The 141,226-nt window shown below is 48.5% G+C and overlaps 3 protein-coding genes, 1 long non-coding RNA gene and 1 other non-coding gene across 14 annotated transcripts; 3 read left to right on the forward strand and 2 right to left on the reverse strand.

The window, feature by feature from the left end:
* The first annotated feature begins 6,592 nt into the window (after positions 1-6,592).
* On the forward strand, positions 6,593-35,753 carry CDK18 (cyclin dependent kinase 18). 4 transcript variants are annotated; one of them, XM_032288966.1, is made up of 16 exons: positions 6,593-6,836; positions 25,792-25,942; positions 26,139-26,281; positions 27,156-27,281; positions 28,006-28,062; positions 28,910-29,024; positions 29,210-29,304; positions 29,612-29,674; positions 30,616-30,739; positions 30,877-30,997; positions 31,804-31,901; positions 32,130-32,235; positions 32,334-32,376; positions 33,034-33,124; positions 33,437-33,514; positions 34,154-35,753. In XM_032288966.1, exons 2-16 carry the CDS (start codon positions 25,813-25,815, stop codon positions 34,186-34,188), a joined length of 1,425 nt encoding a protein of 474 aa, XP_032144857.1. In that variant the 5' UTR covers positions 6,593-6,836; positions 25,792-25,812; the 3' UTR covers positions 34,189-35,753. The 4 variants fall into 4 exon arrangements, with proteins under 4 accessions (XP_032144857.1, XP_032144858.1, XP_032144856.1 ...); XM_032288965.1 differs by lacking the exon at positions 6,593-6,836 and adding an exon at positions 14,367-14,712; XM_032288968.1 differs by lacking the exon at positions 6,593-6,836 and having other exon boundaries at positions 25,865-25,942; positions 26,164-26,281.
* Positions 16,685-72,917, reverse strand: LOC116558788. 4 transcript variants are annotated; one of them, XR_004272169.1, is made up of 9 exons: positions 72,837-72,917; positions 71,422-71,526; positions 52,152-52,326; positions 47,609-47,724; positions 40,944-40,997; positions 40,117-40,210; positions 39,204-39,329; positions 20,983-21,181; positions 16,685-17,024 (listed from the first exon to the last, which is right to left on the reverse strand). It is a non-coding gene; the product is annotated as an uncharacterized LOC116558788 (long non-coding RNA). The 4 variants fall into 4 exon arrangements; XR_004272167.1 differs by lacking the exons at positions 16,685-17,024; positions 20,983-21,181 and adding an exon at positions 38,573-38,610; XR_004272168.1 differs by lacking the exons at positions 16,685-17,024; positions 20,983-21,181; positions 47,609-47,724 and adding an exon at positions 38,573-38,610.
* MFSD4A (major facilitator superfamily domain containing 4A) lies at positions 72,687-107,099 on the forward strand. Of its 4 annotated transcripts, none has more exons than XM_032288970.1 (10): positions 72,690-73,007; positions 83,619-83,817; positions 84,503-84,763; positions 87,874-88,042; positions 88,774-88,889; positions 90,248-90,421; positions 96,888-97,035; positions 102,319-102,389; positions 103,663-103,783; positions 104,937-107,099. In XM_032288970.1, the coding sequence occupies exons 1-10, from the start codon at positions 72,778-72,780 to the stop codon at positions 104,990-104,992; spliced, it is 1,545 nt and encodes a 514-aa protein (XP_032144861.1). In that variant the 5' UTR covers positions 72,690-72,777; the 3' UTR covers positions 104,993-107,099. The 4 variants fall into 4 exon arrangements, with proteins under 4 accessions (XP_032144862.1, XP_032144863.1, XP_032144861.1 ...); XM_032288973.1 differs by lacking the exon at positions 72,690-73,007 and adding an exon at positions 76,430-76,526; XM_032288971.1 differs by lacking the exons at positions 103,663-103,783; positions 104,937-107,099 and adding an exon at positions 98,348-98,527 and having other exon boundaries at positions 72,687-73,007.
* LOC116559134 lies at positions 99,339-99,445 on the forward strand. The gene has a single exon (XR_004272331.1). It is a non-coding gene; the product is annotated as a U6 spliceosomal RNA (small nuclear RNA).
* Positions 107,100-111,751: 4,652 nt separating the features above from the next.
* On the reverse strand, positions 111,752-133,111 carry ELK4 (ETS transcription factor ELK4). The gene is made up of 5 exons (XM_032288974.1): positions 132,845-133,111; positions 125,772-125,987; positions 122,719-123,591; positions 121,758-121,874; positions 111,752-120,095 (listed from the first exon to the last, which is right to left on the reverse strand). Exons 2-5 carry the CDS (start codon positions 125,976-125,978, stop codon positions 119,997-119,999), a joined length of 1,296 nt encoding a protein of 431 aa, XP_032144865.1. The 5' UTR covers positions 125,979-125,987; positions 132,845-133,111; the 3' UTR covers positions 111,752-119,996.
* Positions 133,112-141,226: the final 8,115 nt, after the last annotated feature.

Below are 141,226 nucleotides of genomic sequence, written 5' to 3' on the forward strand. Positions count from 1 at the left end.
CTATGAGAATCTAATGTCGCTGCTGATCTGACAGGAGGCTGGGCTCAGGCAGTAATGCGAGTGACTGGGAGTGGCTGTAAATACAGATGAAGCTTTGCTTGCCTGCCCACTGCTCACCTCCTGCTGTGTGGCCCAGTTCCTAACAGGCCACCAGGAGTTGAGGACCCCTGTTCTAGATCCCAATGAGCACCTGGCATATACTAGTCCTGGGCATACAAAGGCTAAAGGTGTGATCTCTGGCCTCGGGAAGCTCTCAACCCAGTAAAGGAGGAAGACATGGAGCCCCACGCACTGGGAGGCACGCAATGAGAGAAATATGTAGAACAGATGCTTCCAACTGGGGAGTGATCGAGCCTGTGTAGATAACATAGAGCCTGTGTGTGTCAAGAAGGCAGTGACTCTTGAGCTGGGTTTTGAAGAATGAAGTTTACCAGGTAAGAGGTAAAGGAGGGAACCTCTCCAGTAGCTGGGAACATGTGCCAAGGTATGAAGCAGTGAGTGGTGGTGTATGCAAGAGAAGTACTCAGAGTTTGAAATGGCCAAATACAACATGACAGGGAGAAAATCAAGATGAGCTGACCAGGGAGGCGGGGCTGGTTTGCAAGGACTCATGCCATAAGAGAGTCTGTGAATGAGCTTGAGGAGCCCCATAGCTCCTGAAAATGAATGGAAAATGTTGTGCATATGTGTTTTAATTCTTCAGATTTCATCAGATTCTGAAAGAGCAGTTGGGGACCAAAAGGCCCCCTGTTAGGGAGCTTTTGGAAGCAACCGGGCAGAGGAGGTGCCATTGGCAGACTGGCTAATGGCTAAGGTTAAGGCTGTCTGTAGGGAGGGGTGTGAGGCGTGGAAGCTAAAGGCCAGCAGGCCAGTGGGCCTGCAGGGTTTGAACCTTGGCCTTGGTTCCTGGCTGGGCCTTCTTCCTCAGCCCTGAGCAAAGTCTTTCCAGGTTAGCCACCTCCATAGCACTTGTCTCCAGGCCAATCCAACAGGCCTCCAGGGTATTTCTGAAAGTCTTCACCAAGACGTTCAATGGGCTCCTCAAAGTCTACCTGGCCACTGCTAAAATCAGCACCTGTGCTTGGCCCATGGCAGATACTGACTAAATGCTTTCAAACGGAACTGAGATCCAAGTGTCCAATGAACTCATGAGCTGGGTTTTAGGGTTTAGTTTTAGGTCTTCCTGGGGGGCGATCAACTCTCTTGTGTCCAAAAGTCTCAAAATTCTTAAGGTTTTCTGAAAAGAAAATCTATGGTTCCTATCCCTATCCATTAGTTGAGAAGTAATTTCATTATATTTCACTATAATCCAAGCAGGAGTCTTTGACCCTGTTTCCCAGGTGAGCAAACAGAGATCCAGGGGTAAAGAATGGGCTTAGCTCAGGTAAACCAGCTATCTCTCCTCCCTAACCCTGCTGCATAGGGGTCCTCTCAGTGGCCCACTCCAGCCAGCGTGGACTGCATCCTTACCCCAAAGACTGTTCCAGTCTTGTTCCTAAGGACCACTTTCCCATTTACACCAGCTTTGTGTGGTGATTTTGTTGTCATGGCAATGCATCAACCTGAAGGGGGTGGGGTGCGTATGTGTGTAAATTTGGAAGGTGCTGCTGGATGAAGGGGTGGGGTTCTAATTGGTTTGGTAGTTGCTAGGGTCAACTGGTCTGTGATTGGCTGACTCTATTCATGTGCCCACCTTGTCCTAGAACCCTCTGGGGATGCAGATGTTGCTTCATCTGAAGTCTGGAATGGTGTGTGTATGTGTGTGTGCGCACGTGCGCACGTGCACACATGCATATGTGTAAACACATGCATGAGTGCACACATGCCTGTACTTTTACCACAAATAGCAAAGGAAGGATGTGACACTTGGTGCAGTGATAAAGCAGAAAGTCCCGGGCTCTCTGCTGGAACCACACTGCAACCAGGTAAATGATATTTTTCTCTTAATCATCCCCACTTCTCATAGATCACTGGAAAACAATGGCCTAGGTTTACCCAGAGGAGGAGTAAGAGTTGGCTCAGTCTAGCCAAGACCTGCTGTCCAATGACTCACAGACCTCTAACCACCTAGGCCATAATGGGCCAGTCCATCTTCAGGTCTCTGCTGCCAATCTCCCTCCTGCCTGCCAAAGGCAGGCTGTTGAAGTGAGTTTCTCTGTTCTCGCGTAGCTTCTCATTTCTCATGTCTTCATTTGACTCCGGGAACCCTAAGAAGGGCCCTTTGGCCAAACACTAATGGTGTCATGCACTTGCAGACCGTTCTACAGTGTGCAAAGCACTTTCACGTTCACCTTTGCATTTAATTCTCATATCCTGAAAGGCAGTGTTCACACTATTCCCATTTTGCTACTGAGGAAAACAGATGCCCAGATAAACAAAGTGACTTCTGTACCTTACGGGCAGAGTCAAGTCTCCGGCCTCCCAAATGTCCCTGCAGTGCTTTCAGAGACTGTCTGCTTGGATGTAAGGCTAGAGGGGAAGGGAACCTGCGACATGTACAGAAAGGGGATTCTCTGTTGGCTGAATTCTCCCTGTCTGGATGCTGTGCCTCCCAGGGGAAAGGGGGGCGGGCTTGAACTTTGGTTTCGCAGAAGCTATTCAAATCCACTGCCCACACAGTCTGTGAGGGAGAGCGGTTTCCAGCTTCCCTGATCAGCTCTCAGGCACCCAGGGATGCCTGTCCTATCTGCAGAGCAGTGGCATGTCACCGGCAGCAGGGAGGAGAGACAGGAGCAGAAGGGGGAGTGGGCCGAGCTGCCGCTGGGGCCACCATTGTCATGCTGCTCAGGCCTGCCAGCATTACACTGCAGCTAGGGTGACCAGGGCCTCCCAGGGATGCCAGAGATCCATTAGACTAGCAGAGGGGAAGGGGGCTGCAGGGCCCACAGGGGATGGGCCACAGGGGCTGGGGTGCCAGGGAAACCCCCAGCTAAGAGTCTGTTGTCTGACCCTCTGCAAGGAGGGAGTTAACGGGATGCAGAGGAGAGAAACAGCATTGATTGGGTGCCAAGTTTACATCTTATTGAAACCTCACAACAGCCCCATGAGAGAGGGACTATTACCATCTCCATGTTACAGCCAGGAAAGGAAGTCAGATATGTCAGTAACTGCCCAAGGTCACACAGTCTATGTGGCTTTAAAGCTCCAAGTCTTGCTTGGTAAGGCAGCAGGAAAGGAGTCCCTCCTTAGTAGAAGACCTTAGTGGAAGACCTGCTTCTACTGTGTTGGGCTTATTGTGAGATGCACAGAAAGAAACTTGGCATCGGAGGGCAGGGGACACTGAAGGGTTCAGAGGGAATTTCTGGAAAGGTACAGAGAAGCAGAAAAATTAGGATGACCCAAAGAGCACACATACACAGGCCACTGCTGTGCATGATGGCATATCACGGACTCCCTATCCAGCTACTAAGCCCTGCCCAGGGTCACTCTTACCTGGTCCCCCCTCCCCTGCCAACCTGCCCACCTGCACTTGCCCTTTCCTGGGGTGGTCAAAGCTCGATGTGCCATTCCCTGGGCTCCATATAGAAGCCCACCTGCAGTTCACCCCCTTCCCTCAACCCCAAGAAGCAAGATGATGCTTCAAAACTGAAGCTTTCAGAGATTCTGAAGCAATCGCATGTGGTGGTGGGGCGGGGGGCAGGGGGTGATGTGACAGGCTTGGAGCAGGTGGCTGGCTCTACATCATTTCAGCTATCATCTCTCCTCTGTGGATCTGTCCAAATTCTCTTGGGTAGAGTTAAGGGCTTCCTCCGCTGCTCAGCCCCTATTGCCTTGGTAGGTGACTGTTGCTCTGCATATCTTTCTCCCTCTGAACAGTGAGCAGCATGAGAATAGGTGCACAGACCTAAACTCATTTATCCAGTGCAAGGATCCAGTATAGTCCTTGTCACACAGCAGGTGCTCAATAAATGTTTGTTGAATGGATGAATGATGGTCATTTGCTATCAAGTTCTCCATTACAAGCCAAGCCCTATGCCAGGCCTTTAGCATACATTACCCTAATATGCACAACAACTATACAAGATTAATTTTAGCAACTTTGTTCTACAGAGGGCCTCAGACAGGTTAGGTCACTTGCCCAAGGTCACAGAGCAACATAAGGAGGTGCTGGGAATCAAGGCCCACCTAAGAAGCTCCAAGGCCCCACTCAGCCTATCCCATCAGTGCTTCCAGTCTTGACACTCTTGGCTCCCTTATCTTCTAGAACCCAATAGTCACAAGGTTCTATGACCCTGTCTCCTACCTATCTCTCAAATCAGTTCCCTCCTCTCCTCCCTGCTGCCATTGTGTGGTCTGAGCTCATTCTCTGCTTAGCTTCTGGGCTGGGGCACTGTCAGGCTGCTTGGTGCCAGGGGGCTGCCCACTGAGCTCATTCTCATTTGCCACTAGGATCAGCCTCCAAATTGGGGGTCTTCAGGACCCAGCACCTGCCCACCTGTACGGTGTCACCTCCACCCCAGACTTTAAGCTCTGGCCTCATCTAACTGTGGGTCCATATTCTCTCACCCCTGTGCAGAGCACAAGGGTTTACCCCTCCTGGAAAAACAGTAAAACCCTTCCTCCCCTCCTTTGTCCCCTTATCCTGTAACCCTCAGCTCAAGCAGAACACCTCCTCCCAGACATCCATCACACTAAGCTCCTTACTATAGCATCCTAGCTGTTTGCTTCCCTGCCCCATTACACCATGAACTTCTTGAGGCCAGGGACTGGTTTTATTTATCTTTTGTGCCCAGAGCCCTGGCGATCATTTGGCATATGAGAGATGTTGAGCCAAACGCAGTGGCTCACGCCTGTAATCCCAGTATTTAGGAAAGCTGAGGTGGGAGGATCGCGAGGTCAAGAGATCAAGACCAGCCTGGCCAACATAGTGAAACCCTATTTCTACTAAAAATACAAAAATTAGCTGGGCGTGGTGGCACAACCCTGTAGTCCCAGCTACTTGGGAGGCTGAGGCAGGAGAATCGCTTGAACCCAGGAGACGGAGGTTGCAGTGAGCCGAGATTGCACTACTGCAGTCCAGCCTGGCAAAAGAGCAAGACTCCATCTCAAAAAAAAAAAAAAGGGGGGGAGGGGGTTAAGAAAGTGTTTGTTGAGACCTCTTGAATCTAACCCCCTAGTTCCTTGGAACTCTGCCCTTTGGCCCTATTCTCTCTAATCAATAGTTAACATTAGTAAACAGTTCCTTAGCCACAGCCCTTCTCCCCTTCCCTCCCTGCCCCTTTCCCACCTCCTCATGGCCTCCTGCTCCCCAGTCTTCCCACTGCACACTGGACTATGCAGCCAGGTCGGTTGCTGCACAACTAAAGGCTCTGGATCCACACACCTGACAACACTTGGGCAGTTTTGTTTTTAGGAAGTGCTTGTGCCCAGGAAATGTGCATGCCCTGGCAGAGAAAACAGAGGTAAAAAAGAGTCGGGAGGCCCTCTGTGAGAGGTCAACTACCCACAGGTCACTTTTGTGCATGGGCCCAGTGTCTTCCTTCATTCTCCTGTCCCCAGCTGAGAGCGGGACCTCAGGCCCTGTCTTCCAGGAGGAAATTGTTCTATTCTCAACAACTCATGGCCTCCAGGGAAAGAGTTTGGGTGGAAGCGCAAGCGTGCTGTGGAGCACCCCCTCCTAAGACCTTCCTTGTTGGGGCCCTCAGACTGTAGCAGCCAAGCCCACTGGGAGGGCAGGGAAACCAGACCTCCGTGATTAGGTGCCATAGGGCTGAGGCACACCTCCTCTCCTCACAGCCTTCAGGAAGAAGCAGAGATGAGAGCGGCCCGGGGCCACTGTGCCCTTCACCCTGCACCAACCCCCACCCCCCACCCCGATTTTTGTTTTGTTTTCTTGATCCTTGAAGTCAGATGATGTGGGTGGAATCGCCATTGGCCTGAGTGCTAACCAATCATGGCTCGCCATTAACTCTTGTGGCACTTTGGGCCAGTTCAACTGCTTGGCTTGGCCTCAGTTTCCCCTTCTGTAAAATGAGAGTGCAACTATCTGAACTAGCCATTCTGTAACGCTTATTGGATGATTCTCGATTGTCCTGTGGGGGCTAATTCCAAAAGGATATGTTGAATTATCCTTTGGGGAGGTAAATGGGAATGATGGCTGGTAACAAGGGCTTCATTCAGGTCCTGGAGAGGTGGGAACTTTGTCTGGAAAGGTAAATGACAAGTTCCACTGGATAGGGTAGAAGGGGAGGCCGAGGGCTACTACTGTCAAAAAATGACCACCAAATTCTGTCCGCGTACTTTTGCTTCTAGGGCGCTAGGTACTGGGAGGTACCTAGGAGAGGTAGGAGCACTGCTTTTGGAGCTAGGCAGGCACTCTCAGTGAACCACCCCTCGCGCTTTGGTGTCCTGGGGCGATCCAGTCCAGCAGGCCTCCTCGCCTAGCTAAGGCTCTCAGGGCCGGCCTTAGAAACGAAACAGGAAGAGGCACTTGGACCCTGGTTCCCAGAGTGGGAGAAAGGGGTGGGCACCCGGGCAGAGGGAGCCCTGGGGATTGGCAGCAGCTGTGGGCAGGGCGGGAGGGCCGGGGGCGGAGTCAACTTGTACATGTGAAAAACTCTGGCGGGGGCCGGGCATTTTCCTTCCTCCTCCTCCTCCTCCTCCTCCCTCCTCTTCCCCACCTTCCTCCACTCCCTCCCTTCCCCTCCCCTTCCACCTCCTCCGCGGCCAGCTCAGGTTGCAGCTTCTCTGGGGACCCGCTCACCTTCCGGAGCAGGGGAAGCTGCCCCTTGCCCGGGCGGGGACCCCAGCAGGGCGTAGGGCACGGCGCCCAACCCCGCGGCACCCCGGCAGTTGCGGGCGGGAGCGGGCGCACCGCGGCCCCCAGGACACGCGCGGTGAGTCCCGCGGGGCGGTGCGCCCGGGAGGAAGGGGGAGGTCGAAGGGGGGCACCGCGGCGCCGGGTTTACGGAGCAAAGGTAAGCGGAACGGCTCTTAAAGGCGCAGTTTGCTTTTGCCCTGGGGCGAGAGGTTGGAGGGAAATACTGGAGCGGCGAGGGGAGAGCAGAGATCACGAGGCGTGTACTGTGTTGTGTGTTGGGGTGTCGGGGGTGCCCTGAAAAGGCCACTCCTAAGTTCCAGGTTCTTGAGAGGGAGAGCTATTTTGCAGTCTCCGACCCCGCGACCCCCCGCCCCCAGGGAGTCTCCAGCTGGGATCACTCTGGCCCCTGGGCTCTCATCTGAACCCTACAAAGCAAAGTTTTCCACCCAGTTCCGAACCGGGTACTTTCTAACCGTCCTTCATTCTGGGATGGGCAAGGGTCAGGAGTCTCCAGGGACAAGAGGGCCCGAGAGTGTGAGGCCACATCGCCGCCTGGAAGGGCTTCCTGGGCTCTGGTGAACTTTCCAGAGCAGCAGGCAGGGGTGGGAGGCCCGAGCCCTGGGAAGAACGTGGAAGGACACGTGAAGCCCTGCAGGTCCCAGGTGTGGGGGAGGCGGGGGTCTGGGGAATGCCGCCTCTTCTCTCTTTCAACCCCGAAAGACCAAAGGGCAGTGCCCCCCTCCAGCCCTCATCGGCAGGCAACAGAGGGTTAATGCAGCAGTGGGAAGTGGGGGCGGTGACCTGTTGGCCTAAGGAGATGTGCCTTGAGGATTCTGCTGTAGTCGAGGGAGACCATCAGGAATCTGAAATCCAAAATCGGGCCTGGGCTGGAGGCCTCTGTTTTCTCCCTTTGGGGAGGGGGGGCGGGGATTCCCTGGAGGCGTCTGCAGACCTTGTGCTGGGAGGGAGTTGGCTGCAGAGACAGTGAGGGGTTTTCTGCGCCGCAGGGTCAGCACCCTCCTAGGCACCAGCGGCCTCTCTTCCTTCTCTCTGGGCACCTCCCGGCAGTCGGAGTGGAGGACTGATGCTGCGGGGTGGGAGGGCCACTCCCTGGAACCTCTTCTGCGCTGCCCGCTGCTGTCTCCCCTTCCTCCCCAACCCCAGCCCAGCCCTCCGCAGTTCCCCAACTCTGGCCTGGGCCCTGTGACTCACTCACACCACCGGCTTGCCTCTCCTGTGTCAGCACCCGGTGAGCATGTTCGCGTGGCATTCCCCACCCGGGCATGGGCACGCAGCACATTCCTGGACACTGGCCTGAGAGGATGCCTGGAGTGCCTGGTGGACTGGCACGTCCTCAGAGGTCCCCTGCCTTTAGCCTGGCCTTGGGAGGGGACTGTGAAAATGGTGCTGAGGGTCGGTGGCTCCAGGTCTGGGTTTGCATCCTGAAGGCGTTCCAGAGAGAGGGTCACCTTGCCACAGCAGCAAAGCTGCTGTCTCGGGTTACCCTGTCCCAGCCACCTCCTGTGCAGCTGAGGAGCCTGTGGGGCTGACCTCCCCTACCCTTCATCTGGGGTGAACCTGACCATTAGGTTCCCAGGACTCTCCCCATACCCTGCCAGAATGGAAGAAGCTCTCCACATGTGCCAGAAGTTCTTTCCAAACTTACTGGGGGGTCCCAGAGGCAGAGTACACTTCATAAGTTATATCCAATTTCTAAATGCCTCAGTGGGCACCATTTGTTGAATATGTACTGTGTGCCAAGCAGTGTGTCACAACGTTATGAAGTAGGGTATTGTTATCATGCCCATTCTACAGGTGAAGAAACGGAGCCTCTGAGAGACCAACTTTCCCGAGGTCACACAGAAGTGGGATCCAGCCCACTTCCTTCTGACCCTAAGCTCCTGCTCTCAACCCCTGCCCCATTGTGGGGATGTTCTGCCCCACTTTGGGGTTCTCTGGTCTGCATTCGTCCTCAGGAGGAGGAAGAATGGGGTGGTGCTCCAAGTGTTGAGGCTCCCATCTGTCTGTCCTGCAGCAAGCAGAGCCAGGCTCCTCCACGGAGCACAGAAGAGAGGGCACCAGATCTGAAGAGCAAATAGGTTCCTGGTCTGAGATCTCATGGGATCAGGCTGCCAGTCCTGCAAACCCCTGCTTGAGTCTAGAGGAGACGGAGATGCCTTTCAGGCTGCATTTGCTTCCACTGCAGACTCGGACTCTGTCTTCTGCCTACCTGGGCCTTCCTACACTTGGGAATGCGTCCCATGCTGTAAGGCAGAGTCTGGCTTGACTCTCCCCAGTGCCCACCCTAACCAAGCCTCTACTTCCTAGGATCACCCTGTTGGGACTTTTGTCTGGCATCTCCATCTACCTGTCCTCTGGTTCCTTCTTTTCTTCTCTAACTGAGCTTGAGACCTAAAGGGGAGGGCAAACCTCTGGCCTTGGTGGAATCCAGCTCCAGCATTTGGTAGCTATGTGACTTCCCCTCCCCAGCACACTCGCGAGCTTCTCTTAGCATCAGCTCCCTCATCTGTAAAATGAGGATCATAATAGAGAGGGCTGTTATAAGATTTAAATGAAAGAATGCACAGTGCCTGGTATGCAGCAGAGACCAAATAACTGGTAGCTCTAGTGGCTGGCGGTGCTTGTTTGGAAAGGAAATTTCCTTGTGATTGCACAATGGCTGATCTAGAGACCGAGGTAGATTTTACCAGCCCCATCAGGCCAAGCCCTTAGATAGACAGAATCTTTACTGCTCTTCCAGGTGGGGGAGGAGGGCTCTGTGTACGAGAATAGTCGTGGTGGTAGAGCGATGGGTGGATGGAAATTTTCCAGGAGGAGCCAGGAATGGTTTTTTTATTTTTTTATTTTTTTGAGACGGTGTCTTGCACTGTTGCCCAGGCTGGAGTGCAATGGCACAGTCTCTGCTCACTGCAGCCTCTGCCTCCTGGTTTCAAGGAATTCTCCTGCCTCAGCCTCCTGAGTAGCTGGGCTTACAGGCGCCTACCACCACGCCCAACTGATTTTTGTATTTTTAGTAGAGATGGGGTTTCATCAGGCTGGTCTTGAACTCCTGACCTCGTGATCTGCCCACCTCAGCCTCTCAAAGTGCTGGGATTATAAGTGTGAGCCACTGCGCCTGGCCTAAGGGGGCCAGGAATCTGCGCTGTGGGGGTCTTACCTTCTGGCAGGTATGATTGAGTCAGGCTGGAGCTGGAGAGGCAGCAGCCTCCTGCTCTGAGGGGCCTCTGGCAGCGCCTTTTTTCCCTGGGGTAGGAGGACCCTCCCCTGATACTTATGTTCTGCTCTGTTGTCCAGAATGAGTGGCTGGCCTGGTTCCAGGCCCACCTGATTAGCCCACCTTTGGGAAGAAGTCACATTTCTCTTCCTTGACCCTGTGTCCCACCAGAACCCCTCTGTCTCCTTTCCTGGACTTTTCACCTTTGCCCTCCAGGTGTTCCCTGCTGAGTGGGCACTTTCCCACATCCAGCGGGTAGGAGTAGACCAAGGTTAATCTTGTCCTGGCTCCCACAGCTGCTTACACACACACACGTGCATGCACACCCACACACAGGCTGGGGCCACCACTCAGGCCAAGGATCTGGGACCCAGGATCACTACAGAGCTGGTAGCTGAGCCTGGCTGGAGCTGGCCAGTGGTTCAGTGGCAAGTCTGGAAGAAGGAAAGCCGTGGGCGCATCTCCGCCAGACCTCCTGTCTGAAAGAGAGCCCGTCTGCTCCTAGAATCTCCACAGCTACATCTGCAGAGGAGGAGGGGTAGTGAGGCAAGTGTGAGGTTTGGTTTTAAACTGAAAAGGGAGGAGGGCGGATTGCTTGAGCCCAAGAGTTCAAAACCAGACTGGGCAACAAGGCAAGACCCCATCTCTACAAAAAAATACAAAAATTAGCCAGGTGTGGTGGCATGCGCCTGTAGTCCCAGCTACTGGGGAGGCTGAGAGGGGAGGACCTCGTGAGCCTAGGAGGTTGAGGCTGTAGTGATCCATGATTGTGTTACTGCACTCCAGCCTGGCCAACAGAACGAGAACTTGTCTCCTGCAAAAAAAAAAAAAAAAAAAAAAAAAAATTGAAAAGCATCTTGGGCTGGGTATGGTGGCTCATATCTGTAATCCTAGCACTTTGGGAGGCCGAGGTAGGTGGATCACTTAAGGCCAGGAGTTGGAGAACAGCCTGGCCAACATGATAAAACCACATCTCTATTAAAAATACAAAATCAGCTGGGCATGGTGGCATGTGCCTGTAATCCCAGCTACTCGGGAGGCTGAGGTAGGAGGATTGCTTGAACCCTGGAGGTGGAAGTTGCAGTGAGCCGAGGTCTCACTATTGCACTTCAGCCTGGGTGGGGGAAAAATAAAGGTGGTCTTGAAGCAAAGTTCCCTGACAGCGTGAGTAACCCTGGTGAGATCATACACCCTGCTCTGGGAGACATGGGCCAGAACTTTTGAAAGGACAATGGTGAGATCCTCTTTCTCGATAATGATCCCAGTCTGTGAGCCTCCCTACCCCATACCATTAAGTAAAAGTCTTCCCTAGAGATGATAGGGTGGGAGTAGACAAGATGACCCAATAATTGCTGGCTGATGCACTCATGATTATTCATATGTTGAGTGTGTGTCTCCTGCCTACCATGGGTGGAGGCAGTTTGTGGACTTTGGGGTTAGTTCAAATCCTGCCTCCTCCACTCAGTAACAGGTTGCCTCAGGTTAACTCATTTGCTCACCCAGGTTTCAGGTTCCTCGTTTATAAAATGGGAGGATAATATTATTATCTCACGTGCTCGCGAGGACTCCAGCGAGATAATGTCCACCGAGCAGCTCTTTCCTTACCTGATGTCATTATCGAGGGGCGGTAGCAGAGTTAATGGGCTACATTTAGTAGCTCCCAGTGCCTTTGGCCCCACTTGATATTTTTTCTGAAGTCTGGGTCCCTGCAAACGTTAGGGCTCAGGCCCCAGATTGGGAAGAGAACTTTATTCTTAAAATGTTTCAGGCCAGGCATGGAGGCTCACGCCTGTAACCCCACACTTTGGAAGGCCCAGGTGGCTGATCACCTGAGGTCAGGAGTTTGAGACAGCCTGGCCAACATGGTGAAACCCAGTCTCTACTAAAAATACAAAAATTAGCCAGGCGTGGTGGCAGGCGCCTGTAATCCCAGCTACTCCAGAGGCTGAGGCAGGAGAATTGCTTGAACCCAAGAGACAGAGGTTGCAGTGAACCGAGATTGCACCATTACACTCCAGCCTAGGTGACAGAATGAGACTCCATCTCAAAAAAAAAATAAAACTTTTTTTTACCCTCCATCACTCTGAACACCGTTCTACATCTTATCATTATTGAGGGAAGACAGCTCCAGAAGAATTCCTGCCCTCACACCTTGCTTCCCTAAAGAAGCCTGCCGTTTTCTGCCTGGGGAGTCTCCTCAGGAACCAGACCTTCTTCTCTTCTCAGTGAAGAGCCCAGCGTGACCAGCCCAGGGGGGCACAAGGCTGTCCGTCCCACATCCTGGCAGGACCCACTGCCTGGAAGTAGGTGGGTGGTAGGTGTTTTGCTAGAGGGCATCACTCTAGACAGAAGCAGTGCCAGTTCCCAACTCTGCCTGCAGCATGGGATGAGGCCAGGAAAGGGGTCACAGAGACCCTCCCTGATCCTGCCATGGAGCCCAGCTGGCATAATCCCCTGCAGTGGCTGGGCTGGGTGCCACATTCTGTGTGGGTACCAAACCTGACATGGCTCCTTCCCCAAGGAAGGTGGCCCTTGGGTAGGCTGCAACTTTCTTGGCTGTGGTGCCCAATAAAGGGGGTGCCCATGCAGTCCCTTCCAACCCTGCACAGTCAGAAGCCCACAGTGTAGTCCCAGCTCTGCCCTGTCATCCTCAGTGGCCTCAGGCAGATCGCTCACCTTTCTGTGTCTTGCCTTCTTTGGCTAAAACATGAGGGCACAGACCAGGAGATTTCCAAAGCCCGCTGAGGCTGCTGGTCTGAGGTTCCGACTTCTGCCAGTCCTGCTAACGAGGCTAGTCGTGTGCTGGTGCCCCAGGAGGGGCTCAGCTTTCTCTTCCTCCAAACTTCAGAGCCAGGGGCTTCCCTCAGCTGATGTCCGGGTACGTGGTCCCTGCCATGCTCAAATGGGCAAGGAAATCCTGGAAGGCCTCACCCCTGTCAATTAGGAGGAGAACAAGTACCTGGCAAAGAAATGCATGCTGGATTCAAACACTACATAGGCCCTAGATGCTCAAGGCCAGGGGTTAGCAAACCATGGCTCTCGGCCAAGTCCTGCTTGTTTTAGTATGGCCCATGAGCTAAGACTGGTTTTTACATTTTAAGAGGTCGGCAAAAAGTCAAAAGAAGAAAATAACATGTTGTGACCCTTAAACATTTTATAAAATTCAAACATTAGTGTTCATAGTAAAGTTTTACTGGTGCAAAGCCAAACTCATTCATTTACATCTTGCCCGTGGGTGCTTTTGTGCTACAAAGGCAGAGTTGCAGAGTTGCAACAGAAAAGATGGCCCGCAAAGCCTAAAATAGTGGCTGTCTGGCCTCTTACAGAAAAAGCTTGCTGACCCCTGCTCAAGAATCAGAGTTCTCTCCAGGCCTTGCACTAAACCATTCCAGGACCTCAATCTAAAAGTACTTTCTTTTCATTTAAAAAGAAGTGTTGATCTTTTCTTCTTATGTAAGCAATAAATGTTCATTATGGAAATATTAAAAGATGCAGATAAGTAAAAAGACATTAAAATCACCCATAATTCTACCACCCAGGGATAACTACTGTGGTGTTTTGACTTACTGCCTTCTGGGTTATCTCACAGTATGCTGTGTTTATATATGCATGCCTGTGGCACATGTGTATATCCTGCATATGTACAGGGTTTTTTAGTCTTTTTTTTTTTTTGAGATGGAGTCTTACTCTGTCACCCAAGCTGGAGTACACTGGGGTGATCTCGGCTCACTGCAACCTCCACCTCCTGGGTTCAAGCAATTCTCCCGCCTCAGCCTTCTGAGTAGCTGGGACTACAGGCGCGTGCCACCACACCCGGCTAATTTTTTGTATTTTTAGTAGAGATGGGGTTTCACCATGTTAGTCAGGATGGTCTTGATCTCCTGACCTTGTGATCCTTCTGCCTTGGCTTCCCAAAGTGTTGGGATTATAGGCGTGAACCACTGCGCCGGGTGACATACAGCTTTTTACAAACTGTACCCATCTGTCCTCTTCACTTATAAACACATCTTGGCTGGGTGGGGTGGCTCACACCTGTAATCCTAGCACTTTGGGAGCCTGAGGTGAGCGGATTGCCTGAGGTCAGAGTTCAAGACCAGCCTGGGCAACATGGCGAAACCCTGTCTCTATTAAAATACAAAAAATTAGCCAGGCGTGGCGTCGTGCGCCTGTAGTCCCAGCTACTCGGGAGGCTGAGGTAGGAGAACTGCGTGAACCCAGGAGGCAGAGGTTGCAGTAAGCCAGGATAGCGCCACTGCACTCCAGCGTGGATGACAGAGGGAGACACCATCTCCAAAATACTTAAAAAATACATACACACACACACACACACACACACACACACACACACACACAAACACACAAACATCTCAAACTGAACCCTTTGGGGGACACCCAGGCAGGGGGCCCAGCAGGCAGCTGAACCCAAGCATCTAGAGCGGCTCAGGGGCTTGGTGGAGCTAGGGCTACAGATCTGGAGTCATCAGCACATGGGTGGTGGTTTCCCCTTCAGGAGGGGATGAGGTCACCCAGGAAGCATGCCCAGAGGGGAAGAGCAAAGGGCCAAAGAGGGAATTGTGGGAGTGTTGACATTCAAGGGACAGGTAGAGGAAGTGAGTCTACCAGACCCAGGAGGGAAGAAGAAGTAGGAAGAGACCCAGGAGGCCAAGGGAGTGGAATCGGAGACCCAGGGCCCAGGACCGTGCCTGGCGTGGAGCAGGTAGTTGTGAAATGAGTGAGTGATTTTGAGGGGGCTGAGTCCTGGTGAGTGAGTAACACTGATAAGGGACATTTAGAGAACTGTTGAACAACTACAAGATGTTTAGAGGCTCCCTGGGGGAGGCCATACAGGCCAAAGAGGCCTCCTGGGCCCAGCCTGGCGGGAGGGAGGCCATGCGGAGTGTGAGGAGGGAGGGGCGGGGCAATCCAGGCACCAGAAGCTGGGAGCTGGTCAGAGGATCCCAGTGGAGTTCTTGGCGGTGACATGAAGCCACTCGTTTAAGCCCGTCTCTCGGATTGGAACGAGGAAGGTCAGAGATGGGCGGCCAGAGGCTCCTGTCAGAATGTGGGCACTGGGCGGCATGGGCCAGCCTGGTGGGGTAGAGTATAAATAGGAATATGGTTTAGAGATGCTGGGAAATCCTCCCCGTCCCCTCCCTCCTCATGAGACTGAGAGGTCCCCAGGGATGCCAGGCTCAAAGGCCCCTGCCGTTCTGTTGCCAAAATTGGGCATGGAGAGAAACCCAGAGACAGGACTGGAGGTCCCATGACAGGCCAGCAGGAGAGCTGGACACAGGACATCAGGCTGAGAGAGGGCTGCTGGGTGGGGGAACTTGACACTCTTCATTTCTTCTCCGATTTATTGTGTAAAAGATGGTGGGCGTCAGTTTCTGTGCCAGAGCAAGTGGAAGGAAACAGATGGAAGCTGTTTCCTCTGGGATTTAAGGAAGACCTAAGGAAAGGCTCCAGAGTGTGGAATCTCAGAAACACCGGGTGGCTGGGGAAGGACCTTCCTTGAGGGTCTTTAAAGAGGACTGCTAAAAGGCACAGAGAGGGCTTTCTCTGGCTGGGAGAGTTAAGGCGGGCCTTCACTGGAGGCAGGAGGGTGTGGGAGATGGAGGCCGCGCCTGCCCGTGGCCCTTTGCTCTGGTCTCTGATCTCTGGTCTGGGATGTTCTGTACGCCCAGGACCAGAGCTGATCACTTGGCCAAACTGAGCCTCCTCAGAGAGTGCAGACCGGCTTTAGCTGGGCCGTCAAAAAGGGTCAAAGGAAAAGACCAGAAGATGCAACACACACCTCTCTTCCTTGAGCCTCAGGAAGCCAAAGGGCAGCAGAATGGATATTAGTAGGACTGACATGGAGTCACACAGAGGGGCTAGACGGGGGGTCGTGAGGGGTCAGGAAGGGTCAACTGTGGGGGTCAAGGCCAACATCTGAGCCTGAGTAGTGTGCCTGCCCTGCAAGGCTCTTTGGCTCTTCCCTGAGTGACGGAGCCAGGAAGAGGGCCGCAGGTACCTGCCAAACCCTCCCCGCGGCCCTGTTGCAGGAGGAACCTCTCATTTGGGTTTTTCTCTTCCAGTCCACCCCTCACTGTAGGATGGTGCCTCCAGCCCAAAGACCTCCATAGACCTCACTGGGGGAGTCACTGCTGGGCAGGACACTGCCCTCACTGCCCCAGCCCATCTCCCACTGCCATCGGGCCACATGCTGGCTAGAGGAGGAGGGTCAGGTTTCAGCTGAGGCCCAGAGTCCAGCTTCTATATATCATTTGCTAGCCGTTTGAGGGCTTACTCTGTCTTAGGCCTTGGGTCAGGCTCTGGGGGTGCAATGGCGAGTCACATCACAGTGCTTGCCCTTAAAAAGCTCACAGGCAGACTAGGGAAATGACAAGGAAACAGTTACAGGACAGGGAGCCAAGCGTCCTGCCTGGGGATGTCAGAATGCTGTGGGAGCACAGAAGAGGGACCCTCACCTGGCTGAGTTTCAGGCTAGAGAAGACGTAGAGGTCCCCATGGCAGGAAGAGTAGCACGTTGTTGGTTTCCCCTTAGCGCCCAGCCCACGTGCTTGGGTACCAATCTGAGACCCAAGAGAACTGAGGAGGAAGCATGCCCTGGGGAGTGTGGGGCTGGGTGACTGGACAGTCTAGGCTTGTTCTAATGTGCACAGAAAGAGGACAGGGCCAGGCCTACCCCAGTCACGCTCAAGTCCTGCCTAGGACAAGAGCTGGCCTAATGAGAAGAAACCCCTGGAAACAGGTCCCTGGCCTGCCTGAAACTGAAAAGAAAGGTACCAACATGTATTGCACGTGGCAATGTGTCCTGGATCTTAAAAGTGACGTAGGAATATGGTTTAGAGATGCTGGGAAATCCTCCCCATCCCCTCCCTCCTCATGAGACTTAGAAGTCCCCAGGGGTGCCAGCCTCAACGGCCCCTGCCATTCTGTTGCCAAAGTTGGTCATGGAGAGAAACCCAGAGACAGGACTGAAGGTCTTTACGGTCTTTGTCCTTGAGGGGTCTGGTGTTTCTATATCTGTAGAGGAAAGAGGCTTAAATAAGTCATTATGATACAGTGGCTCGATGGCCTCATTCAGTCATTTGCTCATTCATTCCACAAATGCTAAGTACTTTGTGGGCTCCTTACCCCGTGTAAGGTACCAGGGAAACAAAACTGTTAAGGCCCCATTCTTGTCCTGAAGGATCTCACAGTCTAGGGATGAGTGTGTGCTGGCTGCTGTGGAAGGGACAAGGAGGAAGCATTTCATTCTACCTAGAGGAACAAGGTGTGGTCATGTGCAGCCTCCCAGGGGAAGTGACCTGTGAGTTGAGTCTGGGAGTGGTTTTACCAAGGAGAAAATTGAGGAAGGGCATCCCAGGCCACATGACCACAAAGCCATGGGATGTGAGTGCAGTTTGCTCTGGGAATCGCAAGTACATTTGATAAAACCAGACCCTCTGGGGAGGGGTGAGTGCTGAGACTCAAGAAGACAGGGATCCTGATACAAAAGGCCTGGCCTACCAGGCTCTGGAGTTTGGACTTTTTCCTGAAGGCAGTGTTAGCTTTGAAGGATTAATTTTTTTCCTTTTTCTTTTTCTAATTTTTTTTTTTGTTTTTTTTGAGATGGAGTCTTGCTGTGACTCCTAGGCTGGAGTGCAATGGCACAATCTCAGCTCACTGCAACCTCTACCTCCCAGGTTCAAGCAATTCTCCTACCTCAGCCTCCCGAATAGCTGGGATTACAGGTGGGTGCTATCATGCCCAGCTGATTTTTGTATTTTTAGTAGAGACAGGGTTTCACCATATTGACTAGGCTGGTCTTGAATTCCTGACCTCAAGTGATCCGCCTGCCTTGGCCTCCCAAAGTGCTGGGATTACAGGCAGGAGACCCCATGCCTGGCTGCTTTGAAGGATTTTAAATGGGCAAGTGACATCATCAGAAAGCAGCTGAGAAAGTTGTCTAGGAGGCTGATGGCAGTTAGATTGGAGGCCAAGTATTATTCTCAGTTAGCAGCAAGGAAACTGAGGCATGGGTATCTTCCCAGGTCACAGCTACTAAGTGGGGTTTCTTCCACAACACCAAACTGCAGAGAATTCCTCACTGCAGGACGTTTCTGGTTGGACTGAGACGCTAGGAGACAATGGCGCATTTGTCTGGAGCAGGGGTGACCCTGAGCCCCACTTTGCCTCTTGAGCAGATATCCAACAGGTTTGCCCAAATTGCTCCTGGAAGGCCTTCCCCGCCTACTTCCTGCATTCCAAACAGAGGCTGTGGGAATGCTCTTGGAGCTCTGGGACCATCCAGAGCATCTGTTCGTTGGCAGGGTGACTGCAGGCCCGGCTGTCCTCATTTCTGGCCACCCCGAAGGTGCCAGGCCTGCAGCCTCTCTCATCCAGGCTGGGGCAGGGCGAGATTGTGAAGAGGCCCCAAGGCTTCCGCTGCCTCCGAAGGCCGCTGCAGCTCCGGGCAGCTAAGGGGTGACTGGCCTCCCCGGAGGTTTGTCACAGGTTCCTGGTGACTAAGGCCTCCAGCTGTGCAGAACAGGGTCAGCTGGAGGATGAAGGAAGAGATGGTATCTGCAGGCTCCCTGCAGGCTCCGTTCTCCCTGGGAGGGAATATCTCTGAGGTCCTAGCTCATGACATCTGCAAACTTGGTCAGCCATGGCCTCTAGTTCTTTGAAATTCACCCAAGGCCCCAAGTGGCTGAGTGACTGAGGTGGGGGCAGGGAGTGGGAGACAGGGTGTCATAGGGATCCTGGCTGGCGGTCAGCCTTTGTGACTGCGGGGCAGATCCTCTGGGCTTCAGAAAGTAGGCGGCCGCAAGTTATACCCTCCAACCCCTGCCCCACCCCTGGGCACACAGAGACCAAGGCTGAAAAGAAAAGCAAAACAAAAGAGGGACTTGGGGAATACATCTACCATGTGCCTGGAACACAACAGGTGCTCACATGTGCCTGTAAGCAGACATGTGCCTGCTGTATGCCACCAGCACCAGGCATAGGGACCAACATGTTCCAGGTGAGGGAGACAGGTGAAAAGTCACGCCCCATTGAAGGAGGAGCACCTGGTGGTCCTGGGGCATTGAGTGGGGGTTGGGGAAGCATGTGCAATCAATGTTGGGGAGCCCCAGTAGGAAGTTCTGGCCAGCTGGTATGTGCCTGGGAGGAAGTGGCTGGAGTGGCTGACAGCTTTACGACCTACCTGGGCAGGGAGGTGGCAGGGGAGGCTGCGGGGCGTCTGCCTGCCCACCCTGCAGCACCTCAGTGGGACTCAGCTCCTTCAAATTCCCCCAGCACCCACTGCCGGGCCAGCATCCCTGGACGCCCCTTGCCCTCTTCCCCTGGCACCAGTTGCACGAGGACAGCCCCAGCATTGCTCCCTGCATGCTGTCCAAGGCTCCAGAGACTTGTACAGCATGCAAGGGCAACGGAGAGGGGCAAAGCCAGAGAGGAAGGGGCTCCAGATCTTGCAGGGCCTCTGGATGCAGGCTGGAGAACCGGGGCTTTGTTCAAGAAGAAGGCAAAGAGGTGTCCGGAAGAGGTTTGCTGAGAGGAAACTCCAGGCCTGGCCCCAGGAGCTTAAGAAGTGAAGCTGACTTTCCCATCCTCCAGTCTACAGCCAGAACTTCCGGGAGGTGGAGGCTGCTTCCCAGATTCCTGGGATGCTCTGCCAACTTCCTTCTCCACCAAGGTCTCCAGGTCAGGGTCTCTCAGGGGCCCCAGCCTTAGGGCAGGTGTTAGGTCTGGAGCCTGGCACAGGTGGTCCCAGCAGTCAGTGGGCTGGGAGTCTGCCCTCTCTGGGCACTGGGGCCCTGGGGCTGGCCTGGCCTGTGCTGTGGAGTTTCCTTTCCTCCCAAGATAGAAGATGGGACTTGGCTGCCAGGAGCTGGGGTTCCCTGCCTTACAGGGGCCCCACCCTGTGTGGCCCTACAGTTGTCTAAGTAGGGGGACCCTGCCTCCCTGGCCCTACCCCCCTCACATCTGCCAAGAGATGATCCTGCTCCCTGTCTCCCGGCCCTCTTCCATCCTGGGATCCCAAAGTACCTGTGATAAGGAAGTCTGCAGGGATGTTTGATGAAGTGTATATGAGGCCTCTTTTTGTCTGGGCAGGGGTTTAAGAGAGGAGAGCCAACCTTTGCTGGACATCTGCTCTGTGCCAGTGCTGTGTGTTGGCTCCCCCAGCATGTCCACCCGGATACCACTGGACATTGAAGATGTCACCTGCCCAACATCCAATTCCTGGTCTTCCCACTGAAACTGCTCCTCCCAGAATGCCTTGTGACATCCAGTGACTGTTCATCCCACCACTCTGGCTGCTTGGCCAAAACCCTCCAGTCAGGCTTGACTCTTCTCACCCACAACATACAATCCATCTGCAAAGCTCTTTGGCTCCACCTTCAAAATACAGCCTGAATCCAGCCACTTCTCACCACCTCCACTGCCCCACGCTGGTCCCAGCCACCACTGAGCTCTCTCCCATGGGCCTCGGCAGCAGCCTCCTGCCCAGGCTCCCTGCTTTCCCCTTGCTCTCCTTGTCTGTTCTCAACACAGCAGCATGTCAAAGCCTCAGTGCAATCATGTCAAGCATCTGCTCAAACTCTCCTTACCCCTCCAAGCCCAACACAGATGCTCTGCGCTTCCATCCAGTCTCCTCTTCAGCCATACCATCGTCCTGCAGCAAACCAGCCTCACTCTGCCTCAGGACCTTTGTCCCTGCTGTTCCCTTGCTGACCTGCTTCCCCCAGACCCTGCATGCCTGGCCCCTCACCTGACACCTGGTCTGGGTTTCTCCTGTCACCTGCTCCGCGGGGAGGCCTTCCTGACCACCCTACTTAAACGTGCAACTGCCCCTCCCACGCCGTCCCTCTTTCCTGCATGAGTCCTCATCATTGCACTTGTCACCATCCATCCTGTGTATTCATTCTGTTTATTATCTGCACCCCCACCCCTGTTAGAATGTATTAGGGCAGGAGTTCATGTCTGTTTCATTCACCTGTGGATTCTCAGGGTCTGCAACTGTGCCTGGCACGCAGCAGGTGTGCGGTCATTGTTGAATGAATGAAGGAATGACTGGAGCCAAGGGTGAGAGGGGTTTTATAACTTCATTGCTATTCCACAGCCTGCTAGTGGTAGCACCAGAGTTTGAAACTGGGTTTGTTTGGCGTTCAATTCAGAGTAGGAGTGGAGGAGACCTGGAGGAGAAAATAGCACATCAAGCCGAGGCCACAGGGACAGGGCAAGGGTTGAGAGGGCTCCAGGTAGGAGAAGAAAGGAGGGATATGGTCCACGTTTGTGCACTTGGCAATAACAGGAAACGGCTGTGTGATTTTGAGCACGTCATTTCCCCTCTTGGAGGCTCAGCCTCTTCAGTGGGCAAGGGATGGGGATGGAGGGTGTGTGAGCGTCTTCGGTGCTGACATTCTGGGAGGCCAGCCCTGCTCACTGGGTGCACAGTGGCCTCTGGCAAGTGCTGGGTTTCCTCTCAGTCTGGCTCCTCCTTCCTCCTTCTGTGCCACCCGTGGCTCTGGCACCAACAGGAAGTTCTGAGCTGGCTGGTATGTGCCTGGGAGGAAGTGACTGAAGCAGGTTGAGAGCTTTTCGACTTACCTGGGCAGGGAGGAGGGAGGGGAGACTGCCGGGGGTCTGCCTGCCTGCCCACCCTGCAGCTCCTTAGTGGGACTCTGCACTTTCAGCTTCCCCCAGCTCCCACTGCCAGGCCAGCATCCCTGGACGCCCATCGCCCTCTTCCCCTGGCACCAGTTGCACGGGGACAGCCCCAGATGGCTCCTTGGCCTGGGGACAAAGGCTGTGCTGTGCCTGGCCCTGGGCTGGCCTCAGGCTGGGTCATACTGAGCCCTTCTGTCCCCACTTGGGGGTGAGGGGCAGACAGCACTAAGGTGACAGGCCTTTTTCCTGTCTCCCTTCCCCCTCGACCCCCAAATCGGAGGAGCTGACTCTCCCAAGGGAAAAATGACAGAGGCATCTTGTGTCTTGACCTAGGGAACAACAGACTATTCACTGCCCAGTCTGCCCTGTCACACCCAAGACCCTGCTGGGTTCAATGCCCCAATTGTCCCCAGCAGAGAGAGACATCCACTCTGCTGTTGTCACCACCCCCACCGCCTGCTCTCCCGTTACCATCAGGAAGTCCATCCTACATCTGACCTCCATCCCTCCTGCTACTGTGGCAGCCACTTCCTCTCGAGCTCCTCTCCTGAGGGTGGAGAATAGCTGGTCCTGGTCACCTGAACTGCTTGGCCCCACATTCCTGCTCCAGTCAGCTGCCCCTGGCCTCACCCTCCCTCCAGCTCCCTGCCGCACTGTCCTCCCCATCCCAGGCACAGGCTGGTGGCTCCTTGCTCCTTACTGAACCATGGGGAGAGCAGGTGTGACTCAGGGCTGGATCGCCTTTGTCTTGCAGAAATGGGGGGCCTCCTTCCCAGAGGCCTTTAATGAGCTCCCCTCCCCTCACCCTATAAGCAAGAGCAAGGGTGTGAGATTTGTGGCTGCTACTGGTAGATTCCTGAGCCACAAACCCAACATGCCATCCCATAAATCCTAGACTGCAGGACGGTTTTATGGGGAAGCCCTGTTTTTAGAAAGGGGTGTGGCTGGTCTCCCTCAGTGGAGCTTAGACGTCAGGGAGTCAAGCGCCTGCCTCTCCCACCCCCAGAGAACAACCATGAGGAAGCACAGGGACCTCAGTTCATGCAGTGTAGGTGTGCCAGCTCCCAGCAAGGGAGATTCCCTGTCCTGTGGGGGGCCTCCTGCTTCCTTCCCCTGCTCTGAGGATCCCGCGCCTCAGCACGGGAGGGTAGTCTGGAAGCCTGGGCAGATAGTTGTCCCTTACCTGGACCTCAGATGCTTCCCGGTCACAGCTCCAGATGTACATCATTGAAGATGTTTACAAATGCATTTTCCAAGGCACCATCCTCAGAACCTCAGTTCCAGAGTCTCAGGGTGAGACCTAGGAATCTGAATTTTTTTACAATGCTCCCTGGTGATTCTAATGTTCAGCTATCTTTGAAAATAATTGGCTCACTACAGTGGTTCATGCCTGTAATCCCAGCACTTTGGGAGGCCGAGGTAGGTGGATCACTTGAGGTCAGGAGTTCGAGACCAAACTCGCCAACGTGGCAAAACCCTGTCTCTACCGAAAACACAAAAATTAGCTGGTGTGGTGGTGCGGGCCTGTCGTCCCAGCTACTTGAGGCTGAGGCACAAGAATTGCTTGAGCATGGGAGGTAGAAGTTGCAGTGAGCCCAGATCACGCCACTGCACTCCAGCCTGGGCAACACTGTCTCAAAAAAAAAAAGAAAAGAAAATAATTGATCTGTACAAGGGGCCATCTCCACTCTCCTATCTTGCTGGGAAATGGGAGTCACCAGGTAGGCATGTCTGGGTCCTCCTGTCACTGGGACCCATACCACCTGCCACCATCATGAAGCCTCCAGATTAGATCTCTCTGGCCTGGATGCTATACACAAATGTGAGGGAGGGTGGCTGCCCTCTGGAAGTTTCCTGTGTGTGAGAGTCCTGCAGACAGCAGGCCTGAGACATTGCACAGAGCCATGGAGGAGTGGCTGAGGATGGCTGGCAGGAAGCAGTTTTGGGATGGAGAGTCAGGAACGTCCAAGGCTGGTGGGCTCTGCCAAGGAAGCCGAAGAGGAAGCGCTCTGTTACCTTCTCATCAAAGGAGGCGCCACCAGCCCCTGAGTTCCTTGAGAACAGAGACCACCCTTTACTTGCCTCCGAAGCCCTCATGCCTGGCACAATGCCAGTGCATTGTAGGTGCTCAGTTTTTACCTGTTTGTTTGTTTTTTGAGACTGAGTCTTGCTCTGTCACCCAGGCTGGAGTGCAGTGGCACAATCACCACCTCTGTCACCCACGCTGGAGTGCAGTGGCACAATCTCCACCTCTGTCACCCAGGCTGGAGTGCAGTGGCACAATCTCCACCTCTGTCACCCAGGCTGGAGCGCAGTGGCACGATCTCTGCTCAGTGCAACCTCCGCCTCCAGGCTTCAAGTGATTTTCCTACCTCAGTCTCTCAAGTAACTGGGATTACAGGTGTGCGTCACCACACCCGGCTAATTTTTTTGTATTTTTAGTAGAGACAGGGTTTCACCATATTGGCTAGGCTGGTCTCAAACTCCTGACCTCAGGTGATCCACCCACCTTGGCCTCCCAAAGTGCTGGGATTGTAGGTGTGAGCCACCGTGACTGGCCAGTTTGTTGAGTGGAACTGAGACCAGGGCCCACTGACAGAGATGGGCCTGCCTAGCAGTGCAGACCTGAGGCCTCCACCCTGAGAGGTGCCAGCCCGCTGAAGGAATGGAGAGTCTGTTCACACTTAGCCACAGGGATCAGGGCGGCTGTGTTTGGGGCACCACTAAGCTGTGTTTGGGGCAGCCAGGAGCATGTGCTGCCAGACAGAGGACCCTTTCCAGGCTGGCTGAGGACAGAAGGATGTGATCATTAAGCAAAGCCAACATGTTACTGAACCATAATCCCTTAAACCAGGAGGATTCGGGAAGGGCCTGGTCGCCTTGGCAACTAGGTGCTGGCCAGTGGCAGGGCTGCTTCCAGGAGTGGGCTGTGCCTGGGGCATGGGTAGCAGCTGGGAGGGGGTGCAAGGTGGCCCATCACAGGGCTATCCCTCTGGTGCCTTCTTGCCAGCATGGGCGGGAGCCTTGGTGAGCCCTCAAGGGCAGTGTGTGCAGAGCAGAATGAGAAGGGGCTGCACTAAGTGTGTAAGAAACCATGAAGGGGAGTGGAAGGGAGGTGGGACAGCGCTGCTCTGGGTTTTCAGGGCAGGAGGGAGAAGGGAGGGTGTGCAGGAAGAAGCAGTTGCATGGGGTCATCAGATGGCCAGCAGGGCATCCTCTAGTTCACAGGGCACGAGGAGCTGGGGAGCCCAAGGAGGAAAGCTTTCATAGCTGGGGGCGGGGATGGGGGGGATGGGCAGAGCAGCTCACCCTGCTCCTCCATGGTGTTCTTGATAGAAGATACCCTGCCCGCTTGGGTGGCTCTGGCATGGGAAGGTCCCAGCAGGGCTTAGGCCTCACCCTCCCTAGGGCTTGACTCTATTTCTGGCAAGCTTCTGTGTTTCCCCTGGGACCTTCCCTGCTCCTGACCTCCCATATTTCAGCTGGAGAGGAGGGGCAGCTGGGCAGCTCTGATGCACTCTTCCCTTCTCTCCCGCGGCATGCCAGAGCAGAGATCGTCAGGTGTCAGTATTGGAGGTGAAATAAGGTTTGGTCCCTATCATGTCCCAAGGGTGTTGGCCAAGCTGAGGTTCACTTTATGGGCCATGGTCAGTAAGATTTGCTGGCTGTGGATACATTCAAGCTCTGGCAAACAAGTTAGTAAATTTCTGCTGGCCCGGGGACTGCCTGGTTCTGGTGCCCTCCCTGCCACCCCAGCTCTTCCCCCAGAGCTCTCTAGACCTCCAGCAGCTAAGGGGTCAGGTCTAGGGGCCTTCAGGATCCTCTGTGTACATCATGCCCGCTATTATGACCAGTACTTTGCCGGACTAGGTGGTCCATAGAGAACCGCACGCAGGCGTGAGGGGTGGGCAGTGCTGAGAGTCACTAGGAGGAAGAGGGTGACTGGGAAGAAGACGGTGAGCACCCACTCTCCAGGGCGGGGGGTCAAACTTTGGAGAAGACACAACCCTAGCTCCTGGTGGTAGTGGCATACAGGGCGACAGAGCTTGGTGGGAAGAGAGCTGAATTCCCAGTGGGTGGAGACCTGGGCTGGTGGCCTTGTTCTCACCTGCTCTTCTCACACCTCCCATCTCAGGGCCCGGCTGCCTGCTCCCTCATGATCATGAACAAGATGAAGAACTTTAAGCGCCGTTTCTCCCTGTCAGTGCCCCGCACCGAGACCATTGAAGAATCCTTGGCTGAATTCACAGAGCAATTCAACCAGCTCCACAACCGGCGGAACGAGGGTGAGAGGTCTGGGCCCACCCCAGCCCACCCCAGCACCTCTCCACCTTCAGACATTTCCCAGGCACCTCCCTCCCCTCCCTGCCCGGCCCTTCCCCACTGGCCTTAGGGGAGGAGCACAGGACTGGGGGTGGGGGCTACCCTCCTCCCCCTTCAGGGCAGAGAGGCAGGGAGGGGAGCTGATACCTGTCCCCTCAGACCTGCAGCTCGGTCCTCTTGGCAGAGACTCCCCGCAGGAGTGCAGCTCCTTCTCCCCAGCAGACAGCGGGGAGGAGCCGGGGCAGCTGTCGCCTGGCATGCGGTTCCAGCAGCGGCAGAACCAGCGCCGCTTCTCGATGGAGGTGAGTGCCTCTGGAGCTCTGTCCTGGGAAGGTGGCAGGATGCACGGGCAGGAGTGTGCACAGGAGGGCAGCTGCCTTGCAGCCAGGCTTTGTGGGTTCAAATTCTAGCTCTGCCATTCATTAGCTCTGTGACTGAGCAAGTTACTCAACCTCTGTGCACCATAGTCTCCTCTTCTTTAAAATGGTCATCATGGATTAGATGGGTTAATCTATGCCAAGTGCTTAGAACTTCCTGAACTTAGCAAGAGCTAGACAACTTGAGTATTTGTTGTTTGATCCATATGCATGTGTCCAAGTATATATATATTTTTAAAAGGCCAGGTGTGGTGGCTCACGCCTGTAATCTCAGCACTTTGGGAGGCTGAAGCAGGTCAATCACCTGAGGTCAGGAGTTCGAGACTATCCTGGCCAACATGGTGAAACTCCGTCTCTACTAAAAATACAAAAATTAGCCAGGTGTGGTGGCATAGGCCTGGAATCCCAGCTACTCAAGAGGCTGAGGCAAGAGAATCCCTTGAACCTAGGAGACAGAGATTGCAGTGAGCCAAGATTGCACCACTGCACTCCAGCCTGAGTGACAAGAGCGAAAATCCATCTCAAAAAAAAAAAAAAAAAAGAATCAGTGCCTGTAAGGGTATGAGATTTATGTGTCACAGATGGCAATACTGTGGGCCAGAGAGGCGGCAAGTGACCTGCCTGTGTCAGCACAGCAGCACACACTTGGAGCAGCTGTGAGCCTGGGGTCACAGCCTGTGACTGGGCTCTGCCTGGTTGCTCTGCAGGGAAAGCTAGGTCCAGAGTGAGAGTCTGGGGCCACAGCCCTAGCTGCCCTGGAGCCAACAGTGGTGTCCCCATCTCATCCCCGTCACTGCAGGATGTCAGCAAGAGGCTCTCTCTGCCCATGGATATCCGCCTGCCCCAGGAGTTCTTACAGAAGCTACAGATGGAGAGCCCAGATCTGCCCAAGCCGCTCAGCCGCATGTCCCGCCGGGCCTCTCTGGTGAGTCCCAAGAGGGTAAGAGGACACGAGGGTGGGACACCCCCCTCCCTAGCCTGGCATGTCAGTCCCAGCTGAGGACTATATGGGGTTTCCAGGAAGATTCCCTGGCCTCTGGTGCCACCTGCTGGCTTGAGTGCATTCAACTAGATCGTCCTCCTAATCAACATTCATTTCCTAGATGGGTCCCACATGGGCTGGAATGGGGCTGTAAGCCCACACTGGGCCCCATGGTCTCCACGTGGTTAAGATCAATAGGCCAGCTGGCATGTGCCTTCTAGTCCTAGCTGCCTATCAGAGCTGTTGGGGATATCTTACAAAACACAGACTCTAGGCCGTCTTAAGGGTCGTATATGCCTGAGCGAGAAGTGTGCTGATGAGAGACACGGTCAGGGAGGTGGGTGCTGAACTGGACACTCAAGGCACAATGGGGGAAAAGGCAGCATCTGCTCTGGAGGAGCTCATGGTCTCAGTCGGAGACACAGGTGGCCAAGGTGTGCAACCATCCCAGGTGCCACAGCTCTGGGCTCTATACTCTTGGCTGTCCTGGGAAGAAGCTCACACTTCCAGGAGTTCTGTCCTTTGTCATAGGGATGAAGGGAAAAGGAGCTCCTTCCACCATGGAGTTTCATCCCTCCCTCCCAGAAGCTAGAGTTTGGGGAGGTGTCATGTCTGCGGTGCTGCCAAAGCCTTCAAGCTCACGGCATTCTATATCTCTCCTTCTCAGTCAGACATCGGCTTTGGGAAACTGGAAACATACGTGAAACTAGACAAACTGGGAGAGGTAAGATGCTGGGCTTGGCCTTCTCTGAATAGACAGGATGGCTTGGAGGAGGGACAGGCCTCCCTGGTCGGCCCTCTCTGATTGGCCCTCTCGTGGCCCCTGCCCCGTCGAGGTGCACAGCCTTGGAGGTGTACTCTGGCCCAGCCTTTGGCAGGAGTCGAAGTGGGCTCAGATCCTGAAGGAGGGTGTGAGGACAGAGTAGCCACGGAACTGGGCAGAATCCAGTCTTTTTTTTCCCTGCCAGTCCTTCTTGCCTGGGTTCTAATCCTAGCTCCACCATTTACTAGCTCTGTGACCTTCGGTGAGTTACATGACCTCTCTGTGTGCCTCAGTTTCTTCTTCTGTCCAATGAGATAGTAACTCTCCTACCGCATAGAGTTACCATGAGGATGAGGTAGGTCACTGTAATCAGCTTATGTACGGCACGCAGACGATGCCTGGCACATAAGAAGTGCTGTGTCACTTAGCTATTTCTGTTGTCACTGTGCAGAGGCCTGGGGTGGGTGAAGGTTTACAGAGAGGGGGAACACACAGCCCTCTCCTTCCAGGAGCCCAAAGAGGGGATCTCTGTGTAAACAGCATCGTATAAGGTAGAGAAAACCCGGTGTTACCCTACAGGGTGACACGGCATGCTGGGACTTAGAGGAAGGACTGATTATCTCTGACTGGGGAGTCATTAGGGACACTTCCCAGAGAAGTAGGCTTTGGAGGAAACAGCATGTCAGTGAAGGGAGGAAGGGCACTCAGGCCCAAGTCATAGCCCAAGCAGAGACACACACGGGGAGGCACTGGACCGAGGCCAGCAGCACCTGAACGTGCCTGGGGCCGCTGCGGCCCTCCATCCCAGGGCACCTATGCCACAGTCTTCAAAGGCCGCAGCAAACTGACAGAGAACCTCGTTGCCCTGAAGGAGATCCGGCTGGAGCATGAGGAGGGAGCACCCTGCACTGCCATCCGAGAGGGTACAGCGTCCTAGGGTCCTACGCTGCCCCCGAGTCTTCTGGAGGAGGGGTTCACCAGCCCGTGCCCTGGTGGGAGCTGGAGGTGGAGGGTCATTGCTGGGGTGGGACTCCTGGAGCTGACACCAAGAAGAGAGGGTATGGGAACACGGAGTCCTCGGGACCCAGGCGAGCCTGTCTCCCCACAGTGTCTCTGCTGAAGAACCTGAAGCACGCCAATATTGTGACCCTGCACGACCTCATTCACACAGATCGGTCCCTCACCCTGGTGTTTGAGTACCTGGTGAGAGTTGGGCTGGGGCTGCAGTCTCTCCCTCTTGTGGTGGCAACAGGGCGTGGGTAGGGGAGTGGGAAGCTGAGGGAGTGGGAGAGGCGGGGTGCAGGCAGCCCAGGCCTTGTTCTGGAATCAGGTTCTCAGATGCTCCCATGCAGGAGTGGGCCAAGCGCTCAGGCTTCGGGGTGGCTGGAGCCAAGGACCTGTCCCACTAGTGGGTGTGGGCCCTTCCCAGGGCTTCCTCTCCTCAGCCTGTGTCTGGGCTTCTGGCCAGAGGTCAGCATGGGGCAGGACTGAGCCAGGCTCTGTGTTCTAGGACAGTGACCTGAAGCAGTATCTGGACCACTGCGGGAACCTCATGAGCATGCACAACGTCAAGGTGAGGCTTCCCAGGCAGGGTCCCCCATCTTAGCAGCCACCTGTCCAGAAGCCTGGCACGGGGACCCACTCTCACCACCAGAGCTCCGGTGAGGCAGCTCAGACCTTCCCACATAGGAAGGAGGGAGAGGGCACTGCCATCAGCAAGTCCAGGAACTGGGCTGAGCACTTCACCCCGGGAACAGACACATGTTCTCTGCCACTGTCTAGCTATTGGTGTAAAACCTGCTCCCAACTCTGAACATCAGTTTCCCCATCTGTCAAATGGGAGTGTGGGCTACCTACCAGAATGCAAGGAGGCTTCTGGGGAAGCTCAGGGTTATGAATGACCTCTCCTGGTGTTTGTCAAAGAATCAAGGCTGGGCACGGTGGGCCACACCTGTGATCCCAGCACTGGGAGGCCAAGGCAGGAAAATGGCTTGAGCCCAGGAGTTTGAGACCAGCCTGGGCCACATGGCAAGACCTCATCTCTACTAAAAATTGAAAAATTAGCCGGACACAGTGGTGTGTGACCGTAGTCCCAGCTGCTTGAGAGGCTGAGGCAGGAGGACCACTTGAGCCCAGGAGGTTGAGGCTGCAGTGAGCCATGATCACGCCACTGTACTCCAGCCTGGCTGACAGTAAAACCCTGTCTCTAAAAGAAAAGGAAAGGATCAAGGCACATACTTTACCACATAGGCAGGCATCCTGACCCCCTTGCTCCTGCCTGAGACTTCTCTGGCCTCCCCCATACTCACTGACTTGTCTGCACCCCTGTGTCCTCCCCTCTGGATGGGATTCCCTGGTGTGGGTGGGGCCTAGGATGGGGGCTGCAGAGTGGGCAGGAGAATGAGGGGCTTGTGCTGACCTCACCACCAAGCCACTGCCCCCATCCCAGTCTCAGCCTTGGAGCAGAGGCTCAGGGCCATCGTCCACCCAACACCTCTCTTCCCCGTCCCCCAGATTTTCATGTTCCAGCTGCTACGGGGCCTCGCCTACTGTCACCACCGCAAGATCCTGCACCGGGACCTGAAGCCCCAGAACCTGCTCATCAATGAGAGGGGGGAGCTGAAGCTGGCTGACTTTGGTGAGGCTGGGGTTAGGGTGGGGTCTGACGCTCCCGGGCTGCACAGTGGCCTCAGGATGTGGGTGCAGTGGGGAAGGGCATAGCAGTCAACCCCCCAGCACCTGTGGGCAGAGGTCCAATGACATGTCTGCCCCCAGGACTGGCCAGGGCCAAGTCAGTGCCCACAAAGACCTACTCCAATGAGGTGGTGACCCTGTGGTACCGGCCTCCTGATGTGCTGCTGGGATCCACAGAGTACTCCACCCCCATCGATATGTGGTGAGTGAGCACGGTGGGAACCAAGGTGGGGGACAGGCCTGGCCGCACCTCCAGACTCTCTTCTGCTGCCCCAAGGGCCTCCGGGAAGAACTGCCTCACTTCGTTCACCTAAAAGCCATGTGACATCCTGCTGAACTGGATGTTAAAAAATTAAATCTGAAATATAATAGATTAGGGTTTCCCTGGCTAAAACAGACCCTCCAAGGCTGTGCACTGAAATCCTTCTCCAGGGGCCTGTGGGGGATTACCAGAGACCCAGAGGGTCCAGGACGGCCCCCATAGTAAATACGATGAATCTTCCCCAGGCATCAGTCCCAGTGAAAATGTTGAAAGAGAAATACTATTTTTATGTTAAAACGAACAAGGGTATGGTTTGGCGTAAAATGAAGAATCAGCCGATATTGAAAGCCGGGCCGCCGGTGGTGATGAATGGCTGTGGCTGTGCCCCAAGGTCCCCAGGAGAATGGATTTACGTACTCTTTTCCAGTGGGGCGCACAGTGGAAAGAGTTTCAGACGACACTGCTGAAAGCACTGCCACATGGGCGCTGGCTGCACAGACCCAAACCTCACAGAGTGAAAGGGGAGAGGTCGCAGCTTTCCCAAGCCCAGGGAGGCCCCCAGTGAGGGGCTGCAGTGGGGGCTGGGCAGTTTAGGAGCCTGCACTGCCCTGGGCCCCCAGACCCGCTGCCAGAGCCACGACCCCTGCAGCCGCCTGTGACAGGTCGTCATCGGTGCCCTGGTGGAGCAGCCCTAGGAAGGGCGGCCGCCCCTGCCTGACGCTGCCCCTGTCCCTTGCTCCCCGCAGGGGCGTGGGCTGCATCCACTACGAGATGGCCACAGGGAGGCCCCTCTTTCCCGGCTCCACGGTCAAGGAGGAGCTGCACCTCATCTTCCGCCTCCTCGGTAAGTCGCCCGCGGCTCTGTCCCTCTCACCACCAGGGGGCGCCGGAGCTCCGTCCAGCCCAGGCGCCGAGCCGGACCGGGAAGAGCGGCTCGGCCGGTTCCCTCCGGCGCGGGGACCCCCTGTGGCCTCGGCCATCTTTGCTCCTGCCTCCTACATTGCACCCCTTCCAAGCCGGCCTTGGCCTTAGGCCTCACGCAGGCCCTCCCCATCCTCTCTCGTCTCCCCAGGGACCCCCACAGAAGAGACGTGGCCCGGCGTGACCGCCTTCTCCGAGTTCCGCACCTACAGCTTCCCCCGCTACCTCCCGCAGCCGCTCATCAGCCACGCGCCCAGGTAGCCCCGGCGCCCGCGGGGCCCTCCTGCTCTGGCCCTGGTTCCCCACACCCCACCCCCGCTCAGGCACAGCCCGTGTCCACGCCTTCTCCTTGCAGGTTGGATACGGATGGCATCCACCTCCTGAGCAGCCTGCTCCTGGTGAGTGTCCTCCCGGAGAGACCGCCAAAGAGCCCAAGTCCCCTGCCCCACGCCGGGCCTGCGCCCCAACGTCTGTGGCTCTTGTGCTCACACGTCTTTGAAACATCTCCCCTGTACTCTGCACCCCCAAGGCCCACGGGAGGGCTGGCTTCCACACACAGCTTCTAGAGTCTGTGCACTGCGATCCCAAACCCATTACTAGCTGCGCAGCTCTGGGCCGGTTACAGAGTTCCTCCATGCCTCGGCCTCCTCAGCTGCAAAATGGGATTAATGATTCCTATTTGACAAGCTGGCCGTGAGGATGCATTGAGATGGCGGGACACACTGAGTGTGGCCTGTCTTATAAGCCACACGGTGAAGGGTCTTTATCGGCGCTACACTTCCTATTACTGATGTTCGCCTTCTCATCATGGTTGGTTTGCATCTGTGTTTCTATCCCAAGAGAAGGTCACTCGCTTGAAGTTTCATTTCTACTTTCTCCTGGTGGCTGGAGACAGGGGAGCCTGGGTCTTGAGATGGCCTAAGTTTGGGTTTGTGTGGAGGCAGACCTGGGGCATCTCCTTTGAGCCTCAAGCCCCACCCACCGAGTCCTGCTGCCCAGAGGGCTCCCTGCAGTCCCCCAGCCAGAGCCCAATAGCACCACCCTGTTCTTTTCAGTATGAATCCAAGAGTCGCATGTCAGCAGAGGCCGCCCTGAGTCACCCCTACTTCCGGTCTCTGGGAGAGCGCGTGCACCAGCTTGAAGACAGTGAGTGCTGGGGGACAGGGAGCAGGGCCACCCAGAACCAAGGAAAGGGGGTGGTGAGTGTGGACAGAAGAACCGGAACAAAGAGGCCAGAGGCCCCAGGCCCAGCCGAGCAGCCCTGGGCACCCGGCCTCCCCTGCCTGGGTTCTCATTCCAAACTGAGGGGCAAACAGTGGAAATGACACGCTGCTCAAGGGCTCAGGTGGTCTTTCTGGGCCAGTCCTCACTGGAGGGCCTCCTGGGCTGGGCACTCGATGGGAGTGGGGCAGGGCCGGCTCCACCCAGCCCTCTCTCCACCATGTCTTCTCTCCCCAGCTGCCTCCATCTTCTCCCTGAAGGAGATCCAGCTCCAGAAGGACCCAGGCTACCGCAGCTTGGCCTTCCAGCAGCCAGGTAGGGGCTTGTGCCCTCCTGGCCGCCTCCTTTTGTTAGCGGAAGCCAGTGCAGGCTACTCTTCCCCAGTGGGGACTCCCATGGACCACCCCCCCCCCACTGGCTTCCCTTTGGAGTCTTTGGGGAGCAGAGAAGGAGTTGGTTTCTCCTGCCTAGGCTTCCACATCCAGTTCTTCCCTCCTCAACCCCCACCACAGACAGAGCATTGCATCTGACAGTAGCCCTGGCAAAGAGGCATGCTGTCTGTGGTGCATTCTCTCTGCAAACCCTGAGCTCTCTAATCAGATTCCACCCTGGGAGAACAGTTCTTTGTTCCTAGAACCGTTAATGGCCTTGGACATGACAAATGCTTTCCATGCATCCTCTCCTTTAATCCTTAAAACACCCCTTGAAGTTGGTACTATTAATATTCCCCATTTCATAGTCAATGAAACTGAGGCTCTGGGAGGGTAAGTCACAAGTTCATGCAGCTAGTAAGTAGCAGAAATGAGACCTGACACCAGGTCGGACTCGCTTCTGTGTGCATGCCCTTGCTTGCTCTGTCAGAGCAGTTCTGGAGGACAGCGACTATCCCTGCTGACCTGGGGCACCCTCAGCCCAGCCTCCCCTCTGCAGTCCCACCTCTTCCCCATTCTCCAGGACGAGGGAAGAACAGGCGGCAGAGCATCTTCTAAGCCACGCCTACCCTGCTGTGTCCCGAGGGGCAAGAGGTCACATGGAGCACAAATTCGGGTAGGACGGAGCCTGTGTGGCCCTCGGAGGACTGAAGAACGAGGGCTGACGGCCAGTCCGGAAGACCGCTTGGCAGCCCTGCTGGCCATGGCTGTTTCTTCTCTCTGCTTCCCACATGCCTCCCCGGTGGCCCTCACCTGCATACCAACCCCTCCATTACTCACCTCGGGGCTGGCATGAACTGCTTCCCTGAGAGGACGTGAGAGGGTGGGGGAGGACCTCGTACCCTCTCCCACCCTGAAGTGTTTGGGCACCAGCGTGGGATGCACATGGATGGGAGAGCAAGGCGCCAGGATGGGCACTGTGCCCTGGGTACAGGCTCTACCTTCCTCCCCCAGGGGCCTGCCTAGTGCCAGTTTGGTGGTCCCCCTTTCTGGCCCCTTGGAGCCCACACACATTGCATCTTTTTCCCCTCTGACAGCAAGAAGAGACATGGCATGCTCTCTGGGACCCTGGAATCCTGGGTGCCTATGTGTGTGCCAGAGCCTGCCCCACCTGGCAGATGTCCCACAGTGACAGAAGGAATCGTAGTTCTCTCTCTTTCCATCAGCCCTACCCTCCCCTCATTCCCCTGACACCCTCTAGCTTGACCAAGGCTGAGCTGCGCCGGCATGCTTGGATGCCCAGCTGTGTCCAGAGGTGGCTTGGGACTGCCAGTTGCACGCCTGCCACCTCAGCCAGCCCCCGCCCAGCTCCCTAGTCTGAATGGAGTTGCCTTAAATTGGCAGGTGGTAGCGCGCTCACTGCCCTTGGAGCTGTGACCCGGCTCCTGCCTGTCCACTCCTTCCCGAGGTGGCTCCTGCTTATCTTATCATCCTAGGGTACTGATTAGCCAGGCCTGGTCAGGATCCTGGGCACAGCACCCAGATATGCAGAGTCACCCTCACACTGGTGTCAGTCTGACCTCAGCTCCCGGAGGCTGGCACAGCCTCCCCATCCCTCCTTTTTGGCCCTGTGGCTCTGTCCACCTGATCCCAATAGCAGCCTCCCCGATCCCCTGCCACCCCAGATGGTGGCCACGACAGGAAGAGGTGTAGATGCCACCGTCTGAGGTAGAGGAACAGGGAACAGGGGCAGGCTCTGACGCTGAGAGGCTTGCCTCCGGGGGCTGGCAGCCTGAGTGGCATGGCTCCTGAAGAAGGCACCCCTCTGTGTCCCCCACGTCTCCTCAGCACTAGGCTGATCTTGAATGGCACAGGCCAAGGGGAGGCCAGCCTCGCCTTTCTATCTAGGCCCCCTACCCTGCCCACCTCAGGCCCCCGCCCTCCACTCCTCCCCATGGTACTGTGAACGTCCTGTGACTCAGCGCAGAGACAGATAATATATTTAATTCATGTTGTACAGAAAGGAATGAGGGGTCTTGTACAGAAAAGCTGATTTTGATAGACTGATGCCAAAGTTGGAGAAGCGAAGGCCCCTCTCCAGGCCTAATGAGTGTGGGTGGGGCGTGCTTGAGTGTATGCGTGTGTGTACATATATATACATATATATATTTAGTGAGAAGAGAGTTTGGTTTGTGTGTATCTCTGATCTCCCTCGCACCCCAGGCTGTATCCAGCATCCGTCCTGCTGTATCCTGGGTACTGCTGTTTTGACCTAGAAGTTGGCTCTTGCTGAGGAGCATCAATGGTGTTTGTGGGTGGGCAGAGGAACCCCAGGCCTGGGATTGACCCAAGTTGGTGCCTGTGGGGTGGGGCTAGCCAGGAGAGCAAAGAGGGACTCCTGGGCGGGGGTCTGGGGTCTGGCCATGCAGCTGATACCTGGGCACCGAATGGCCCCGTGGCTTCTGGGGAGGGAGGGAGGCAAGATCAAGGTGGGGTTGACATGGAGTTCGCCAAGGCCGGCACAGCAGGATGAGGGTGTGGGCCTTGCTGTAATTCAGGCCCTTCGAGAATTGCTGCAGGCCTGCAATCCACCTCCTGCTGCTGCCCTGACCACCTCCCTGCCTTGGATCTAGACACAACCCCCCATCACACACAGGTCCCAAAGTGCTCAGAATCCTGCTGTTGTCCAATTCAGCATCCAGGCTTATTCCTCCCGAGACCACTTGGAGAATGCCAGGTCCCAAACCCTGCCCCCGACCTATTCTCATGCCTGGCCTTAAGCACTCTGCAGTTCGCCGGCATGGTTTGCAGTTACTGGAGAGGGTGTCTGCCTTCCAGAGGAGGAGGCCAATGCTGAGGCTGATGCTGCCCTCCAAGGCTCTAGAAATAAGGGGTGGGCCAGAGCTCCATTCTCAGCCCATCACCAGTTCTACCGAGCAAGACCTCCTCTCTGCTGTAGGCAGCCAGACACCAAAGCAGGATCGCAACTCAGACAATTAGTGCTTGAAGGGAGGAGAGGGACTGGGAAATGCATTGGTGGGAATTGGAAGCCAGACATTTATTAAGCTCCCTGCTGGATGCCAGGCAGCCCTGTGCCCAGGCATTGTCTCACTGAACCACAGCAACCCCCTTTCTCCCCACTTTGCAGATGAGGACATGATCCTCCCAGGGGTTGCCTGGGGTCACATACCAAATTAGAATCCCAGGTGTCTGCCCCCCAGTCCTGCTCCCCCAGTCTTCAGGGAGTGGGAGGCGTGGGGAGGGCGAGGTGGAGACAGTGTAGAGGCCCGAGAGGGAGGAAAACACACAGGAAGGGCATGGGCAGATGCTGCTTTGAGGAGCACCTTGCAAGGCCACCCTTGTGGCAGGCAGAGGTGGCCCGGCCTGGCTCCTGCATCTTGAGGAGTCTCTGGGGGGAGCTGTCCTTGCTGCTGCAGCTTGGCCCTGCTGGGAGGCACACACCTAGGGCTTCTGACATCGGGCCCTCCGAGCCACTGCCCTAGAAAACTATCAGGGCTGGGGGTGCGGGCCAGCCTAGGGGTGTGGGACTCAGCTGGACAGGCTCACACCAGGCCTTGAATATGGTTGGTACTCAAAAAGTGACGGCTCCGGAGAAGGGACCTGAGTGTGAAGAGGGGCTGAGTGATTTTGGTCATGAGCTGCCACTGGGCTCCCAGGGATCAGGCTGAGCTACAGCGCAACCTAACGTTTCCTGGGAGCCCTCGGTTTCCTGGGCACCCCTGCAATCATTTCCTTATGCCGGTGACTCAAAAATAGGAGCCAGCCCCATTCTGCTGGAATCCCTGACCCAAAGCAGGCTTTTGCAAGTCATTTCCCCCTCTGGCCTCACTTTTGCCATCTGCCTGCTTCTGGGACAGGTCAGGAACATCCAGGGTGCAGATGCCTTCCCCTCCACTATGGCCACGGGGCAGGGGCATTTGAGATTTGCAGCAGCCCTGCAGCTTCAGACAAAAGGTCCTATTTGATGACGTCTACAGGGTGGGGGTGATATCAGCTCCCGTGCTTGGCACTGCCCACATCATCTTGAACCCCGGTAGAACCTGGAGTTGGCTCTCCTCTGCCCGCCGTCCTGTGGGCTCCCAATCACCCTGCCCTACTGTTTGGGTCCAGTGGTCAGGGATGATATATAATAGGCCACCACTCCTCTACCATGCTAGGCTCCCTGAACCAGCCAAGTGTCAGGCGCTGTTGCATGCCTGCCCCTTCCCTCCCTCCTTGAAACATCCCAGCCTCCTTTGGGCCATCTCTCCACCTCTATCTCTGCTTGGACCCTTGTTTCTGGCTGTGACACTTTACAGAAACCCCATGAGCCCCTGTATCTCTAGAGCGAATCATCAGCCCCATGAATTGGCCACAGCCTCCTCTATGTCTGGCCCTGTGCTGGACATTAGGACACCAAGATGCATGACATTCCACCCCTGCCTTCCAGAAGCTCAGACCTGCTGGCAGAGATGGCCTTGATTTCAACAGATTTTATCAAGAACCCACTGTCCACCTGGCGCTCTGCTAGGCACTGAGGATGCACCCATGAACAAGATGGCCAAACCCTATTCTTATAGAGCTTATGTGCTAGTGGAAGGTATAAGACGTTATCCAAATAAACAGGCATGTCAAGGGGTCATAAGTGTGATGAGACAAAATAAGGCAGGGGCAGGGTGGTGGCAGGGGAGAGGAATGTGATGGCATAGGGTGGGGCACTGCCTGGTCAGGGATGGACCTCTCCATCAGAAGTAAGCTATGGGCTGGGGGTGGCGGCTCACATCTGTAATTCTGGCACTTTGGGATGGCAAGGCAGGCAGATTGCTTGAGCTCAGGAGTTTGAGATCAGCCTAGGCAACATAGTGAGACCCCGTCTCTATAATAAATAAAAAAAAAAATAATTAGCTGGGTGTGGTGGCTGATGCCTGTAGTCTCAGCTACTCAGGAGGCTGAGGTAGGAGGATCACCTAAGCCCAGATCGAGGCCGCAGTGAACAGTGATCATGCCACTACCATCCAGCCTGGGCAATGGAGTGAGACCCTGTATCAAAAAAAAAAAAAAAAGTGAGCTATGTTGTGTAAGGGGGCCAGGTGGACAGCCAGGGTCAGAGTGTTTCAACAAAAGCCCTGAGGGGACCATGCTTGAGAATGAGCCCGGCAGCATGGCAGGAGGGCTGGATCACATGGGACGGTGACTCTGCCCATTAGATCCACTGGGGAAGTGTTTAAGATACATTGCCATCCGGCCCCAGCTCAGATTGATTCAGGTGCCCCAACATGTAGCCAGGGTTGAGAACCGCTCACTCAGGTGGGCTGTGGTAGGGGTTCTGGATTTTATTCTGAGATGGGAAGCCACTGGCCTCTGTTTTTGAAGGCTCAGAGAGTCAAATAGGAGGTGTCAGCCCCTATGACGAGGGTGTCAGGGCGGGGAGAGGAAGGATCCCCCAGGCGGTGGTAGAGCAGCAGCAGGTGCCATGGGAAGGGAGAAGGGAAGTACCTGCTCTCCTGTGTTGCTGTGAGAGGAACTGTCATCCTAACCCCAGGGAGGGCCACAGGGGCTCTAGCATTAGGTAACCTGCGTGGCCGCACAGGGAGTAAGGTGGACTGTTAGAATTCCAACCCAGGGCTGCCTACCTGAGCAGCTGCCTCCCGGCAGGTGTAGCCTCTGACATGGACACTCCACCTCACTCGTTTGAATGGAGGATGGGTGTCTGGTTTCCAGGGACTAGGAAATCCTTGCCTTCTGGTCACCTAAAAGCACTGTATGACAGGCGGCCAGTAGGTACCTGGGGGTTGGGCAAAAGTCACTATCCCCCACCCCACCAGGTGCCCCCTGCCATCACTCAGCCCCTCTTCTGGACCCTCAGAACTTCCCACCATTTGCCAACTAAAGGCATCATTGGGCACCGGGGCTCTGCTCCCACCCCAGCTGTGGCGGCCGGGTGGCTGGCATCATTGCTGATGGTCAGTGCCCAGACTCTAGCCGAGTGTGTGCCAATTCTCCTACACAGGATGGCGGGGCCAAGGGCAGCTCTGATGAGATGGCAGATGCCACTTGGCCACTCCTACTTCCTCCCTTGTTTTCTCCCCTCCCTTCTCCTGCTTCTTTTTCCTTCTCTCAGTGCCCCTTGGGGCACTAGGTATTACTCAGTGGGTGCCCAGAGTAACAATAATCTGACGCAGCCTCTTTTCTAAGGAAGAAGGAGATGTTGCAGCCTCCCTCTTCAATCAACCCAAGCCTCCAGTCCCTGACACATGATCTGAAAGCCAAGCATCAACCCTTGCTCCTGCACCCCCAGGTCCTTCCCATTGATGTAACGCAAAGATGGAGAGCCGTGGCATGGACAGGGCGTGGCAGGGAGGATCACGGCTGCCCTCCTGCATGAGGTCAGCACTCCAGCTTGCCCCTTTCTGGGCTAGAAGCTTCTAGCCCAGTTCCTTATCTTCCTGTCTCTGCCAGAGCTCTTCCCTCCTTAATTCACTCATTATCCATCAGATGGTTTCAGACTCTGTGCCAGGCTCTGTTTTCAGTACCCAGGATACAAACTTGACCCTGACTTAGACCCCACTCCCAGGAGCTCAGCGTCTCAGAGGCGGCTAGGATGTAATCTTTTCTTCCTCTCAGCTTCTTAAGATCTCAGCTACTTGGGAGAAAGACAGTTGTCCATTAGTCATTCTATTAAAATTTGCCAAGGGTTTTTTTTTTTTTTTTTATTTCAAGAACAATAAAAATGTTTAATGCCCTCGTGTTTTCCCTGGAGGAGTGATTGACTAAGTCCTAGGTTCCTGGGGAGAAGGAATCTTGCACAACCAGGGAAATAACACAGAGGCTCCAAAATCACACACACTTGGATTCAAATCCAAACTCTATGGCTTGCAAGCTGTAGAGAATGCTTGGGAATGTTCCTTAACTGTTCCATGCCTCAGTTTTCCTCTCTGTAAAATGGAGATAGTGATAACGCCTATTTCACAAGGTCGTGAGGATTTAAGAATGAATATTTAGGCCAGGCCTCGTGGTTCACGCCTGTAATCCCAGCACTTTGGGAGGCTGAGGCAGGTGGATCACTTGAGACCGGGAGTTCGAGACTAACCTGGCCAACAAGGTGAAGCCCCGTCTTTACTAAAAATACAAAAATTATCCAGGCGTGGTGGTGCATGCCTGTAATCCCAGCTACTTGGGAGGCTGAGACAAGAGAATCGTTTGAATCCAGGAGGTGGAGGTTGCAGTGAGCCAAGATCACGCCACTACACTCCAGCCTAGGCGACAGAGTGAGACCTTATCTAAAAAATAAATAAATAAATAAAAATAAATTTTAAAAAGGCCCAGAGTGCTGGACTAGTGGAGCTTCACATCCTCACTCTGCACACCCCCACCCACTTCTCCATCAGCAGGAATTCCAGCTCCCTCCCTCCCCAGGGATCACAGTCCTGGAAGTAAAATGGAAGATCATATGCTTTTTTTTTTTTTTTTTTGCATTCTTCACTCTTGATAAGATCTCAATCAGCAAGAATGTATAAAGAACATCCTACTTAAAAGATTTTGCGAGACTCTTAAAAAGATGACCTCAGCCCAGAGTTTTGTTTCCGTGGCAGCTTTGAATGTAGCTGGGGAAGTAAACATGGAAAGAGAATTTATGATAAAAGGCATTGTTGGGTCAGGTGTCACTCACAGTGGATCCGCTGCCTTTTGAGGTAGTAAGCACTTTGTCCCCCAGACTGGGAAACCACTTGGGAATTCCAGGGGCACCACTGCCTGTGGTGCACCTTGCCAGCTTCCTGAGGAGGCAGCAGCAGATCTGCACCTGGCCTGACCCTATACGTTGCATCTCTCTTTTTTGCTGTGCAGAGTAGCAAGGTGTAACTGGCAGATGAGATACAGTCCTCAGAGAAGCCAGAGGAATGTTGCAAAGCATGATTCTGGGCTTGCAAACATCCTTCTCCTTGGATTCCAGAATGCCAGGGGCATCTTCTCAGCCCTGTCACTGGCTTTGAGGCCAGACTTGGCCTTTCAGGACCTAGGACTGATTCTGGGGTATGGGAATGAACTAATCTAGGACTTTTTTTTTTTTTTTTTTGAGACAGAGTCTCACTCTGTTGCCTAGCCTGGAGTGTAATGGCACGAGCTTGGCTCACTACAACCTCCACCTTCTGGGTTCAAGCGATTCTCATGCCTCAACCTCCCAAGAAACTGGGATTACAGGCATGTGCCACCACGCCCAGTTAATTTTTGTATCTTTAGTAGAGATGGGGTTTCACCATGTTGGCCAGGTTGGTCTTGAACTCCTGGCCTCAAGTGTTCCGCCTGCCTCGGCCTCCCAAAGTGCTGGGATTACAGGCATAAGCCACCACACCCAGCCCTTAATCTGGGATTCTTAAAGCCGGAGTTGATGACGGTAGGAGGGCCACCTCGGGGAAGAGGGGATGGGGCCAGGGGTTAGGGCTCAGTACTATTCCCTGCCTTGGGCAAGTGCCTCAAGTGGCTGCCTTCAGCCTCCTGTGATTCCACACCACCCACCAAGTGTTCTACTTGGTAATGGAATTTACTGCCCAGCTTCTCTATAGAAGTGGAGGAGTGGGGGGTGGGGTGAGGTTGAGATTTACAAGCAATAGAGGCAGTGCTGTGCCTGGCTGCCTCAACCTGAGTCCTGACACCACCACATCCTAGTTGTATGACCTTAGCCACATAGCATGGCTTCTCTCTGCCTCAGTTTCCCCATCTGAAAAGTGGGCTGATCATAGAATGCACGTGGATTAAATGAATTAGTACATGAAAAGCCTGCAGAATTTACTGGTCATATAGAAAGCACTACACAGTGTAAGCCGTTGTTATGTCATCTTTCTCCTGAGGGTAGAAACAGGCATCACCTGCCTCCTCTGTTTCACTGTGAGGGCTGTGACCAGGAGCCAAAGGTTTCCTTTTTGTTTGTTTGTTTTTGGAAAGGAGTCTCACTCTGTTGCCCAGGCTGGAGTGCAGTGGCACAATCTTGACTCACTGCAACCTCCACCTCCTGGGTTCAAGGAGTTCTCCTGCCTCAGCCTCCCGAGTAGCTGGGACTACAGGCCTGTACCACCACGCCAAGCTAATTTTTGTATTTTTTAGTAGAGACAGGGTTTCACCATGTTGGACAGGCTGGTCTCAAACTCCTGACCTTGTGATCCGCCTGCCTCAGCCTCCCGAAGTGCTGAGATTAGAGGCGTGAGCCATCGAGCCTGGCCCAAAGGTTTCTTACTAAAAGGAGGAAGGGTTCCGTGGGGCACACAACTGCATAAAACCCTTTCTATCTGTGGAGAACTACCTGTCCTCCTAAAATGGCATTAGAGTTTGGGAATTCTGATGTCACTTATTCTAACAGATATAGAGGTTAGGCAAAGGGCTATGAACTTAACAAACATTACCTAAATTTTAAAGCTTTTAAAAATTTAATAGACACTTACGCCTGTAATTCCAGCACTTTGAGAGGCTGAGGCTGGTGGATCACCTGAGGTCAGGAGTTCAAGACCAGTTGTCCAACATGGTAAAACCCTGTCTCTACTAAAATTACAAAAATTAGCCAGGCATGGTGGTGGGCACCTGTAATCCCAGCTACTCAGGGGGCTGAAGCACGAGAATTGCTTGAACCTGGGAGGCGGAGGGTGCAGTGAGCTGAGATAGTGCCACTGCCCTCCAGCCTGGGCAACAGAGTGAGACGGTCTCAAAAAAAAAAAAAAGAAAAATATCTCCTTGGGTCAGGTCCAGTGACTCACACCTGTAATCCCAGTGATTCGATTCGAGAAGCTAAAGCAGGAGGACTGCTTGAGGCAAGGCATTTGAGACCAGGCTGGGCAATATAGCCAGATCTCGTTTCTACAGAATATTTGAAGAGTAGCCAGGCATGGTGGTGCATGCCTGTAGTCCTTGCTACTCTGGAAGTTGAGGCAGGAGGAGAGCTTGAGCCCAGGAGTTTGGGCTGCAGTTAGCTCTGATCACACGACTGCACTCTAGCCTGGGCGACAGAGCAAGACCTTGTCTCAAAAAAAAAAAAGTCTTCTTGGCCTAGACCCCTCTGTGAAACACTGGAGATTCAGAAATAAATAAACAGTGTTATATCCTCAAGGAATTCACAGCCTGGTAAAGGAAAGAGGTCAGTTGCAGAAATAACAATGGCTTTGAAGTGGGGTCTGGTATCTGCATTTCGTAGATGTGGTAGGAATTATCCCAGAGATTGTAAACAGCTGCCCAGATGACTTGCTCCTTCCACCTCCCTGCCCTGCCTTCCTCAGCCCCTGCAGTACCTACCTGGCTTGCAAGTCTTGTAAACTGAGTTGGGCCTCCTTGCTAGGTTCATAGTTGTGAATGTAATGTAAACAGGAAGTGTCTGCTGCCTTAGGAACCTGCTGGAATCCACTCTTGCCCGGCCAGCTCTCTCCCTTCCCTTCCATGCAGCAGCGGGCACCTCGGGGCCACCCTCCTGCCTTGAGCTCAGACTTCAGACTTGAGTGCCGTTTGCAGTCACAGCTGCAGCCAATCGTTTCCAAGGTGTTTCCAAACTCTGCTCCCCAACCTCCACTCCTAGGTGTTACTGGGCTGCAGAGGGGCTCCAGAGAGGCTTCAGGACATCCCATTGACTGTCCCACTGTCACCACTAAGGGCTATGCCTCCTCCCCAGCAAGGTGCCTAAGCCCCTTGTACCCTGGCCCTGGGTTCTCTGCAGACTCTTCAATCTTGCTACTAGACCAAGAACCCACTTTCCCCTTGGGCACCTCCTCCCTGAAGCCCTTGTGCCTGCATCTGTCCACATTCCCTCTGTTTGGACTTCCTTCCTTCCAGTTCCCTGCAGTACCAGTTCCAGTTCAGTCACTGGGCCTTTGGCAAAAATCTCTCACCTGGCTGAGACCGTAGTTCTCTGTCCCTACAATGAAGGTGGGCCCTGGATGCCCTCAGAGTCTCATTCTTGCTCCTGGATTTTACATAAACCTGTCTGCTGTCACTTTTGTGTTTTGTATTCCCCACTCTTCTTCTTTCAGACATGCTTCAAACTCCCCTCCTCCAGGAAGCCTTCTTTGATCAGCCCTGTGAATACTCCTGTGTGTGCCCAGTTCTGCTGGTAGCCAGGGGGCCTATGCTAATGCTGGTGCCAAGGGACCTTAGCTCCCTCATAACCTCCACTGCCTGAAAGGACACCTGAATACCCACAACCAAAGTAAAAGCAGAGCTTAGTATAGAAACAGTGACCACTTCTCAGCAAGTCCCCCAAGCATTCTCCCAACCCCCAACCAGACCTACCCCAAGCCAGATAGTCTAGAAATTCTAGCCATCTACAGTCTACACTATTTGTTTTGCTTTGTTTTGGAGATGGAGCCTTGCTGTGTCACCCAGGCTGGAGTGCAGTGGTGCTATTTCTGCTGACTGCAACCTCCAACTCTCAGATTGAAGCAATTCTTCTGCTTCAGCCTCCCGAGTAGCTGGGACTACAGGCACATGCCACCAGGCCTGGCCAACTTTTTGTGTTTTAGTAGAGACCAGGTTTCACCATGTTGCCCAGGCTGGTTTTGAATTCCTGAGCTCAAGCAATCTGCCTGCCTCGATTTCCCAAAGTGCTAGGATTACAGGCATGAGCCACCACACCCAGCCTAGTCCATACTCTTGTATCTAGGCTTTCAGAGTCTAAGTCTTTTTCTCGTGTTTATGTTGTAAGCTGCCTGGGTTGAAAAGGACCATGCCTTCTAATTCCTGGCTATGACCTGCCCCAGGGGCTTAGTCAGGGTAATGACACCACTTGGTGGCCAAGTAATTTTTAAAATAATAATAATTATTATTTTTTTTTTGTTTTTTATTTATTTTTTGAGACAGTTTCACTCTTGTTGCCTAGGCTGGAGTGCAATGGCATGATCTCAGCTCACTGTAAACTCCGCTTCTCAGGTTCATGCGATTATCCTGCCTCAGCCTCCCAAGTAGCTGGGATTACAGGCGCATGTCACTATGCCTGGCTAATTTTGCATTTTTAGTAGAAACGGGATTTCACCATGTTGGTCAGCCTGGTCTCGAACTCCCGACCCCGTGATCCACTCGCCTTGGCCTCCCAACGTGCTGGGATTACAGGCGTGAGCCACTGCACCTGGCCAATTTATTAATAATTATGAAGGTGCTTTCACAGCCAGCGTTCCATGTTGCCTCACCTTCTGTGAGGGAGACAGAGCATGCACGATTTCCCCACTTCAGTGGATGAGGAAACCGAGGCTCTGGGAGGTTGAACTCCTTGCATACGGTTGATTAAGTGGCAACGGTTGGCCTCCAACAAGGCACACCCCTGCCCAAACGCTGTGCACCATAGGTCAGTGACTTTGAACTGCTTTGTTTCCCAGCTCAGGTTTTAATCCGTTCCGTGTCAGGCCATAAGCAGTAGCCCCGGGGCTGGCAGGAGAGCCAGAATAAGCAGATTTGGCTTCTAATCTGACTCACCCAACTGGTTCAGAATGCAGCCAAATGGGGGAAATTTTGGTGATTTCCTTTCCCCATTTGCTCTCACAGTTGCCCTCTAGCCCCTCTCTGCACTCTTCCTCCCACCCCAAAGCTCTGGGAATGTATGGGGGGGTGGGGCGTCGGGGAGGCGCGTTCCTAGGAGGATGTGAGCCCATGGATGGGTGGGGGGTGTTTTTCTCCTCCTCATTGTTCTCCCATGCCCATTGTCTGTGCTGTGAGCAGGACGTCATCAAGTCGCCTGGCAGGCTCTCAGCAGAGCTGGGGAATGTTTCCGGAGCGGACTCACCCGTTATGAATGGCTGAAACTTTTTAAAAGCTCTGACATTTCTTTGGATGGCCAGACTGGGAGAGCCAAAGAGAAGGAAGGTCTTGGAGACTCCTGGCTTTGACGCTAAAGGTCTCAGGGACCTTGGCAGACCCATGATTTGCCAAGAGGGCCTTTCAGACTGGGCCTGCTTCCCAGTGAGGGATTTGGAAATATCACGTGGAGAGGAAATGGGGGGGGGTGCAGGGGGGTGGATGGAGGGCTCAGCTGGAGGTGTGGAGAGAGTCAAAATTGTATTATGTTTTGTTTACAATGCATGACCCCAACATGGGACTTGGGATGGCTGACACCTGAGTATGGGAAAGGACCTAGTCACCTTTGAAAGCTTCACTGAGCTCCCCCCAGAGGAAATGGAAAGTCGGAATTGTTTTGAAGCAGGTCAGTGTTTGCCAGTGGGTGAGTAATGCTCAGCGCTCCCAGAGAAAGTATTCCTCTCTGCATCCATCTCTTTACCACTAGGCTGGGAGTGCCGCCTCTCTGAGGTGTCCCATGCTTTGCGTACATTTCCTCATGGTTTCATTGGTCTCGTGAGGATCAGCTTGCAGCAAGACCAATAAGCATGTGTAGTAACCCATTTCTTATAGATGAGGAAGCTGAGTTTCACAGAGGCTGAGATTGCACACAGCTACTTTGCCGCAGAGCTGGGACCGGAACCCAGGTCTGTGACACTCCAAAGTCCATGTTTTACGACAGAATTTCTCAAGCATTCGTGTGCATAAGGAATGACTGGGGTGCCGGCTGAGAGTGCAGATTTCTGGGCCCTGTCCCCTCCTCTTCCTAATTCAGCAAATCAGAGTTAGGGGCAGGAATCTGTACGTTTGACAAATAACAGGTGATTGGGAACGGTTGGGGCATTGCCTTGGGGCTCTTTTTTATGATTTCAGCCAAGACAGCAGCAACCTGGTCTGAAAACACAGGCGCAGCCCAGGGCCCTCTCCCCTCACTCCACCTTCACCTCCAGAGTGAAACACAGGAGAAGCAGCCCAGTCTCTCAGAAGGCAAAAGGACCCATCTTCAGCCTAGAAAATCTCCCATTGCACTTTATAACATTTTCAACCCTCAAAAGAGAAAGCTGAACCCCACAATCAGGAACATTTACCCATCCCTCAGATGTTTCTGGGCCCCCTGCCACGAGTGAGGGACTGGGACAGATACTGCTCAGATGGGTGTAAAGCAGGTTTCTCAGAGATGGGTGCATCAGGATCCTACTGCTTCAGAATTATCTGAGGGTTTGCTAAGAATTCAGAGTCTTACCCCAGACCTCCAAAGTCCAAATCCCTGGGGGATGAACTCTGTGAATCTGCATTTTAAATTCTCTCCTCAAGCAATTCTATAGCAAGTAGGAGTTTGGCAAGTGGTTTCCTGAGAGTCTGGGAAGGAAAGGAACTGGGAACATTGTAGCTTAGGGTCTTGTGGGTTAAAGACCACGGTAAAACACCCAAACTACATATGTCAGCCAGGAATGCCTGGGATGTAGCTGTGGATTTGTGGGAGAGCCGCACGTGGCATGTGGAGTTCTGGGTTTGAATCCTGGCTGGGCTACTCTGGGATTCTGGGCCAGTGACTTAACCTCGCAGAACTCAATTCCTCACATGCCATGTAGGATACTCTAGTCCACCCCCCAGCATTGCCATGAAGACCCAGTGAGCCTGCCGCAGCTCCGAATGAACAGCGCAGGGCTGTGCTGGACGGGGCTCATTCTGCGTGACACCGCTCTAGACAATGCCTTCCTTCAGTGGGCTCCCAGCAGCCTTGAGCTGGAGCTGATCCACTTCACTCTGCTGGGGAGCCAAGGGGTGGGTGGGAATGGCTGGTTAGAGTTCAAAATCAGACTCTGGACACATGGGGTGGCCCAGGGTACCCAAAGAGGGTCAGGGGTCAAAATGTGCCTCACAAGCCCCTGAAGAAGATAGTATAACCCTGGCAGGATAGCCTCGTGGTTAAGGGCATAGGCTCTAGAGCCAGAGGGTTCAAATCCTGGCTGGACTATTTGTTAGCTGAGTGACCTTGGGCCACTTACTTCACCTCTCTGTGCCTCAGTTTCCTTATGTGTAATATGGAGATATAAAAACATACCCACTTCCCTGACACAGGGGAAAAGCCCTCAAAACCTGTCATATGTATTAAGTATCTAGTAAATATTAACTATTATTGATTATTAATGGAAGGATTTTGTGCACGGAGACTTTTTTTTTTTTTTTGAGACAGAATCTCACTCTGTCACCCAGGCTGGAGTGCAGTGGCATCATCTCGGCTCACTGCAACCTCTGCCTCCTGGGTTCAAGAGATTCTCTTGCCTCAGCCTCCCAAGTAGCTGGGACTACAGACATGTGCCACTATGCCCAGCTAATTTTTGCTTTTTTTCAGTAGAAACAGGGTTTCACCATATTGGACAGGCTGGTCTTGAACTCTTGACCTCATGATCTGCCAGCCTCGGTCTCCCAAAGTGCTGCGATTACAAGCATGAGCCACTGTGCCTGGCCGGGGACTCTTTTAATAGTTGACTTCATAGTTGTCTATGTCTGTGCAGGGCTGCGTGCCCTCCACGTCCAGGTTTCTCCCTGGCTACCCTAATCTGGAGATGATACCAAAAATGGAGCCAGATGTCCAAGTCTTCCAACTGGGATTTATCCTCTTGGTAAATCTCCTAGGATATGAGGATAAGGATGAAAGCAACGGCAGCTGGATTAAGAAGCATCTGTATTAGTACCTCTTAAACCAAGGCTTAAGAGAAAGCACAGATGGACGTAAAAGGAATTCAACACCTGCCCTTCTCTGTTTGTTTTTTTTCTGAGACAGAGCCTCACCGTGTTGCCCAGGCTGGAGTGCAGTGGTGAATCCCGGCTCACTGCAGCTTTGACATCCCGGGCTCAAGCCATCCTCCCACCTCAGCCTCCTGAGTAGTTACAACTACGGGTGTGCCCCAGCATGCCTGGCTAATTATTTGATTACTTGTAGAGACAGGGTCTTGATATATTGCTCAGGCTACTCTCTAACTCCCACTTCCGCCTCCCACAGTGCTGGGGTTACAGGTGTGAGCCACTGCACACGGCCTGCTCTTCTCTTCCATTTCCTTTAGGTTCAGCCAGGCATGGTGGCTCATGCCTGTAATCCCAGCACTTTAGGAGGCTGAGGCGAATGGAACACTTGAGGTCAGGAGTTTGAGACCAGCCTGGCCAACATGGTGAAACCTTGTCTCTACCAAAAATACAAAAATTAGCTGAGCATGGTGATGCACACCTGTAATCCCAGCTACTCGGGAGGCTGAGGCAGGAGAATCACTTGAACTCAGGAAGTGGAGGTTACAGTGAGCCAAGATCACACCACTGCACTCCAGCCTGGGTGACAGAGCAAGACTCCATCTTAAAAAAAAAAAAAAAAGGTTCAACTTTTATGTGGACTTGGGGGCAGGGCTTGGCTAAGAGACAAAGCAGTCTGTGAATTATTGGATCTTTGTACGCTGAGAAACTGGGAAGGAATGGGACTCTCTACCAGCTCCACTTTTCTTCATGAATCTGCTAACAGGCAAGGAACCATCTCAAATGCTCTAAGAGGAAAGGAGACAGATTGGAGTTGGGCTCTGCTTCAGTCACTCCCCTGCTCCTGTCTCCTCCCCTCCTGCCCAATTTTCTTCTGGACAGGGGCAGGCAAGAAGACTTGGAAGCTTCCCAGGAGGGAGTGTGTAAGTGTCAGGACAAATGTGTTACCTGGGCTCCCAGCCCCACTTTCACCAGGATGACTGACTGGATGTGAGAAAAAGCCCTCCTCTTGCCCCTCTCCTGAGGCCAATCAGCTGTCTCCAAGAGCCCCTTCTCCTCCAGCTAGACCCCTGGGGGTTGGTCGGTATCCATCCTTGGTTTGGAAGATGCCGCTCTGTCTGAAGGATGCTGCCAAGTCGAGGGCCCCCCCAGTGGGGAGCAAGCACTGCTGCAGGTCTGGCAGAACACCCTGGAAACGGTGATGCACCGAAAGGAGACACCGCGGTGAAGAGAGGACTGTGGCCAACTGGGACTCTCGTAACCCAGCCATCTCACAGAAGGTGGAGGGAGCAAGAAGCGCTTGTGGTCTTTCAGCCTGCACTTGCCAATACTTGGCAAGGCAGGGGCCATTGTCAAGGCAGGGGCCAGCCCACGTAGCACAGGGACAAGAAAACAAGGTCCCCACCCACCAGGAATCCAGCCCAGTGGGAAACAGCTGGCTACCTTGTCACAAAGGAGGGAGCCACTGATTCTGTCTGGAAGGGGGTGACACATGAGCTGCACAGTGGAGGCTGGGTTGCATTTCTGCAGAACAGGGGAGAACAGCTAAGGGGCCATGTTCAGAAACCACCAATCCAGCTGTGCGGGGGGAGGATGGGAAATGGTACAGGAGGAGAATGGAAATGCATTGAAGACGCAGAACTTGGTCCTGTGCACCATGTAGGGGAGGGCAGCATCCATTATTTTCTTACCGATTATTAGAGTTGATATGTTTATCAGAAAAAAGTGAGAGAAAAACAGAAAAAAGGATAAAGAAGAAAATTAAAATCACTCATGTGCCAACTACCTATAAATAACCACTGTTAGTTAATATTTTAACGCTTTTGTAAACCAAGATGTTTCTGAAGCAAGTGCCAATTAATTTAGAGGTTTATTTTGCCAAGGTTAAGGATGCACGCCCAGGAGACAGGTCTGTGCCTGTCTTCAAAGATGATTTTGAGGGCTTCAGTATTTAAAGAAGAAAGGGTGGATGTTGTTGAAAGAGGAAGAAATTTTTAAAAGGCATGGGTAGATGAGAGGCAAATGGTTCCATTCTTTTGAGTCTTTGATCAGCCCTTCACATGTGAGAGGTGGGTAGAGGACTAGTCACCTATGCATTCATCTAGCCCAGTGAATCTGCATTTTTACATATGATAAAATAAACACAGGGGCCAGCACGGTGATTCAAGCCTGTAATCCTAGCACTTTGGGAGGCCAAGGCAGGTGGATCACTTGAGCTCAGGAGTTCAAGACCAGCCTGGGCAACATGGCAAAACCTAATTTCTGCAAAAGCTACAAAAATTAGCTGGGCATAATGGCGCATGCCTGTGGTCCCAACTACTTGGGAGGCTGAGGTGGGAGGATCACTTGAGCCCTGGGAGGTGGAAGCTGCAGTGTGCTGTGATCATGCCAACACACTCCAGCCAGGGTGACAGAGTAGAATCCTGTCTCAAATAAATAAATAACATAGCATAACATAACATAACATAGCAAACATAGGACAGAAGCAGCAATCAGATACGCGTTTGTTTCAGGTGAGCAGACGGTTGTCTTTGTGTTCTGTCCTTTGTCCTTATCTGTGAAAGGTGAAATTCAGCAGAAATGTTTTCAAGATCTTGGGACCCACAAGCAATATCGTAGTGGGCAAACTGTGAGAGAGGTATATAGCTTCATTTTCTTCTTTTTTTTTTTAGATCTTTGTAGCTATTTTATTTAGCAATAAAATGGGAGGCAGGCTTGCCTGACATGGCTCGTAGCTTGACTTTTCCCTTTGGCTTAGTGACTTTGGGGTCCTGAGATTTATTTTCCTTTCACACTTTCAGATTCTTTTATAAAGAAACCATTAAAAAATGTATGTATTATAGATATAATATGCAAACATAGTAATATTGCAAAATGCACATTTCGTATTTTAAAAGTACATTAGGATATGATATATTCTGAATTCAGAGTATGTATAGATTACACACAAATTATTTTAGAGTAATTTAGTATGTGTATACTTTTTAAAAATAACTAAATTTACATAATATAAAGGGAGAGTTTTATATTTTACTTACTTATTTAAAAGAAAACACATTCATGTCTTCCATAATTGAAAAGGTACAAGAGTGTACATAGTGAAAATGTCAGGTTGGGCATAGTTGCTCATGCTTATAATCCCAGCTGAGGTGGGAGGATTGCTTGAGGCCAGAAGTTTGACACCAGCCTGGGCAACATAGCAAGACTCCATCTCTGCAAAAAATGTATTAAGATAAATAAATAAATAAATGAAAATGTCTCTTTCACCTCATGCCCCAATCTGTTTCCCCTACTTGGACTTGGTGGTGGTGTAACCTTACCGGAATTTTATACACAGACAAAAAGTTAAACATATTATTTTCTCCCTCTTTTACACAATTATTACACGTATTAGCCACTTATTCTGCATCAGTTTTTACTTAATCTTAAATATTATTTCCTGTCTGTAGGTAAAGAATTTTGTCTGGCGGGTGTGGTGGCTCACTCCTGTAAACCCAGCACTTTTGGAAGTCAAGGCGGGCAGATCACCTGAGGTCAGGAGTTCGAGACTAGCTTGACCAACATGGCAAAACCCCATCTTTACTAAAACTACAAAAATTATCTGGGTATGGTGGTGTGACCTGTAATCCCAGCTACTTGGGAAGCTGACGCATGAGAATCACTTGAACCTGGGAGGGAGAGGTTGCAGTGAGCCGAGATCGTGCCATTTCACTCCAGCCTGGGTGACAAAGTAAGACTGTCTCAAAAAAGAAAAAAAAAAAAAAGAATTTTCTCATATTTATGACTACATAGTATTCCGTAATACGGATATATTCTATTTCATTTAACAAATCTCTACACATATTCATTTAGAGTGTCTATAATTTTGTGTTTTTTTTGAGACAGGGTCTTGCTCTGTCAGCCAGGCTGGAGTGCAGTGGCAAGATCACAGCTCACTGCAGCCTCAAACTCCCAGGCCGAAGCCATGCTCCCACCTCACCCTCAAGGGACTACAGGCACACACTCCCACGCCTGGTAAATTTTTAAATTTTTTGTAGAGACAAGGGTCTTGCTATGTTGCCCAGGTTGGTCTCAAATGCCTGGACTCAAGCAATCCTCCTGCCTTGGCCTCCCAGAGTGTTTGTTAGAATTACAGGTGTGAGCCACCACACCCAGTCTATAATCCTGTGCTTGTATAAACAGTACTACAATAAATAACTTGGTACATATGTCATGTTTTACATGGACAACTCGGTATGCAGGATAACTTCCTGGAAGTGAAATTGCAGGTCAAAGGGCAGGTGCAATTACAATTTTGATGGATATTTTAAATAGCTCTCCATAGAAGTGATGTTAATTGCTTTAAAATGGCCTTCTTTTGCTGTAAATGAGGGACATAATCAAGTCTGAATTTAGAGCTGGTAAGGCTGGATTAGGGGAGGGTAGGCAGGGACCAGCTAGGAGGTTGCTGCAATCGTACAGGAGAAACCACCTGGAATGGAACTGTGGGCCAGAACCACTGGACCAAGGCAGTAGAAGATGGAGCCCTGAATTCAAGGAACTTGCCAGACTTAGAACTGACAGGACACAGACACAGTTGGATATGGAGGTGATGAAACAAAGATCTCTGACAGGGGCGAGTGGGAAGCTGCATTTAGAAACAAAAGCAGTCCAACGGGCTGGCCACAGTGGCTCACGCCTGTAATCCCAGCACTTTGGGTGGCCAAGGCAGGATGATCGCTTGCGCCCAGGTGTTCAAGACAAGCCAGGGCAAAAAAGGCGATACCCTGTGTCTATAAAACATATAAAATTTAGCCAGATGTGGTGGTGTGGTGCCTGTGGTCACAGCCACATAGGAGACCGAGACTGGAGGATCACCTGAGCCAGGGAGGTCAAAGGTGTAGTGAGCAGTGGTCATGCCACTGCACTGAGCCCGGGCAACAAAGCAAAACACTGTCAAAAAAAGAAGAAGAAGAAGAAGGAATCTCTCAGATTTCAGAAGCCTCTATTTCCCAGCAGGAGAGATATTCATTATGATGATGAAACTCTCAATTTGTTTCATTCTCCTATGTTAGGTGAATGACCATTCTGAAAAAGGTAAAGCATACACATTAAGAGGGAATTTCCATTCATGGGCTGAGCATGGTGGCTCATGCCTGCAGTCCCAGCACTTTGGGAAGCCGAGGCAGGTGGATCACTTGAGGTCAGGGGTTCAAGACCAGCCTGGTCAACATGGTGAAACCCCATCTCTACAAAAAAATAGAAAAAATTAGCCAGGTGTGGTGGTGCAGGCCTGTGATCCCAGCTACCCAAGAGGCTGAGGCAGGAGAATGGCTTGAACTCAGGAGTTGCAGGTTGCAGTGAGCCAAGATCATACCACTGTACTCCAGCCTGTGCACAGAGTACAAAAAAAAAAAAAAAAATGTATATATATATATATATATATATATATATGTGTGTGTGTGTGTGTGTGTGTGTGTGTGTGTGTGTGTATGTATATGTATATATATATGTATGTATATGAAATGAAATCTGCCAGCTAACCAGGCTGGCTCACTCTTAAATATGAAAAGACAAAGATCATCAGACATTTGAAAAATGACCTTAGCATGAAAAAGAGACAAGGATAAATGGTAGTGGTGGTCAGGGCAGTGCTCCATAAGAAAGAAAAGTAATTTAGGAAACATAAGACAAAAGGACATTTTTAACATTTCATTGGCATTCTCAGATAGATTGGAGACGTGTTACATCCCTAAACAAGGGCAGGATGCTAGGAAAAGGAGCAATCAGAGAATAAGTGTGAACTAGTGGAAATTCAAGATAGGATCACAGAAATAAAAAAGTCATTAGAAGGTGTTGGAAGGTAAGAGAATTAGTTTTATATCTAAATAATAGTATATCTAGATCCTAAAAATTTCCTTAGAGATTAAACAAAAAAGGTTACCTCTGAAAATACAGGAATCAGACTGGCCTCTAAATTCCTACCGGCAAAGGCGAGAACTATGCCTTCAATATCCGATGACCAAAGCAATTTTCAACCAAGAATCCTATATCCGTATCTGCCCAAACTACCATTCAAGTGTGAGCATGGAGCAATGAGAGTTTCAGACATGAGGGACTCAGAAAACCACACACCCCTGGAGAAATTAAAGATGGCGTGCAGCAAAATGAGAGCATAAACAAAGAAGAAACGAGTAGAAGAAAGGAAGAGAAGGAGGAAGGGAGGAAGGATTGCTGCCAGGCCCAGGGCATCAGTGAAAGGAAGAAGCCCCAGGCCAGCACGTATGTGGCGGAGGGTGGAGGGCTCTGTGTAACAGGTCCTGAGAAATAAGGCACCTCTACTCATTTGCTGGAAAGGTGGAAGCAGACTTGAGAAAATGACAAGGGCATTATTAAAGAATGAGCCTGGCATGGTGGCACACGTCTGTAATCCCAGCTATTTAGGAAGATGGCGTGAGTCCAGCCTGGGCGACACAATGAGACCCTGTCTAAAAAAGAGAGAGAGACAGAGAGAAGGGAAGGGAAAGAAGAAAGAAGAAAGGCAATTTGAAACTCTTACGAAAAACTGGAAGAAATAAAAGGAAGAAAATTCATCATAGGACATTGTGTGGCTCTGTAATAAACAATATTTACATTGTCACAAAATGTAAACACTATTTATTGGATTTAAATGATTAGAAACAACCTATAAGCAAAGCAGAGAAGACCTAATTATGGTTAGAAAATTAGAACGTAAATGTTGTTAACACTGAACATTTAAAGTAAATGTGCTGGGTGTGGTGGCTCATGCCTATAATCCCAGCACTTTGAGATTAGGTGGGCATTAGATGCTCACTCTGTCTAGGTGGGCAGATCGCTTGAGGTCAGGAGTTCCAGACCAGCTTGGTCAACATGGCGATACCCTAAATCTACTAAAAATACAAAAGTTATCTGGGCGTGGTTGTGCATGCTTGCAATCCCAGCTAGTTGGGAGGCTGAGGCAGGAGGATCTCTTGAACCCAGGAGGTGGAGGTTGCAGCAAGCTGACACCACAGCACTCCAGCCTGGGTGACAGAGTGAGACTCTGTCTCAAAAAAAAAAAATAATAATAATAATGTTCAGAAGACAGAATTTGGGAAGGGCAGCCTAAAGGGAAAGGTAGGAGTGATGATACCTTTATCCTATGAAACAGTGAGTCAAAACTACTGTCAACAGCTAGTGGGATGAAAAATAAAGATGTAGTCACTTAAGGCAACAAAGATAATTGGCAGATTTATTTTTACTTTATTTAGAGGAATTAAGTAAGAATAATTATATAACCATCCTGAGAGTAGGATGGGGGAGGGTTGTTTGGATTAGAGATGATCATTTTTGATAATTATAAATTATTACAATTTATATAAATCCTCATTTTTGATAGTTATAAATTATTATTATTATTATTATTTGTGTGTGAGACAGGGTCTGGCTCTGTCACCCAGGCTGCAACCTCTGCTTCCTGGGTCCAAGCGATTCTCCTGTCTCAGCCTCCCAAGTAGCTGGGATTACAGGCACATGCCACCATGCCAATCTAATTTTTTGTATGTTAGTAGAGATGGGGTTTCACCATATTGCTCTGGCTTGTCTCAAACTCCTGAGCAGGCAATCCACCTGCCTTGGCTTCCCAAAGTGCTAGGATTATAGGTGTGAACCACCAAGCCCAGCGTCATTTTTGATACTTATATATTCATAGAGGATGTTTAAACTTGAAAAACTAAGGAACAGTGGCATTAGCATATTATTTAGAGATATGGAAGTTACTCCCAGAATAAAGAGCTAAAAAAGTTAGAAGCAGTTGCCTCTGGGGAGCAGGACTAGAGGTGGGAGGGATGAGGAAGGGGACTTATCACTCTAAGCTCTTCTGTTATAGTTTATTTTTAACCATGTGCATGAATTACTTTGATATAAAAAAATTTAAGTCTGTCAGAGACAGATGAGAAGGTGGAGGGTGAGAGTTTTTGTGGCCGTAGATGAGTTCTGGGGTCCTATTCAGGTGAGACACCAGAGTCGTGAAATCTCTTGCAGGCAGGACTGAAAAACAACCTAGATACATGAGGATGCTGGAGATGGGAAAATGTTCTCATTTTTACAAAGAGACAGAAGATATTTCTGGAAAATATAGACCAAACGGCTCGATATAGAATCCTGGCAGCATTCTAGCACAGATTATTAAACAGATGGCTTGGGAGTGCTTTGTGACTTTTTATTTATTTATTTATAAGCCACCTTATTCCAAAAAGAGGGATCTGTAGTGGCTTACAGAGATACATACTGTACTATAAGATAAAAACATTTCTTTAAATGAGGAAAGGGGCTCAAAAAGTTAAACATAGTTACTATCTGACACAGCAAACCACCCCTCTAGTATATACCAAAGAGAACTGAAGGATATTCACAGGAAAACTTGTGAATGAATATTCTCAGCAGCATAATTCCTAATAGCCAAAAAGTAGAAACTCAAGTGTCCATCACCTGATGAATGTATAAACAAAATGTGGTATATCCATACAATAGAATACTATTCAGCCATAAAAAAGGAATAAAGTACTGATACGTGCTACATCATGGATAAACCTTGAAAACATTATACTAAGTACAAGAAACCAGACACAGAAAGCCACATATTGTATGATCCCATTGATATGAAATATCTAGAACAGGCAAATCCATAAAAACAGAAAGTAAGTTGAGGGGAGGAGAGAATGAGGAATGACTGCTAATGGGTATAGAGTTTCTTTTTGGGGTGATGGAAATGCTCTGGAATTAGGTAGTAGTGATGGTTACATAATCTTGTAAATATACTAAAAACCACTGGATTGTACACTTTAAAAGGGTGAATGTTATGATATGTGAAGTATCTCAAATAAAAAGCTTTATTATAGAAAAAGTTAAGGAAAGGAGGGTGTATTTGTCCATTCTCACACTGCTATAAAGAAATACCTGAGACAGGGTAATTTGTAAAGAAAAGAAGTTTAATTGACTCATAGTTCTGTGGGCTGTACAGGCTTCTGCTTCTGGGGAGGCTTCAGGAAACTTGCAATCAGGGTGGAAGGTGAAGGGGAAGCAGGTGCATCTTCACATGGCCAGCAGCAAAAAGACAGCAAAGGAGGAGGTGCTACACAGTTTCAACCGACCAGATCTCTCAAGAACTCACTCGCTGTTGAGAGGACAGCAAGGGGGAAGTCTGCCCCCATGATCTGATCACCTCCCTCCACTCCCCTCCTCCAACATTGAGAATTACAATTTGGCATGAGATTTGGGCAGGAACATAGACCCAAATCATATTAGAGGGTGACGAGAAAAAGACAAAAAAATAAAGAGGAGCCAAGTCCATATGTAACACATATACCACAAAATTCTTTATAGGTGATAAGGACGGACGATGGCTTTGATCTTGAGCTTTGCAGCAGCTACTACAAACCTGGAAAATAGTGTTAATTAAATGATTCCTGTAATCCATAAGATAAACATGAACTGGTTGCTCAGGAGGATCACAGCCTTTTTTTGGTGGTGATGCCCAATAGGCATCTCTCCAGTGTGTCTTCATAAAGGGTGCCCATCGACAACATCTCCCCATAACTCCAGTGACAAGAGTCACACAGTTATATCCTAGAGTCACTCAGATTGGACACAAAGCCCAAGTATAATTCAATAAAGGCACTTTAGTGCAGGGCCTAAACAGTACAGGATATACAGGCAGTTCTCCAGTGGTAAAATGTGGACTTTCTGGAGCAGTGGTTTCCAGCCCTAGCTGCACATTAGGAAGCCCTGGGAACTTTTGCAAAATACCAACACAGGACTACACCAATCAGAGATTCTGACTTTTTGTGTTTCCAGGGGATTTTAATATACAGCCAAATCTGAGAATGACTGATGAAATTGATAAATTGTATACTTTTCATGAAATCCTCTAAAAATACTATTTCTTGCCTCAGAGTTTCATCAACTCAAGGTTCTAATACTTAAACACGTTTTTGTGTGGCTAATATTTTCTGAACGCCTGCTGTGTGCCAGGCAGGTGTTGTGCTCTAAGATATAAGGATAATTGTGTGACCCAATCTCCACCCTCGAGGAGCTGATCCAGTATTGATCTGGGTTACAGACACCTCAGCTGGTCATCACAAGGGAAGGTGGTGAGGAGACGCAGAGGACACACAACAGGCACCTGGGACAGCTCCGGGTGGGCAGAGCACTCCCAACAGAATGAATAACTTAGCTGAGTCCCAAAGGAAAGGTTAATCAGGAAAAAGTTGGGTGGGAGAGTGGTACATTGTGGTCAATATTTTTCTCAGTAATTTGGATGACTATTACTAACTATCCTGTATGAATTGTGAGGTGCCATGCTTACTTCAGAACAGCTGGAAGAATAGCCTCTTGCTACATGACCGAATGCGGGGCCAAAGTGGGCAAGAGGAACTCAAACCAAACTTAATTGACACTCTGGAGCGGGGGAAGGCAACTAAGAAGTGTGAGCAGTGTTACCCTGAGTGTTTTACCAGAGGCTCCGCATGTGTTGTCATGTAATCCTACATCGATATTTTACAGTTGAAGAAAACCAGCCTTATAATGTCGAGGTAGCTGCCTTGAGTTGGCACAGCCAAATGTGTGGCCAGAACCCAAGTCTAAGCCTGTCTCACTCCAAGGTCCAGGTTCTTTTTGTTATTCCACATGTATCAAGTCCTTTACTTAGATTCAAAGAATCAGCTGCTCATAGACAAGATAGGAAGGCTTGTTTCAACTGCATTTCCTGCGGGGGAAATTGTTAACAGCTATCAGCTTATGCACTAGTCTTAAGTGTGTGCATTGGAGTTGAATGTGAGAGGCAGACATTCTCGTGGGAAGGATCCAGACTTCGGAGTCAGGCAACCTGGGCTCAAAACTCAGCTTTGCTACTTATGCTGTGTGGCTTTCTGCTTTCCTGAGCCTGTTTTCTTATCCATAAAATAGGGATAATAGGGCCAGGTGCGGTGGTTCATGCCTGTAATCCCAGCATTTTGGGAGGCCGAGGCAAGCAGATCACGAGGTCAAGAGATTGAGACCAGCCTGGCCAACAGTGAAACCCTGTCTCTACTAAAAATACAAAAATTAGCTGGGTGTGGTGGTGCATGCCTGTAGTCCTAGCTACTTGGGAGGCTGAGGCAGGAGAATCACTTGAGCCTGGAAGGCGGAGGTTGCTGTGAGTCGAGATCGTGCCACTGCACTCCAGCCAGGCGACAGAGCGAGACTCCATCTAAAAACTAAATAACTAAAAATAGAGATAATAATGCCTACCTCACAGGACTGTTGTGAAGATTACAGTTAATGCATATGCATGGAACATTTTCCATGATAGACCATATGGTAGGCCACAAAACAATATCTTAACAAATATTAAAAAATCAGGCTGGCTATGGTGGCTCATGTCAGTAATCCCAACACTTTAGGAGGCAGGAGGATCGCCTGAGCCCAGGAGCTCGAGACCAGTCTGGGACACACAGAGTGAGACCCCATCTCTATGAAAAAAAAAATTGAAACCATATCAAGTATTTTCTCATACTACAATGGAGTAAAACTAGAAATAATAACAAAAAGACCCCTGGAAACTATACAAATACATGGAAATTAAATAATACATACTTGAATAACCGCTGGGTCAATGAAGAAATCAAAAAGGAAATCAAAAAATTTCTTAAAACATGAAAATGGAGGCCAGGCTCGGTGGCTCGCGCCTGTAATCCCAGCACTTTGGGAGGCTGAGGCGGGTGGATCAAGGGGTCAAGAGATCAAGATCATCCTGGCCAGGATGGTGAAACACCGTCTCTACTAAAAAACTACAAAAATCAGCTGGGCGTGGTGGCATGCACCTGTAGTCCCAGCTACTCAGGAGGCTGAGGCAGGAGAATAGTTTGAACCTGGGAGGTGAAGATTGCAGTGAGCCATGATTGCGCCACCGCACTCCAGTCTGGCTCCTGGTGACAGAGCAAGACTCTGTCTCAAAAACAAAACAAAACAAAACAGAAATCAAAAAACATGAAAATGCAAACACAACATACCAACACCCACGGAATGCAATAAAAGCAATACTAGGAGAGACATTTATAGCAATAAATATTTATATCCAAAAAGCAGAAGATTTCAAATAAACAACCCAATGATGCCCCTCGTGGAACCAGAAAAGCAAAAACAAATCAAACCCAAAATTAGTAGAAGCAAAGAAACAATAAAGATCAGAGCAGAACTAAACAAAATAGAGACTAAAAGTAGTACCAATAGATGAAAAAAAGAAAACTTGTTTTTTTCTAAGGATAAATTGACAAATCATTAGCTAGACTAAGAAAAAGAGAACATCCAAATAAATAAAATCAGAAGCCAGGCCCAGTGGTACATGCCTATAGTTCCAGCAACTTTGTAGGCTGAGAAAGGAAAATCTCTTGAGGCCAGGAGTTCGAGGCTACAGTGCATGATGATGGTGCCTGTGAATAGCCACTGCACTCCAGCCTGGGCAACAAAACAAGGCTTCATGTCTTAAAAAAAAAAAATCAGAAATGAAAAGGGGAACATAATTCACACCACAGAAATACAAAGAATCATTAGAAACTATTATGAACAATTGTTTGCCAACAAACTGAAAAACCTAGAGGAAACGGATAAATTCCTGAATATATATAACCTACCAAGATTGAGCCAAAAAGAAAACCTAAAGAGACCAATAACAGGCAAGAAGATTGTACCAATCATGCCATTGCATTCAGCCTGGGTTACAGAGCCAGGCCCTGTCAAAAAAGGAGAGGAGAGAAGAGGGGAAGGAGGGGAGAGGAGAGGGGAGGGGAGGGGAGGGGAGGGGAGGGGAGGGAGGGGAGGGAAGAGGAGGAGAGGAGAGACTAACACCAATTCTTCTCAGGTCATTCCAAAATAATTAAAGAGGAAGGAATTCTTCCAAACTCATTCTACAAGTACAGCATTTGATTCCTGATATCAAAAACCAGACAAGGACAAAACAGAAAAAGATAACTACAGGCCAATATCCCTGATGAACACAGATGCAAAAATCCTCAACAAGATATTATGAAACAGAACCCAACAACGCATCATAAAAGTAATGATACACCATGATCATGTGAGATTTATTCAAGGAATGCAAGAATCATTCAACACTTGCAATTCAATAAACATGATACATCACATCAACAGAATAAAGGACAAAAACCATATGATCATCTCAATAGGTACAGAAAAAGGATTTAATAAAACTCTACATATTTTCATGATAAAAACTCTCAACATAGGTTTAGAAGAAACATACCTCAACACAATAAAGGCCATATATGACAAACCCACAGTTCACATCATACTGAATGAAGAAAAGTTGACAGCATTTCCTCGAAGAACTAGAACAAAATAAAGATGGCTACTCTCACTACTCTTATTCAACTAGTACTGGAAGTCCTAGCCAGAGCAATTAGGCAAAAGAAAGGAATAAAGGATAGCCAAATTGAAAAACAGACTCCACCAAAAAAAGAAAAAAAAAAAAAACTAAACCTAAAAGACTCCACCAAAAACAGCAACAACAACAAACTCTTGGAACTGATAGACAACTTAAGTGAAGTTGCAGGTACAAAATCAACATGCAAAAACCAGTAGCATTTCCATATGCCAATAATGAACTAGCTGAAAAAGAAATCAAGAAAGCAACCTCATTTATAGTAGCTACAACGAAATACCTAGGAATAAATTTAACTAAGGAGGTAAAAGATCTCTACAATGAAAACTGCAAAACAGTGCTGGAAGAAACTAAAGAGACACTTTAAAAATGAAGACATCCTGGCCGGGCATGGTGGCTCACACCTGTAATCCCAGCACTTTGGGAGGCTGAGGCAGCTGAATCACCAAGGTTGGGAGTTGGAGACCAGGCTGACCAACACGGTGAAACCCCATCTCTACTAAAAAAATGCAAAAAAATAAGCCAGGTGTGGTGGCAGGTGCCTGTTATCCCAGCTACTTGGAAGCTGAGGCAGGAGAGAATCGCTTGAACCCAGAAGGCAGAGGTTGCAGTGAGCCGAGACTGCACTACCGCACTCCAGGCTGGGTGACAGAGTGGGACTCCATCTCAAAAAAAAAAAAAAGAGAGGAACAAGAAGACCACACTACCCAAAGCAATCTACAAACCCAATATAATCTGTATCAAAATACCAATAACATTCTTCACAGAAATATAAAAACAATCCTAAAATTCATATGGAACCACAAAAGACCCTGAGTAGCCAAAGCAATCCTGAGGAAAAAAAAATGCTGGAGGCATCACACTGACTTCAAAATATATTACAGAGCTATAGTAACCAAAACAGCTTGGTATTGGTATAAATATAGACACATAGAACAATTGTACAGAATAGAAAACCCAGAAATAAATCCATGTACTTTCAGCCAACTGATTTGCAACAAAGTTGCCAAGAACATATCCTGGGAAAGGATAGTCTCTTGAATAAATGGTGCTGGAAAAATTATATATTCATATGCAGAATAATGAAATTAGACTCTCATCTTGCACCATGTATAAAAGTCAATTCAATGGATTACAGACTCAAACATAAGAAACAAAACTGTAAAACTACTGGAAGAAAACATAGGGAAAATGCTTCAGGACATTGGTCTAGGCAATGATTTTATCTGTAAGACTTCAAAAGCACAGGCAACAAAAACAAAAATAGACAAATGGGACTATCTCACATGAAAAAAGCTTCTGCACAGTGAAAGAAACAATCAGCAAAATGAAGAGACAACCTGTAAAAGGGGGAAAACATTTGCAAAGTATTCACCAACAGGGGACTAATATCCAAAATATATAAGAAACTCAACTCGACAACAACAACAACAAAATTTAAAAGTGGGTAAAGGATCTAAAACAGCAGACATTTTTCAGAAGGATACATACAAATGGACAACAAATATAAGGAAAAATGCTCAGTATCACCAATCATCAAGAAAACACAAATCAAAACTGCAATAAGATATAATCTCACCCCAACAAGAATGGCTGTCATTAAAAAGATTTTTTTTTAAATGCTGGTAAGGATGTAGAAAAAGGGAACTTTTTTTTTTTTTTTTGAGATGGAGTTTCATTCTTGTCGTCCAGGCTAGAGCACAATGGCAGGATCTCAGCTCACTGCAACCTCTGCCTCCTGGGTTCAAGCAATTCTCCTGCCTCAGCCCCCCAAGTAGCTGGGATTATGGGCATATGCCACCATGCCTGGCTAATTTTTGTATTTTTAGTAGAGATGGGGTTTCTCCATGTTGGTCAGGCTGGTCTTGAACTCCCGACCTCAGGTGATCTACCCACCCTGGCCTCCCAAAGTGCTGGGATTACAGGCATAGTATAGGAAATAGTATGGAGGTGTCTTTAAAAACTGAAAATAGATCTAGCTACCATACAATCCAGCAATCCCACTACTGAGTATCCAAAGAAAAACTCAGTATGTCAAAGAGGTATCTGCATCCTCATGTTTACTGAAGCTCTATTCACAATAGCCAAGATATGGATTCAACCTAAATGGATGTCAACAGATGAATGGATAAAGAAAATGTGGTTTATATACATAATGGAATACTATTCAAACATGAAAAATAATGAAATTCTGTCATTCACAGCAGCATGATAAGGCTGGAAGGCATTCTATTAAGTGAAATAAGTTCAGGCACAGAAACATAAATGTAGCATAATCACACTCACATGTGGGAGCTTCAAACATTGAGCTCATAGAAGTAAAGATAGGATTGTGGTTATTAGAGATTTATAAGGGTGGGGGACGGGCGGATGGGGGAGGATGGTTAACAGATACAAAGTTACAGCTCGATGGCAGGAATATGTTCTAGGGTTCTGTAGCACTGGAGGGTGAACATGGCTTACAGTAATTTAGAGTACATTTTTGAATAGCTAGAAAAGAGGATTTTGAATGTTCACAACACACACACACACAAATAAATATTTGAGGTGATAGATATGCTAATTGCCCTGATTTGATCATTACATATATTAAACCTGTATCAGAACATTACTCCCGGTCCTCAGACTGTGCAGATAAAAAAAACCTCTGTACCCCATAACTAAGTACAATTGTTCTGTGTCAACTAAAGATAAAAGGAAAAATATATATATAAGTACAAACAAGGAAAAGTTATTTACAATGCATGGAACAGACAAAGAACTCATATCCAGCATATATCAAGAACTCCTACATAAATTTCAAAGAGATAGACAACCCAATTCTAAAAGTAGACAGAAGATTCAAAGGGATATTTTTAAAAAGAGGATGTGCAAATTGCCAATAAGCATATGATGAGATACTGAACCATATTTGTTATGAGGGAAATGTAAATGAAAACCTTTGAGATACTAGTACCCCTACAGAGGAAGGGAGGAGAGAAGAAGGGGAAGGAAGGGGAGGGAGGGGAGGGGAGAGGAAGACTGACAATGCCAAGTGTTGATAAGGATGAGAAACTAAAACTCTAGTAGGAGTGTATACTGGAACAATCACTTTGGACAACTGTCTTGCAGCATCTGCTAAAGCCAAACCTATCTGTAACATAGCAATTTCATTTCTGGACATAAACTGAATAGAATGGGAGTTCCTGTCTACCAAAAAATAAGCACACAAATGTTTAGAGTAGCTTTATTGTAGCTGCAAACTAAAAACAATCTGAATGTCCATCAATAGTAGGTGAGAAAAATATATTATGGTATATCCATGTAATGGAACACCACATAGCAATGAAAAGAATGAACTACTGGTCTCACTGACATAATGTGGAGCAAGTACACTACTGTTTTTGGCACCGGTGCTGGAAATGTTTTATATCTTGATCCGGATGGTGGTCACATAGATGTGTACACCTATGTGACCACCATCCAGATTCTTCAAGTTATTTAAGATTTGTGCACTTTAATATATGTAAGCTTAACTTCAATCAAAAAAGTAAACTAAAAACTACTATATGTCATGTGCTTGGCACGAGGCGGGCACTGAATAGTAGTTGTCAGAATTTCTAGAGAAGAGGAGGCAGCAAGCCCGTTCCACTGTGCACTGCTCAGACCACCAGGGAGCCCTGAGTGCAGTGCTGGGAGCCACCTTTTTTGAGAGGGCTGCTGACCATGAGAACATGGCATGATGGTGAGATCAGAACAGCAAGGGAGACCAGGCTTGGTGGCTCACGCCTATAATCCCAGCACTTGGAAGGCCAAGGCGGGTGGATCACAAGGTCGGGAGATCGAGACCATCCTGGTTAACACGGTGAAACCCCGTCTCTACTAAATATACAAAAAATTAGCTGAGTTTGGTGGCATGTGCCTGTAGTCCCAACTATTCGGGAGGCTCAGCCAGGAGAATTGCTTGAACCCAGGAGGCAGAGGCTTCAGTGAGCCAAGATCACACCACTGCACTCCAGCCTAGGTGACAGAGCGAGACTCCATCTCAAAATAAAAAAGAATAGCAAGGGAGGACTTGGTAAATAAGAGATGGTTGAAGGAAGATGATTATGTCAGGAATAAGACTTTGGAAGAACATAGAGTGTCTTTAAATAGTGAATGGCTCTCTGTAGAATGGGAATTAGACTTTTGCTTTGTGGCTCTAAAGCAGTAATTCTCAAACTGTAGCTGCATCTCATTCCCCTGGAGGGCTGGTTAAAACACAGCTTATTGCCAGGTGTGGTAGCCTGTAATCCCAGCTGTTCCAGAGGCTAAGGTGGGCGGATCACTAGAGGTCAGGAGTTAGAGACCAGCCTGGCCAACGTGATGAAAACTCATCTCTACCAAAACACAGTTAGCCAGGTATGGTGGTGAGTGCCTGTAATCCCAGCTACTCAGGAGGCTGAGGCAGGAGAGTCACTTGAACCCAGGAGGCAGAGGCTGAAGTGAGCCAAGATCACCCCACTGCGCTCCCACCTGGGCAATAGAGGAAGACTCTGTCTCGAAAAAACAAAACAAAAACAAACAAAAAAAACAGGTTACTGAGCTTCACCCCTTGAGTTTCTAATTCAGCTGGTCTGTGGCAGGACCAAGAGTCTGAATTTCTAACAATTTCCCCGGAAATGCTGCTGCTCGTGGTCCAGGGACACGCTTTGCCAGCTACTGTTCTAGTGCACAAAATGAAGACAGCAGTTTGTGCTGTTGTTAATAATAACAATAACCATCAGAATTTATTGGAAACCTGGTGCACCAGCTCCTGTGTTACACACTGTCTACATTTTCTCACAGTAGAGGAGTTCTTATTCACCCCATTTAAGAAAGGAGGAAACTGAGGCTCAGTTGCTCAGCGATCTCACAGCCTGGGCTAGATCCTCTGATTCCAAGCCTAGGCGTGCTCAAGCTGAGGCCAGGTGGCTACCTGCAGGGATGCTGTAAGTGGAATCCCATTTCCGAGTGGGAGGTTGCACTAATTTCAGAGTCCTTCCAACTCTCAGACTAGCTTCAGCTAGCACTTTAAGCACTAGCACTTAGTAAACACCAACTAAATACCAGACGCTAGGCAACACCTCCCCAGGTGTTTATGGCAACTGGTGTAACTCTAAGATGCTTCCTGGTCATCTCACCTCCTCCTGTCCCTCCCTTTCTTGGCACCTGTGTGACCACTCCCCTTACCCTCCAGGCAGACTAGCACTAAGTAGCTCATCCGGATATTTGGTAAAGGAGGCCCTTTATACACACACCCACCTCTGCTGTTTGCATTCATGTGCCTTAGGATGGCTGGGCCATCCAGGTATAGTCCTTGGCACCAAACTATCTGCCATCCACCCCAGGCCAACCTCAGACAGAGCCTGCCAGTCCACCCCCACACTCTGGCCAGCAGGACAGCCATAGAGGGAGTGACAAGACAAAATCTGGAGATGAGGGAGGGGTGGCTTCATGACCCATAATGACCAGAGGAACTGCAGGATGTGCTTAATCACCTTGAGCTGGAGCCTTCACTCTACTGCTCCTGCCTGGCCTCTGCAGAAACTGCAAAGCAGAGACCAGAAGGCCCTAGGGACAGAGGGCAGCCCCAGGTCACTAAGAGGATCCTGCTAAGCATGAAATCAAGCCCAAGACCCAGTGACTCCCTGCTCAGCTAACGAGAATCGGGCCTCTTTTCTTTATACCTTGTTTAAATATTTAAGGTTTTCAATTCTAACAGAAACAGCAACAAAAATAAAACGTACAACATGGTTTTATATACTAAGGAATTTCTGCAGCTGTGATGCATGTAAAAGGACAGTGGTAAGGGTATCTTGCTCTTATTTCCTTGTTTACCTTCTCCTGTGTGTTTCTCCAACACAGATTCTCTACCTCTGGGGGGTCCAAGATCTGCAGGGCTTCTCAACTTTCAGGTATAAGCACAAAAGTTCAGCTGGGTGCGGTGGCTCATGCCCGTAATCCCAGGACTTTGGGAGGCTGAGATGGGTGGATCACCATGGGCCAACATGGTGAAACCCTGTCTCTATTAAAAATACAAAAATTAGCCAGGCGTGGTGGTGTGTGCCTATAATCCCAGCTACTCAGAAGGCTGAAGCAAGAGAATTGCTTGAACCTGGGAGGCAGAGGTTGAAGTGAGCTGAGATTGTGCCATTGTACTCCAGCCTGGGTGGCAGAGTGAGACTGTGTCTCAAAAAAAAAAAAAAAAAAAAAAGAAGCACAAGAGTTTGGTGTAGTGCAAACACCTCTCACCAAGGAGTCAGAAATCCAGGCACCCAGGGATGAACCAACCCTGTGGTCCTTGCCTCGAAAGAGCGGTACTAAACAGGGAATCAGCACTAGCATAGGTTGGGAGCCCCAAGGAGGGAGGCTAGAAAGGTCAGAAAAAGACTTCTGGAGAGGAAACCCTTGAGGCAATAAATAGATTTCAGTCTCCAAGAGCTTGAGAACCCTTTACTCCTACAGATCCTTTATTCCAATTAATGCAATCTTTCCATATTTGGGAGTCTCAAATCACTTTCCATGTCTTGTGAGGGAGGGGGATAATTCCCTTCCAATTTATAAGGGGGGAAATCAGAGAGGAGTTAAAGAAGCATCCAAGGTTTTGTCCTTCAAATTTAAGAATAAGCACAAGGTGGGGCAAGGGGAGGGATGGGGGGGTGGGGGGAAGTTGGGGAGGGATAACATGGGGAGAAATGCCAGATATAGGTGATGGGGGCAGCAAACCACTTTGCCATGTATGTACCTAAGCAATAGTCCTACATGATCTGCACATGTACCCTAGAACCTAAAGACCAAAAAAAAAAAAAGAGAGAGAATACAGCACAAGGTGCCCAACCAAGAAGGGCATTTGAATACACAGCGCAAAGGAAAGACTGGATAGCCTCTGCCCTTGGGGAACTTGTAATGGGGAGATGTGACATACACATGTATGTATATGTCATGTATATAAAAAGTAATTGTAGAATTTTTGGACAAACAATTCACTTTACCAACTATTCATCCAGTACTAGCTATCTGCAAGGCATTCTTTTATGTGAGACGTGTGAGAAGGGTGGAGAGAGTGAGAACACAGGTCAATAGACATGCTCCCAGCCCTTAGAAACTCGTGGTTTAACTGGCTCCTGTAAGGCGCTGGAGGAACAGTCCATAAAATGTAATACCTGGCCCTGTGAAGATGGGATAGCAGTATAGGAATGGATGAAAGTCTTGCTGGAAATGAGAATTTAATAGAATTAATTCATCTGGGAAAGATGCCTAAAGGAGGTGGATAGTGTGTGATGCTGGAAAATAGAAAAGACAGAGAAAGAGATGAAGAAAGCAAAAATAAGCAAAATCTTTTCACATATAGACTCATCTTTCAGACCCCACTCAGAAGCCACCTCTTCCATGAAGCCTTCCCAGGCAGAAATAGACACTTAGCTCTCCAGGCCCTCAAACCGCCCCATTACAGAACATACCTCACTGCTCTATAATTGGCCTTCTGTCTCTGTGGGTTCTGCATCTGTAAATTCAACCAACTGTACATCAAAATATTTGGAAAAAAAATTCATCTGTACTGAACATATACAGACTTTTTTCTTGTCATTCCCTAAACAATACAGTGTAACAACTATTTACGCAGCATTTACATTGCATTCGGTATTACAAGTAATCCAGAGATGATTTAAAGTGTACAGGCTGATAGATGTAGGTTATATGCAAATACTATGCCGTTTTATATCAGGGACTTGAGCATCTTCAGATACTGGTATTTAACTGGAGGCGCTCCTGGAATCAATCCCCCCACAGGACGTGGGATATGGAGAGATGGCTGTACTTGTTTCTATATATGCTTATTTCAACCCAAGGACCTTCTATACTACCAGAACTATAAAGGGGCTGAGTATTATATTCATGGTGAAGTGCCTCCCTTTATTTTTACTTTGCTATCATAAAGCCTGGCAAATGGAGAGCCCGAGACATCTTGGAGACATATCTCCAGAGAGATAAAGGGGCTAAGGGTCCTCTCCTTGTACCCGGGCTGTGGGGGTGAAGGAAACCCGAACCCCTTACCCTTTAAACCTAGGTGCTTAGTGTGAGGGAGATGGCAGATTTCTAGGGTTCTCCTTCTAAAGGTCAATGTGATTAAACTCTTGGGGTTCTAATGAAAGCCATGCACAACTACTTACCAAAGAAGAACTGTATATACAAGATTTTGCCTTCTGTTCTGGGAAAAAGAGGGCTGCTGTTAGACCCTCAAAGTATTTTAACTTACACACACAAAAATGCACAAATCTTAAGTGTATAGCCCATAAATTTTTACATAAATTTACACCTGTGTAACCACCAACTAGATCAAGCTTCAGAATGCTTCCCGTACCTCCGGCACTGGGGGCTACCTCTTTGTGCCAGGGTCATTGTCACTGTAGCTGGAGGAGCTGAGCCAGTAGCGTGCTGCAGTTGGGGAACACCATTTAAGGAAATTATGGAAGGATTTCAGGTGTTTGGACTAGAGAAGCATAATCACTGGGGCAAGGTCATTTGGGGTGTGAAGGACTTACATGGCAGAACAATTAGATTTTTTCTGTGTGGGGCCGTGGGAAGCAGTTATAGGAAGGAACATTTCAATGTAGCCTGAGGCCCTTTCTACAACCAGAGCTCATCCAGGCTGCAAGCAGGTCCCCTGGAAATATGCAAAGTCCTCAGCACTAGAGGTGTCAGTCAAGAACAGGACTGAGCTTCTATGGTTCCCGGAGTTCCGTGAGTGGCAGAGAAGACTCAGTCAAAAACTGGTGGTTATGATTTGTTTGGTGATTTTTTTCCCCCCAAGAGGGTAGCTTTTTAGTTTATTACAATTACTGTGCAGGCCCCCCAACATCACTGTTAAATAGGCACTTGTCATTACTCACAGAGTGGTGGGCCACGGGACCCTGGGACTCCCCCATCTCTGGGGCTCACTGTCCAGGGAGGGACAGAGCAGAGGCAGGGGTGCTGCTGTGAGATGGGACCAGTACCTGCAAGAGAAGTTGATTGCCCCACCTCATGCCAAGTTGTCTTGGGGACACCTGCCCATGTACCTCCTCAGTCTTTTCAGCCCTGGTCCCCCTGGTGGGCTCGTGGACATGATGTCATGGCTCCTGTCACTAACAGAACATCTGGGCAGAGGTGGCACCACAGGGCCTTACTGTTCTGCCTCCAGGGGCCAGATCCTGGCTCCCTCAGGAGCCATACCACTCAGAACCCACCAGCCAGCCCAAGGCCACCTAACGAAGGGACAGCCTAGGTCAGCTGCAGGTTCCTCGAACAATACCCAGCCAAGACATTAATCAACCCCCTACCCATTGCCAAGGCTTTATCCCTCGAAGAAAGAATTTTCCCCAGAACTCTTTTATACATGTTTTTTCTAGGAGATGATTTCAGAATTCCTCCCGGGGTTTCTCCAGGACACGGCCCTTCCCTCTCTGCCCTCCTCCAACTAGTTAGAAAGAGAAAGAGAAACAGCACAGATCAGCGTCATCCTCCACCTCCTCGCACCTGGCCAGGGCTGGGATGGGTTGAGGCTGGGACTCTCAGGCCCTCCCAGGGAGTTTAGTGTGGGAAGATGGCAAGTTTCTAGGGTTCTCCTTCTAAAGGGCAACGTGATTAGCCTCTTGGGGTTCTAATGAAAGCCATGCAAGAATACTCTCCCGAGAGGAAACGTATGTACAACAAGATTTTGCCTTCTGTTCGGGGGGAAAAGGGGTGCCGTTAGACCCTCGAGGTCTATCTGGGAAGCGCCTAGGTTTAAAGCGTGAGGGGTCCGGGTTTCCTCCACCGCCACAGCCCGGGCGCGGGGAGAGGGCACCTAGCCTCCCTCTGGAGGCACAGGACGTCTCGGGCTCTCCATTTGCCGGGTCCTAAAATGGGCGCTCGCGCCCCTCAGTCCCTGGGGGCTGCATCCGGAGGCTGGTGGGGCGGGCGGGGGGCAGCGCGGCTCCCGGTTGGTCTCCGCAGCCGGGGGTGGGCGAGCATGTGCGCTCGGGTAGGAGGGGGAGGCCGGCGCCTGGCACCGCACAGGGAAGGCGCGGGAGCGGACGCGCTGCCCACCCGCCGCAGAGGCGCCCCCGCCGCCGCCCGGGCCCGAGGGCGGGGCCCCTCGCCGGGGCGGCCCCTCCCCGCCCCTCCCTCCCGGCCGCGGGCCTCCACAGCCCGGCCGGCCCTCCCGCGGGCTGCACTCGGACACCGGGCTCGCCGGGACCAGAGCCGCGAGCCCGCCAGCCGGGGCCATGGGCTGCGACGGCCGCGTGTCGGGGCTGCTCCGCCGCAACCTGCAGCCCACGCTCACCTACTGGAGCGTCTTCTTCAGCTTCGGCCTGTGCATCGCCTTCCTGGGGCCCACGCTGCTGGACCTGCGCTGCCAGACGCACAGCTCGCTGCCCCAGATCTCCTGGGTCTTCTTCTCGCAGCAGCTCTGCCTCCTGCTGGGCAGCGCCCTCGGGGGCGTCTTCAAGAGGACGTGAGTGCCGCGCCCGTGCGCCCCCGCCCCGCGAGCCCCGGCGCCCACCCGCGCCGGGCCGACCCTTCCCTCCGCCCCGCCACCCAGCCTCGGCCCCAGCCCCATGGGGCTGCCCGTCGCCCCCGCCTCCCGGGCCGCGACCACCCCTCCCAGCTCCGCCGGCAGCGCCCCGCCTTGGCCGAAGAGCTGCCTCCCTCCCTCCCCCGCAGCTCTCCCTGGAAAACTCTCTCCAGAGACTGAAGGTGACTTCTGGCTTATTTGTTGGTCACCACTCATCCCTGTGAGAGGATAAAACCCGTTTCCACCTGCTTCCCCCACCCACCGCCCCGTGGGGAGAGGAGTGATGGAGTTTGCAGAGGTGTGGAGGGCGCCCCTCTTGCACAGCTCCTCTGGGGTTTGTCAGTAGCCCCAGCTGCCGGGGCGGGATTGGAAGTGAGGTGGAAGGAAGGTGTGAGGGCCAGCTCTGTGGCGGTGCAGGGTGCCGGAGGTGGCCTGCGGCTTGGCTGATTCCCAGGGCCGGGCTCCACCGTCGGCAGCTCCAGGTCAGCTAACACAGGCTGTCCCTTCCCCTGGGTAGCCATGGGGTTGGTGGGTCCTGTGTAGCCCTCCTCCTGTGACAGCCAGAACATGGTTTCTGCGTTGGCCCCCAAGACACACAGCACCTCACCATTAAGGCCAGGTAGGGAGGGGCAGGACACTTCACCCATAGCTTGGCAAGGTGACACTCCAGCCCTGGTGCCAAGGTTCCCCTCCACTCCCCACCCACCTCATGCTACTCCTGCTTGGCCTCTGCCCCAGGACAGGGCTCTGGACTCTCCCTGGCACTGCCCCCAGAGGTCCCCCTTTGATACCATTGCAGAGCCTCATTCTCTCTGCTTAAATTGGACAGAGCCACCTCCGGGGACCTTTGCGGAAAGGCAGCAGGATTCACGCTCCCGGTGCAGCGTGGAAAACGGAGACCCATCACAGAATAGGGAATAGATGACCTGCAAGCCGGAGGCTGCTGGGTGAGCCCCCAGCCCCAGCTCCTGGCTGAGTGGTTTCCCAGATCCCATGGACTCAGTCGAGCAGGCAGCTGGCCTGGAGACAAAACTACAGTTGGGCTACCCCAGAGAAACCTCTGGACAGGCCGTTCTGGGCTGTGGTTCTCCCCTTTGGCTCACTCCTAGAGGTGTTCATGAGGGCAGGTGTTTCTATCCGCCTTGCTTCCAGAGCCGGCGGAGGGAACACAGGTGTCAGTACAGATGAACCCCACTTTATGCCACCCAGGCTTAAAAACATGGTCAATTTTGTAAGTGATTATCCCCATTTTCCCCAAATCCTCTTGTAAACCAAATTATTCTCCTCTTAAAAAGCAAGTCTCCTTGTGTACACCAGTGTTTTGTGGGTGTGGTACAGGATTGGAATATACAGGAGACTCAGAAAAATCTTAAGAAAAAGCTCAAGATTCATTCTGCCTAGAGGTTTAATTAGAAAAGAAGATAAAGTATCTGTAGCTAGCAGAGGTTTTTTTGGTTTTGCTTAAGTACTTTGACTTACAAAAGCTCTTTTACCTGGAACTTTTAAAGAACATATGTAGTGCAAAGAACAGGAAGGGGAATGAGGATAATTCGAAATGACAGGTTGGCAGGGCAGGGCTTGAAGGGCTCTGAAGCCAGCAGAGATGCACACTCACCCAGCTGGGCCATCTCTTCCTGGGTAGCTTTGTGTCTCCCTCAGCGCTGATTACCCAACACAGGGCTCTGAACAGGGAGCAGAGAGAGCCCTGCAGCAGGAACTGGCTCACAGAAAAGAAAAAGAATCATGGTAACAATGATAACTCACTTTATTCTGCACTTACTGTGTGCCAGGCACTATTCATAGTCCTTCACATGTATCAGCACATTTAATCTTCACAACCACCTTGCAAAGTAGTACTGTTTTCTCCATTTTATGCATAAGGAAGTGGGGGCACAGAGAGGTTCAGGAACTCTGCCCACAGCACATGGTTGTTAAGAAGACCACCCAGGAATCGAACGCAGGAGTTATCTCTAAGACAGATCCTTAGGCAATACCTCTTGCTTTGTGAATCATCATCGTACACTCTGCAGATCAGGCACAGGTTTGGGATGAGTAGCCCTGAGGATGCTCATGGGCTGGGTATTCCTGAGCTCCAACAACTTCTGGGAATGCAACGGTGGGTCTCTGGGGCTTCCTGCTGGGATCTTTGAGTGGGGGTAGATCCTATCAGTGGTTGAGGTTTAAATTCTGAACCTCCCACCCACCAAGACAAAATGCCATGAAGAGCTCTTTCCTTTGGTTAAGAGCAAAGCAGATATACAGAAGAATGTCCAGGGGTGGCCTTGAGTGTAGGCAACAGCCTCCCACCACCTTGCTGACTCTGAGCAGCTCTCATCACAGTCTCCCATCCCCCCCAGACAGAACCTCCACCCTGCAACCAAGCTTTAAAGCTGGGTTCCATGGGACTATGTCTCAGCTAAAATGCAATAGCCTCTCAAGCAAGTGCTTTGCAGCTTAAGTGATTACCAGCTCCACTCTCGCTTGGTTGATACTTGTGAGTGGGGGATTGCTTTAGCAAATCTGTGAGAGCCAGCTGTTGCGGGGGAGTGGGGGAAAGTTGAGAATGACACATGGGAGAGGAGAGTTGGGGGTAGTGTCTTTCTTGTGGGTTCCTACTCGGCGGGTCCTGCCTACTGCTGGGACCAGACTGAGGGCACAGGCTGAACGGAGCTTCTAGATGCCTCCATAGGGATGTGCGTTGGAAGGACTAGTGTGGAAGGTGGAGAGCCTTGGATATTGGAGTGGGTGGAGGGGAAGACTTGAGCTCAGGGCAGCACCAGCTTACTCACTCTCTCAGAGAAAAACAAAAAGCCACCTGGTTGACAAGGGTGTAGAGGTATGTGCTTTGTCAGGCAGGAAAGGGGAAGGGGTATTTAGATTAAAGGTTAAGATTTTTCCTGGTTTCTTGGGGACCTGTCTAACCGCCCCAGGCAGTTGGGGGACCCCTTTATCTTGGAGGCGGCAGAGTAGGTAAACAACTTTCAGAGCTTCGCCAGCCTTCTCCCAGCCTCACCTTGGCCTCTCCCCTGCCCACGCTCTCTTAACAGAAGGTTTGTCGGAGGGTTTGTTGAGTTCTTCCTCTCTTTGCCCTGTTCACTTTCTCTTTTTCTCCCTTTTTCCCCCTCTCAGATTCCTTCTCATCTGCAAGTCCTACCCTGCCCCAGACCTAGCTATGACTCCCTCCTGGCCACTGCATCATACACCAGTTTCCCAGGCCACCCCCAGACCTGCTGGTCCCTTCTAGTTCCTCGAACACAGCACAAACCAGCTTCTCCCCGTGAGCTGGGCTCTGGTTGGTCTCTCATCCACAAAGCCTCTGTCTCTCCCTGGAGCACTTTGGGTACCTATCAGCGTGCAACGAACCTGTGCCAAAAACCTACTGAGAGTCCAGCACTAGACACTGTCCTTGTTTTAAAAATCGGCCCCAACATGGGGCTGTCATATGACCCCAACCCCCAGGTATGTACCCGAAAGAACTGAAAATGTATGTCCACATACTAAACCTGTACGTGAATGTTCATAGCAGCATTATTCATCCCAGTCAAAAAGTAGAAACAAACCAAACGTCCATCAACAGACAGATGGACAAACAAAAACATGGCCTATCCAGCCAGGTGTGGCGGTACATACCTGCTTGTCCCAGCTACTTGAGAGACTGAAGTGGGAAGCTTGCTCAAGCCCAGGAGTTCAAAGCCAACCTGGGAAGCATAGTGAGACTCTAGGGTCAAAACAAAACAAAAGTGTGGTATATTGGACGGGTGGGCTGGCTCACTCCTGTAATCCCAGCACTTTGGGAGGCTGAGGCAGGTGGATCACCTGAGGTCAGGAGCTCAAGACCAGCCTGGCCAACATGGTGAAACCCTGTCTCTACTAAAAAAAAAAAAAAAAATATATATATATATATATATATATATATATATACAAAAATTAGCTGGGCATGGTGGCAGGCATCTGTAATCCCAGCGACTTGGGAGGCTGAGGCGGGAGAATCACTTGAACCTAGGAGGCAGAGGTTGCAGTGAGCTGAGGTTGCGCCATTGCACTCCAGCCTGGGCAACAAGAACGCAAGTCTGTCTCAAAAAAAAGAAAAAGAAAAAGAGTGGTATATCCATGGAATGGAATATCGCTCAGCCATAAAAAGGAGTGAGATACTGACACATGCTGTACCACGGATGATCTGGAAAACATCATGCTAAGTGAAAGAAGACGGACACAAGAGATCACATATTATATGATTTTATTTATGTAAAAGTCCAGAATAAGGAAATCTGCAGATACAGAAACTAAATTAGTAGTTGCCTAAGGCTAAGGGTAGGATGTGGAGAGGAATGGAGAGTGACTACTAATGAATATTAGATTTATTTTTTATTTTTTTAAATTTTTTTTGAAACATAGTCATGCTCTGTTGTCCAAGCTGAAATGAGGTGGTGCGACCTTGGCTTACTACAACCTCCACGTCCTGGGTTCAGGCAATTCTCAGGCCTCAGGCCTTCCAAGAAGCTAGGATTACAGATGTGCACTACCACACCCAGCTAATTTTTGTATTTTTAGTAGAGACAGGTTTCACCACGTTGGCCAGGCTAGTCTTTCACTCTTGACATCAAGCAATCCTCCTATCTCAGCCTCCCAAAGTGGTGTGAGCCACTGCACCCGGCCTGGATATAAGATTTCTTTCTGGGGTGACAGAAATGCTCTAAAGGCAGATTGTAGTGATGGTTTTACAACTCCAAATATTCTAAAAACAATTGACTTGTATGCTTAAATATGTGAATTTTATAGTATGTAAATTATATATCAATTTTTTAAGTTAAAAAAAAAATCTCAAAGCTAAGTTTGGTGGCTCACACCTGTAATCCCAGCACTTTGGGAGGCCAAGGTGAGACGATCACTTGAGGGCAGGAGTTCAAGACCAGCCTGGGCAGCAAAGTGAGACCTTGTCTCTAAAAACTTTTTAAAATTAGCTGGGCATGGTGATGCACACCTGTAGTCCCAGCTACTCAGGGGGCCGAAGTGGGAAGATCACTTGAGCCTGGAGTTTGAGGCTGTGGTGAGCCGTGATTGCACCACCACACTCCCACCTGAGCAACAGAGCAAGTCCTTGTCTCAAAAACCAAAACAAAAATCTCAAAACTTATCCCACCCATTAATTCATCCATTCAACAAATACCTCTTGAGAAGATCCTGATCGAAGGGTGAATACCACAGACAAAGTAAAAGTCACTGCACTCATGGAACCCACACTATGGAGAATTTTACATAGTGAAATGAAGGAAATAATGCAGGGTAGCGTGGGGAGTGGCAGATTTGGGGGGCTACTTAGCTAGGTGCTTAAGGAAGTCCTTTCTGGGGAGGTGATATTAAAGCTGACTCTTCAGTGACAGGAGAGAGCCAGGCATACAAAGAATTGAGGGAGAGGTGTTCCAAGTGAACAGACTGCAAGTTCAAGTTCAACCAGCATCTAAGGAGCACGCCCTGTGTACCCAGCACCACAGTGGGTTCAAGGGGATGCCATCATGTGCAAGATGCAGCTCCCAACCTCAGAGTCTAACAGGGTGGTCCTGCCTTAGCTGGAAATCTCCTCAAAGGCCAGTTTGTCTGCCCCTCCCTTTGGATCTCTCCAGATTCAATATGGGGCCCTGAACAACTGGGGTGTCAGTGTAAAGGCTGGGGTGACTGAGTTAGAGGGGGCTTTTTTAACAGTTGCCCTGCCCTCAGTCTCAGCTGCCCCTTCCCCATCAGCCTGGCTTGAGATAGAGTCACCAACCTGCCCTAGCTCCCAGGGGAGTCCCTTATCTCCTGGTTTCTTGTCCCAGGTCCCCATACCATCTCCCTCTGGGCAGCTGCCCCTTTTTGGGTAGATAGGGGTTAGAGACACTTTCATCTGTGACTCTTCCACAGTTCTGCTCTCTGCCCCTCTTCCCTGGTCCCTCGAGGAAGGAGGTCATCCAGGCTGGGAGGGGAGAGGTGGGAGGAAGATGTCCTGAGCATCCCTGCTGGGACAAAAATGTAGAGAATGTCAGTGCCATCAGGCCCTACCCAGGGTGGCATGAGGCTGAGCCTCAGCAGCATTATTACCCACCCCTGGGGGTGGCAGGCAGGAGTGGGCCGCCTGGCATCTTACTGCTCAGGCCCTTCCCCTGTTTCAGAGCCAACCATTCCCTCCTCTTTTCACAGAACCAGGAGAGCAAAAACAGGTGTCCAAGGCAGGGCCAGGTCAAAGTGATCACGTGTTCCCTTGGGGTAAGGCAGAGCACGGGGCTGAGAGGGGGCAGCAGCAGCTCAAGGTCACCCAGCAAGCGGGGCTGGGCAGGCAGTTCTAGCAGAGAGAGCGGAGTTCACCTTGCGGAGAACTCTGGCTCCCTCCTCTTCCCTCTCCCACTTATACCTTCTGCCATTAATAAATAACTTGGTCATTTCTGAGGGTTCCTGCAGTAGGTTTTCCAGACTGTCCAGGCTATTTCGTGGGTCTCTCTGGGTCTTGGGGAAAGTGAGGCTCTTAATTGGCCTGAATTAACCTGAGAGCACAGGACCAGGGGAGGGAAGATCAATGCCACTCTGCCAGTCTGCTGGCTTTGCCTGGATTGGGAGCTAAGACTTTGGATCCTGACTCAGTTCTATTCCTCTCTTTTACCCTGTCTCGGCCTCAGTTTCCTGATCTGTAAAATGAGAGACAGATGTCATTGCTGCCACGCTAGCTGAGATGTTGCCCAGGGTGGGGAGCGAGTGGGGCAGGGGACAAGGGACATACCTCCTTCCAACAGTTCCTGGGCCAGCCTCCCAGGGTCACACCAAAGGCCCTTGTAGCAGGAACAGGGGCAGGCCTGGGGGTAGTGGAACCTGGGAGCTGGCACTGGAACCTGGGAGCTGGCACTGGTCTCTGCATCCTGTCAGCTCAGTGCAGTTCTCTGGGCCTGACATTGCTCTTTGGGGAAGCCAGCAGGGAGGCAGTGAGCACCTGGGAGGGGGTGGCAGGTGGCCAGGGGAAAATCCCAGAGAGTGAGCAGAGGATGAAATGTCACATCACATGGACTCCTCCTGGCAGCCTCAATCTCATGCAGAGCTTGTTGTCCCCATTTTACAGCAGAGGAAACTGAGGCTCAGAGGGGCTAAGCGCTAAGTGGCTTGCCCAAGTGACACCACTGGGAAGTGGCCAAGGTGGGCCTAGAACCCAGTATTCTGATTACAGATCCCACTACATCCTCGACTCCAAAACTGTTTTGACATGATTATTCCGTAATTTTTAATTATCCACATTCCTAGAAGGGGCTATTGACCAAGCCATTTAAAACAGGCAATAAATGTATTTCAGTCTGGCTCTGGGATGTGTCTGGGACCTCCTTTTCCTTGGCAACAGCCTATCAGTCTAAAGAAATTTGTTCAGGCTGACGTTTGGAATGCCCAGGCACAGCCCTGTGGAAGCAACTGGGGAGGGAGGGCAGCCTGGGATCTACAGACAAGATTTTCTGTGGCACAGATGTCCCCATTTATTGGGAATAGGTCTCCATCCCCCTAACCTCCAAGCCTGTCAAGCTAAAATCACAGCCCAGGGAGATGCAGGGAGGGGATTTCCCAGGCTTGGTTCTCTCCAGGCTCCCTTTTTTTTCCCTCTTTTCTCTCTTTATCCCTCCCTTGTGCCTGTGGCTGAGCTTGGGACCAACCATGCCCCCAGTGGGCACCTAGTGTCCTTCTCAAGAATGACAGGTGAGAGGAGATGAAGAGCAGGGAACAGGATAGAGGCAAGACCTGAAGACGGAGGGCTTCCTGACCCCTTTCATCCCTTCCTGACCCCTTCCCCTTTTCCTGATCCCCCACTGTGCACCTGGCACCTTTCTGGCAACCCGTCCCTACATTATTCTTTCTCTGCCTCTATCTCTGTCACCCCTATCAGATAAACTAGCAAAACTCCCACACTGGCCTCCCAGCAGTAACCAGTCCCTTCTACCAGGCCATCCCGTGTGAGGTGGGAAGACAAGCATTCCCCAAGCACTGTGCCAGTCACTAGCCACATCCAGAAGCCTGGGTTGAGCGTCTCTGCAAGGCCGAACGTGGGACCAGACATGGATTCCACAATGAAGGGGCGGAGGCAGATGCCTGGGGAAGCTGGCGGTGGAGCCAGCAGTGATGCTAGTGAGCATGCAGATCTCTGCTAACCCCTGCAGAGGGATGTTAGACGTGTGTGTTCTAGAGACTGCGGAAGCTCTCCAGTGCGTCCTAGCCCTGCCATCAACGCTCTGCAAAATCTGGTCTCCTATTCTCGGCTGGCGCTCCCCTCTCCAGCTTGGCTTGGTCCATGGCTCCCTCCTTTCCCTCCTGCGTTTGCACCTTCTAAGTGGAGCCATTAGCGAGTAACTCGGTCACATACCCATACACATGCACGCACATGTGCACACACACACTACTCCATGGAAAAGCAGCATAGCATACGGATTATCAAGCCAGAAGACCTTGGTTAGAATCCAGGCTCTGTCTGCTGCTATCTTAGCCTTTCTCAGCCTGAGTTTACTCATGGGTCAAATCGGCACAATGACAAAGCTTGCCTCACAGCCTGGTCATATGCACCAAATGACAAAGGTTAGCAGTGGTCGTGCAGACCACAGTCGCACTTGCTATTATCCTGGTTTCCTTTCCCATACCTCTGTGCAGCCCCTGCTGCTGTCAGCTTGTGGATCCCAGCTCCCACCCCTCAGGACTGTGCTGCAGGACCAATTGCTTCATCACTTTGCTCCAGGATTTAAAGCAACAATGATAATGAGTTAGTCCTTCAAGAGAGTTTTGCACTTGCTTTGGGCCATCCCTGCTTACCGTAAAGTGGTGAGTGAGGAGGTGGAAATGTCACGTCCTGGTTCCAGGATCAGAAGGGGGATATCTGAGAGTGCTGACAGGGGATCCGCTTGCTATCCCTAAGGTCAGGCCACCCAGGAGGCTACCTAGCTTGTCTCGTCCAGGGAAAGGGAGGGGTAAGAAAGAGAACTATGATGAGCTGCCTGCTTTTCATTAGCCCGTGTTGTATATTAGCATTGCCTCTGTGCCAGGTGCCAAGGAGGATGCTGGAGCAGAAGCATACGGGGGTGCAGCAAGTGGCAGCAGGCAGTGGGCAGTGGGCGGGGGTGCGGCACAGCCTGGCTCTCAGTTCTGGGGACTGGCAGAGCAGGGACCCCAGGGGGAGTCAGAAGGGACCTGAACAGGCCTCCCCATGACACAGCCTCCCTCCATCTCCTTCTAACAGCTGGCCTTGAGGTTGGTCCCCCTCCCCTCCTGATGAGTTCTGATCTGGGAACACGCTGGGGTCATGACTGTCATGATCGGTAATCTTTCCAGCAGATCAGCCTGGAAACAAGAAAGGAGAAAATAACGAACTGCTGCTATCAGCAGAGCCGTCCTGATAAAGGATTTAATCAAAAATGGGGCAAGATCAGATAGCTGAGGGCCATGGCCAAGAGCCAAGGGAGTCAGGGGCAGAAGCCCTGGGAAGACAGCCTGAGGGGTCACTGGGGGCTCCCGCTTTTCTTCAGTGTGAAACTCAGAGAGGGCTTTTCCCCTCCCCTCTCTCAGCTCCCACCTTTCCAGGTCCAGCAGCCACAGTGGAGGCTGATGATGGGGGGGTGGCTCTCTCACTTTTCAGAATCTGAGAAAGTTCCTCTACAACTCCAGAACCTTCCTGCTGCCCAATCTCTCCTCTCTGACATTAGCCTTTCAGGTTGGCCCCAGAAAATACAAGTCTTTATCCTTTCTCTGAGAGTCTAGTTATTGGACAGAGTGTCCCAAAAAAGATCTTGACAGAGCCTTAGACACTCCATTCATTCACCATTCATTCATTCACTCATTCATTCACTGGTAGGGTAGCAGGCCCTCCGCCTGCCTGCTGTGGGCTTTTCTATGATCTGAAGAAAGGAAAGATCAACACGGTCATCTCTCAGTGGGGACGGCCGAAGCACCTCCTCTCTCACCTTCTGCACATTTGCCAGGCACAGAGCCTGTGACCTGTGTCTGCTACAGGGGTCAGCAAATCACCCAAATACCTGGGCTGTGGGCACTGGTGCAGGTGGCCTAGGCCTGTTGCCTGTGAGGCAATGGCTGCCTCAGCATTCCTGTGTGGAGAGGGTACAGGGCAGCCAGTGCCAATTCCTGAGGAGGAGGAAATACCCAGCTCAGGGACTTCCAGGCTCAGGTTCCATCCGTGTCCCACCTGTGGTTGCATGCCATGGCACAGGTCTCTTGAGATGCTCAAAGCAGGTTCCCTGAAAGGGGTGGGAAATATTTTTGCATTAATTGCTTTTAAGTAAACACTTTAAGGTTTAAGGAAATCACAGACAATTGTGTGTAGGTAGAATAATAGTGGCAAGGCTTTGTGAAGAGTCCTGCAGCCACCTTGTGAGGTAGATTGTTATCCGAGCAGACAGATATTGACAGCTTGCTCACAGCTATTAAGTGGGCAGCTTCTTCCTCAGCTCTCTTCCTTTTCTACTAGAGGGGGAGAAATGTCTTGGCTGCCCAGACCACCCAGCAAATGGAGGAGAGCCCCTCCCCTGACACGGCTCTTCCTTTCTGCAGCCTGGCCCAGTCGCTATGGGCCCTGTTCACCTCCTCTCTGGCCATCTCCCTGGTGTTTGCCGTCATACCCTTCTGCCGCGACGTGAAGGTGCTGGCCTCGGTCATGGCGCTGGCGGGCTTGGCCATGGGCTGCATCGACACCGTAGCCAACATGCAGCTGGTGAGGATGTACCAGAAGGACTCAGCCGTCTTCCTCCAGGTGAGCCAGGCCAGCAGGCACAGGGCTGGGGGCTGCGGAGGGCACGGGAGCTACCCGGGCCCCCTCAGTCTCTCCCAGCTTCCTCCCCCAGGTGGCCACTTACAGCCGGGTTAGTATGTTCTGGACTCAGTTTTCCCATCTGTAAGGCAGGGCAGTGATCCCTGCCCTCACTGCTGGGTGTCCCAGGAGCTTAAGCACTCAGGAGAGAAAGCTCTTTGCGAACTGGAAAGGGGATGTGACTCAGGGTTTGGCTCCCTCTCTTTCCTCTCCTTTCCTGTCTCCTATCTCTTATTCCTTCTCCCCCAAGTCACCCAGGATTCAGCCCGCCCTTCCCTTTTTTGTGCCCCCTTCCTTTTGGGGTGTTAGCTAGTGGATGCTAACATGGGGATCAGTCCCAGCTGGGAATTAAGAGATATGGGGAGGGAATTGCCCACTGTCACCGAAGTCATCTCAGGCCGGCAGGGTGATCGAGAGAGGAGTGTCATTCCTCATCTCTCCTCACCTCTCCTGCTTCCTACCCACCATGGCTCCCCACTTCAGGGCTGGGCAGCAGCCCCAGATGGGGCACAGGGTGAGGTTAGGGAGGGGGCTCACTGTGGGTACTCTGGGCTGGACACCAGGCCATGGCTTCCCCGGGCTGAAGACTGAACCACACCCCCACCTGCCACCTTTTCTCTGTCCCCAGGTGCTCCACTTCTTTGTGGGCTTTGGCGCTCTGCTGAGCCCCCTTATTGCTGACCCTTTCCTGTCTGAGGCCAACTGCTTGCCTGCCAATAGCACCGCCAACGCCACCTCCCGAAGCCACCTGTTCCACGTCTCCAGGGTGCTGGGCCAGCACCACGTAGAGGCCAAGCCTTGGTCCAACCAGACGTTCCCGGGGCCGCCCCCAAAGGACGGGGCAGGGACCCGAGTGTCCTATGCCTTCTGGATCATGGCCCTCATCAATGTGAGTGTCCCTGGGGCGGACTGGGCAGGGAGCTAGTGGACAGTCCACACGAGTCCACCCCATGCCCAGTGCAGAGTCTTCAGATGCTGAGAAACCTGCTGGTGCTGATGTGCATCCCAGAGGAGGCAGGAGGATGGGAGAACTAACCCTCCCTGTGGTCCCCCCAATCCTGGTCCTTCAGTGACTTGTGATTGCAGATCTCAAGGAAGGTAAAACAGTGAGCAGGCTGAGCACGGTGAAAACCAGGGTCAGCTATCAAATTATCTGAGGCTCTGTGGGAAACTAGTTTTTCCCTCCAAGGCCAGATGAAGTAGGCCCTGGACAGACCCTGGCAGGAAATGGCGTTTTTCTCTGGGGCCCTTCATCCATGGTGGGATTCTCCTGTGCCCTGCTGTCAGGGGCTCCTGTGGAAGCTGGGAGACAGACAAGATGACCTCTCCTAAGGGGCCCTGCCTGCCAAGACAGCCTATGGTGGGAACAGCAGAGAGACCACTTCACCCCATCACTGGGTCAGACACTGACCCAGCTGTAAGTGGCCACCTGGGGGAGGAAGCTGGGAGAGACTGAGGGGATCCAGGGAGCTCCCGTGCCCACTTTGTACGCCCCTGCCAAGTCAGCACTGACTCTGGTCTCTTGCTGGAAACCTCTGGTGCTCTGCAACCCAAGTTGGGATCTCCCACATTAGCCCAGGCTGGAGCCAGAGCGTCAGGCGGGGAGACCCCCTACCCCATCCGCCTAGCTTGGGGAGGACTGTCGGGAACACCAGAGCAGCCCTGGCTCCTGGGCTGGGGGCAGGGAGCATTCCAGTGGCCACAGTCCTGGCTGTGGGGTGGAGGCACCATGCTGCTTGTCATGGTGGCTTAGAGCCTCTCTCTGCAGTGGGTGGACTTATCAGCTCTTCTGGTGCAGGCGGGGTGGACTCAGGCAGAGGAGACTTTGAGACCACCATTCCAGTGAGCAGGAGGGCAGGGTGGGTGTGTCATGCCATCAGCAGCTCAAGGCCCTGACAAGGGACTGGTAGGAGGCTGAGCCCAGCTGGAAGCCCTGACCGAAGCACAGGTCTGTACCATCTACCTGCTGCCCCCTCATCACCCTTCCTGTGTAGATTTCCTTTCCCTGGTCTGAATCTCCTCTGGGAGGTCTCATAAACACATTCTCTCCCTCTACTCCTTCCCTTTTCAGCCCATGCCCATCCATTGTTTTGGAAACAATGCAGCTTTGGGCCTGTGCCTTCCAGGAGGGAACTTCGAAGGAAAGGAGTAGTGTCAGTAGAACCTCTAGGCTGGGACTCCCAGACCAGGAAGCTGGAAGGTCTGGCTTAAGCCGGAGGTTTGTTCTCTCTTGCCCCACGAAGTGCAGACTGGAGGGACTTTGTTTGCTGCAGGATTTCCTGACTTTTTCTATTGGTTTGTGTCTGAAAATAAACAGTCCAGTATAGAGGAAGATGGGGCTGTGCATGCAGTCATGTGGGCGCACATGCACGCACACATGCACACGCACGTACACGCACGTGCATGGACACATGCACACCCCACCTGGCCTTCTCTGACTTTTAAGGTGGGGCTGTCTTCCTTGAATGGAATTCTTATAAAATCGGGTGTGTTCCTGCCAGCAATGCCAGCCAATCCTCTGTGAAGTCCTTCCCAGCACCCACCTCCCTGGAAAGCCCCACCTGAGTGATTACGCCTCTTCTACAGCTGTTTCCCCTTGGCCTTTACTCAGGCACTCTGCCACTACAGGCCTCTGTGGGTGGGTTTCCTGTTTCCCCCTCACACTGGAGGGAGGGCCGTGTCTCCCCGACTAAGGCTCGGAACTCCTGAGGGCAGGGGCTATTCTCTCCCCGCTCAGGCCTGACTGCCAGGGGCCATGTCTGACCTTGACTTCTTTTTGAGTGTGCAGAAAGGCTCCCAAGGTCACCATAGGGAGATACCAACACGGGGGTGGTTTTTGTCTTTCACTCCTGTTGGGTGATTTGGGGAAGTACTGGTGAGAGCCGGCCTGCCTCCAGGGGCAGGGAAGGGTTTCCCCAGAAGAGCACCAGGCAGGGGCTGGCAATCTGCTGGCCTTCCATCTCTACCCTGCTGGCCTCTCTTGTGGGCCGGGAAGAGCCCAATAGCTAGGCACTCTCACCAACCTCTGGGAGACATCCGCAGCTCCCTGGGCTTCCTCTCCTTCCTAAGCAAAAGGAACTGGGCTGAAGTTGCAGCAGAAAGGACCGTAGTTAGACTTGATGAGATACTTCCTGGCAGCCAGTGGTGAGACACAGGTAGGAGCCCCTGAGGAATGCGGTAGAAGCTTCTTCAGGCAACTTCAGAAGCAGGAGCCATTTCCCATCGCTCTGAAGGAGCTCAGATTTAGCATAAACTGCAGCAAGCTGAATATTGGGCTTATGTGTATGGGCTGCTCGTAAATGTGTATTTTTTAATCCGAAGGAGGCCATGTTTGTGTTTTCAAGCCTCTGAGGAGAGCTTCTGTGCCCTGCTAGGATAAACATCACCAAGGCAGCTCCTTAGGTGGAGACAGCACTGGAAGAATCAGGATGCCAGGTTCCAGTCTTGCTTTGCCCTGAGTCTGCTGTGTGACCAGGGCAGTCTCTCAGTCTCTAGTTTACCCCTTAGATCTCTTCCAGTTCTAACAGGTTATGACTAAGTGATAACATCAAGCCTCAGTTATGCTACCTGGAAAATGGGGATAATAGTCCCCCAGCATATGTGGTAGAGGTGTGATGCCCAAAAGCAAAGTTGCTTTGTAAAGCATCACGTGACCTACCAGCATGAAGGAGTGTGAGGTGTGACGCTCCAGCAAGCTTACACCCAACACCTCTCCTGGGCCAGCAGAGTTTGAGTCTAAGCTTTGCATGTGACAAGTATCTGTCTTTTCAGGGAAGCGAGTATGGCAAAGATCAGGCAGCAATTACCCCAAGCCTCCCCACTCCTACCTTGGTCAGGGCACCTGGCTTCTTAGGTGGGGATGGCTCAGCTCTTAGCTGGGCACCCTTGGGAAAGAGCTGTCCTCTCCCAGGACTATGCACATGCAGTATGTGCAGAGGCCAGGCGTGGGAAGGGGGAGCCTCAGGGCAGGGCTCTCCTGACCCTCTGCCTGCTCCTCAGCTTCCAGTGCCCATGGCTGTGCTGATGCTGCTGTCCAAGGAGCGGCTGCTGACCTGCTGCCCCCAGAGGAGGCCCCTGCTTCTGTCTGCTGATGAGCTTGCCTTGGAGACACAGCCTCCTGAGAAGGAAGACCCCTCGTCACTGCCCCCAAAGTTTCAGTCACACCCAGGTAGGGGCTCTAATAAACTTGCATCCTCACAGCCTCATGTTGAGGCTTCCTTGGTAACCCCTCTCCCAGAGAGAGTGAACCTAAATCACAGGTGATAATCATTTTTTTTCGAGATGGAGTTTCACTCTTGTCACCCAGGCTAGGGTGCAGTGGCGCAATCTTGGCTCACCACAACCTCAGCCTCCCAGGTTCAAGCGATTCTCCTGCCTCAGCCTCCCAAATAGCAGGGATTACAGGATCACGCCACCACACCTGGATAATTTTTGTATTTTTAAAGTAGAGATGGGGTTTTGCCATGTTGGCCAGGCTGGTCTCGAACCTCTGACCTCAGGTGATGCACCCGCCTCAGCCTCCCAAAGTGCTAGGATTACAGGTGTGAGCCACCGCGTCCAGCCACAGGTGATAATGTTTTCTTTTTTAAAAAAAACCTTGGCCCTGGTGGTGCAACCTGGCCAAGAGAATGAGGAAGGCAGACTTCTGGCTCCAACCTCCATTCTGCTCAGCCTTGCCTTTTGTTACCTTAGGCAAGTCACTTGACCTCTTTGAGCTTTGGTTCCACCAAGACGGGGAGATGGACAGGGACTGTTCCTAACGAAAAGGTAGCGAAGGTGGAGGCAGTAGGTGGGCCCCATCCCACAGGGCTCTTCTGACTGCCAGCCACGTCTCTGGGACATGCAGAGGGAGGGCACAGAAGCTGAGACTCACCCCTGCTCTCCCTGTGCCTCCTCCAGGGCATGAGGACCTGTTCAGCTGCTGCCAAAGGAAGAACCTCAGAGGGGCCCCTTATTCCTTCTTCGCCATCCACATCACAGCCGCCCTGGTCCTGTTCATGACGGACGGGTTGACGGTGAGCCTGCCTCAGACAGCGCCCCCTATTGGGGAACCTGCACCCTGAGACTCCAGTCTGGGAATGGCAAGAGAAAGAGAGGAGCATGAAGGTTTCCTGGAGACCTCACCTGGAGTACAGTTGATTCAAAAATTTAAAGTCCTAGGGAGACTGTCTCCAGAATCAGTCGCAGTGCACTGGTACTATGGGCTTCTGTCTTGGCCAGCTGTTTTTTATTTTTGTTAGTGCTGTAGGTAGGGGCCTAACTGGTTTGTTGTTGGGGCAGGCTACCTGCATTTTTTAAAGGGGCGGTGCCCTATTCCCCAATTAGAGGTCATGCCATATATAAACCCTTTGCTTCCTGTAATACATTACAAACCTGAGTGTCTCAAGCCAGTGTTGTAATCAAGCTTCAGGTGGAATTTAGGCCCAGCTGTTCATTTCTAGTGACCTCTGTTGCATTACTTAGCACCTTCTCCCAGAAACTTCTTAGGATTATATCAGGACAGTCATGAATGGCTGATCAACTGATTGCCTTATGATGGCCTCTCCAAAGAAAAAGCCCTAAAAACTTAGATGAGCTGGTGGAAAGTACTCGTGACAGTACTGGTTGACTTCCAGCACTTGGTGTGACCTTGGGCAAGTCACTTCTGTCTGCTTTCTCATCTGTAAAACGAGATGCGTGTACACACACTTTTCTTTTTTAATATTATGAAGTGGGGGGGTTGCCTTTTTTCCCGGCCTGGATTGCAGTGGCACGATCTTGGCTCACCGCAATCTCCACCTCCCGGGTTCAAACAATTCTCCTGCCTTAGCCTCCCAAGTAGCTGGGACTACAGGCACATGCCATCACACCTGGCTACTTTTTGTATTTTTAGTAGAGATAGGGTTACACCATATTGGTCAGACTGGTCTTGAACTCCTGACCTCAGTTTTTCCACCCGCCTCATCTTCCCAAAGTGCTAAGATTATAGGCATGAACCACTGTGCCTGGCCGCACACACTTTTTTTTTTTTTTTAAGTGGTGTTCTCTGGTTGAAGTGGGGAACAGTGCCTGTCTGCCCAGGACCTGTAGCCATGGAGGTCCTGTGCAGACAGGCAGTGCTCCCCACTTCAACCAGGAAGAGCCAACTCTCTGGAACCCCTAGGTCTCCATGGTGCAGTCTGTAAGCTAAGGCACCCCATGTTCTGTCCTCAGCTCAGGCCCAAATGTGCTATGTAGCCTTGGCTCGAAGCCCAGCCCTGGCTGAGCCTCTGGGAACAGGAACAGGCAATCCTCCCACTGCCCTCAACACACCTGCCCAGCCTGGGCTCCCTTCCTGAGGGTCGTTGTCTGGCTGGGCTGCAGGTGTGCTCAGCGGTGCCCGGTCTCTCCACAGGGTGCCTATTCTGCCTTCGTGTACAGCTATGCCGTGGAGAAGCCCCTGTCTGTGGGACACAAGGTGGCCGGCTACCTCCCCAGCCTCTTCTGGGGCTTCATCACACTGGGCCGGCTCCTCTCCATTCCCATCTCCTCAAGAATGAAGCCGGCCACCATGGTTTTCATCAACGTGGTAAGCAGTTGAATAGCCTCCTCTGACTTCTGTGGGACCCAGGAGAAGCCTTCTCCTTCTGGCCCTACCCCAGGACATTTGCCCAGACCTGGGCTCTGCCAGCAGGATGGGAATGCAGGAGTAGACGGAAGAGAGGGGAGAGAATGTGACGAGGAAGGGGTGGGAGCCTGGGAGGTGGAGCCTTCCTATGTGACCATGAAAATCCCTTCCCCTCTCTGGGCCTCTGATCTTATACCCTTAAAGCATAAAAAGGAAGGGTCTGTAGGAGGTACCGGCTGCAGTATGTGGAGCCCATCCGTGCTGACAGCCGGCCGACAGCATGAGGAAAGCCAGTGCTGGCCCTGGTCCTCCTGTGTTTACCTTGGTCCCCAGCTGGTCAGAGCCCTCCAGCCAGTGGAAAGTGGTGGAGGCCAGGGATCCTGCAGCTTTCAGAGTCATCACCTCTGGGCTGGGCCCTGGCTCTTCTAGGTGATTCTTCTTTTTGGAGATAGGGTCTTACTCTGTCACCCAGGCTGGAGCACAGTGGTGCAATCTCAGCTCATTGCAACCTCTGTCTCCCAAGTTCAAATGATTCTCCTGCCTCAGCCTCTAAGTAGCTGGGATTACAGGCACCCACCACCATGCCCAGCTGATTTTTGTATTTTTAGTGGTGATGGGGTTTCACCACATTGGCCAGGCTGGTCTTGAACTCCTGACCTCTCAAGTGATCCACCTGCCTTGGCCTCCCAAAGTGCCAGGATTATAGGCATGAGCCACTCTGCCCAGCCCTAGGTGATTCTTAAGTTGGCAGAAGGGTACGGAGGATGACCTTCAAGGAACTGGTCTGCCTGGGAGGCAGGAAGTCTGGGCCTGAGCAGTGGGTTAAGACTCTTGCCTTGGCGTCCATCCATGTCGCCATCTATGATGCAGGGGTCCACATTACAGACTTCTGCCAAATCGTCTAGTCCAATCTTCCAAAAAGCTTGAGCCACCTCTATAACATCCCTTCCAAGGGGTTCACTGTCTGCTTAAACACCTCTAGTAACTGCAACTCACTACCTTTCCAAGTAGCCCAATGAGGGTACTAAGCCCAGGTAACTCACTGTCTTTCCAAGGAGCCCAATGGGGGTACTAAGCCCAGGTGGTAACTCACTACCTTTCCAAGGAGCCCAATGAGGGTACTAAGCCCAGGCAACTCACTACCTTTCCAAGGAGCCCAATGAGGGTACTAAGCCCAGGTAACTCACTACCTTTCCAAGGAGCCCAATGAGGGTATTAAGCCCAGGTAACTCACTACCTTTCCAAGGAGCCCAATGTGGGTACTAAGCCCAGGTAAGAAAGCATTTCCTTGGTTAAGTTTCTAGCAGAGAGGAGGGTTTGGACATTATGCTGCAGTTTCAGAGACAAAGATCATGATCCCTGAGAAAGGCCCTTGGATTTGACCTTGTGCCAGCTGACCCTCAAGTAAGAAATTTCAGTTCAATATAGATGGGAGGTAGGTGGGTAAACCCAAACTCAAGAGGTTGAGGGTGAGAGGGAGATGAGCAGTGGAGGAATTTGCATTTCTCTGTAAATATTTTTGAGTTGAAGGGAGTTGTGTTCTGCAGGACTCGGGTGGTATGAGCCTGTTGATAGGCAGAGCGTAAAGGGAGGATACCTAGTAGGAGGAGGGGTCTATGAAAATACCATTGTGGGAGAGTGAGTGAGGAAGGCCCTGACAGAGGGGAGATGGGATGGAGAGCAGGGGCAGGGGAAGCGCTCAGCTCAGCAAGGAGGAAGGTCTTCTGTCCTTGGAGCTGGGGTGAAACGATGTCAAAGGGAAAAGCTTGCAGAAGAGGAAGGGCACAGACATGGTGGCCAGCCCTGCCTTCCTCCTCTAGGTCAGACACAAGCCCAATTGCTAAGCCAGAGGAGAGTGGGTGAAAATCTGGGTTTGGGAAAATAAAGGTCTGAAGCAACCACGTGTGTTAGGCATTGCCCATAAACACTCACCTGGAGTGCTGGGTTTTAAAAGGGAAAATCAGGTTCCTGGGCCCAACCCAGACTGAATGAATCTGAATGTCCAGGAGGAGGCATAGCAATCTATATATTAAACGAATGCCCTGGGGGGAATTATATCATCAGGCAAGCTTAGGAAATCACTGTCCTGGAATAAGTGACTCCCAAATACATCAGATTCACTGGAGCTGCTTTTAGAAAACAGGGTCATGAAAAGGCCAGGCATGGTGGCTCACACCTGTAATCCCAGCACTTTGGGAGGCCAAGATGGGCAGATCACGAGGTCAGGAGTTCAAGACCAGCCTGACCAACACAGTGAAATCCCATCTGTACTAAAGATACAAAAACAGCCAGGTGTGGTGGCACATGCCTGTAATCCCAGCTACTCTAGAGGCTGAGGCAGGAGAATAGCTTGAACCCAGGAGGCAGAGGTTGCAGTGAGCCGAGATAGTGCCACTGCACTCCAGCCTGGGCAACAGAGGGAGACTCTGTCTCAAAAAAAAAAAAAAAAAAAGAAGAAGAAATAGGATCATGGACCCCTACTCCTGATTCTGATTCAGGAGGTAAGGAGAGGAGCTTGGGCCTCTGGGTTGTTTTGGAAGCTTTCCGGGTGCTTTTGTGGGCACCCTGCTTAGGAACTGCAGCTGAGTGGCCCTGAGCAAGCCTCTCCTGTGCAGATGCAAAGTGCCTGTGTCATTTCACTGTGACTACTTCCAAGTATTCCTCTCTAGGTTAAACGAATGGCCACCCTGTTCTCAGCATTCTCCTGGAGCTCAACAGCTACTTCCTGACTTAGTGTGTTTGTGCTGTGTGCAAAACCCTGCTGCAAAATGCAAGCTGCCCAGTTCTGGAAGACAAGGCTCCTGCTTTCAGGGAGCTTATGGCCGGCCAGAGGAGGGCGGCGTGCCTTGGCATAGATGGAGGGTGAGGGGGTGTAGTCAGTGGGGATGGAGGCTCAGTGCCAGACTGAGTCACTCACTGGCTGAGGCAGGGGCCACACTGTGTGGGAAGAGAGTTGGTTGGAGCTGATAGTTCACCCTGGTTGTACTTAGTCTTTTATCACCAAAGCTAAAATAAGACTTGGGTGTTTTTCAGACTTCCCCAAATCTAGAGATTTTCAGGGTGACAGTCTTTGAGGTTTGGCTGGAAATGAATGTGGTTTGTAGATGGGGTAGCCAGGTGGAGGGAGAGGAGCAGGAGCAGCAGCTTCCCAGCCCCGGCATCCTCCCAGGCTCATAAGTTGAACAGTCAGTATCAAGAAAGTGCCAGCCCCTGAAGGCAGGAGGTAAGCAGGCCTGGCTAAGCTTTAAAGGCCTGCATTCAAAGGCCTAGGTTGGGGGTATGAGGCTGACTTGGGGAGAGCATAGTAGGCATGGTGGGGGATGGGGAGCAGAAAGAGATGAGGATGGGGAGGTAGACAGGGGCTACATCCTGAGGGTTTTGTAAGCCAGGTTTTGAATTTTATCCTAAGTGGGCGGGAAGCTAATAGGTTTTAAGCAGGTCTGCATTGCATTTTTTTTTCTTTTCTTTTTTTTTTTTTTTGCATTTCAGATACGTTTGTTTATTCATGCTATGAAGTAAATGACACATACGGGTGTCCCATCATGTTTCACATTTCCATCTAACATAGCTTGCATTGCATTTTTAAAACTTATTATTTTTTATAGAGACAGGGTCTTGCTATATTGCCCAGGCTGGTCTCGAACTCCTGGGCTCAAGCGATCCTTCCTACCTCAGCCTACCAAAGTGCTAGAATTAAAGACAGGAGCCACTATGTCCACCCACATGCATTGCATTTTTTGTTTGTTTGTTTTGTTTTTTTTAGACAGAGTCTCACTCTGTCACCCAGGCTGGAATGCAATGGTGTGATCTTGGCTCACTGCAACCTCTGCTTCCTCGGTTCAAGCGATTCTCCTGCCGCAGCCTCCTGAGTAGCTGAGATTACAGGTGCCCGCCACCATGCCTGGCTAATTTTTTGTATATTTAGTAGAGACAGGGTTTCACCATGTTGACCAGGCTGGTCAATATACTAAAAACTCCTGACCTCAGGTGATCCACCTGTCTCAGCCTCCCAAAGTGCTGAGATTACAGGCATGAGCCACCGCACCCGGCTTGCATTACATTTTAAAAGCGCACTCTAGTGTAGAAGAACAGACCGTAGCTGGCAAGAGTCAAGTATGGATTGTCTGTCATTGTAGTTCAGGCGCAAGAGGGAGGTGGCTGGGATGGGGGTGGTCTGGATGGATCGGAGCAATACAAAGATCTAACATGTTTTTTGAGGTGGTGTGGGCAGGACTTGCTGCTGACCCAGGTGTGGGAGATAAGGAAAGGAGGAATCAAGGACCTTAGACACAGGATTTGAGCAACTGCATGACGGGGACGCTTTCACTTGATGTGGGCAGGAGTAGGATTAGCAGAGGAAGTGAAAAGTCTTGTTTGGGCCACATGGTTAGTCATCCAGGGACTGACTGTATCAAAGGGGCAGCTTTAGGTGCAAGTCCACAGTCTTGGACACAGCTCATGGCTAGAGGGATAGATATAAGCATCCCTGCTGTAGAGGCAGGTGAAGCATGGAGCAGGGCACTGTGGATATGGAAGGGCCAGAATAGAATCCTGAGCCATCCCAACATTGAGTGAGTAGAGGGGGAAGCAAGAACAAATGGATCTCAGGGAGCGTGTTCCATGCCAAAGAAAGAAAGACATGACCTTTGGAACCATAGATATGCTACGACTTTCATATTTACTGCATGAAAGAAGTCTTTTGTGTTTCCATTTCCATTGTGAAGGGAACGTGTTTGTCTCCTTCAGCCACTGTTTTGTGGCTGATCCCTCCCCAGGGTAGGAAATCTGCCTGGGTAAGGACTCTGAGCCTCAAGAACACCTTCCACCTAACAGCTCCTGTGGCAGAGACCGAAGGGCTGCTAGAGGAGAGTAAAGGCCTCAAGGATTGGGGACCACTGGTTTGATTTTCCAGTTGGAGCAAATCTCCCAGGATCCTGACTCTCTGAAAGCCTTTTCCTTTCTGCATGCCCAGAAGTGGAGGTATTGGGAGCTGGATGAGACTTCTTGCATAGCTCTATATTCTGTACTTACCTTTTTTTTAGAAACAAACGTCCTCATCCAGGAGATTTTTACCTCAAAGCCATAGGCTGCTATAGAGGATCCTTATCTCCTGAGACATCTAAGAAAAGCCCACAGAGGAATACTAGGGCTGATATTTGTCTGAAGCACCACAGTTTACAGGACCCCTTCATTTATGTTCTTTCACCACCACTCTTTAGCATAGCATTCCCATTTTGCAGATTAGGAAGTTAAGAATCAGAGCAATCAGCTACTTCCGGGTTCCACAGCTGGTAAGAAACATCATTGGGACTTCCACCTGGGCCTTCTGACCCCAAATCTTGTGCTGCCTGGATTTATTCCCAGATACATCTTGCATAGAAATGACTCAATGCAGACATAAAAACGTGTTTAAAGAACTTAGGAATATGGTTACATTAACAAAAATATGCCTGTGTGACAGAGACCTTTACTGAACTAGAAGGATTTGGCATCGTGGCTCACGCCTGTAATCCCAACACTTTCGGAAGCTGAGGCAGGCAGATTGCTTGAGCCCAGGAGTTCAAGACCAGCCTGGGCAACATGGCTAAACCCTGTCTCTACTAAAAATACAGAAAATTAGCAGGTGTGGTGGCACATGCCCGTAGTCCGGCTACTCAGGAGACTGCGGTGGGAGGATCGCTTGAGCCCTGGAGGTTGAGGCTGCAGTGAGCTGAGATCGCACCACTGCACTCCAGCCTGGGCGACAGAGTGAGACACTGTCAAAAAAAAAAAAAAAAAAAAAAGGAAAGGAAAGAAAAGAAAGATTTCTGGGTCTTCAACCGTAGGTTAGCATCTGTCTATGGGAATCTGACCCAAATCTGAGGGCACCAAGCTGATTGCTGCAGCCTCTGGCCCTCTCCCTGGAAGGTTGGCTAGGATTCCCAGAGAATGGGACCCTTGCAGCCACCACCCCTCTTCCCCTACTATCTGAGGGCTTCCTGCCTGTGCAGTCCTGGCTTTTCGGAGAAGAGAAGCAGCTTCTCACAAAGAAATAGGGGACTCTCCTACCCCCAGGGCTGGCAGAGCAGAGAGAGCTGATGAAATTGGCTTGGGTGGAGTTCCCGTGGTTACAGATAAGACCGTGGGGACAGGCAGTCTTCAGTCGCCAAACGCTTACGCGGCAGGTACGGTAGCTGTTAGGGGAGATGTCTAGGTGGGAAAACGTCTAGGCGGGGGTCTCCTTTCCACGCTTCCTTCCAGATGTCAGAAAGGTCCCGGGGAACACTGCGGTTCCCGCCCGGTCCACGGGGTGGCGCGCGGGTCACAGAGCTGGGCTCCAGGGGCCAGAGAGGAAACGCCAAGTCTGGGGGCGCCGACTCCTGGCGGTTCCCTCCACCGATGCTCAGCTTTTCGCAATTCCTAACCGCCTCCACCTCTGCCGCGACAGGTCGGCGTGGTGGTGACGTTCCTAGTGCTGCTTATTTTCTCCTACAACGTCGTCTTCCTGTTCGTGGGGACGGCGAGCCTGGGCCTGTTTCTCAGCAGCACCTTCCCCAGCATGCTGGCCTACACCGAGGACTCGCTGCAGTACAAAGGTGAGGGCCGGCCCGAGCCAGGAGGCCCGCTCTCGCTGGGCGCCGCCGCCTCGCTCTGCACCCCGTCTCTTCTAGGCCGGCACCATCTCCCAGCGAGAATGCTGCCCTAGCTCCCCGGAGAATTGAATGTCCCCCTCCTGACTTCGGCGGGGGCAGGCTCACAGCGGGGATGGTTCTGACCCGCTGGGCTCCCTCCATTGAAAACGGTTCCCGTAATGATGGGCTTGCAGGCAGCAGAGAAGCAGTTAAGCTGCTTTTTTCCATGTGCTTTGTCCCCATCGTAACGTCTGCTGACCTACAGCTGACATTTTGTGCGATATGCATGTGCGGGAAATGCCAAGTTCCAAGAAAAGCAACGATGCACGGGAGAAGTTATGGCATAGGAAAGGCATTTTGTAACCTAATTTTCAGGAACAGTACCTGCCTGCCTTGTGGCTGTGGTGGATGTTAGAAAAATGGAGATGCAGAACACTGACTCCGCATCTGGTTTCAGGAGTGACACGGTCTCTTTGATGTCAGAAATCTCTAATTCTCTCGACTAATCTCCCTCTGCTTTCCCCTAGCCTCCCTAGGGCCTATAGCAAAGATCTCTTTTTTAATGAGTTAATTTTTTAAAATTATGTTTTGGACATCGCCAGAGATGCACTGGAGGCTGGAAAACCAGCATTAAGATGTGCGATTTCTTTAGAGAGGAATGGGGTAAGTTGGTGTATGGGAAGAGTCAGGACAGTTAGAGCTGCACCCAGCTGTTATCCACAGCCTGGATCCTTGAAATCGAAAGAGAAGCCCCAGATAATTTTGGCACATAACATCACCATCAGTCGTTAGGAATAAAATCTTTTTTACAATAAACCTGCACACTTTTTGTTTTTTCAAAATGGAAATTTTTTTTTTATTATGTAAGCCGTATGTGCTTACTGCAAAAACCTCAAACAATAAAAGCATAGTTTAAAGTAGTAAGTGAAAGTAGCTGAAAATAACCCCTTTAGCGGTTCATTTCCTCCCAGATCCTTTCCAGCTTGAGACCATTCATTCTCTGCGCTGCTTAATGTTTGTAATTTAGAAGACAATTCCCATGAGAGAATGAATGAGCAAATCAAGTGTATCTGAGTTTCTTTGGCTTCTGGCTCTTCTGAGTGGGGGTACTACACATCATCTGAGAAACATCCCCAAATCAGGGCACACTTGGTATAAGTTCCATTGAATTGTGACTCTGAAGAGATCCTGGCCATGGTGAAAACTGAGGGCAGAAAATATATCAGCCAGTCATCATCCAGCCAACCCATCACTCTCCCATCTTTCTGCTACTCAGGACATCATGCGAGGTCCCACAGGACATGCCCAAGGACACACAGTTTCTCCCTGCAGCTCGCTCTAGCAACAAGACAGCCATGCACCCAGCTCCCACAGGTGAGGGCCCAGGAGCCCTCAGGCTCCTCCCTCGCCCATCAGTCTCCAAGCTTCAAGGGAGTAAATGAAGTAATGAAATAAGGTAGCTATCACATGTCACACAGTATAACTCAGAGTTTTAAGTGCTCAACAAATGTTAAGAGATAAGTGAGGCCCGGTGCAGTGCCTCATGCCTGTAATCCCAGCACTTTGGAACACTGGGCGGGTGGATGACTTGAAGTCAGGAATTTGAGACCAGCCTGGCCAACATGGTGAAACCCTGTCTCTACTAAAAATACAACAATTAGCTTGACACGGTAGCAGGTGCCTGTAATCTGAGCTACTTGGGAGGCTGAGGCAGGAGAATCGCTTGAGACAGAGGTTGCAGTGAGCTGAGATTGCACTCCAGCCTGGGTGACAGAGCAAGACTCTGTCTCAACAAAAAAAAAAAAGAAAAGAAACAAAGAGAGAGAGAGAGAGAAAGGAAAGAAAGAAAGAGAGAGAGAGAGGAAAGAAAGAAAGAAAAGAAAAAAGAAAAAAAGTGATATTGATTCTACCTGCAAATGATCACCCAAATCCATCCTCTTCATTTCTTACTGTCCCTGCCTAATTTAAGGTCCTTATCTTCATTGACCTGCTTGGACTCGTTAACGGTACCTAGCTTTTCCCAAGTTCTAATCACCTGCATCCCTTCCTTGATGGGTCTTGGCTTGTCTCCTTGTCTTTCAGTCTTGCCTCCATCTAACCCAGCTGGCTGAACGTTAAAATCACCTGGAGCTCTGGTACTAAAATCCAGTGACTGCGCCTCACCTCTGGGTCTGATGCAATTGGTCCAGAGCTGCTGGGTGATTCTCATGTGCAGCCAGAGGTGAGGACCATGTACTAAGCCACCCTCCACACTGTAAAACAGGGCTGTGCTTACTTCAGCAGCACATGTACTGAAATTGGACCAACACAGAGATGATTAGCCTGGCCCCTGTTCAAGGATGATGTGCAAATGTGTAAAGTGTTCCCAGAAAACAGAGCTGATCACAACCTCCAGCTCTACCTATGGAGTGTCTCTCTCTCCAGCCTTCTCTCTCCCTGCTTCTCCCCCAAGCCTGCATCCTAGCCAGGAATCACATGCTATTCGCTGATGGCACAAAAACTGTTCTGTACTTCCCTACTTTGGCATGTGGTGAACCCTCTACCTGAAACGTCCTCCCTGCTCCATCTCACCGCTCTAGCTGCCTGCTCTTCCTTCCAGACCCAACTCAAGGAAGTGTCCCCCTCCAGGAAGCTTCTCTGATCCCCACTGGAAAGGTGTGCCTCCGCTTTGTGCCTTTGACATAGTCCCCATCTCATGTTTGAACCATCTCAAGACTTTTGTACCTATGTTATCTGCTTCTTCTCCTAAATAATATGACCCCAGCAAAGGACCAGGGTAAGAGCATGGGCTGTGAAGGCAACAGCACACCTGTCAGTCCTGCCTCCAGAGTTACTGGCCTTATGACCTTGTGCAGTTTCACTTCCTTCTTCTCTCTGAGCCTCCGTTTTTTCACCCGTAAAATGGGGATGCAAATACCTGCCTTTTAGGATTATTTTGTGCATCAGAAAAAATGTAAAGCTCTTGACTTAGCATCAAAGCTGCTCACAGGCACTCCGTGTCTTGTTGACTCGGTATTCACCTGACCATCTTCAGTGGCTAGCACAGAACCCAGTGGTCCTCAAAGTTTTTTAAACACATGAGTGGAACAGACAGTTGGATGCCGCTAGAATTCAGAGAAGGGAGTGAGTGATCAGCATTGATTTAAATAAAAGTAGCTTCATAGAGGGGATTGGATGTGAGCTGGCCCGGAATCTAGAAAAGCAGAGAGGGAAATGGAAAGGCATTCCTGGGCAGGGTAGGGCAGAATGAAAGCAAAGGCACAGAGACAAGTCTGAACGTAAGTGAGGCTAAAAGAGCTAGAAGGAATGTGAAGTCCAGAGTAGACAATGATGACAACTGTTTTATTAAAAAAATAAAAAAAGGTGTCTATGTGTCAGCTGCCGTGCTACTAAACACTGGTTTATGCCGGTGATCTATATGACAAGGCAAGGCCACCCTCTCCTGGGCTTCCCGCCTAGTGGGGAGGGTTGGCTGGTCAACAGACAGTGTGGTGAGAGCAGGTGCAGGGTGATGTCACAGCACAAAGGAGGAGCAACCCATCCAGGCATGGGGACCAGGGAGGAAGATTGCTGACAGAAGTCTAAACTAGGACCTAAAAGATAAATGGGAACCAGCCTAGTCAACGTGGCGGAACTTCATCTCTACTAAAAATACAAAAATTAGGCCGGGCGCGGTGGCTCAAGCCTGTAATCCCAGCACTTTGGGAGGCCGAGGCGGGTGGATCACGAGGTCAAGAGATCGAGACCATCCTGGTCAACGTGGTGAAACCCCGTCTCTATTAAAAATACAAAAAATTAGCTGGGCATGGTGGTGCGTGCCTGTAATCCCAGCTACTCAGGAAGCTGAGGCAGGAGAATTGCCTGAACCCAGGAGGCGGAGGTTGCGGTGAGCCGAGATCGCGCCATTGCACTCCAGCCTGGGTAACATGCGTGAAACTCCGTCTCAAAAAAAAAAAAAAAAAATACAAAAATTATCCAGGCGTGGTGGTGCATGCCTATAATCCCAAGCTTCTTGGGAGGCTAAGCCACTGTACTCCAGCCAGGGTGACAGAGCAAGGCTCTGTCTCAAAAAAAAAAAAAAAAAGATGGTAATTTACCAGAAAAGATGAGGAGGAGGAATGTTCAGTGGGGAGTGGAGGTGTGTGTTGGCGCCTGTAGGTGTGAGTATGAAGCGGGGAAGGGGGAGAGAAGCCTGAGCTGTCAGCAGGGGCAGAGTCTAAAGGGCCCTGCAAACCGCATGGAAGCCCTTAGGCTTCATTCTGAAGGCAGTGCTGGAGGCCTTGTGCAGAAAGTTGGGCTGGTTTTGAGTTGACTGTGTGCCAGTCCTATGCCAGGCTCTTGGCATGGCTTACATCAAGTTACCCACACAGTAACTCTGTGAAGGAGGTGTGATGCTCATTTCACAGAGAAGGAAACCAAGGCCTAGAGAAGTTAGAGAACTTGTCTAAGGTCACATGGCTAGGAGGTGACAAGCTAGGCTTGGACCCAGGTCTGACTCTGAAGACTGGGCTCTGAAGATCTGCACCATGCTGCCATATTCACCAGGGCATGTGGCTGGTCAGTGCAATGCCAGGACAGCAAAGACACCAGTCTGCCTGCACCAGAGGGCTGGCCTCAGGATATCAAGAAATCTTTCTAGAAAGGTAGGTAGTAGTCAGGTTGGGAAGAGCTCTGAATGCCAGGGCTAAGCAATTTGGGATTTACCCTGAGATAGTGATGAGCAATTGAAAGTTTCAGAACAAAGAAGGGACAAAATGACCAGAAGACCTAGGCATTCCCAAAGCAAAGTTACAAGCTCATGTCTGTGAAATCCAAAGTAGTCCTTTCTGCATCTTCCAGAGGTTTCCCAGAAGCAACCTGGATTTTTTTTTTTTTTTTGACAGGGTCTCACTCTCACCCAGGCTGGAGTGCATTGGTGCAATCAGGGCTCACTGCGGCCTCCAACTCCTGGGCTCAAGGGATCCTCCCATCTTAGCCTCCCAAGTAGCTGGGACTACAGATGCACAACACCATGCCCGGCTAATTTTTTAAATTTTTACTTTTTGTATAGACCAAGTCTTGTGATGTTGCCCAGACTGGTCTTGAACTCCTGGCCTCAAGAGATCCTCCCAATTCTGACTCCTAAAGTGCTGTGACGCACCTCCTAAAGTGCATACGCCACTGTGCCTGGCCAGCAACCTGAATTGTAACTCTGACTTCTGTCTCTTTAACTTGCTTTTACCAAATCAAACCTTCTCTTTTTGTCAGGCTGTGCAACCACAGTGCTGGTGACGGGGGCAGGAGTTGGTGAGATGGTGCTGCAGATGCTGGTTGGTTCGGTATGTGGGGGCCTGTAGGGGAGAGGGGAGCATTTGGGGAGCACTCCTCTGACAGGTGAGAAGATGCAGCTAGCGGCCTTCTGAACTCCAGCTGTCCCTTTCCTGAGTCTCCCGCAGAGCCAGCAGGGCTCCCTGTGCCGGTGTTACCTGTTTCCGTTTCTGAGCCAGCCCTGAGAGCAGAGCCTCCATATGTGGGATCTGGAGATGTGAACGGATGCATGGAAACGTCCAAAGCAAACACAAGCCTCATCTGGGAGCGGGGCCAGAGGGGGCCCGTGGGAATGCTGTTTAGCTTTCAGAGCCTGAGATGGGTTGGAACTGCAGTGAGGGTTCTTTTTCCATCCCTTCAGAACCCACCACTCCCTACCCCACCTCTCACAGCCTCTGGCAGCCCTGCGCAGGGCCCGGCTTCCTGCTCGACTCCTGCCCTGACCGAGGGCCAACTCTTTCAGCTCTCTTCAAATCTACCCATGTTTCATCTGTTCACTAGGAGAAAAAAACAAAACCTAACATCTACTTTTTATTGAATACTATAATGTAGATATTATTCCCCTTTTTACAACAGAGGATACTGAAACTCAGATGAATTTAGCAACTTGCCGTAGGTCAGTCACACTTCCAGTAACTGACAGAGAGGACCTCACATCTAGATCTTTCAGCCTCCAAAATCTCCCTCACTGTGACTCGATTCTCCTTTCCTCCTCCTTTGCCCTGCGGGAGGGAGGGGAAGAGCTACATCTCACGATACCCTCCTCACTGAAATGACGTGATATCTGGGACTTGCTTTGCTGTAACCTAGTGCAGAGAAGAAGTGGAAGGTCACAGATGAATGGTGCTGATTGCTAAAGCTGAGTGATGGGTTCACCGGGGCTCCATATACGACTTGGACACGTTTTAAGTTTTCATAATAAAAGGTTAAAACAATATATCCTCCGTAAAGTTCCGGTTGGGGTTATGGGTATAGAAACACCTAGTATGACTGGAGTTTCAATGATGATAGAGATTGTCAGAAGGTTCCAGAACACAGAGCTACAAGGGACTGCAGGGTGTGACCAGGTCCAGCCCCTGCCTTTGAGTAGGACTTCTGCCTTCTCCAGACATATAACCTTGAAACAAGGCCAAGGCCTCCCCCCTCCCCATGATTCCATCTCTTGGTGTGACGGGCCTCAACCTGACCGAAAAACCAGCCAAGGATGGAGAAGGCTGCTTCTTCCAATACACCTTCCACGTGAAGTTTTAATGGTCTGTCTCTCTGTGTTTTCCCCTTTGGCAGATATTCCAGGCTCAGGGCAGCTATAGTTTCCTGGTCTGTGGCGTGATCTTTGGTTGCTTGGCTTTTACCTTCTATATCTTGCTCCTGTTTTTCCACAGGATGCATCCTGAACTCCCATCAGGTAAGGAAAGAATCCGTTTCTACACAAGAGGAGGAAAACAGAGCAGGGGGAGGACGGGGGAGATGCTGTGGATCTTAACGTGCCAGAAACGCTACTCTGTTCCAAGTAAAATGCAAGGAAATGTTTATTTTTCTACGGCTTCCTTTCCCCCTCTTCCTGCTTTCCATACAATTGTCTGTGCTGGACTCTTAAGATAGGCAAGAGCTGGGTTTGCTGACTCATGGTTTCTCCATTAGCAGAGGGGCATGGATTGTGAACTTGGCTTCCTGCATCCCACCATGCCACGGAACCACGAGCCAAGAATCTCTTTCCAGCCTGCTCAGGGCGCCGAAAGGCAGAGCCCGACTCCTTGGCTGGAACTCAGCCCAACGGCCTAATTGGCCATCTCTTTGCAGTTCAGGATTTTGATTCTAGTCCAGATCTTTTTTTCAAAAAGAAGTCCTTCAGGCCAAGTGGCAAAGAAAGGCTCCTTCAGGGCAGAGACACTCCCAAGAATAGTCTCCCTTCTAGAGACCCCAGGCAGGGAGAGTCCCAAAGCTATTTTCATAACTCTGAGGCCTCACCTGCTCTTATGTCTACTGCTTTCAAAGTGCCCAGGGACTGCATCAGCTGTGTGCAGAGCCACTTCTTCAGAGAGGGTGCTCAGGCAAAGACGTTGTCCTCTCTATAAAAAGGAAAATAATCACAAAAAGACTAAAGGAACAGGCATCCATCATCCGCTCTCAGTGGGTGAGCATATCCACCCTCTAAACACTCAGTACAAAGGCCCAGAAGGAAAGGCGGCCCCCAAAATAGCACTAACTACAGCCTCACTTCTTGGATAGCAGTACTGGTTGCTGTCCAGCTCAGCATGCAGTGCAGAGTTTCATTTCAGACCTATGTTCAATTAATATTTGCTGAATATTAAATAAATAACACTTAATGGTTTCCTTATTCATGGGAGACAGACACATTCCCCAAGACCTAGACAGCAGTCTCAAGCAACTGCCTCCACTGCTTGCCAGAACTAGTGGATCTGACTTCTTCATTTTGCTCCCTCTAGAGCCACAGAATGGCAGAGAAACAAACAGCCTGGGTAAGCCCTCAGAATGAATCATCGCTGCAGCTCATCAGAGCTGCTGAAACATGCTACCTGTTTGTTTGTCTTTTGTAGTTCCTACCCAAGACAGATCAATTGGAATGGAAAACGCTGAGTCCTACCAGAGGTAAAACTGGGTGAAGGAGGCAAGAGAAGACGTTCAGCCTCTTGATCACCAGCACAACCACGCTGTTTCAGAAAGCTGGGTGGTGGTGCAGGCGCTCTCTCAATCACTGTTCAAGTCTTCTCCACTAAAACTTGGTTGGGTAAAGGAGATTAAATTGAGGCTTGGTACCTGGTCAAAATCATGAGAAGTTTACCTGGCTTCTCAAGTTACCTTCTTCCCTGGTTCAGACTGTTGGTAAGAGCTGTCCAGATACCCAGATGGGAAGGAAGGAGACAGCCACGCACTTCACTCCGTTTGTCGCCTCACGCATGGGCCATACTCTGGGTTTGAGATCATTCTTCATCGAAGTTTGTAAAAATAGGTTGAAATTGTAAACCTCCATGATCATCGATATAGGGAGATATATTTTATGCAAAACAAGCTGCAAGTTATTACCTGGCATGCTTAAAAGATTTATGTGCTTTTCACTTAATAATCCAAAGTCCCTTAAATTCCTGCTGCAGACATCCGTAGCTTATCTATATTCTCAAACACCAAAAGGAAAAGTTGAATCTTGCTCTCTTTGGTACACTAATTTAGTGGTATGCTGAGCTAGCTCATACCAGCTTAGAAAAGCTGATTGTAAAATTTTCATTTTGACAGCTAGTTATTAAATACAGCCATTATTAAAAATTAAATCATACAAACATAATTAAATAAATTACATTTAAAACAAAGGTAAGAAATATTCAAAGCTTATCACTTCCTAATTTTATCTTGATGCTCTTGAGGTAATTAATGTCCATGGTACCTGTGTGGTGGAATTACTGTATATGATGGTGTGCTGCTGTGCACCTTGTCCCAGCCCCACCCTTGGTGATAGCATGTTGGTAGTTTGAAATCAGCCAAGTGGGAGTATTACCACGAACACTGGCGAAAGCTGCAGATCCGGGAGAGTCCGCTGGCAAACATTTACCAGCATACCATCGCTAGCAATCAAGGCTAACTGATCCAGAAATCGCCCGGGAGAATGAGATGGATGTTCCTTTTTCTCTACTGACACTGACTAGCATATAAAAGGTATAGAAATAGCACTAAGAATTTCTGAAAATACCTAATAAAAATGTTCCATCTTTTATAGAGGGAAAAAAACTCTTTATACCATGACAAGGCCTTTTCTTTCACAAAAAGCTGGGTCTACTGAACAATTCAAACTGTGCAGTAGACTGAAGCAGTATTTGTCAAGGAGTTATAGCTCCTGTCCAGAGCAAATCCTGTAGTGATACAAGGAGAACACAAACTTGCCAGCCGAGACAGGGATCAGTCCTGAGACTGCTGGCAGTAGCAAATGGCTGTCACAGTAACTGTCTAATGGTTTTGCCTGCACTTTCTCTATGTATATACAAATGTACATGTATAAATTAAAAATTAAGTGATCATGGTTCTCGGTAACCTGTCCCACGTGCTGTGGTTCGCACACCTGACACTAAAACGTTCTTCCTGGTCCAGTCAGCCAGCTGTGACCACCACAGCTGACTGCTGGGAATCTGGCTGGAAAGAGAGAGCTGACTCAAGCACTGGCTCCGCTTCTAGCTGTGTGGCTCTGGGCAGGTTACTGAGGCTCTGCCAACCTCACTTATTCACATGTAAAATGAGATTTCTAAAAGTACCTACCCTACCTCAAAGGAATTCTGAAAAAATTAAGTGAATTTGTATAAAGCACTCACAATATGCCTGACACAGAAACTGCTTAATACCTGTTAGTAATTTTTAAAACCTCCTCATAAGCAGCTTAGGAATTATTCATACATTTGGTACATATTGATTGCAAGTTAAGTAGATCCAACTTTTTTCGAAAGCTGCTGGTCTAGGAGCTTAGTTTTAATTATGTTTGTAAATACTCAAAAGTATTAGATGCTAGTCTAATTTAAACGCAGTCTGATCGTAGTGACTGACTGACCTGGGCAACGAAAAAGCAGTTGTATTTTTCAAGAAAACATCCTTTTTATACAGATTTAGAAAGAAGAATCAATGGCTATATCTAAGTTGATTGTGACTCATTTGTTAATAGAGAAAAAAAGATGAAAACAAATCTAAGAGTACCTTTCCTAAAATAAAATATTTTAAACTTATTAAGTGTGTTATCCATTATGAAGAACGATTGATCCTTCTGTATACACTCAGAAACAAATGGCCTCATGTTCCCCAGAGACAGGTCCCTCTCATACCATGGCTGATATTTTAGAAGAAAGAAAACTGTCTCACAAAGGAAACTGATTTTTTTTAAAAAAAGAAAAAATAAATAAAGAACCTCTCATAACAGGCTGCGTGCCACTATTCCCATAAAATGAGAATAAGGGAAAGGCAGATAGATCCTTAGACTACACTTCTAAATCAGTTACACAGCGAATAGGACTTTCTTCGTGATCTTCCTCTCAAGAATTTTGACATTTCAGAGTCCTGTGGAGTCACCCTGTTCCCAGATTTTCCTCCTATTTGGGCATGGAAATTAACCCATCAAGCACATCTGATTCACTAAAAGAAGACACACTGACATACAGTTCGAGTGAATTTCATTTATTCAGTCAAAAGGATTTGTTAAGCACCTGCTATGTTCAAGGCACTAAGATACAGACATCCAGTGGTGACTGAGACAGAAGTTCCTGCCTCACAGGGATTATACCACAGGTGAAGACATATAGACAGCAAACAAATACTATAGGTAACATGCCACAGGGTGAGGGCTAATGTAGCACCATAAAGAAACATACAGCAAGGAAGTGGGGTGGGAATGGGGGATGTCACTAGATGCTCTGGGCCAGGCACGGTGGCTGTCGCCTGTAATCCCAGCACTTTGGGAGGCCGAGGTGGGCGGATCACCTGAGTTCAGGAGTTCAAGACCAGCCTGGCCAACAGTGCAAAACCCTATCTCTACTAAAATTATAAACTTTAGCTGCGCATGGTGGTGCACACCTGTAATCTGTAATCCCAGCTACTGGAGAGGCTGAGATGGGAGAATCGCTTGAACCCAGGAGGCAGAGGTTACAGCGAGCTGAAATCGTACCACTGCACTCCAGCCTGGGTGACAGAGCAAGGCTCTGTCTCAAAAAAAAAAAAAAAAAAAAGATGCTCTGAAAGGCCTTTCTAAGGAGGTCCTATTTGTGTAGAAAATTAATGATATGTGAGAGCAAGCCATCCAAGTACTTGCAAACATCCTATCAGGCAGGGGACACAGCAAGTACATGAGCCTTAGGCTGGAATATGCTTACGGTATTGGAATAGCAAGCAGGCTGGTGTGGCTCAACTGCAGTGAGGAAGAGTCGCAAGGAAGAGGTGGGAGTGGTTGCTAAGAGGCCAGATCATACAAGCCATGGTACATGTAGAGGTTTTTTTTTTTTTTTTTTGAGTGATGTAAGATTACTGGGAGAGTTGTAAGCAGGCAAGTGACATAATCTGATTAACATATGTAAAGTATCACTCTGGCTATTATGGAAAAGAGACTGTGGGACTGTGGGGCAAGCATGGAATTGGGAAGACCAGCTGGGTACCACTGCAGTAGACTGAGCAAATGATGGTGGCTTGGACAATGTTGATGGCAACGAAGTGGTGAAAGTGATTAGATTCAAGCAATATTTTGAAGGTGAAACTGATAGAATTTGCTGATAGACTGGGTGTAGGGTGAGAAAAATAAAAATCAAGGATGACCCCAAGGAATCTGACCTAAGTGACTGGGTACATGATGAAGCCATTTAACACTGGAAAACCATGAGGAGACATTCAGAGTTCTATTTTGGACATTATCATCTTATGATGCAATCTTGGACGTCAAGACTGTTAGATATAGAAGTCTAGTTTAAAAGAGAAGTCGAGCCTGAAGATACAAATTTTGTGGTCACATACATAAAGTATTTAAAGTCATGGGACTAAAATGACACAAGCTACGGAGTGAATGTAGAGATGGTCAGATTGAGCCCTGGGATTCTTCAACATCTAGAGTTTTAGAAAAAGAACAAGTCCCAGCAGAGCAAATGAGAGAAGCCAGAGAAACAGGAAGTTCAGGAGAAAATGTGATTTCCTGGAGGGCACATGAAGTGTATCTCAAGGAGGAGGAATAAGTAATCGGTGCTGCTAAGGCCCAGTGAACACCGAATATCAACCACCAGATGTGGCAACATGTAAGGTGACCTTGACTAGAGAAGGTAGTTTCGGTTAATGATGGTGACACACTCAAAACACATGGTGGTGGCTCACCCCTAATCTCAGTGCTTCGGGAGGTCAAGGTGGGAGGATCATTTGAGCCCAGGAGTTCAAGGTTGCAGGGAGCCACGACTGCCCCACTGCAGTCCACCCTGGTGACGGCAAGGCTGACCCCAAAACAAACCAAAAAATTACATGGGAACCATCCAATGGACTCTGATACTCCAATAACCTCCTAACACCAACGCTTGTCAGGTAACTGGCACAGCTGTTTGAGTTTGCTCTGGTTTCTTTCTTCTTTTTTTTTTTTTTTTGAGAGGGAGTTTCACGTTTCACTCTCATTACCTAGTCTGGAGTACAATGGCACGATCTTGGCTCACTGCAACCTCCGCCTCCTAGGTTCAGGCAGTTTTCCTGTCTCAGCCTCCCAAGTAGCTGGGATTACAGGGATGCCCAGCTAATTTTTTATTTTTAATAGAGACCGGGTTTCACCATGTTGGTCAGGCTAGTCTTGAACTCCTGACCTCCAGTGAGCCACCTGCCTTGGCCTCTCAAAATGGTGGGATTACAGGTGTGAGCTACTGTGCCCGGCCTGCTCCTGCTTCATTTTTCAATAAAATGAAGTCATTTTCATAGACTCCCTGCAGTTATAGGGTGTAATCCAGTAAGTGCAGTGTTTTGTAACAACAATTAATATGAAATCGTGTAACTGTTAATGATTATCTCCTGATAATGCCAGCCCTGGAAAATTACCCAGTATTAGGATATTGGTTTGTCATTAGATGTACCTATAAAAACAGAAAGTGCTTGCAAAACAGATAGGCTTTTTTTTTTTTTTTTTTTTGAGACAGAGTCTCAAAAAAAAGACACTCTAGCCCAGGCCAGAATGCAGTGGCATGATCTCAATCTCGGCTTACTGCAACCTCTGCCTCCTGGGTTCATGCGATTCTCTCCCCTCAGCCTCCTGAGTAGCTAGGATTACAGGTGCGCACCACCACACCCAGCTAATTTTTTGTATTTTTAGTAGAGATGGGATTTCACCGTGTTGGTCAGGCTGGTCTTGAACGCCTGACCTTTTGATCTGCCTGCCTCGGCCTCCAAAAGTGCTGGGATTACAGGCATGAGCCACCATGCCTGGCCACAGGTAGGTTTCTCAAAAGAAGTAGTGTCAACAGTCAGAAAGGTAAGAAAACGGTGGTGACTTAACAGGCTTTTTAACTGAAGGACTTGGCATTTTGATATTCTAAAATCCGTTTTGAATTTCCATAAAGAACCCATTTCCAAAACTTATTTTGCCTCATGGAGCTACTGTCCCAGGTGATACACTCTGATAGCAGTGTGTTAGGAGCACACGGTAGTCCCCATGAGTTAGCACCGTACTGTGATGTACATGCTGACTGACCCACCATCCAAAGTGACATTTCACCCATTTCACCAGGGTAGTGAACTGCCCTCCTTGCCCCAGAACACTGTCACTCTGTCCTCCTGTGATTTTCATTTAAAGATACAAAACAACTCTCTGCTGTCATTTTGCCACCTATAAACCCCACTTTCCTTTATGTATATTATTTTGACCCAATTCTGAAAAGGCCTAATTTAATTTGCTAAATGAAGTCTAAATTGCTTTTTTTTTTGAGACAGTCTCGCTTTGTTGCCCAGGCTGGAGTGCAGTGGCATAATCTCAGCTCACTGCAACCTCCACTTCCCAGGTTCAAGTGATTCTCCTGCCTCAGCCTCCTGAATAGCTGAGATTACAGGCACCTGCCACACTGCACCTAATTTTTTTTTTTTGTAATTTTTAGTAGAGAGGGGGTTTCACCATCTTGGCCAAGCTGGTCTTGAACTCCTGACCTCGTGATCCACCTGCCTCGGCCTTCCAAAATGCTGGGATTACAGGCATGAGTCACCACACCCAGCCTCTAAATTGCATTTCACAAGGGCTAGATAAAACCCTCTGGTTAAAAAAATTTTTTTTGAGACAAGGTCTCACTCTGCTGCCCAGGCTGGAGTGGAGTGTGATCTCAGCTTATTGCAACCTCTGCCTCCCAAATTCAAGCAATTCTTCTCCCTAAGCCTCCCAAGTAACTGAGACTACAGGTGCACCCCACCACACCTGGCTAATTTGTGTATTTTTAGTAGAGATGGGGTTTTACCATGTTGGTCAGGCTGGTCTCGAACTCCTGACCTCAGGTCGTCCACCCGCCCTGGCCTCCCAAAGTGCTGGGATTACAAGTGTAAGCCATCACACCCAGCTGATTAAATTTTTAAAACCCTTTTAGAATGTAAATAAATTTCAAGTAAAATAAAAAGTTTCCACATGGTGAATATTTTTTCTAGCTATTCAGTTCTCTTTTAATTCCATGTCAACAATCATTTTACAATCTCCCCTGTTCACCACCTATCTGAATCCAGACTTTAAACATTTTAATATAGATAAATATAAATTGCTGAACGCCAGATTTTACTGATAAGCACTGGGAAAACAACTTTCCGGACCCATAGTTAGCATGGATGAAAATGTAACAGACTGTAAAGAGACCACCTCAGTGAATGTGAGAGAAGGGAAATGAATAATCAATTCAGAAAATCATTTTGTTAAAAATATTTATTTAAAAAAATACAATTGTTGTCCGTATCTAGTTGCACATATATCTATTAACATATCTGTATAATTTTAGACTTGTAGTAAATTTGCTATGGTGCTTCTGTAAAGCCAGCTTGCATTATACAAAGCAAATTCCTCTGTCAGTTCTTACATAAAATAGATTTTTAAAAATGTGTATCTTTCCTAAAAGATGCATATTGCCATTATAGAATTTAACAAAATTTTTGCATAAAACCTGGGAAGTGTTAGAAAAAATGATCTCCTGACTGGTCAGAGCAACCCCTTACTATGTCTGGAGATGCACTGAATATCAACTACACATTTTTTTTTTCGAGCAGCATAATATTATAAAGCCCTCAAAGTGCTATCGAATCCCTTCCCTCACCTATCTAAACTCTCTATGAAAAGTTTCTCTGCCGCATACAGACAGAATTCAAGACTGTAGCTACAATCATCCTAATCAATCTTAGAGCAGTGTCCCTTTGTTTCCCAACAGGTAAGTCAGACTGCTTAGCTGGGTGATGTGGCAGCTTCCCTCCAGCTGCTTCATCAATTAAGATGAATTTTAATAAATGTGAGCAGTGACCATTTTAATTGCTTTTTTTAGGAAAAAGAAAAAAAAAAGGTGCTTTTAATACTCTGAAAGTGCTTTTTAGGTCTCCTTAATGTAAATTATGCAGAAATTAAGATGAATTATTAATAACACTTTAACAGTTATCCATTCCTTTGGATAGGTGTGCACTTGCATTATATGTAAGTAGCTCTACAAAGTGTTAGGTACGGAATATGAGATACAGATTTCAATAAAACAGGGAAAAAATAAACAATGAAGTAACTGTCTTCTCAGTTGAGCTGACAGGTTTGAAGAAAGCACTCTGACATGTTGTTACTACCACATATCCCAAACTAAGACATTTACATAAAATAATACATCTCTCCTGGGTTAACACTGATGGAGACACACTGCAATAGTCCCATGACAGATATATGCTTTTCTTCTGAATTACAGACTGGCTGAATGAAAATTAAGAGTTTATTATTAAATATCTTTTAATTTTTAAGTGATGTCCATAGTTGATGATCCACAAACTGTCACTGCCACTGTGGTTAAATCACTTGTTGTATGGAATTTAAAATAATCTAACCTACAGTTATTTCCCATTAATCAAACTCATCCCTAGTTGTCTCTTAGGTAGGTCTTCTTAAAAGAAGATCCAATAAGGCTCATGAAAAATTATTAGTTTGTTCTTCAAAATACAAAGTTATACACTCTTATTTTTTAGCCAATCTGATTATTTGGTAAAGAAAGGGCATAATTCTAAGAGACTAATTTTAATCAAAAATTTTTACTTGCCTCAAACTAAAGCTTACCAATAGCAAAATGACTGGGCTGTTTCATATTTAATTTTCCCTGCCCACAAAGATAAATGAAACTGTTCAAAGGCAAAAATGAAGAGATATGATTGTGATTATAAAGGATCCAGGGCCAAACCAAATAAATAGACCTCAAGGAATCAAAAATTGATTGTATTCATTTCTTTTCTATCTTTACATATATGCATCTTAATTCACTAATACTGAACAGGGAAGTTCATAAAAATGCTACTCTACCATATAAACAATAAATGTAAGCAATGAATGTACATACAAAGGCCACTGGTTAATACTGCCCCGAAAAACAAAACAATGAAATGTCTTAGAGAGGACTGTGTCCCCTACACAACAGACAATAAGCAATAATGACTAAACAGAAAAGAAACTTAAAATTGGGTACTTTACAAATTTAAGTGTAAGCTAACAATTGCAAATTATTTTTTAAAATCGTAAATTTCTACAAAGCACAGTATTAAAAGCTTGAAAATTATTTTAAAATAACCTAGCCAAAAGAGCATATCTTAAGAGAGCCTAGAAGAACGGTTCATTAGGTAACCCATTTATCCCTTCTACAAACACCCTATAGGCTCCAGAAAACATAAACAAGAAATAAACCTTACTTCACTGACCCTCAATATCCTTAAGTTGAAATTAAACAAACAAAATAATCATTAAGTGCTTCCAGTTATTAAAAATGAAACAGTGCTAATATTGATGTCCAAGAAAGTGCCAAGTGATTAACACCAATATATGGCATTCCCACCCCTGAACTCTAGGCATTCTTGAATGATTCCACTGGCTAAAACTCTGGGCCAGCCACAGGAAACCCCCACCTCCTCCCTGACGCCATCCAGAAGATCCCAGGCCTAAGTGAGCATGGCTCACAATCCTTGGAGGGGAAACCAAACCAAAAGGAGCCTTTATGAAATGGAAAACAAGGCAAAGTTGAGAAGGTCATTCAGCCCAAGACATTCTACTCTGAGGTTTTGGCTAATGCTAATTACGTACAATTTAAAAGGATAAATTAGGCCACAGTGCCAGAATTCCTTCACTACTATATTCAATCCATGGTCGAATCTCTGTACTTTAGAAATACTGCTTCCAGTATAAACCTTCTCTTTGAGAAACTTACAACACAAACTAATAAAGATTTTACACAAAAGCAAACATAAATGTAGGAATTTTAAGAAAGGACATCCTTATTTGCTCACTAATACATGAACCTAAGAGAACAATTTACAATGACTTTGTTTAGAGTATGTCACGTGTAAGCAGTGCATTTCTAAAATGTTGGCAAGCAATTCGTTTTTAAGGCCTACTGAAATGTGCAAAACATTAATCTTTAAAAAGTGGCAACTGCAAAGTGCAGCAATTTTATTTTATTTTTTTAGTTTTAGTATAAAATAGACTAGGAGCCATCATTGTATGTTCCCTCTGAAAACAGATTTTCACACACACACACACACACACACACACACACACACACACACATTCAGTCGATACATCAGCATACACTCATACACATATACTTACTGGGCCAATAAATCAGAATGACTTGGAAATGGTCTAGTCTCCCAATTAAATATTTCAAAGTAAAGTCTTCAACCTCATAAAACTTCCTGATGTGGACTATACTCAAATGATTAGCACTCAAGAGATTTACTACGTTTGATTGTATCCGTCATGAATTTTCTTTTTAAACGTTTCCTTTAAAATTGTATCAACAACAGCATGAATTTCCTGGTTTCTATAGAAAGTTTGGAGCCAGTATTTCCCCTTTCCAACAAACCACTCTGGATTTTCACCTATCACAATGACTAAGTGTGAATGGTAGCACCTTAGAAATTGCTATTTTCTGGCAGGCTATCAATCTATCACAATTTTTTTTCAGAGAAGTGACTTGAAGAAACTGACAGCTTCAAATGCAACAATTATACTACCATTAACAATTCACCTCTCAGATTTGAAGTGACACGTTCCACCAAGTACAAGAAATAAAATCAAACCATTTTCTTTTTTTAATACACCACCAGCCACAAGAATTCTAGATTCTAAGATTAAAACTTCAACTTCAGTGAGCAGAGTTCTGATGACATAAGAGGAATAACAGGGCACTTTGTTTTAGGCAACGCCAGCAGCATTATAACAGTAGCAAATCATTTATTTGTTGATCCCAAACCAAGAATATAATTATATTTTCCATAGAACCCACTCTCTGGTCAAAGTACCTGCCGAAGAAAGACAATTATGGCTGACCTCCACACTTCACTTACAATACTATGGACTGAACAATTAACTTCTCAATACTATTTTAGAAATAATGTATTCCATCATACCTTCAGATGACACACTATATCATGAGTAGTCTTTTTAACTTTCCTATTGGTTTGGTAATTCATTTGGAGCTTCAGGTTTCTGCATAGAGACCTGCATTTGTCTCCAAACTTGTTTTCACACCTAAGAATGGCACCTAAGCATGATTCTAGATTCCTGGCACGGGTAAATAAAACATATACCATCAGTGAGTTAAAAACAGAAGAGACCTATAAAGAAAAGTATTCCTTCAGATGCTGTAATATCACAGATTTCAAAAATCAAAAACTTAATGCAGCAAGAAAATGTTAACTTGTTATATATTTTAACATCAAGCAACTTGAAATGATTCTAAATTTGTTGGTAAAATATGACATGAGGACCAAAGAAGTTTGTGAGCAGACCACTAAAATAAACATAGAGTCATACCTAACATGAAGATAAGAGACAACAGGCTGACAATAGTAGTATGAATGAAGCTGTGGAAAACAGGTGGTAATGGATTATTATTTGGAAATTCATCAAAAAGAATGTAAAATTTCAAAAATTGACAATAAGCTCTCTGGAAAAACTCCAAATCTCTAGGATTTCTCCATATATCACAAGAGGAGCATCATATATTTTTGGAGATTAGACTGAGAATACCCTGAGTCAGCAGTCTTTAGGTATCATGTGTGCTTCTGGGGGATGCACAAGATAACCAACTGGGGTATGGGAAGAAAATATGATGACTGCTACTCAAGATTTACTTTTTATGCCATCCTTCAAGTTTTGTGTGTGTTTTATAATGGACATATTACTTTGGTATAGTCGTATATAATTTAACATATACCCATATAAACTTTTAGCAGGGAAAGTTTTACTGATCAAGGTGCATGTTCAAAAAGGCTAGACGCTGCTTTTCTGAAATACTGCTTTTCTAAACCACTGCTTCAGGGGGATTGTGAAGTGGTACTGAGTGGCTCTAAATGTGCTTACATTCCCTAAAAACATAAAGCGACCTTTAAGAACCTGAGAATCATAGTAGAAAGTCTGAGATCAGGATGAAACAATGTTGTCAGACTGGACATCACATGATGCAGGCGTGAATGGAACTGAAGTGATACTATCAATATCCTGGAGTTACAGCTCCAGAATTCCAAACCTCTGATTTATTTATGTCAGTCTTGCCTTTTAAATACATCTGTAATACAGTATGTAAATCTTCAAGGAATTTTCCAGTTAAAAAAAATCCAGTACCCTGATAGAGGCTCACAAGCTTACTGTCCCTATCAAAATTTTAACTGTCAAAATGTGGGAAAAAAATTAAACTCATATTTTAACTCTAAGCAGCTTAAGGCTGACCTTTTAAGGGCCTCTACTACTTTATTTTCCTTATCGTAGTCCTCAAAATCTAGATTGCGTATAAATTTTAAAAAAAACAGGAAATTTCCACCTTTGTTCAAACACATAAAGTATGCCATGAAGCAATGTAACATCACAAACGTACTGTGACAAACCATTAATAAAGAAGGCTTACTAAGCCAGGTGTAGTGGTGCATGCCTATAGCCCGGCTATGTGGGAGGCGGAGGCAGGAGGACCACTTGAGCCTGGGAGTTAGAGTCCACCCGGGGTAACACACCAAGACTCCATCTCTAAAAAATTAAATTAAACGATTCCTGAAAGCTCTCATTTCTAGAAAAATAAAAATAAAAAAATCACTGAATTCAGACATGAGACTTTAATTTTGTATATTTAAAAATCATTACATAAATAAGAAAAAATTATTTTAGAAATTATATGAAAATCCACTCTTGGATGGAGTAAATGCAATGGTTTCCAGCACTGCCTCTGAGCCAACTGTGCACATCCCTTCTCAACTCTAAGGTGGTAGCTTCAAATCAGCCACAGGGTAATTAATTTATATCAAAGAAATCAGCAAATGCTACAAATTCAGGGCTTCCCCCTCCCCCACTCCAGATATCCTGGTTGTTAAACATTTTCCAGCACATGACTGAGTGGATGGGGGCCAGAGCAGAAGGAAAGCTAAGATACCAAAGAAGATGTCTCAAAACCCCATCCAATCTGCTCCCCTTCTGTAACTTAGGCTACTGGTGCCCAATGGCATTCATCCTGGCAAAGTGACTAGGGATGGATACCAGCTACACCTATCAATTACAAGTCTCTCCAGTGAAAACCGATCTGAAGTGGTATGTCACACTACGAATTCTTCGGATATTCAACAGAATATGAAGCTGAGACTTTTCCAGGAAGGAGGTAGTCTATATAAACAGAATTGTCTGCCTCATACACTTGCACTAAAGTTGTAAACTTTGACTTAAAAAAGGACATGCACACACATGCTTCTCCAAATCAGGTGATCTCAAAGAGATAGCAGATCACCAATCTGTGACGGCCTCACACCTCTCAGAGGCTTCAGCTATAGGTTTATGCAAAAAGGACTCACTAAAATGGTTTGCTAGGAAATTGCTTCAACTGAGTTTCAATGGTGCCCTTGGTTCCAAGGTACCTCTGTGCTGAGACAGTTAATTATTAAATATACCATTTGTGAAAACAAATCAATGGCTTTTCTCCTTTAATTCAAAAAGATAAAATACCTTTGTGCTTTTAAAATTTAACACATCTAGTTAAATCAACCATCTATATTTACTTATTTAATATACAAAATGTTAACCTAATGAAACTATTCCAAAGTGCTGCTGAGAGGTCCAATTTCAAACAGGCATGCAAACTAAATAATTCAATATGGAAAAAAAAGTCCAATATGTCTGTTCCCCATCACTATTAAACACTGCCTTTCAACACTACTATTGCACATCTCAGGAACAGAACCTTCAGCTGATAACCACAAATGAACCAGTAAAAAATCTCCAACACTACAGATAATAAAGGCAGCTCATTGAATACGTTCCCTCTCCTACTAAGTCAGCTAGCATAGATGTCTTCTTATACAAGAGCTTCTCTCCACCATATATAAGCACACTGAAAGTAAATACCATGCATCTGAAAGATGCTAGTTTGTAACAGTGTCAGTTTGAGCCTTCAAGTCCTTACTTGAAGGACTTCCATTTAGTTCATGTGATTCTACAGGGTTAGAAGACTAGTTTAACCGGTGGGAGAGGTTGGTGGAGGAGGGCAGTAATGGTGATGGATGGTGACAACATATAATTTAATCCTGGACTTTAATGCTAAATTTTTGAAAAGACTCCACCACCATGATATTGGTAACAATTCAGTTTGGGGAACCAACAAATCTGTACCTTGCATTGATTACCATACAGTAATATTTTACAAATTTGGTAATGCAGAGGTCAAGGCCTACATTTTTTACTACTAATATGAACAATCCAACCCCCTATGTATACGCATTCCCAAATGAACTCTGCTCTTCCCTATTTAAAAAAAAAGTTGAAAGAAATAAGCATATCTTTTCTTAGTTACTGACTGGGGAGGCTTCACTTTGAATTCTACCCTCCTAACTGCATCTTTAAAACTATTATAACCTCTAACAACCGGAAACATAAAGGAAAGGTGATCAATGTATAGTAGAAAATGAGGTAAAATGAACAGGAAAAAGATAGGATCGTTCACTCAGTTATATTCTAATTGAGAAAACCCCTACATGTTGTTTCAAGTTATTTGACTGAATCTTTTACTCAGAGATGTTTCAAATATTCAAAACCCAAGTTCATCCTCCTAAAAGTGTTCATTTCCCATGCTGTATTTCATGGGCATATAATCATACCACCCAGAGGGCAAAAAACATTTCTGTGCTAGATATGAGGTCCCATATTCTCACTAGATGTTCCAAAAAGTATCCTAAACCCCAGGTCTAAAAAATCTTTCTACATTGAAATAGACTAGCTCCATGCCCTGTTGACAGGTTCAGACAGGATCATACAAATGGCTAAGAGACCCACCCCGAATAAAGGTAAACAACATGCCTCTTTGGGGAGTTGCTTACACATGTTATACTTCACACAAAACAATCTCCCCAGTATGACTGCTCCAATCTTACTTTGTATGAATAGGAATGATTCTTCTTCCACTGCTTAGGAACAGTTCACTTTTAGCCATTCAATAGAGCACACTTAGTACAAAAGATACCAATTCATTTCACTAATATTTCTTTAAATCATAGATTCTAAGCATAATTTTTCCTGGCCAAAGGGTCCCAACAGCCAAAAGGAGTAACTTTGTTCTTAATTGCTCTTGCAAAGCATAGCCACTAAACCCCATCAAAAATTTCTTCAGCACAAAGCTCAAAATATTTTGGAAGGAGAAAAAAAAGAAAAAGAAAATGAAAAAACAGAGGGAAGTGGAGTTTGGACTCCAATTAAGGCATTTTTATACACATAGTCCAACTTGAGTCCTATTCAAAGAGAATCCTAAAAAGATGTTTTAAATGGGGAACAGCAAAAATCACAATAGTCTATTATCAGCATTGTAGAACTATCAATTGCTCACTTCCAATGCAATCATGTTGAATGTCTCTCTGTCTCTTTGTTCCTCAGTTCTTTCATTCCACAAGTGTATAGGTTATGTCTTCTGTAAGTCTGGGGAAAAGGGGCCAGGGGTGGAAGGTCCATCCAGCCCAGACAGAGTGAATGGCCCATGACTGTTCAGTACAGAAGGAAACTGAGGAAGAAAACAAAACACATTAGCATCCTATTACTCAACCCCAACTTTTACTTTCTGTCCTACTATATTCCCTAAGGCAAAACACAACAGTCTTCTGCAATGGCTCACGGGACAAAGGCAGTGGCTGTTTATCGTGACAGAATATGATGTCATAACAAAAACTAAAAACAAAAATGGTTTGTCCTAACATTAACATTCTCCAACTTACCTCGATGGTGTGAAACAAACAACCACCTGTACCTTCCTTCATTTCCTAAGGTACATGGGTTTACAATTAACCTCAAATGAAGGTTTTAGAAAGTTCAAGTAAATTAACAGTAGATACTACAGATAAATGACAGTATGCACCCCAGAGTACAGTTCAATTATGAAGCAAATCATAAACCCTCAAAAACAGACCCAGAAAGGTACAAATAGTTAGTGGGTGCTCATCCTAGAAAAGGGTTCCCCATCCAGTATTCTAAGGCTAACTCTATAAGGAGATTCCAGGCTGAAGCTATAGAAGCACTATAACTTTGCTTAAGGTCTCAGCTGACTCCCTAACTCAATTTATCTGCTCATGAGTGGCCATGAAAAAATATATATATAAAATTCTCAACTTTTTTTCTATTCAATAATTTAAAATGTTTGCAAAAAAAAAAAAAAGCAAAAGTAGAAAGATTTTAAATTTTCTTTTCCTCTACCATTTCAATTCTAAAAGAATGAAAAGTTAAATTACAAAATATATGAAAATCAGAGATAGTCAACCCTGAAGAGAGAGAGAGAGAGAGAGAGAATGAGAATGTGTGTGTGTATTGGATCAAGCGGTCCTCCCAGCTCAGCCCTGAAAGCTGGGGCCACAGGCACGTGCTACCATGCCTGACTTAATTTTTTATTTTTATTTTTAGTACAGATAAGGTCTCCTTACATTGTCCAGGCTGGTCTCAAACTCCTGAGCCCAAACAATCCTCCTGCCTCAGCCTCCCAAAGTGCTAAAATTACAGGCATGAGTCACACAGTGCCTGGCCCTTTTTTTTTTTTTTTTTTAAATAGAGAATTTCTAGTGACAAAAAATTGGGGGTGGGTTCTAAATCTCCTACAGTATTGAATAACTCTTGGTCTAACTTAAGTGTATGTAATAATAAATAATAAAAATGAAATTTTCCTGTGAATATTTATCCAAGCTGTTTGCCAGCTAGAAAATTAACATTTGGAAATTCAAAAATAAATCTAAAGAATATTTATTGGGCCGGGTATTATGGCTCACGCCTACAATCCCAGCGCTTTGGGAGGCCAAGGTGGGTGGATCACCTGAGGTCAGGAGTTAAAGTACAGCCTGGCCAACGTGGTGAAACCCCATCTCTACTAAAAACACAAATATTAGCCAAGTGTAGTGGCGCACATCTATAATCTCAGCTACTCAGGAGGCTGAGGCAGGAAAATCACTTGAACCTGGGAGGTGGAGGTTGCAGTAAGCTGAGATTGTGCCACTGCACTCTATCTAGCCTGGGTGACAAGGTGAGGACGCTGTCTCCAAAAAAAAAAAAAAAAAAAAAAAAAAAAGGCATTTATTAAATAGAAGTTTTGTAATGATTAAACGGAACAGTGGGACACTGCCTTTTTGCCTATTTCTTCATTTAACATGCTCCAACTACAGAAGACAGACTTTTATAAAATTACCTGGAAAAGCGTGTTAGCACCTTGCAGTCTGGCTGGACTTAGGGGAGCAACAGGACTGAGTGTACTCCAAAAGTGGATACTGGAGAGCAAGGGGCTTGGAGTCAGTATGATAGGTGTCTGAAATACACAACGCAAAAATATTCACTGAATGACTTATCAGGATGTTTTATCCTTGAAATAGCATACAAATAACCCAAAACCTAAATATTGCCCTGCCCTCTACTCCAAATATCTCCAAGTCTGAAATTTTATCATGACAAAACTCAAAAATTATTTTTACACGCTAAGAAATATAAAAATAACTACTTTTTTAAAATTTTTACTTCAACAGGTTTTGGGGGTACAGTGGTTTTTGGTTACATGGATGACTTCTTTAGTGGTAAATTCTGAGATTTTGGTGCTTAACCTCTCTTTTTAAGCCAAAATTTATAGAGTCTTTCCCAAATAGAAAAACCAACCTGAATTCAGGTACAGAGGAATAAGGGTAACCACGTCACCAACATGTTGTTTTTTTTAATGAGGTCTGGGGAAAATCTATTAAAACGTTCTTTGAGATGTGCAAGTTAATAAATAGCTAATGTTAACTGTACCAGCTTGTTACTCAACATCACACCCGTCATTTTTCTTATGGTTCTCAGAACCTACTGTTTTCTAACTTGAGATTATCACTGTTTGTTTTATAAGATACCACCGAGTTTAATAAGACTGAGAGAGACAGAGCATGTGCACTTTCTTCACAAGGAGACAGAAAATTCAAACGATTTATTTACTTGAAAATACTCCAAAATTTATATTTTACAATCCTAATTAAGATGAGAAATGGAGTAACTTTCCCTGATCACACATAACCTTTCTAAGACAAACCTAAGTAACAGAAAGCAAACTTGAGTGTATAAATTCTGTATTTGCTTAAAAGAGCAAATAAATGCAAGCAATGGTGATACCATAAAGAAAGAGCTACCTGTGAAAAAAATGCTGGTGTAAGAGAGGCTGTAGGGAGAGATGGGCTCAATATTCCCAGTGGGCTTGGATCACTGCTTGTGATCACAAGGGTGGGTGCCAGTTCTAACCCTTTGGGTTTCTTGGATCTTGATGAATTATTTGTTTTGTCCTTTTCTGGCAAGACTGAATCCTGGTCTTTAGGCTCCAGTGACAAGTTCTCTGGAAGTTCCACTGGTTGAGAAGCTACTGAATCAATGTCTGTGTCGATGTCTGGGTGAGAACTCAGTGGTGGTGAAGGTGTTCTGGGAGGTTCCTGCAAAGAAGGAGGTATGGACGAAATGGGTGGTGTGGTGGCAAAAGCAGTTGTTATGCTAGATGCAGAGGTTGGGGCTTCCAGGGAAGGCAGTTTTGGGGAAACCAATGTCTCCAATGCTTGGATAGTTTCTTCTGAAGATGGAGAAATACTTGGGCCAGTTGACATGGTGGCAGCAACAGGTTCAACTGGTGATTTTTTGGAAGGTGTTGTGACAAATTTGATGACAGATGGTGTGGGCTCCTGAGATTTTTTCTCTGCCAGTTTCTCAGCTGGATTCTCAGTCTTTATCAATTTGAAAAGCTTTACATTGGAGGAGTTCAAAGAGTTGAGAGTAAATGAAGAATATAAACCAGAGTGTATGTAGTCATTTCGGCTAGAGGTCTTGGCACCAGGCTGAGGTGGTTTCTCTTTCCCTCCATTCTCCACATCTTTGGAATTGCTGCTGATTTCACTGAAGTTTAAAGTTTCACAGTCACCTTCAATCCTGCCCACTGTCATTGGATCCATGTTCAAAATCTCTGGATAGGAGACAAACTTGTATACAAATTTCTGACCATTCACTTTTTTGATGATATTCTGTAGGTAAAAAAAAATAAGCATTCTTATCCGTTCTTATAAACTTATATCCCATAGTTAATGAAAAAGCTGTCGTAATGAGGTTCTCCATTTGAGAAATAGACGTCACTTACTCCAAAGTGTCAAAATCACCTAAATTCATCTAGCCATACCAAACCAGTCCCTACTGTTATGGAGAAGTTAAGGCAAGAACACTTAAATGTCTTATTAACAACTGAACTAATATGTTACATAAAAGCTGAAGGATTTTAATTGCTTACCACTCTCAACCAAGTATCTGTACAGGTTAGAACTCCCTGAACTGCAACCTCAAACACTTCCAAAGGTACAAACCATACACATCCTGAGTAGGCAAAAAGGAATTTATTTATGGTTTTTTCTTTTTTTTTTTTGAGATAGAGTCTCGCTCTGTCACTCAGGCTGGAGTGCAGTAGTGTGATCTCAGCTCAGTGCAATCTCTGACTCCCGGGTTCAAGCGATCTCCAGCCTCGGCCTCCCAAAGTGCTGGGATTACAGGCATCAGCCACCATGACCAGCTGCAAAAAAGGAATTTAGAACATTGTATCTGCTAAGGTTCTTACTTCCTTCAGGAATTCCAGGTTATCTCCAGACAGGAAAGCTGATCAGATCAACCACTTAAAGGTGAAAGAGCCAGGCCCGGTGTCTCACACTTTGGGAGGCCAAGGAGGAGGGTGGGTTGCCTGATGTCAGTTTAAGACAAGCCTGGACAATATGGTGAAACCCCATCTCTACTAAAAATACAAAAATTAGCCAGGTGTGGTGGTGGGCACTTGTAATCCCAGCTACTCAGGAGGCTGAGGCAGGAGAATCACGGGAACCTGAGAGGCAGAGGTTGCAGTGAGCTGAGATCTGGTCACTGCACTCCAGCCTGGGCAAGAGAGCAAGATTCAAAAAAAAAAAAAAAAAAAAAAAAAAAAAAAAAAAAAGGTAAAAAAAAATTAAGATCTCAAGATTTCAGCTTCTCATTCTAATTCTATCCTTTGGAGCCATTTATTTTACCTCAGTGCCCAAGAATGAATTCAAAATAATATTAAACAAAAATTATAATTTTAACTAAAAAACCAACTCTGTGTATTAACAGCTACTACTTAAAGAGTAAGGTGTTAATTTGTGTTCCCTGGGTTAAACTAAAACTAAAAATTAAAATATAAAAACAAGAATATACATGTAGATATACATATGTGTACGTGTATATATATATGTATGACTTTTTTCTCCCCAAGACAGGGTTACCTATCACTCAGGCTGGAGTGCAGTGGTGTGATCATGGCTCACTGCAACCTCGACCACTTGAGCTTAAGCAATCCTCCTGCCTCAGCCTCCTGAGCACTGGGACTACAGGTATACACCACCATGCCAGGCTGTTTTATTTTTTGTAGAGACAGAGTTTCCCTGTGTTGCCCAGGCTAGCCTCAAGGTCCTGGGCTCAAGCGATCCTCCTGCCTCAGCCTCCCAAAGTGCTGGCATTACAGGCATAAGCCACCACTCCAGGCATCACAATTTTTAAAGTAAATTATGACACACATGAGAATACATATTTATCCTCAAGAATCTCAAACTACCTTTGTCCTATTCCAATTCTGTACATACTTTTTCTTTTAAAGACAACTCTAGGAATAAAATACGTGTAATGGAAGTTAATAAATAGGATTTGGTAGAGATACAGCCAGAACATTTATCCTTTGTATCCTAATTCCAAACTGCTGAAGCTACAAACAAAATAAATTGGATTAAAATAAACTATGATGTTGGTATCTATAACCTTAACAGAAAAGAAGGAATCTTTTTTTTTTTTTTTTTTTTTGAGATGGAGTCTCACTCTGTCACCCAGGCTGGAGTGCAATGGTGCAATAACAGCTCACTGCAACCTCTGCCTCCCAGGTTCAAATGAGTCTCCTGGTTTAGTCCCCTGAGTAGCTGGAATTACAGGTACCCACCACCAAGCCCAGCTAATTTTTTTTTTTTTTTTTGTAGTTTTAGTAGAGACAGGGTTTCACCATGTTGGTCAGGGTGGTCTCGAACTCCTGACCTCGGGTGATCTACCCTCCTTGGCCTCCCAAAGTGCTGGGATTACAGGCATGAGCGACCGCGCCCAGCCAAGAAGGAATCATTCTTGTCTTGAGGTTCTCTGTATAGTATAAGATCAGGATGTGTACTACCTTTACATAATAGTATCTGAGGGCTCGGCTGAGTTTGTCATAATTCATGTTAGGCTTGTTCTTGCGAATCCCCCAGAGACGAGCCACCTCTTCTGCCTGTAAAAGCTTAAACTGCCCATCATTAGAGGTCCAACAGATCATGTGCTTGTTCTGAGGCTTCTGCAGGAGCTGAAGGAGGAACTGCCACAGGGTGATAGCACTGTCCATAGCAATGAGCTGAAAGAATATAGACACGTGATAATATTAACAGCCAGTACCTATTTAACACTGTAGGTCAAGCACTGTTTTAAGTGCTCTAAATGTATTAATTCATTTAATCCCCACATTTCTATAAGGTAGAGACTACTGCATCCTCATTTAACACATGAAAAAACTGATTCATAAGAGGGTTAAGTAATTTGTCCAAAGTCACCCAAGTAAACGGTGAAGCAATGATCTAAGCCCAGGCAATCTGGACCCAGAGTCCAAACTCTTAAACACGCCGCGCTGCTTAAGAAATGCCTTAAGCAACAAGCAACTTGCAAGGAGGATAATGCTAGTTTCCTAAATTATAGGAAAAGACAATGACTGTCAATTGCTAGTGACTGTCATTCACTGTTGATAAATTTTAATCCTAAAATCTCATTGCTGTATTCTCAGGAGACCACCATTCCAGCATCTATCTAAATCAACCCAGTTTATTTGCCTGCACGCGCGTGCGCGTGTCTATGTGTGTGTGTCTATCTCAGGGTGGCCCAGGGGCTGAGGTGTAGGGAACAATCTACTTTTGCTCCAGTTGGTCTCCATTACCATAAATGTCATTTACATACAAACTGGCAGCATTCTGAATTCAGCAAAGTGTTCTCTTAATTTAATTTACAAGTTCTGTCACTGCTCTGTCCACAGGGATTCCATCAGCAAAATTCTCCTTTGATTAGCGACCTTTATATGATTACCAAGACATGGATTGAAGAAAAATCTTTTAATATCTTAAGCTTCAGGATTTCCCTGATTAGGCCTGAGTGTTTTGATTTTGGCATTACTGGTTTTGGGGGCCAGATATTCTTTGTTGTGGGAAGCTGTCCTGTACACTGCATTTTGTCTAACAGCATCCCTGGCCTCTACCCACTAGGTGCCAGTAGCACCCCCTGCCCCATTGAGACCACCAAAAATATCTCCAGACACTGCCAAATATTCCCCCAGGGGTCAAAGTCATCCCAGTAGATAACCATTGGTTTAGGCAAAGGAGCAGCAAGGAATGCTGTCTCATAAAGGTATTTTCCTCATAGAATTTCAAAACACCTTTCTATTAGGAAGAATTCTTTAGGGCAGAAACTCTGGCCAAAATCTGTATAGGTGTGTCCTAAGAATCCTAGGACTGAATACTTCACACACACACACACACACACACACACACACACACACACACAAACAAAAAACCTTCCCTTCTCTATCAACTGTAATCTCAACAGGTTAGAATAGTTTGAAAACAAATTAAATCAATACCATTAAAACATTACAAAAACAGATAAACTGGACTACATCAAAATTTAAAACTATTGTGCTGCAAATAGTGCCATCAAGTGAGAAGACAATCCCCTAAATGGGAGAATATTTTCAAACCATGTATCACAAAGGAGCCTGTATCCAAAATACATGAAGAACACCTACAACTTAAAATAAATTTAAAAAGCAAAGAATTTGAAAAGACATACCAAAGATATACAAATAGCCAATAGACATACAAAAAAATGCTCTATGTTGGCTGAACCTACCCTGCGCATTGGTGCCGCCCCCCGCCCACTCTATCCTGGCTCCCCGGGGTTCCCTCAGCCCAGCCTGGTCCAACCTGGTTCAGTCCAGCCCAGCCCAGTTCCCGGGAGGATGAAGTTCGTGTACAAAGAAGAGCATCCGTTCAAGAAGCACAAGGGCAAGAAGCTCCAAAAGAAATATCAGGACTGGATGCTGGTGATAGCAGAAAAGGCTCCCAAAGCTCGGATAGGAGACCTGGACAAAAAGAAATACCTGGTGCCTTCTGATCTCACAGTACTACTTTTTTTTTTTTTTTTTTTTTTGAGACGGGGTCTTGCTCTGTTGCCAGGCTAGAATGCAGTGGTGCAATCTTGGCTCACTGTAACCTCTGCCTCCCAGGCTCAAGCGATTCTCTTGCCTCAGCCTGAGTAGCTGGGATTACAGGCGCCCGCCACCTCACCCGGCTAATTTTCGTATTTTTAGTAGAGACAGGGTTTCGCCATGTTGGTCAGGCTGCTCTCGAATTCCTGACCTTGTGATACGCTCACTTCAGCCTCCCAAATTGCTAGGATTATAGGCATGAGCCACCACACCCGGCCCCAGTTCTACTTCTTGATCTGGAAGTGAATTCATCTCCGAGATGAAGATGCCTTGTTTTTCTTTGTCAACAATGTCATTCCATCCACCAGTGCCACAGTGGGTCAGCTCTACCAAGAACTCCATGAAGACGACTTCTTTCTCTACATTGCCTACAGTGATGAAAGTGTCTACGGTCTGTGAAGCTGCTGTCCCTGAGTTGGACGGGGGTCTCATTCTACAAAGGGAGCGGTGGCCCCCCTTTTGATCTCCTCCTCCTTCAACCTCAAATACCACCTCCCTTATTCAGGACTGGCACTTCTTAATGTTTGAGGCTTTCTCTCCAGTCTCTCTTAGGAGGGGTAATGGTGCAGTTGGCATCCTGTACCTCTCCTTCATTCCCCTTTCTCTGTCCACCTTTCCCATTCTGTTTTAGACTTCTTGATTGTCAGTCTGTGTCACATCCAATGATTGTTTTGGTTTCTGTTCCCTGACTGTCCAAGTGGCTCAGAACCCAAGCAATCCCTTCCTTTTACTACATTCATTTTTGGGGGTAGTTGGAAGGGATTGAAATTGTGGGGAGAAGGTAGGAGGCACATCAATAAAGAAGAAATCACCAAAAAAAAAATGCTCTACATCATTAGTTATTAGGGAACTAAAAATCAAAACCACGTAAGAAACCACTTCATGCCAACTTGGAAGGCTACAATCAATAAGACAGACAATGACAAATATTGGCAAAGATGCAGATAAATTGAAGCCCTTGTACATAGCTGGTGGGAATGTAAAATGGTGCAGCCACTTTGGACAAGTTTACCACATGACCCAACAATTCTACTCCTAGGTATATACTCAAAAGAAATGAAAACATACGTCCACACAAAACCTTACAGAGGAGTGTTTGTAGCAGAATTATTGATAACATCTAAAGAGTAGAAACAAACTAAATGTCCGTCAACTGATGAATGGACAAATAAAATGTGGCATATTCATGAGGTATCATTTAGTCATAGAAAGGAATGAGGTACAAACACGCACACAAGGACGAATCACGAAAACATTACGTAAGTGACCAATGGAATCCAGTCCACAAAAGACCACATATATATGGTTCCACTTATATGAAATGTCCAGAATAGGAAAATCCACAGACACAGAAAATAGATCAGTGGTTACTTAGGACTCGGAGCTAAAATGGGGAGAACAGAAGTAGGGAATGATAGATATGGGCACAGGGTTTCTTTTGTGGGTGGTGAAAATATTCTAAACAGACTGTGGAGATGTTTCCACAAACCCCACAGCATACTACACCTAAGTAGGTGAATTTTATGGTACATGAATTGTATCTCAATAAAGATGTTTAAAACAGACAAACTTAACAAACATTACAAAAGTTAGGTCTGAGAAACTAATTCTAACAACATTTAACTCACAGAAGATGGAATCCTTATAGGTCAACTCTGCCTACTTCCAAAAAGGGAAGAGATAAGAAACTGGAGTGGAAAATAGCTGGGTTTCTATAACTGTTCTAAAACACTCAAAAGGTCTTCCAATAATCCTCATGATTATCACTCTCAAGCAGTTTGTACGGAGACAGACATCTAAAAGAGTGATGGGAAAATAACAAAGGATAGAAAGGAGAGATGCTGCCCACAGTTCCCCATAGCCTCACTTAAGCTGGGTTAAAACAGTGGTTTTATACTATATCCACTAAGTATGGTGGAGGCAGGCAGGGGTTATCCTGTTAGGTCTGAGTTTACCTGACAGACCTTTCTTCTGACGATGCCTAATGATGGCAAGTTACTGTTCTACTACAGTTTTCGCATTTAAACAATTATTTATAATCTAATCCTGTTAAAACTATTCTCTAGTAAATGTTACGCAAAGAACTCAATTTCCACATTTCCAGACATCACCTTCATATAAGACCATTTACAGGGGTGCAATATGAATCCATCTGTGAGATGATGATGAAGGAAAGACAGGCAGAGAATCGGAGTCTCCAGTCTACACAAACGTGGTGCCTATTATTCCATTTGTTTTCGAAAAATTCCAAAACCTGAATCCTAGGGTCTGAATACCTATCATGTAGATAACATTTGAGCCCTACAAGTTTAAAGCCTTAGCTATCCAACTAAAATGACAAAATAACAAATGTCTCCATAATGAGCACCCAAGGAGATTCCCAAAATACAGGTGTTCTCCAGATGGTGCCAGTTAAACTTGCACCTTCCCTGTCGGTTATCAGTGGAGCAGCACGTATTGAGTCAAATGCTGGTGAGCTGTCGGCTGCTGCAGGGTAGAACCAAGCTGTTGTGGAAAATGCTGATGCTTCTTTAGCATCTACGGTGTGTCTAGATAGAAGGCTGTGGACAGTAAAAGAAAAAGGGCTTTGAGGTTTTAGATTGAAGTACTGGAAATGAATTTTGAGGAAATCAAAGATATAAAACAGACATCTTCAGTGGGTACTTTAAAGGAGTATTTTATTAATTCAATTATGCTATCCTGATTTTTTATTGCAAAGCTGGCAAATGTCTTCGTAGTTAACTCAAAACTCTTCATTTTAGTTTCAGAAAGTGTGGTATTAACGATGATCTTCAATGATTTCATCAGATATGAAAGAGAGCTGGCTGAGCATAGAGGCTTATGCCTATAATCCCAGCACTTTGGGAGGCCAAGGAGGGCAGATCACTTGACGTCAGGGCTTCCAGACCAGCCTGGCAAATGGTGGAACCCCGTCTCTACTAAAAATACAAAAATCAGCTGGGCGTGGTGGTAGAACCCAATAATCCCAGTTACTCGGGAGGCTGAGGCAGGAGAATCATTTGAACCCGGGAGGCAGAGGCTGCAGTGAGCTGAAATCACTCCACTGCACTCCAGCCTGGGCGAAAGAGCAAGACCAGACCATGTCTCCAAAAAAAAAAAAAAAAAAAAAAAAAGCTAAATGAAGAAAACCCCATAAGACAGTTATTAAAAATTACAGGGCGGCTTCATGCCTGTAATCCCAGCACTTTGGGAGGCTAAGGCTGAGCTCAGGAGTTCACGACCAGCCTGGGCAACATGTTGAAACCCCGCCTTTACCAAAAACACAAAAAATTAGCCAGGCGTATTTTGCGTGACTACTCGGCAGGCTGAGCTGGGAGGATGGCTTCAGCCTGTGAGGTGGAGGTTGGAGTGAGCAGAGACATCACTGCACTCCAGCCTGGTCAACAGGCTGAGACCTTGTCTCAAACAAAATAACTTTTAGTCTTGTTACCTATCCAAAAAAGAGAGAAAATACTTCATTTTTGTTCTCACAAGAATCCTGAGTTTTCTACAACTGCAGTTTTAAAACTTTAAATTTATAACAAAGGAAGAAAATACTTAACTGGTCCAAATGAAGTAATTTGATTTTTGAGAGGGTAAAGGCTGAAAACGTAATTGATTTTAACACTTCAAACATAGATCAATCTCTGGGCTAAATTGAAAGAAGGGAGCATGCTGAAATAACGTATTAAGGAAAAGAAGTCTCTATTAAATAAAACCTTTTCCATCCTAAACATTTTTATAATACACACAGTCCAGTTGCTGTGGTGACCCATTGCCCAACTATTTTTCAGACAGTAGCTAAGACCCAAAAAAATTAAAACTCCCCAAATTTTCTTTAGCCTGCTACTTACATCAAACAAAACCAAGTTATGAAACATATGAAGCCTACGAAATCAAAATAATCACCGTTGTCAAAAGGTAACCAGACGTTTTTAACTACACAGGCTCCTAAAAAATAGTCTCTTTGTGTAGGGTCCTGTATAGTTCTCACAATATTCTTACAACTTGAAGACTACTTCACTAGGAATGAACAGATTCCACTTACGCAGTTTTAATGTTCAAGTAAAATCAAAGAGGACAGTGTTCCTGAAGGGAAAATACTGAATCACACTACATTTTAACGAAAACAGCGCTGCCAAGACTAAATGTTGAAGCACCAAGTTTTCCAAGCCGTGGGGGGGTGGGAAAAATAGAGAAAGGACCTCATTTGTCAACCAAAGAGATGGGCAAACCATTCCGATGAGGCATTAAAACTCCAGAATATTTAAATTCCCCAAACTTCAAGTAGCAATTGCTAGAGAAAAAGCCAAGTCTGTACTTTTGACTACTTCAGTCAACATCCCTTCCTTCCTTCCGAGGCCAGTTAGCATCCCACCCGGAAAAATGTTTCCAATTTATCTTCCCAGGAATAAAGCTACCAGCCTCGATGCAGCTGTGCACGAGGCAGAAAGTAAAGTGGGGCGGGGGGGCCGCTGGAGCGAAACTGAAAAAGAAATGAAACTCGACACCGGATGAATAGCGAGCTTGGGGAGAGGAAGAAACACCGACGGCCGCGTGTGCCCTACAGATCAAAGTCCGGGGAAAGAGGTGCAACTTCGCCGGGCCTTGGTAAGCACTGAATTGCTGTACTTTCATTTTCCAACTTCCTGTCACTACAGAAAGTCAGAATTGCGCCCCTCCTCACCACCCACACCAAAAAAAACGCCGCCACCTTTCGCTCATGGGACCTCGGGGGACCAAACAGGAGGTGACGAGAGCGGAGCGGTGCGCTCCCGAGTCCACCTGCATGCCTCAGTGCCCGGCGCGCCGGGGGCGGACCCGAGGGGAGCGCGCGTCCGGCCCCCGCCACCACTTCCTGTTGTGCCGCGCGCCCCTCGGCCCTGGCCCCTGCCCCCGCTCCCGGCCGGAGGGGCTGCGGCTGCTAGATCCCGAGGGGGCGCGCGGGGCCGGCTGCTCACCGACGCTGCGCACGGGGCTCCCCCTCAGTCTCCGCCTCGAACACGATGCGCCTCTCCGCCCTCAGCCTCCTCCTCACGCTGGAAACTCGAGGACAGCGCGGCAGCCACTGAGACCCCCACGGCGGAGCCAGAGAAGGCGGCGGCGGCCGAGCCGAGCCCGCCGGGTGCCCGCAGCCGTCAGCATCTCCCGCCGCCGCGGCCTCTCGTGCCCCGCCCTCCTCGCCCCCGCACGCGGCAGCGGCGGCGGCGGCGCGGGTCTTGGGGCCGCTACACGCCAGGCGCGCGCTCGGGGCGTTTCTCGCAGCGGCCGGGCCTGCCAGGCACTCCGCGGCCGCCGCCACTCTCAAACCCCCCGGCTGCCCCAGGGTCCCTCCCAGACGCCGTAGTCTCCACACGTCACTTCCGGGGGCGGGGCCGCGACCCGCGAAGGGTGTTGTGAGCTGCAGTTGCAGGCAAGCCCGGGTTTGGCGTAGCCGGAGGTTGCAACGAGGGCGCCTCCTGCAGTCCACTTCCCGCTTTCTGCCCAGTTGCTTCCAGTTCCCTGAGGCGCCGGTCCGGAACCCGCCAGGACTCACGCTGCCGTCTGGGCCGGGACCTCGGACTCCTCGGGGGCGCGCCACGTTCTTCTCGGTCGGAGGGAAGAGGTGGCGCTCGCGGAGCAGCCTGCTGGGGACCACTTCTGTTAGTGCTAAGCTCAGGCGAGAGGCTTCTCCCTCCTGTTGTCACTCGTCCTCCTTACCACTTGCTGTTAAGAAGTTGGCGCCGCCACAGCTTTCTCACCGAAGTGCCAGATCCCAGGATACAACAAACACTTGATTACTTAAAAGCACTGAGACTTTCTAGCCTGAGTACTGACAAATGGAAGGGCTGGAGTTGTGGGAAAAGCTTGCCCACGATGGAGGCAGCGACCAAAAATCCATTCGTGACTCTACCCCTCTCTAACTCACCAACTTTAGGCTACTTTAACCTCTCTAAAACACAGTCATCATCTATAAAATGGAGAGAAACCAATCTCTTAGAGTTGTTGTAATGATTAAGGAAGGTAAGGTGCATAAAACACCTAGCAAGAGTTTCTAGCTCAGAGGTTCTCATTAAGTAAAATTCTTAAGGAATCAGGTCACACTTGGTACAAGAAGCAACTTGAGGCCGGGCGCGGTGGCTCAAGCTTATAATCCCAGCACTTTGGGAGGCCGAGACGGGTGGATCACGAGGTCAAGAGATCGAGACCATCCTGGTCAACATGGTGAAACCCCGTCTCTACTAAAAATACAAAAATTAGCTGGGCATGATGATGCGTGCCTGTAATCCCAGCTACTCAGGAGGCTGAGGCAGGAGAATTGCTTGAACCCAGGAGGCGGAGGTTGCGGTGAGCCGAGATCGTGCCATTGCACTCCAGTCTGGGCAACAACAGCGAAACTCTGTCTCAAAAAAAAAAAAAAAAAGCAACTTGAGCAATTTAGCACCAGAAGAAATGTAGAGTCATCAATTAGGACAGCTGAACAAAACCTCCGAGAAATAGATCGCATGTTTTGTTTAACAAGAAACCAAAGACAGGTCAGTGTCTGAGTTACTGTTTATTCCTGGCCATTTACTAGCTGTGTGACCTGCAGTGAGTTGCTTAGCATCTCTGAACCTCAATTTCCTCATGTAAAATGAAGACGATAATATGCGGCATTGCTGAGAGGATTAAATGAAATATAGGGCATAATATGCTTAGTGCATTACCTAGCACATAATAGTGGTATCATTTATTTTTGCCCCCACAATTGAATTTATAGTGAAGTTAATTGAACTGAGTGAAATGTGATACTGTCATCCTTTTGTAGGCTTTTCCAAGAGAATCATCACTTCCTTGGGAAGCCTCCTCTTCCATGATACAGGGTAATGATAATCCTCAAAGGTATCTATTCCTATAAAAACAACTCTGCCAAACGATGTTAGCTTTCCAAAATTAATTTTACCAAAGCATGCAAACATATTAAGACTTTTTTTTTTTTTTTTTTGAGAGGGGGTCTAGCACTTTCATCCAGGCTGTACTGCAATGGCGTGATCTGGGCTCACTGCAACCTCTGCCTCGTGGGTTCACACGATTCTCCGCCTCAGCCTCCTGAGTAGCTGGGATTACAGGCGCGCACCACCACGCTCGGCCAATTTTTTGTATTTTTAGTGGAGATGGGGTTTCACTATGTTGACCAGACTGGTCTCAAACTCCTGACTTTGTGATCCGCCTGCCTTAGCCTCTCAAAGTGCTGGGATTACAGGCATGAGCCACCACTCCCGGCAAGGTATGTTTTATAAGGAACATGCAGCATCCGAAAAGCGTTGGCAGTCTTGGCCCGTAATATAAAATTTTCTTTGCAACAACTTCCATCTTGGAAACCAAGATAAAAAAATTATTAAGGTAGGCTGTGTAAGATAAACCTATTGGAAATATTTGTTTATAGGAAGATTTCATTTTATTTATTTATTTATTTTGAGACGGAGTTTCACTCTTGTTGCCCAGGATGGAGTGCAGTGGCACAATCTTGGCTCACCGCAATCTCTGCCTCCCAGGTTCAAGCAATTCCTCAGCCTCAGCCTCCCTAATAGCTGGGATTACAGGCATGGGCCACCACGCCCAGCTGATTTTCTATTTTTTTAGTAGAGACGGGGTTTCTCCATGTTGGTCAGGCTGGTCTCAAACTCCTGACCTCAGGTGATCCGCCAGCCTCGGTCTTCCAAAGTGCTGGGATTACAGGTGTGAGCTGCGCCTGCCAAAGATTTCATTTTAAAGCCCCATACCAAGAACAGTTAAGGGTTGTGGAGATCTACAGACTGCCCTGCTGTGTTCAAACTGGCAGTAAACATCTGATTCAGCCTTAGGGTCAGTAGTTGTGTCATATCCCTTTTGGACTGAGCTTACAGCATTGTCAATTGCAGTGTATTTTTGGAAAACAGCCTGCTTTGGGAGTTCTTAAATTAGTCATAGCAAGTCTGTCTGCTTTTAAATTGACTTTTTTTTTTTTTTAAGGCAGTACATGTTGACAGAAGAGAAAGGAAGAAAAGTAGATTTCTAATTAGAGAACTTGAGGGGAAAAGTTAATTAATGTGCCTGGTTTTCCCACTCAGGATTCTATAAATACAGAATCTCTCTCCATGATTCCTCACACAACAGATGGCTCTGTTTGTGCAGACTCCATGGTAGTTATGTTGGTCAACCAAAAAGACTATGCCTTTTTTTGTTTGGTCACTTTCCCACCACATAGATGGATTCTTAATCTTAACCTTAATTACTCAGGGCCATCCCAATGTAGATTTTATTAAAATGTTTAAATACATATTTTCTGCCTGGCCTGCCCTAGATTTTCTTTCTTTTCTTTTTTTTTTTTTTTATTATCTCTTAAGTGAGAAAGTGTTTGCAAATAGATTTTGTTTCTTAATCATTGCAGTTATCCCGACTCTGCAGCCCCTTCCCTGATTTAATTATATTTCCTATTCCAGTGACACCTAGTTATGATCATTACTTCTCACGGCAACTTCCTTTTCCCTCTCTTTTATTTCACTGCTTCATCATTACTACCAGTCACTATCCCTTTTTCCCAAAGAAGTGTTTCATGGATTGTGACTGACTGAACAAACATGGAGCCATCAGTTGCCTGTTATGTCTTTCAAGCAATGTCTTATAGCACGTGACATAAAGAAGAGATATCTTTTAAGTCAAAGAGAGTACCCACAACCCCAGGTGGGGACAAGTGTGGAGCAAATTGCAACATGACTGAGAAGAAGAATAAAAATCTGGGATATCTGGGTTCTAGCCTTTGGGTTTTCCTAAACTCAAAGCCTGAACCTCCTGAGAAAATCCTTGTGGCTTATTCTTTCTGGGTTTCATTTTCAACGTCTTTAGAAATAAAAGAGACATACTTTTCACTTCCTGTCTGTGATGGATACAGTAAAAGAAAAAGGCGGTAGGCCGGACACTGTGGCTCATGCCTATAATCCCAGCACTTTGGGAGGCCAAGGAGGAGGGTGGATTGCCCGGGGTCAGGAGTTCAAGACAAGCCTGGCCAACATGGTGAAACCCCATCTCTATTAAAAATACCAAAAAAAATTAGCCGGGTGTGGTGGTAGGCACCTAATCCCAGCTACTGGGGAGGCTGAGGCAGGAGAATGGCTTGAACCCAGGAGGCAGAGATTCCAGTGAGCTGAGATCACACCATTGCACTCCAGCCTGGGTGACTAGAGCGAAATTGTGTCTCAAAAAAAAAAAAAAAAAAGAAAAGAAAAGGCAGTTGATCAAATGATGCTTTGAGCTCTTGGTAAGTGACCCTATTGCTGTTACATTTGTGTGGAATGAGATCTTAGTTAGAAGGAAAGTTATCTTTGAAAATGGTGACTAGCTGTATACTGAATCTGGCATCACTGGCCACCCCTACTACCTGTTAAGGCCCTAAACTTTACCAAATATAACCAATAAAAGTTTCATCCCCAATAATAAGGCATTTTTAATCAGAGGGTATTTAGGGTCCAGAGAAAACCCAATCAGAAGGTCCTTGAACAAGGCCCCGTGAACAAGGGGCCTCTAGACTGTGAAGTAAATTCATGACAGCATCTTTCAGGACTAGCTGTAATCTGCACAAAATACATTGTTTTCTCAGAGAGGACATGGCAATACATGAGTTATTGCAGTTACTGCCTGGGGCATAGCAGCTATCTAATGTTTAATGACCTGCGACAAACACAGCTCAGAAAATAGCTTCATATAACTTTCATTCTTGATCTCTTTGGCCAGTCTACTTATTTCTTTTAATATTTTTAACCTCAAGTAATTTTATTGGTCTTTGACAAATGTATTATTTCTGGGCTTATAACAATTGATGTGGAATATGTACTGGAGAAAGAATATATCTCCTTCCTTCCTTCCTTCTTTTTTTTTTTTTTTGGGCAAAATCTCACTCTGTCATCCAGGCTGGAGTACAGTGGTACAATCTCGGCTCGCCGCAACCTCTACCTCCTGGGTTCAAGTGATTCTCCTGCCTCAGCCACCTGAGTAGCTGGAATTACAGGCGTGCGCCACGACACCTGGCTAATTTTTGTATTTTTTGTATAGACTGGGTTTCGCCATGTTGGCCAGGCTTGTCTTGAACTCCTGACTTCAAGTGATCTGTCCACCTTTACCTCCGAAAGTGCTGGGATTACAGGTGTGAGCCACCTTTGGAAAAGGTGTTCCTTAGTTGATAAAAGCTCACAAAATCTGCCTCTTGTATAATTGTTTAAGATTCTGGTGTTTGGACCAGCTCCTTGCAGAATACATACTGCTCTGAATTTTAAACCAAAAGAATTTCTCCTCTCTGGTATATTTTATAATCATTGGAAAAAACTTCTTCTTCAATTAAAATTAATTAACCAATGTATGATACTATGCTGTTATTACAGAAGAAACTCAAAGAGCATTTGTTCTTCTAGGAATTCTGAGTCTTGAATTGGCAACACTGACACTCTCAGGGACCATCATTGCTATCCACGACTTCCAGCATTTTCAGAGTTCTTTGGCTGTCCTATTGGCATGAGCAAATAATTCAGCTAAGGATCCAGAGATGATGGGAGAGGCAAAGTCAGGCTGACAAACGAAGAGATAAGTGCAGCTCTGAGCAGGGTTTTGTGTTGCTGTGAGGGAAGAAAAATGAGGGTTTGGGGAGAGTAAAATTACCACCTCCCACTGTATTAAAGAACATTTCCTGGAAAAGGTGGAGTTTGAAAGACGGTGCTAATTCAAAAATGTGGAATGCTATCTTTTTCTTACTTGCTTTATATATCCTGCAGCAAAACAAAATTGTTCTGCTATGCTAGAGAATTTAGCTTGTGAGTTGTGTACACAATGCAGGAGTATGACACAGCTACCAACTTTCCTCCATCTGACTCTCAAGGGAAGAAAATTCAAGTTCTGTCTAGGCTCACTCTGTGAAGTGGGAAACTTGCTGGTTTTGTGGACTTTTTTTCCCTTCTTTCTTTCTCTCAGCTTCTCCCTTCTTCTCAGAAGATGCAGTTGTGATGCCTGCAACTTACCAAATACATCTATGAATCACATTCCAGTGGGAGACCCCTAAAGTAGAGGGAAAATAAGGGATTCTCCCCATGATGGAAAAAATCCAAAGACAGGGTCTCATGGAGCAAAGAATTCTGGCTGGATTTGGTTTGTAAGTAGATCCTTCCCCACTGTGTGTACGCCTTGTCTCTGCTTCTTCCCCACCCCCTTTCCCAGCTCTCTCTCTTGTTCTCTATACATTTTTCTTCCTATTCCTACTTTTCCCTTTCCCTTTTTAACCTCTATGTCTTAATCCTACCAGTGGCCCTCTTGAGAATTTATTAGCCATGATAGTGGTCCTTAGGCCTGAGATTTCTTAACAAAAAAATATTTTTAAAGCATTAACCGTGTGCTGAGCTCTATGCTGGATACTTTAGGAGATTCCAACATAAGACCAGTCTCTTCTCTTCAGAAGTTTCCAGTAGATAAGGGGGTAAAATCACTGTAATATAGGAAAGAGTGTTCAGTGGAAGTAAAAACTGCAAGTGTTTTTACTCGTAGTAAAAACAGGAGAAGATAGGACAGATCAGGATCTGGTGGGATCTGGCGTTCCCACCAGAGAACAAACCTGGCCACTCCAGGGTATGGTAGGTATTCAGGCATTCGGCCTGGAATGTCTTCTCTTTCACTGTCTCTCATCTGACCATATCCTACTTTAGGTCTCAGCTTAGATGTCCCCTATTCCAGGCAGTCCCCTACACCCTAAACTGGGTTTGGGACTTTACAGTGTCTCATCATGTCCAATACTGGTCCTTCTTGCTGCGCTCTCCACACTGACTTGAAGTTTCTTACTAGTCTCTTCAAGCCTTTGCACTGAGTTCTGGAGAAGAGAGCCCAGGTCGTTCACCTTTGCAGCCCAGCTCTCAAATAATCCTTGCCCCAGAAGTGGCTCAGTAAAGGTTTATTGAAGAGATCATCCAGGTGAAGGGAATGGCATGGCAGAGCTCAGAGGCACAGACTGCCTGGCATAGAGAAGGGCAGTGTGGCTGAGCTGGGGCCTGTTTCCTCTGTCTCTCCATGGGCTTTGCTTCACCCACTATTGCCTCTCTCACCCTTGGTCTCTCACCTCCCTCTCCTTCTGCTGGTAAACATATTCAAGTCCCATGCATTCTAAGAAAACCTCCCCCTTCAATTATCAGCCTTTCCTTCTCTTTAGTATCAAACTTCAACAAATAATGATTTGTATCTCCTGCCTACCCAGACTCACCTGCTCACTCTTCAGCCCACTGAACCTGTCTGCTGTCTCCACCACTGGCTCTTCCCTAGTGAAGGCTACAGCTATTGTGATTACCAAATCTCAGGTCCCCTTTTCAGGCACTGTCCTGTTTGCCATCTTTGGCTGTTCCTCAAGACCAGTTTAGATGTCACCTCCTTAGGTACACATCCCCTGCCCTCCAAAGCAGACTTAGCTGTCCCTTCCTGGCACCCTCTCAGAAACATTCTCTTCTCTTGTCCTCCATGATTCTTCCATCTCCCTGGCCAATTTTCGTCTCTCTTTTGGGTCTTCTCTTCTGCCAGCTCTGAAAGAAGGTTCTGTCCTTGTTTCAGGTTTGTATCTTCGCCCCGTTGTCCTTCAACACATTCCCCATAACCCCATTCTCTCCAAGCCTTCATTCATCACCCAGATGCTAATGAGCCCTAACCTTTATCCTGACTTCTGTGAACTCTGGATCCAAGTTTCCAGTGTCCCACAGGATTTCTCCACCTGAATGTCCTCAGGACACCTCCATCTCAGAATATACAACTTGAACTCATTACCTGTAGCTGCCACACCAAACCAGATCCCCCTTCCCAGTTTCAACTGAAATCATTACCCAGACATCTCAGTCATCCCCAACAATTCCTTCTGCCTCACCCTCCACAGGCAATTGGTCACCATGGCCTGATGTGTGTACCTCCAGAATGTCTCACATTAATCTGTTCCTCATGCCTGTTCTCAAGGCTTTCATCATCATCATCTCATCTCAACTCTCTCTCTCTCTTTTTTTTTTTTTTTTTTTTGAGACAGAATCTCACTCTGTCACCCAGGCTGGAGTGCAGTGGTGCAATCTTGGCTCACTGCAACCTCTGCCTCCCAGGTTCAAGTGAGTCTCATGCCTCAGCCTCCCAAGTAGCTGGGATTACAGGCCTCTACCCACCTTGGCTTCCCAAAGTGCTGGGATTACAGGCTTGAGCCACCGCGCCCGGCCTCTCATCATCTCTTTCTAGGACTACTGCAGTAGCCTTCCAACTTGTCTCACAATAACTAGGCAATTCAGCCCATCCTCCACATTTGCACATGGAAAATTCCGGACATTTCACATTTGATTGTGTCACTCATC

This window comes from Sapajus apella, unplaced genomic scaffold (genome assembly GCF_009761245.1).
Source record: "Sapajus apella isolate SASKATOON/1434 unplaced genomic scaffold, GSC_monkey_1.0 scaffold22, whole genome shotgun sequence".
Taxonomy (NCBI): domain Eukaryota; kingdom Metazoa; phylum Chordata; class Mammalia; order Primates; family Cebidae; genus Sapajus; species Sapajus apella.

Excerpts from the sequence above, each read along its gene's own strand:
- CDK18 (XM_032288965.1), top strand. The coding sequence starts at position 14,512 with ATGAGGTCACCCAGGAAGCATGCCCAGAGGGGAAGAGCAAAGGGCCAA. Across the intron at positions 29,305-29,611 it reads CCCTGGTGTTTGAGTACCTG|GACAGTGACCTGAAGCAGTA; the intron begins GTGAGAGTTGGG and ends TCTGTGTTCTAG. Across the intron at positions 33,515-34,153 it reads CTTGGCCTTCCAGCAGCCAG|GACGAGGGAAGAACAGGCGG; the intron begins GTAGGGGCTTGT and ends CCCATTCTCCAG.
- MFSD4A (XM_032288970.1), top strand. The coding sequence starts at position 72,778 with ATGGGCTGCGACGGCCGCGTGTCGGGGCTGCTCCGCCGCAACCTGCAG. Across the intron at positions 83,818-84,502 it reads ACTCAGCCGTCTTCCTCCAG|GTGCTCCACTTCTTTGTGGG; the intron begins GTGAGCCAGGCC and ends CTCTGTCCCCAG. Across the intron at positions 97,036-102,318 it reads GGACTCGCTGCAGTACAAAG|GCTGTGCAACCACAGTGCTG; the intron begins GTGAGGGCCGGC and ends TCTTTTTGTCAG.
- ELK4 (XM_032288974.1), bottom strand. The coding sequence starts at position 125,978 with ATGGACAGTGCTATCACCCTGTGGCAGTTCCTCCTTCAGCTCCTGCAG. Across the intron at positions 121,875-122,718 it reads CACCAGCATTTTTTTCACAG|ACACCTATCATACTGACTCC; the intron begins GTAGCTCTTTCT and ends TGTGTATTTCAG. Across the intron at positions 120,096-121,757 it reads GTGCTAACACGCTTTTCCAG|TTTCCTTCTGTACTGAACAG; the intron begins GTAATTTTATAA and ends TTTCTTCCTCAG.